General features: G+C 41.7%; 1 long non-coding RNA gene across 1 annotated transcript; it reads left to right on the forward strand.

The window, feature by feature from the left end:
• Positions 1–535: 535 nt before the first annotated feature.
• LOC143273730 (uncharacterized) lies at positions 536–72,582 on the forward strand. The gene is made up of 4 exons (XR_013051918.1): positions 536–819; positions 35,214–35,300; positions 70,490–70,611; positions 71,959–72,582. It is a non-coding gene; the product is annotated as an uncharacterized LOC143273730 (long non-coding RNA).
• Positions 72,583–144,179: the final 71,597 nt, after the last annotated feature.

The raw sequence follows: 144,179 nt of genomic DNA on the forward strand, positions 1-144,179 counted from the left end.
CCCAACAAGACATTATGCTGAATAGTTAGAAGTAAGAACAGCCTGTAATTAAGTAATAGATGTTGCTAGGTGAAAGCTATGAGTGTTCAGAAATGAGTGTGAAGGAGAAGATAATTGAAGTAGGAAGGAAGAATGAGGAAATGAAAGTCTTGAAATAGAAAGATTAATTTGGAGAACTGAGGAAAAACAGGAGAGCTTAAAGGTTGAAGGAGCATGTGAGAGCCACCTCAGAGCTGTGGTTAAATCTGGGTGTTAGCACCAGCCATGTAAGAAGAGGGGATTTTGTGGTATAAAGGAAAGTATTGATAAGTAGGCTGATATGTTCAGAGTCTTGTTAAAAAAAAAAACATTTAAAGAGTTGAAAACTAAACCAGTGGTCAATAGAGATTTTTAAAGTGGTAGGAAGGTTTCAGGAAGACTGCTAGGGCAGCTAGAAGGACAGGGTAAACATAGTGCCTCGGGAGCCATTGTGATGGAATGTGTAGGATCACTGGGTGGATGGGGGGGGGTAACAGAAGCAAGGAGACTAGGGGAGGCTAAGGTGTTTGAAGGTAGAAATGGATCCAAAGCAAGTCAGTTTAATAATTGATTGTTGAATTCTTACCACCTGCAAAGGACTATGTAAGACTAGGCAGCTCAGTGAGCTGAGAGAGACTCAAAAGCAGCTTTCTAGCATCTAGGAAAAACAGTGGAAAACTCATCTCCACCAGAAGTGGAATGCCAGTCTCTAGGATGTGCCAGCCTTGGTCCATAGAACAGAACTCAAGATGATGCAAGCCAGAGACTTCCCCCAAAGTTTCCCAAAGAGCTTGCGTTAATGTAAGTGCATCCACACCCATGTCTAACACGCTGGATCAAAGGAAAGAAAACTGTCATTTGATTAGACACAAGACTGTTAAGTTTTCTTTGATTTATTCTTAATATGAAACCATGAAGTACAAAGATGTCTCTACTGGGGCCACAGAGACTAGTCAAAACGTCTCGAACTTCAGGGGCAACTTTCCTCCAGGTCTTTGTAGTATTGTTTTTGACTTTGGAGTGATGTAACTACTTTGCCTCTTATATTCTAGAAATTAGTAGCCTTTTTTTTCTTTCAATTATGTAGTCCAACAAATATTTTTTGGTCAAATTTGTACATATTCTTCCAAATTCCTCAAGATTCATGCATGTTGGTGTCTGTCTGGCTCCGGTTTTGAGAACAGCTTTCCAGTGTGGGCAGTTGGCATTTGTACAAAGACACAATTAAGGAAGACTAGTCTTAGGAAGAATATATTCAGAGCTTCTCTGTTTTTGACCTGGAAACATACTGCTTTTTTGTTAATATAGGCTATGATAGTAGAGAAAGTATACCTTTTCCCTCCAGCTGTGGTGGACTACTTGACTTTTGTGGCTGAAAGTCTGTTTCTCGGGATATCAACCTTACATGGTGCCATGCCCCCAGATGTGTTACTACAGGCACAACAGAACGATGCCTTGGATACAAGGTGTGCTGTGCTGGCTCTTTAGGAAAGCTATTACAGAAGTAACTATAATATGAGTAATGAATATATGAATACTGAATACATATAATAGCTGGATATCTATCATAGGTAATAGCAACAATCAAACAGCTCATAAAACATTTCTTATTTTAATGTAGTATTATTCTGATTTCATCTCTGAATTCATTTGGGTGAAAATAGTTGGCTTGCCACAGCTATAAATAAACATTAACTTATTTCATAAGCATTCTAGGTGATATCAGATAGGGGAAAATCAGGTTATTAAAAGAACCAATGACAGAGTGTTCTAAATATGGCTTCTTTCTTAGAATCTGCTACATATTTCTTGTACTGGGACACGAATAAAGAACAGCCACTATTAGACTCTATTAGAACTCCTTTGACCCCAGCATAACACAAGCATTTCCTCCTCCAATGGTACTGAAATAATACGCTGGTTTTTTACTAATATCAAAAGGATACTGTTTTCAACCATGTTACCAGGCATGGTGGGATGGTTTCATAAATTCTATTAACTACCAATAAGATTAAACAATCCAGCAGAACTCTATTTTTTTAAAAATACATTTTGTGTAAGTAACACATAGGGTCTACAATACATGTTTAACGTTGATCAGCGAGGTGTGGGGATTCAGAGCTGTGTTCATGGCCTTCCTTGGGCTAGCCTATAGGAGCAGAGCTTAGAACATGAGGACTTGACCTGACTGAACCTACCAGGGAGCAGCTTTCCCTGGGAGGGAACAGGGTTAACGGAGTCCATCACAGATGCATAGAGGAATGACTCTTTTTTTGTTGTTGTTGTTGTTTTGTTTTTTGAGACAGGGTTTCTCTGTGTAGTTTTGGTGCCTGTCCTGGATCTTGCTTTGTAGACCAGGCTGGCCTCGAACTCACAGAGATCTGCCTGGCTCTGCCTCCCGAGTGCTGGGATTAAAGGTATGCACCGCCACCGCCTGGCAGAATGACCATTCCTAAGGAAATGTGTCCTTCCCTTTTTGGGAAGGACAGCCTCTTCTACTATAACTAGGGACGAGTGTCAAGGTTGAGCAAAGCAGTGGGTTCCACAGGTTAACTTAGTCCTGGCTAAAACTTTCCCCAAACTGCTCCTCGATCTGAAGTTCATCCTACCTGACCTTTCTCTGTCCCCTTTCACATCTGTGGGCCTACAGCTAGGTCTGAAACACCCTCATCTTCCCAGTCCCTTGACCCCTCTCATGCTTTGGTGTGCCTCTGGTTGTCTACGCTGTTTGTACATCAGTCCCTCAGAAGACCTAAGCTGTCATGCCCTTTGTGATTGTGGCTAGAGGGATACACAACTGCGTTGTCCACACATCCAACTCTTGGCTGTTTGTCTGCATCCTTCATGGTGCTGATGGGGGCAGGGCTTCTCTTTCTGTCACTTTTGGATCTGTGGAACAAATCCTACTCAAATCCAGAGTTCATCAGATTTAGGGGTGGAGGAAGACTACTGGAGGCTGTCACCAGTCCGTAATGAGGTATTACCAAGACATGATTAAAAGAGTTGGTGGCCTCATCAATTGGGAGGGCCTCACTGAGTGTGGCAAGCAGGGGGGATCGTCAAAGTAAGGTTCTAGAAAAAAAATGGAGGTGGACTTTGGGAGAAGCAGGAATTACAATAATTGTGCTTGACTTTCAAGGGTTAGCCTAGCACCATCACTCTTCACAGTTCTGTGGTTTTGGCTCCGTACTAACCAAAGCTTTTTAAGCTAATGCTTTCATTGTATTTCTAAACAAACAAACAAAAAATACTTATAAAAAATCTAATAAGCCGTATTGTGAAGTGTGGTGGTTTGAGCAGAAAGGGCTCCTGCAGACTCATGTTTGAATGCTTGGTCATGGGGAGTGGCACTATTAGTGTGTGTGTCACTAGTGGGCAGGCTTTGAGGTCTCAGAAGCTCAAGCCAGGCCTATTGGCTCCAATTCTCTTCCTGCTGCCTTCAGATCTGGATGTAGAACTCCCGGTTACTTCCCCAGCACCATGTCTGCCTGCATGCTGCCATGCTTCCCACCATGATGATAATGGAATAAGCCTCTGAACTGTAAGCCAGCCCCAGTTAAATGCTTTCCTTTATAAGAGTTGCTGTGGTCAGGGTGTCTCTTCCCCGAAGTAGAACACTGACTAAGACATGAAGGCCTGGTGATTTATTTTAGGCCATCAACGATGAACTCGATTTTCTGTGTTCTTAGCTCCATTGACAATTTTATTAGGATTTTGGTTCCTCCACAGGAATTTTTTTCAGGGGCTCATGTCTATGAACTTTGCATCGGTCACAAGGAGCCAGGAGCTCAGAGCTGAGAGTCAGAACACTGACTCTTTACACACTATGTGAGCAAAAGCAGATGCCAAAGGCTTAGTTTTCTATACAGAAATTCAAATGGAATAAGGTCTGGAGGCAGAGAGAAGGCAAGAAGAGGTGGGTCTTTCAGAACTGGCTCTTCTGCCAAAGCACAGAACCCACCTTGCTTTGTCTCAGTGTTCTCTGGCCCTCTTCTTTGCCCTCCTGGATTCTGGATTTGAAAGATCTTTAGCCAGGGCTGATCAACCCCATGGCATTGTTCCGAAGTCTTCGGGTATACAAGCATATTCATTCGCCCTGCCACTCAGCTTCACTGCAGAGGGTGGGAAGTAAACAGGAACTAAGGGTACAGCACACATGTGTCAGTGATACGGGCTTTGGTACAGGAACTGCCCCTCATTTGCTCTGCTGTATTAGTTGATGCTTGCATCTTACTTCAGGGCTTGGACACATCACTGCGCCTCACGTCTGTTGCCTTTCTCCCCAGATGTCAGGACCTTCCTTTGTGTCACTTGCTGGAGGACCTTGTGAAGACTATCTCTGGTTCTCAAGGATTTGGCGGCAGGGGCACTTTCTGGTATAACTGCAGGCAAAATACCATTCGTATACTCGTGCCGTAACTCACTCCGGCAGATCTTCTTATGTGAGCACTGATACGACACACTGTCAAGTTTGAACATGCACGGGGCATTATCGTCGATCTGTGCTGCATGCCTCTGTTCATCTTAGTCTTTGGAAAGTGCGTTGACAGTTTGAAAACGCAGATACGTGTTTCTAGGAGTAGACTCAGAACAGAGGTGCCACACACTGTGTAGAGTACAGAAAATTGCTGGGGACCAACGGTGGGTTTGTAGCCAGCTGGCTCCGAGTTCAATCTGGTCCTCGGTGGCGGGCATCAGTTATTCATGGCTTGTGTCACTCATTCACTCTCGTGTGCTCAGCTTTGAGGAGTTTATATTGATTAATCAGAATAAAAGCAAACCACACCGAACCTAGAAAATGATGTCTATCTTTGGAGCCCTTGAAATCCAGGCCAGGACAAATGCTAGTCAAGCAGACAGTGACTTTGAGCAGCGTTACTAAAGACAATCAGGATGCCTTCAGTAGCCTCTGTTCACAATTAAAAAATGTCAATGAACCTCCCGTCCCCTACAGTGAAGAAACGTAATGGCATTGTGGCAATTTAAGGACATGTTCTATAATGTAAACACAAACACAACCTGGGTTTTTTCACTTAGATTTCTTCATGTGGTCCATAAAGACAGCAATGTCTGGGACATGAAAGTTGTGGAGACCCCATAGTCAGAGCAATGTGATTCCTGTATCAGCAGCCAGAACAGCCACAGTTGGAACAGGCTAGACACTTCAATACTTCAGCAGAGAAACTGAATGAGTCAAATAAATTTCTCACTCTGGGCTCTGGGGATAATGCAGTACTTGTGGGAACATAGAGGCTTGAAGAGAGGGTGGTGGAGAGGGAGGTGTCCACAGCTGTTCAGGACTGCTTATTTTTCATACAGTGTTCCCTTTGCTACTACAGATGTATGTCAAAGGCCAATTTGCTCATTTTAAGGCCTCAGTCTACAAAGGAGGTATTAAGGTGTGTGCTATCCCATCACATCTTTACAGTCTGTTTGATTTCCAGTTTCTTCATGGTGTTGATTTTGTCCATGGTTGCAAAATATTAAATGGACTAATGAATGACTGACATGAACTTCAGCCTGTGGAATAACAGCTGTCCTTGTGTGTGGGCCCGTGTCTGGGTCTGGGTCTCTGTATGAGTGTGTGTGTGTGTGTGTGTGTGTGTGTGTGTGTGTGTGTGTGTGTGTGTGTGTGTACACGAGCATGTTCACATGTGTGGGGTACACATATACTCACATGCATATGAGTGTTGAGGCCAGAGATTGCCATCAAGTGTCTTCCTCAACCGCTTTCCACCTTGCTATTTCAAAACAGTGTGTCACTGAATGAGGAGTTTGACGATTCAGCTGGGATGTCAGCACTGATTCCCTTTGGTCCCCTTCTCTGCCTTCCCAGTGTTGGGATTACAGGTGTGTGGAGAGTCACTGCAGGGGTTAGGTGAGGTAGCTGGGCTCCCAGCTCTTAAAAGATTGCCAACCACTAAGCGGTTGTGGCTCACGCTTTTAATCCCAGCACGCAGGAAGTAGAGGCAGCCAGATCTCTGTGAGTTCGAGGCCAGCCTGGTCTACAGAGCGAGCTGTAGGAAAGGCACAAAACTACACAGAGAAACCCTGCCTCGTTGAAAAGAAAAAAAAAAAAAGATTGCCAACTTATTCCAATCCCTTAAGGAGAGTAATTTTCTGAGAAACTATTGCCCTTTGCCCAGGTGTGGTAGGATGGAGGAGGCTTTCCTTGGCTTCTCCATCTCATGCTATTCTCTGCCCTTTGACACTGCGCTTTCTACTTTATGTAAAACAGTATAAATACTATTTGCAGAAAAATCCCATTATAAATTCAGTATAGACACTTTAAAACTAAGACACTTTATACCAAAACATTTTGATGTATAATTGGCTGAAATCTGTGGCTAACGACATCGGACCACCTATATCATGTGCTGGAAATGCAGCCCTCCAATTGCAAGGCTGGGGAGATGGCTAGTGGGCTCTGCGAGCATGAGGACCCGAGTTCAAATCTCTAGCATCCACATAGAAAAGCTAGGCATAGCTACTCTGCTCTGCAATCCCAGAATTGGCAGGGAGAGAGGGAAGGATCCTGGGAACTCCCTGGCCAGCTAGACGAGCTGAGAGGGCAAACACACACACACACACACACACACACACACACACACACACACACACACACACCCCAAAACAAAACAAAACCCAAAAAACAAAAAAACACACTGGCATACATTAGAATTTTAAACCTCATATTTTGCCCACAATAATTTTTTAAAAGGATTTTCTATGCGTTTCCTTTGGAAAAAGCAAATCAACAATTCCTGACCAACTTCAACACAAAGACAAAACTGGTTTAATAACCACCTCTGGAGAGGAAGCGGTTAAACTTGCTTCTGTCTGGACCTTTCCGTGTTAGCTTTCTTTTTATCTCACTGTGGGAGTGGCTGCGTCTAAGTAGCTGAGGTCCCACCTAGGGGTCTCGCAGCTGACTCTGTTAATCTGCCTCCTTTCTTCAGTAAGCGCAGTAGGCAGATAAAATAGAGCATTTGGAAAAAAAGACGTGGAAACTTCTGCCCCCTGATAGCTCCTCCAGGGAGAAAAGGAAAAAAAAAAAATCTCATGCCTGTTTTCAAAAGAGGTCAGAACACTAGAGACTGTTTTATTTTGTTGTTGTTGTTGCTCGTGTGTGTGTGTGTGTGTGTGTGTGTGTGTGTGTGTGTTTGTGTGTGTGTGTGTGTCTGCCATGTGTGTGGCTGAGGGGACCAAAAGAGGGCTGAAGTTACAGGCTACGGTGAGCCGCCTGACCTGGATGCTAAGAACAAAACCCAGGTCCCTGGAAGAGCAGCCAACATTCTTAACCTCGGACTTGTCTCTCCAGCCCCTCCTCCATTTGTTATTTTATAAAGACACATTTGTTTTATTTTATGTGTATGAATGTTTCCTTGCAGGCATATATGTGCACCACGTGTTTGCCTGGTGCCTGTAGAAGCCACAAGAGGGCGCTGGATCCTCTGGAACTAGAGTTGCAGACGCCAGTGAGCATTCATGTGGATGCGGGGGAACTGAACTTGAGATCTCTATGAGAGCAACAAGTGCTCTCAATGATTGAGCTCTCCCCCCTACTTTACTATTGAGCAAAAGAATTACTAACTTCATGTGTATGTTGATGAAAAGCAGAGCTTGGACTAATGCATTGTGTTTGAAGATTAGGAAATTATGAACAAATAAGAAATAAAGAAGGTGGTTAATGTCTGTTTATGCCATTAAGGAGCAGTGTAGCTGGACCACATGGTAAGGTAGTCTAGGATTGAGAAACATGCCCTCCTTCCACATTCTAGTGTCATCTCTAGGCACTGTCATTTGTGAGAGTCTGAACCAACAGTGTGTCACAGAGACTGTACTTCAATAACAAAACAGAGGGAGATGAATCAAACTGTGGGGATTAAACACCTCAGCCCTTTGTACATCATATATGATCCTGGAAAGCCAAATGACGCAAATGTTCTCAGTATATAAAACATCTCTTAGCTCAAGCCAAGGCTCTGCTGGGGATGCTGTCAGTGAGTACATGTGCCCACTAATGGGTGTCCCATGCTGAGCTTGCTCCTGCTAGCTCCTGTAATGCTGCATCTTTCCTCAATCCTCAGTAAAACTGGAGGGCAACTGAGGCCCAGGTTTGCTTTTAAGTGATGGTGGCAGGTTACTTGTACCACTTTGTCCCAGCAGAAATCCTCCCAGGGGCTTATTACAAATTATTAGTCTCTGTTTTTTACTGAGAGCAATTCCAGTGCATTTTTGGAGTAGACTACCCCGGGTAGAAATGAATAAAGACCAGGCTCAGCTGCAGCCACTGCAGAGGTATCTATGACACTTCATACTGGCACACAGTCCACCCACATTTCTCACCACTAAGTATTCTGTCCTATATTGAAATAGCAGCAAATTAAACTGTATGTATTTTTCATTTGGAGAAATGACATGTAGTTAAAAATGGTCCTAATTCTATTAAACTTACAGACGTTAGTATTTAAGAAAGAACTGATGGACTTGAGTTCCTACAGGTTGAGTAGTTCCTTTGGGTAATATCACAGGGAATACAAGTTAGGAAAATCAATGTTTAGTAAGAAGTCCTTGTCACCTGTCTCAAGATAAAGGGAAGAGAAACAAAGCCTAAGCAGAAACAAAATAAAACATTAAGAAAAACTTAGACTCCTTTTTTTCATCGTTTTCTTTTCCAGTCAAGATAAAGAGAATTTTTTCCTGCTTAATGAAATAAAAGTGTTCTTCCTTTCTAATTTGACAGAGGAATTAAAATTCAGTACAATCTTTTAAACTACAATGTAACAAGACTAAGAGAGGTCTAAGACCCCCCAGACTTAATCTTTAAGCAAAGGTAAAATAAGAATTCCAGTCATGTGTTTCAATCATTACTGGCTTTGGTACATATAAATCAATGTCATCTTAGATTTTTAAATCATGAATTTAAACCAAATGACTTCATATCACATACTTAGAAAGCTTAAGTGTGTCCTGCTTGAAGATGAATAGGCAGATTTAACTCATTTTATCCCTTATCCACATATTTTTATTGTTCGCTGAACTATGATTTTTTTTCCCTCACTATATTTTAGTGGCATAAACCATTTTTAAAAGACTATCGACTTTTTTTTTTGTAAATAGTCTTCAAAGGGCCAGACAGGAGTATGCCTTTGTCTTCCATCTTTGGCCCTGTATAAGAATAACAGGATCTTTTAAGTTTAAGAACAACATGTTCTTTGCTTTTGTTCCATTATATAATAGAAGAAAATCTAGTGTGCTAGAAATCTCTCAACAAATACAAAAACTTGACGTTTTTAGGATGCTTTTGAGGGCATTATCTAAAGGCACTAAGGCACAGGGCATTATCTGAAAGGTAGTTTATTTGTAAAACGTCTTGGATTGACTCTTAGCAATAGGTTAGCAAAACAGATGTGACATGGATATAGGACATTTGGGGGCCAGCTGAGCTTTCAAGAATGATTTTATTTCTATCCACAAAAGACAAAAGTTCAGGGGAATTTTAAAGCAAATCCAGCCAGCAGCAAGAGCATTGTTTGTGACCCAAGGACAAGAGGCATTTTCTTGCCCGGATGTTTAGATTATGCTGTCCCGTGAGCACAGGATTCACGTATCAAGGCTTCCCAGTTTAAGTGTAGCCAATAAGCTGTTGGGGGTTGGTGGATACGAGATACGTTGATACACATCTCCAAGATGTCATTGCTAGAGATGTAAAGAAATTCAAGTCTAGTTCAAGAATTAAAACATCTTTGGAAAGTCTCCGTGTCTTTCATCAGTTTCTATTCTGATGAAATCGAGTCTTCTCAGGATGTCGTAGATGGGGCCACCGCACACGGTAGCCTGGGCAGTGATGCTAAAGTGATATTGTCTGGAAAGGGAGTCTGAAAGGACGTCCCACATCTGTGCAAGAGAGCTAGTTACAGGACAGTGGATTAAATGATGCTATCAGAGTCAGGATTAAGAACTTTAAAAAATAAATCCGGAGAAAGTAGCAGCAGTTATCTTTTGACCATTTGTGATAAATAAGTCTCTATACTTTCCTTAATGAAAAACAAGATATTGTAAAAAGCATTCAGAGGTATTTAAACACGGAAGGCTATTCATGGGAGAAGTAATTAAAAGTAAAGTACAGCAGGATGTGACTAAGATTTGAGTTCCAGGAAGTGGCCCGTGATTAGGTGATACTTCATTAAGTCTGTGCTCACAGGGAGAAGACAGAGATGCTGCTAAGCCCGGGTGATTGACAGCAAGAGACTCTGATGGCGATGAAAGAGGAAATTGCAAAGGCAGATTTGGGGTTCATTTATATGAGGTGGATGTGAGGAAATTGAAGGACTTTAGTCTTTTCACTGTGGAGGTTTTCAGAGGGATTCATAAGGGGTGATCATCAAAGTGAGCCATAGAAATGGCTGCACAGTGTGAAGTAATCTATTAGACTAATGTCTCCGAAGGGACTCCCATTAATTGCAGGTATTTGACCAACTTTAACCTGTAGAGAGACTTTTCGTACGCTTCCATCTAGTAACACAAAGAAACAGCAATATTTTATATGTGAACAGTCAGCAATGTTTTTAACTTTCTTTATATTTATTCTTTGTTTTAACTTTCTTTATATTTATTCTTTGTGGCTTTCACATCATGCTTCTCAATCCCATTTATTTCCCGTCCCTTCTTATCCACCCTTTGCCCTTGCAATCCCCTCCCTCACAAAATTAAATACAATTTAAGAAAAAAAAAAGAAGAAAAAGAAAAGGAAAAAAGATCGACGCAGGGCCCTCACGGGGACTCTTCTCAGACAGCCTGTTGTTGCCCTGTGTCGCGGAGTTCCTGCAGCATTGGATCTGCAGGACCAGCTCCCGCAGATCATGCATAGGGTGGACGTTGGAGTGGGCCAACTTATAACCCTGGTTCTGGGCGAGGATAGTCGCAGGATTGGTCAACCAGCAAGGTCTCCCCTAACCTCGCCACTAGGGTGAGCTCTCCAGCATTGCCACCTGGCTAGTTCACCGCTTGCAGCAATGAGCAAGGGGCGGGGTCAGTTCTGCTTTAACCCTTATGCTCAGGGTCCGCTGCTCTCCCACACCTACACCATCAGGGCCAGCTCTACTGTGTTGTCCAGGCGAGGTGCAGGAGCTGCCCTGGTGCAAATGGTAATAGCCAAGGCCAGCTCTCCCACCTACTACAGATGAAGGGTTGGGAGGAGGCATCTCTCCCCACCTACATCACCCTATGGCAGATGAGGTGCGGGGCCAGTTCTTCCACACTCACATTCTTGGGGATGGTTCATCTGCACCCCCGTCAACAGGGTCAGCTCTGCTGTGCTGCCCAGGCAAGGTGCAGGGCACGATTTCCTGGGTACTGCAGTGGGTAAGTGGGAGGGTCAGCACCCTTGCCTATCACAAGTGGCTGGGGCAAGGGGGGGGGGCATCTTTCCCTCTCCCTCACCACCACATGGCAGATGAGGGTTGTGTGGTCAGCTATCCCATTCTCATGCCCTCAGGGTCAGCTCTCTCACACCTACACCATCAGGGTCAGCGCTACTGTGCTGCCCAGGGGAGAGCAGGGTGCGCTTTCCTGAGTGCTGCTGGTGGTAAGGAGGAGAGTTCACTCCCTCGTCTGTCGCAGGCATCAGCAATGTTTTATAGTGGAACTAGATATACGGATAGAGATAGATGATGATAGATAGGCAGGCAGACAGGTAGCTAGATAGCTGACTTGTAAAATGATGCCGTCACATCTAGAAATTAGAAAAAGGAATGCCAAGTGTCATCATTTGAAGTTAGCTTGAAAGTCCATTTCTCAGTACATTGTATTAGAAGCGTGAGTGGAAATGTCCACTGGTGGCTGAAGATGTTTAATGGGAGCCCAAGTGTAGCATTAATCCTGTTTCCTCAGACTGGAAGCTGCTGAGTCCTCAGATGGAATGAATCTCAACTGAACTGTTGCTCAAAAGCCTAAAAGATTAACCAGCCTAGTTCCTGGTCTTCATGCCTTAAATACCTTTCCGCTTTCTGCCATCACTTCCTGGGATTAAAGGCATGTGTCACTATGCCTGGCTGTTTTCACTGTGGCTTTGAACTCACAGAGATCCAGACAGATCTCTGCCTTTGGAATGCTAGGATTAAAGGCATGTGTGCCACCATTTTCTGGCCTCTATATCTAGAGGCTGTTCTGTTCTCTGACTCCAGATAAGTTTATTAGGGTGCACAATATTTTTGGGAAACACAATATCACCACACTCAGGTCAAAGCCAAGGATGACAAAGTAAGGGTGAAAGTTCACCTTACAGGAAGAAGCCTATAGAGGTCAGACTAATAGGATTTTTGAGGAAGGGAGGAGAGCATAAGAAAACAATAAGTTGAATGATGTATCTTTAAAGTGAGCAGCATGTGGACTATGGGTAGTCTGAAACAGAAGATGAAACAGACTAATTCAGTAGACCCACACAGGATGCCGAGTGGATACCACTCAGTGGACTTAATGATAAGATGCTTCATGGTCTTTGAAGAGGCCAGTTCAAGAGCGGAGTAGAGAAACAAGAATGTTTGGAAAACAGGAGTATGTGGATAAGTGGTTGTGGCTGTGTAAACTTTTATACAGTTCAGTATCCCCTGCCTAGGGAATTGGTGTTGCCCGTAGTGGGATGTGTCTTCCTCTTTCAGTTAAGCATTAAGACAATATCCCATAATTAAGACTCTTCTGAGGTAATTATAGGCTGTGTCAAATTGACAGTTAAAACTAGTTCATCCTTGCTCTGGTTTTGTTTAGGTAACTTCCTTTGTGAGAAAGGAACAACAATTCACACTTGACTAATTGTAAATTCCATTGTCTTCCCTGACTTCCTTCTCTGAAGGCGAAAGGCTTGGCTTTGTGCAAGTTCTCACTTCTCCCCATCACTCACTCTTTACCTTAGGGCACGCGGAATATAAGTGGAACTGTTTTAAAGGTGTTCTCATCTGCAATTAAGAATGAGAGCCATGTTTGCCATCTTGGTGTTGATTGTGTTCTTGTGAATTCCTGTCCCTGGTTCAGCTGCCAGCCGGAAGCACTCACCTCCAGGTTGGGGCCTCTGGTGGTGTGTTTGCATGACAGGGCACTGCCAGGGTGTATGAGGTGTGGAGATAAACTGACAGGAGCTGGCAGATGTGTTTGCCCCCTGGGAGGAGATCTGTTCTGGTTTCACTTCTGGGGCTGTGGGAAATACCTTGACAAAAAGCAACCTAGGGAAGAAAGAGCTTATTTGGCTCACAGTTCCTGGTCCCAGTCCATTATTGTGGGGAAGTCAAGGCAGGAAGTTAAAACATCACATCCACGGTCAAGAACACAGCGAGAACGAACACATGGGTCCTGGCCTGCTTGCTTTCTCTACACTTCTACACAGTTCAAGATCTCCTTGCCTAGGGAATTTGTGCTGCCCAAGGTGGAATGAGTGAGTGTTCCTGTACCAGTTAACCTCCAAAATCATCTCCAGTAGACATGCTCTAATGCCACCCTGATTTGACAGTTCCTCTTTGGATGCTCTTCCAGGTTGATTCTAGATTGTGTCAAACTGACAATGGAAACTAACTGGCAGAAATTATTCTTGGTCTGTTTTTGTTCAGATGGCACCTTCGCTCAGTGCCATCTATAGCAATTTTATGACTCAACAAGTGATTCTGTTAACTTCAGTTTATTTTATACATCTTTTCATGAAACATTCTCATGGTTGGTTCCATAGTTAATGTTTTAGTTATATAATATATTATATATATCCACACACAGGTGTTTACATATGCATATATGCATATATTTATATATACAATTGTATGTGTTGAGTTGCTAACAACCACTTTGAGATATTACTATTGGAAAACCCGCATCAGTACCACTATGTCAGAGTTCATCACACTCTGAAGAATGGAGTGGGGCAATCAACTAGACTTCCTTCATATTGTCGTATTCTACTGCACATCTAATTCTGATTTCATTAAAGCCTACTGTGATGAAGGGACAAGTGAACACAGAGTTTAAGTTTGGATAACATTGTCTTGCCTGGCACATGGAAACTTTTAACACCTTAGGGCCTCCTGAGAGCTTGTTAATACACATTAACATACACAGGAGTCACAAGTCCATGTTGTGGGCTGGAGATGTAGTTCAGCTGATAGATTCCTAGCATGGTCAGTCCTCAGACCTCATAAACCAGGCATGGCAGAGCACGTCTGCCATCCCACCAAGTGAGATGTGAAAATAGGAGGATGATGAATTGAAGGTCATCTTTGGCTACATAGGGAATTTGAAACCAGCCTAGGATCCATGAAATCCTCTCTTGGTATTTTGATTGTGAGCCTATCCTTTATTTAACAGCTGGACTATCTCTCTAGTCCACAAGACCCTATCTATAAAATATAATGTACGTGCTGGGCAGTGGTGGTGCACGCCTTTAATCCCAGCACTCAGGAGGCAGAGGCAAGCAGATCTCTATGATTTTGAGGCCAGCTTGGTCTATAAAGCGAGTTCCAGGACAGCCAGGGCTGTTACACAGTGAAACCTTGTATCAAAAACAAACAAACAAAAAACAATGTACATATCTTGACAATGAAATATGTGATTTAAAAAGTTAACAGATAATGGATCTTAGATCTTGCATGTGCATTTGTGGTGGATATATGGATCGCTAATCAAAACTGGGCTGCAGGGAACAGACTCTACTGGTTGCCAGCTGCTGCTCCACACATGCAATGTGTGTCCTGGGATACAGTGGGGCCCCCTATTGCTCTTCTTGCATGGCAGCCCTGTGCAGAACTGGGGTGCAGAGATACATGGTCCCTAGCTTTAACCCTGAAAACCCACATGGAAGGTTGAGTCCTTAAACATCCCAGTCAGTGCCATCATAGCAGCACTAAAATGAGAAACTCCCAGTCACACAGTCATCAGAGGGAGATGTTTCTTTAAGTACATGTTACAGCAGAAGGACAACCCTAAATAAAGCCTGGGAAGTTGCTTCAGATGAAAGTTTGGATTCGCAAAAATTAAACCTGGCCCAGAATAATAAATTTAGCCCTGATCCTTGTCTCCATCTGGGGGTTGGCAAAGCCAAGAACAAATCACAAGTCCTAAGGAAGTTTCTAGAAGATCTTTGAGGGATGTACAATTATACTTTCCATTGGTGACTGTTATCACAAACATTCTGAATGAATCAAGTCATATTTTATTGGACTTGTGTTGATGGGTGCCCCGGAGGAAGGACAGGTAGAAAACTTAGTTTTATACCTCCATGTGATTCCCGCAAGATTATTTGTTTCTCCAGGATGTATGTGGCTAAGTACACAGCATCTTGTAACCATATTGCTTGAACAAAGACTAGTGTTACTTAAAGTTTGGTACCCAGTTAAGGGTTATTGCTGCTGGAGAAGAGCCAATAAACAGTTACAGTCTTATCCTCAATCTCAGGCTGTGCTGTTTAGATCACGAAGTCACTCTTCAGGCTCTGTAGAGGAACATCAGTATCTTTCAGAGTTTTATGTAGTATATATCAAAGAGGAGATCTAGCATCATAAAATTGCTCGCCAGACCATGTTTTCAGTGTACTTCAAACAAATCCCACAGACAGAGCTTGATTTTTTTCTTTCTTTTTTCTTTTTTTATTATGGAGGGATTAACTTCCCCAGACCAAATAAAAATACAGCTATGCTAATTTTTTTTTAATTTATTTATTTATTTTTTTCCCATCACAGGCAATTTATTTTGTTCTATTCATTCACAGTTAATACAGAAAATACTTGGAAACATTTCCATATAATGTTTGACACAGAAATCATCAAATAGAAGTATACAATGTTGACAGGAGGCAGTACATTTATAATTTATAACCCCAAATGTATTTATAAATTAGAAATGGAAAGATCTGCAAATGAAATTATGAAGGTTCACCAAAGTCATTTAATCTGTCAGTTTCTCATTCATTTTTATGTCTTATAATATTCTATTGTATGAATAAGCCACATTTTATTTTTCTCCAGTATTTGATAGCTATTTGAGTTGTTTTAACTTTTTTACTATTAGCAACACACTGCTGTAAACCTTCATGTACATGTTTCATAGGTGCACATTTCCAGTAGTTTGAAGATATGATTCCTAAGGGTAGAATTGTTGAGTAACAGAGTAACAATGTTTTGCATTTTGACCAACCACCAAACTATTTTGCCAAAGTGGCACACCATTTTACAATCTCACCAAATCCTTGTTTTTAAGGCTCTGATTTTTGTACAAAAGCATTCAATCATTCTGTCAGACCAAACCAGGAAAAGTAAGCTATAGTTCAGAGCTGTTCTATTCCATTTACTATGCAAATCCATTCTTGGCGTTTGCAGCTCTCAGCCCTTTTGAGTATTCTTGCTGTGTTCACCTTTCCTCCACCACTTTTTTTTCTTCTTTTTTTCTGGTTTATTTCTATCTATTACAAATGAAAAAAAAATCCTCCATCAACACTGCTGATAGCAGCAGAACCTTGAGAAATATACCTTTGGTTTGCCTCAGAAAAGGAACACATATTGCACTGTAAAGTTTATAAAATTGGTGCAAAACATTGTGATAATGTTACAATACCAGTTTTAAGAGTTCAGTGACTAATGGGGAGCCGATGGGATACATGCAGAACTGTGAAAGCGATCTCACTTAGCCAGCTGTACACGTAGACTGTAAATCTACATTCAGATCATTTCTGAACTAAGACTATCATCTCAGTTTATCTGTTGAGGTCAACCAGGAAACCCTAGAATATACCTTGATTTTTGCAAAAAACAAAATAGGGGGAGGGGTTTCTTCAGCATTTCAGTCCATGAGTAACAGTATCCTAACAGGCAAAGTGTTCTCTCACTGTCAACATAGAATGAACTGCTGCTGGAGGTCAACTTGGGCTTTAATTTGCATTAGCACTTACATGCATAGTAGTCCAAGTTGTTGACCTCATGACTTTAAAAAGTAACTCTAAAAAAGTAAAATGGCCCTTCTTGGAAGACTAAAGAAAGACATCCAGCCACAGTTGTAAAAAGTCTCATCAAAACAATATACTCTTTTATGAATTACGCCTTAATTAAAAAAAAAAGTAGCCCCAAATAAGAAGCAGCTCTGAAAAAGAAAATATAACTTAAGATATTTGAAAAAAAACAAGGTGAATACAAGTTCAAAAATAATTAAGATATATTTTCTTAAGGCTACCTAGAATTAGGCTTTAAAGAATTTTATCATTTCAAGTTTACCACTAGTTACTAGATACCTATTTACAAACAAGATGTTCACTTTTTTTGTTCCTTTATCAAGAGAAAAATCTACCTTCAGACTATGAGGGTGGTAATGGGGAGGGACTAGAAAACAAGATTCAAACAATCCCATGCAAATATCACATTTTTTCAAAGGGAAGAACTCCAAACTGCACTAGAAGTTCCAATCACTAAGACACTTTCCATTGAAATGATTTAAGTACAGCTACATGGCACCAAGGTTTAGACCTAATATAGGCCTGACAACCAAGTCCTTGTTTTCTGGAAGAAAGGCCTCAAAAGTCCCACTCAGTTCCACATAACAATACTTCAAAGCTCAATTAGGTTTTCCTTTCCTTAATATTTTTGTTTTTGACTTCTAATCTTAAAGATTAGATTAAAACTTAGCTCATTTCCCAGAAGGCATTGCTTCCCTTTGCTCTATGAAAGAGTCCACCAAGACCTCTTCCTCAAAACCATCTAGCCCCCAGCCTCCAGCCTGTGCTTGTGATGCATCTTTCTCAACATCCTGAAAAGGTAATGTAGGTAAAATATGCTCATAAACATTAAAACTAGTTGTTAGAAAGACGTAACTAGCTTTATAATTTAAGTTTTAAAACATAAATACTTGCAGCTTGATCTGCACTGACAATGATTGTTGAAGCCTAGAATTCAACATTTACAAATTCTCATTCACACACACAAAACACACTATTATCACACAACTTGTGTCGAGAGAATCTTCTACTTTTTAAATCTTTGGCTTCCCAGTCAATCTCAAGTTCAACCAACTTTAACTAAAACTTCACTCAGAATTTCACCAAGCTTTTCACCCACACTTTAATGCTTGTCGTATCTTTCATCAACTGTTGTCCTGTGGTGTATGTTGGTGTGGGATTATCTATTGCTTGATTTTTCATGGATGTGTTTAACTTCTTTGGGTTGAATTTTCCCTTCTAGTGCTTTCTGTAGGGCTGGGTTTGTAGACAGGTATTGATTAAATCTGGTTTTATCCTGGAATATTTTGTTTACTCCACCTATGGTGATTAAGAGTTTTGCTGGGTATAATAGTCTGGGTTGGCATCCGTGGTCTCTTAGTGTCTGCATGAGATTTGTCCATGATCTTCTAGCTTTCATAGTCTCTATTGAGTAGTCTGGTGTTATTCTGATGGGTTTGCCTTTATATGTTACTTGGTCTTTTTCCTTTGCGGCTCTTAATATTTTTTCTTTGTTCTGTGTGTTTAGTGTTTTGATTATTATGTGTCGAGGGGACTTTTTTTTTGGATCCAGCCTATTCGGTGTTCTGTAAGCTTCTTGTATCTTCATAGGTATTTCTTTCTTTAGGTTAGGAAAGTTTTCTTCTATGATTTTGTTGAATATATTTTCTGTGCCTTTGAGTTGGTATTCTTCTCCTTCTTCTATCCCTATTATTCTTAGGTTTGGTCTTTTCATGGTGTCCTAAATTTCCTGGATGTTTTGTGTTATGACATTTTTGTCTTTAGTGTTTTCTTTGACTGACGAATCTATTTTCTCTATCGTGTCTTCAGTGTCAGAGATTCTCTGTTCCATCTCTTGCAATCGGTTGGTTATGCTTGTTTCTGTAGTTCCTGTTCGTTTTGTCAGGATTTCTGTTTCCAGCATTTCCTCAGCATGTGTTTTCTTTATTGTCTCAAATTCATTTTTCAGATCTTGGAATGTTTCTTTCATCTGTTTAATTGCTTTTTCTTGGCTTGATTTGATTTCTTCCCATTTTTTGTTTGTTTTTTCTTCCCTTTCTTTAAGGGAGTTTTTTATTTCCTCTTTAATGGAGTTTTTCATTTCCTCTTTAAGGGAAGTTTTTATTTCCTCTTTAAGAGAGTTTTTCATTTCCTCTTTAAGGAAAGTTTTTATTTCCTCTTTAAGGTAGTTTTTCATTTCCTCTTTAAGGAAAGTTTTTATTTCCTCATTGAGGGAATGTTTTATTTCTTCTTTAAGGGCCTCTATCATCTTCTTAAAGTCATTTTTAGGGTTGATTTCTTCTGTTTCTTCTGTCATGGTATGTTTATGTCTTGCAGGTGTAGAATCACTAGGTTCTGATGTTGCCATATAGGTCTTTATGTTGTTGCCTGTATTTTTGCACTGGCGTCTACTCATCTCTTCCTCTGTGCGGTGCAGGTGGTGTCTGTGTCTGAGAGTGCCTCTCTTGTTCTAATTTTTAGTCTTGGTTTAGCAGGGGTTCCTGATAAAATTGGTGCTATTGGGCTGTTTCTTCAGGGACAGCTGATTTCAGTCGGTGAATTATATACTTATGATTCTGGTGATCTGGTTTAGTGGCTGGGTAGCGCCTTCTTCTGTGTTCCCAGGTCACGTTTTGTTCATTTTTCAACTCCTCAGCTGATCTTGTTTCTTCAGACTTCAAACTGTAGGCATCTGAATCCTCTCCCAGATGGGTTTCAGCTGAGCGGGGTAGTCTCACCAACACCTCCAAGTTGTTGAGTTTCACAGGATCAGCAGTTGGGCCCTGGGTTGTCCCCAGAGGAAGTGCCCAGACTTGCCCTGGTTCTGACCCACGGAGATAGCCTCCTCCCCAGGTGTTGGGGCCAGGGGCGTCCCCGCTCCAAGCTGCGTCCGCCCTCTCTGTCCCCAGGCCTGTCGACCCCTGTGACCCGCTGCCACAGGCCCACCCGTGTCCACTTGTCGTCTCCGCTGCCGGCCGGCCCGTATGTCCCTGTCAGCTGCCGCTGCTTTGTCTGCCTCTGCGGGCGGCCAACGGGCCTGTATGTCTCTGCCGGCTGCCACCACGGGCCTACCTATCTCTGCTTGTCACTGCTGCCAGGCCCATCCACCTCTGCGAACTACCACGGGGCCTGTATGTCTCTGCCGGTTGCCGCTGGGCCTGTATGTCCCTGTCGGCCGCCACCACTGGGCCGTCCACCTCCGCGGGTCGCCGACCTGCGTCTGACTGTCTCCGCCGCGTGGCCTGTCTACTTCTGTGGGCCGTCACCGGGCCTGAATGTCTCCGTTGGCCGCTGCCGCCGGCCCGTCCACCTCCGTCTGCTTATCTCCACTGCAGGGCCCGTCCACCTCTGTGGACCGCCACTGGGCCTGAATGTCTCTGCCAGCTGCCTCTGGGCCTAAATGTTCCTGTTGGCTGCTGCCGCCAGGCCCATCCACCTCCGCGGGCCGCCACCACAGGCCTACTTGCGTCTGCTCGTCTCCGCCATCTTGAATCTCTCTCTACTCCTGCTATGCTAATTTTTTTAAGCACCCGAGGTCATTACTTAGGCTTCACAATTGTTCTAGAAAGTGAAACATATTTCTTGGCTACAAGAAGCTAGCTGATGCCCAACAAAGGAACCTGACTCCATGGCAGCAGATCAAGGGTGCCATTTTCTTTTCAGTCCAACAACTTATTTTTTTTTTTGATAGATTAAAGCGAAATAATTTTTCTACTGCCTTTTAAATTTATCTACTAGTGGACATTTAACAAAAAAATATTACATTTAGGGATTCTTTGGATTTGTTTGTTTGAAGTGATACTTTTGCTGGGTTTCTTCCAATGCCCTGTATCAGTGTAGGGCAGCCACTTCAGTGAGTTTGGGGAGGCCCATTGATAACTCAGGACGAATTAGAAATATTCTTTCTGCTGGTTCTCAATGTGAATTCTATCAAACATTTTTTACCCCTTCTATGAAATCTGAAAGTCTAGACTCTTAGGATATAATACTAAGATGCTATTTGCCTCTTGTATTGTAACAGGTGGTCATTTATACTGAGCTCACGAAAGTAGTCACGGGCCAAGCTCTTGGTTTCTTAGCATATATTACCCCAGTTCATTAAACTATAATGATGAGTCACTGTAACGTTTATCACTGCCAGACTCCCTGTTAAGAATACCACTGGTGAAGCATGAGAAAATATCCACTTATTAAATTTTCAATCCTTGCATTCTTGGACAATGGGAAGCATGTACAGACACTTCTGCTTCATAGCAAAATGTGTTGATGTCTTGAGGGGAAGTAGATGTGCAATTGTTCCAGCTACAGACTGGATGAGTCACTCTCTCCCCTTATGAGACACTATTTGCAAAACAAATTAGGTTGATGTACTTTATCTGTATGTGTGTTTTGCCTGTATTGTATGTGCACCAAGTGTGTGTCTGATATCTGTGGAGGTCAGAAGAGGGGGTTGGATCCCCTGGAGCTGGAATTACAGTTGGTTGTGAACTACAATGTAGATGCTAGGAACTGAACTCAGGTTCTTGGCAAAAAACAGCCAGTGTTCTTAATCACTGAGCAATCTCTCTAGCTCTTGATGATAAATTAGAATTTGGAAAAACATGCCACTAACATATATCATAGTTTGATAATAGATAATAAAATGTGTCAACTTTTGGATGATTCAGGGAACCCCCATTTTACTAATGATCAACGAATGATATTACAAAATCATTTATGGATTAAAAAAATCATTTCTTAAAGATAGGGAAAGAACTGTAACACAACAGTGCATAAACCCTTCTCCTAATATCATAGTACTTCTCCTTAGAACTAATCTCTGTGAGGCTGAACACCAGTAAGATTTGGTGTCATATTAAGAAGGTTGTCCACAATTATTGGGAAAGGCTATTACAATACTCCAACCCTTTCCAGTTTGTGTCTGTGTGAGGCCAGGTTGTATTTATGTATTTCAACCAAAGGAAGCATTACTACAGACCAGATACAGAAACAAACATGACATTCTCTTGCCTTCTTTTGTGTTAGAAATGAGAAGATTTGCCAAAAATATAAAGATGTAAATTACATGATTTATTTAGAGATTCAAAAGCTATTGTTGATTGGTTATTATACATAGCATGGATTTTAATTCTTTTTATTTAAACTCCACCCCTTACTTTTCCTTCCATAGTTTAATCTGTGTTCCGTCTACTTGATTTTCCTTGTTTTTGTTATCTATGTCTTTTGTTTGCTTGTTTATTTCCCTTCCTGTGCATTGATTTGTAGTTCTGTGACTTCACCATCTGTAGGTCTCTACCTTACCTGATAGCTAAGAGCTTCTTTCTCTTCTAAAATCTATGTATAAAGAATATTTGATAATCACTAGTTTTGGTAAAAAAAAAAAAAGCACTATGAATGTAGCTTAATTATTTTTCGTCTAAGTGAGGAATGGGAAATACATGTTTTAAGATTTATTTATTTTGTTGTATTTGTATGAGTATTTGCCTGAATCTTTGTACCATGTGGGCACAGTGCCTGCAATGATGGGCAGAGGGCATCAGATCTCTGGAATTGGAATCACAGAGAGTTATGAGCAGCCACATACGTGATGGGAACCAAACCTGGTCATCTAGAAGAGCAATCAATACTCTTAACCACCGAGCTGTTTCTCCAGCCCTGAGAAAGACATGTTTTAAGTTTGGGGAAATAGTAGTTACATTTGAAAGTCAATGGAACAAAAGTTCTTTCTCGCCGGGCGGTGGTGGCGCACGCCTTTAATCCCAGCACTCGGGAGGCAGAGCCAGGTGGATCTCTGTGAGTTCGAGGCCAGCCTGGACTACCAAGTGAGTCCCAGGAAAGGCGCAAAGCTACACAGAGAAACCCTGTCTCGAAAAACAAAAAAAAAAAAAAAAAAAAAAAAAGTTCTTTCTCCTAAAATCTTTCTCATAATCTAGCATTTTCAATAGTGTGTGCATTTGAATGCTGATACTCATCTCATATTTGAGAGTTTAGTAAGTAAATAGGACTTAGTCATGATGTATTTATACTCTTTCAATAAATGTGGCTTAAACAAATGTTTGAACTGGACAGAGCTGTTTGTTGATGTAAAAAAGAAGTTCCGAGTGGGAGGTCCTAGAGTACACTCATACATTGGGATTCCATTTCAAGTTCAGAAACACATGCTTCAGTTCGTATGGAATGAAGAATGCTCATGGTGCATAAATAATCTATAAATGTCAAACTATTACTAAGAGGAGATTAAGGACCCTCTCTGTATATGTTACAGCTGTGTAGCTTGGTCTTCTTGTGGGACTTCTAACAATTGGAGCAGAGGCTGTCTCTGACTCTTTTGCCAGCTTTTGGGACCCTTTTCCTCATACTGGGTTGCCTTGTCCAGCCTTCAACTTGAATAAGCTCTATCTCATTGATAGCCTTGGCAGGTCTGGCCTCCTCTAAATAGAAATAGAGGAGTGGACTAGGGGTGAGGGAGATGGACTGGGAGGAGTGGAAGGAGGTAAAACAGTGGTCGCATGTAAAGTAAATAAATGAAGAATATATATGTAATATATATTAAAAAATATTTATCTGGAGTGAAGTGTGAGCTAGCTAGTTGACAGAGTGTAAAATCTGGTAGAAAGCAGACAATATAATTAACAAGCACCTTTGAAAAATGAGCATTCTAAAGTTTGAAGCCATTGACGTTGATTTTCGAAGCTAAGGCAGACCAGTGCCTGCCAGGAATGCAGTCAGTAGGCCCTGTCTGCAGTCTACAAAGCTTTCTGGAAGAGCTGCACTTCTTTGAGACATAAAATTCTACTTTTCCTATAAATACTCTGGATTTTCCTTGATGTGACCACATCTAGTTGGCTCCTGCCTCCATAGCAGAGCATCTGTCAATTTATGATTATAATTATCTCCGTCACCTTTGCCACCCAGTGAGACAGCACATTCCCAAGGTGGATGCATTTCATTAACCTCTTGGTATTGCTATAGGTCAGATTGTCCATTATGCTTAACACAGAATGTATGATTTTAAATATTTGTTGAATAAATGAATAATTGAGCAGAAGATAACACATAAAATGGTTTTAATATATTTTTCTTCGGCCAGCTCTGACTGAAATTGCATCTCTCAAAATGATAGATTTTTGTGATCTAGCTTTATATAAATGGAAGGAGTGGATATTTGCCTCTTGGGTTAGATGAAAAGAGAGATACTGATTGATAACTCTGTTCCAGCACGTTCATTTCTCATAGTATAAATATAACCTCTTAAAAATACATCATCTTGCCTCCCTGCTATTCTGGTTTTAACTAATGCTGAGTTCAGAAGTCTTCCATTTTTCTCTTGTCTACTTAGGAAACAGTTTTCTACTTGTTAAGCTTGGATTTTTCTCTTTTTGTAAATGCTCGCTAGTCTTCTCTGAGGCTGTGGTCTGCATATCCCCTTATTATCTCATGGTGCTTAGATACCTTTTGTGATATCCTGCCTCTGCTTCTCTGTTATGGTATCCACAGGGGCAGGTGTGTTAAAGAGAACTTTGGGAACACAGGTTAGATCAGGATCAGGTAGCACAGGATGGTCCTTATGGGTCCTTGGCAGCCCCTAATTAAAACTTTCACCCAACCTGGGCAAACAACCCCATTTCCTTAATTTGTAAAAGGGGGTGGTGGTGCCTCCCTCATAGGCTCTTGAGACAGGAGAATCTAAGCAAGTAGAGAGCACACGGCAGTGGGAGCAGCAGTACTAACATCCCCTGCCTCCTGACACTTGGCAATGGTGCAGGATCTTTTTCTAATATAAAAATGGTTGAATTGGAACACTTCAACTATCATTTCTCTTTATTCTCTTTATCCATTTGTTCATTAAATCTCACTCAAATCCTTCATTCTTGTTATCTGGGATATTTTCAAATTAAGATGTTACCCTCTTTATCTGTTGTGATTAAGAATGTCAAAGGCCCACAGGTAGCTCATTCCTTGCTTTCAAATGTGTGTATGCATTTTGTTTTCTGGCTTTTAGATACATCCTTTCTTTGCTGCCAAGGCCTCCAGCCCTTAAAACAAACCAATAAAACCAATTGCCGAAAGAAATTAAAATTAAAACAAGCTAGTTGGAAATTAATTTTCATTTTGAGCAAAATGTAAGCAGAGCCTTAAAATTCAATGTGTTGTACAAGGCACATCGCTGGAAGTGGCCTCTCCTCCCCTGTTCCTGATTTTCACTGCCGGAGGCTGCCCCTGTCCTGATGCTTTCTTTCTACTCCCCTTTATGTATCCAAATGTCACGTTGCCTCTGATGGTTTTGAGTTTTTAGTTTCAGATATTTATTTTTAAACCATCCTTATCTACAAAGACCTTTATCATCCTTCCCTACTGATGAGATCATTTTAATGATTAAAAACAATTTATCTTTGCCTCTTAAAGATATCACTCCATTGTCCTCTAGCTCTGAGTTGCTCCAAAGACTGATGGTTCTTTGATCCTTGGTTCCTTTGATTTTGATTTTGTTTTTTAACTCTGAGTAATTTTTGTAATTATCTCTCGAGTGCAGAGTTCTGGAATTTTCCCTGTGCTGTGTTTTCATAAAAGTCTGTTTTTGTGGAGCCAGGTCCAGGGATTCCCTGTCTTCTATGTTGTGTAGGTATTGGCCCTTGACTTTTCCCGTAATTTGTATTTGCTTTTTAATTTTGCTTCTACTTTCTAAGAAATTTCTTCAGCTTTGTTCTTCATTTTTTTTTAAGTTTCCTGCCCTTGCTACAATTCTTTGGATTCTTTTATTTTATCAGAAGGGCCCTCAAGAGGAGACACAAGCAGTGTACAGTCAGTTTCTGAGGAGAAGACACACAATTTTGTGGACAAGCAACCAATAGACGCACATGTCCAGTCCCAGCTTGATCTGACTTCCCAGTCTCACGTCACCTGCTACAGTGAAGGGAGCTTCTGGGGGGTCCCTTATCTACCTCCTTGGAGCCCCTCAGGAAGAATATCCACAGTGCAGCCGGCAGGGTGGCTTCAGGAGCCTCCTAATGCCACAGAATATGGGGTAGACCAAAGAAGGGGTTAATGGCGCCATCCATCTGCCTCAGGGCCCACCAACTGTTCTCTGTTGCAGTTAGTCTCTGGGATGTGCTCACAGGATCAGCGCAAGCCTCCTGTCAGACCAGCCCAGAAGGCCCTGCAGCCACCTCCCTCGGGCTGTCCTCCATCTCCTTTGTCTTTCTCCATGACCAGCTCCCCACTGATGGCCTCCCTTCACCACTCCCTGTCGTTCTGGATTACCAGGCTGCCTGTGGTGGAATCCAACAACTCAAGCTTTTGATGGTCAAAGCCACAGCTTATTAGTCTCTACTAAACATAGTAAATGATATTTTCTTTTGCCAAAATTATTACATGTATATTTATCATTTTTTGAGGAAAGTATAATCAAAGCAGTATCAAGATTCAAGGGCAACGTAATGCTTCCTTTGCTAACACCCAGAGTGTTTCAGGAAATTTGTCCAAACGTCAAAGAAAATGTCATCCCATTTTCAGATGAAGGACATGATGTTTTTGTTTCTTTCTCTCTTTGAAATGCCATTGAGAGTTTGGAATAATGTTCTGTTTCTGGCATATTCTCTGCTCTTTCTTGGATTGCTTTGGCTATTGGAAACAGTCCCCATGAGTGTGTGTGTGTACTAACTGCAGGAATTTCTCAGAGGCAGGTGTTATGGTGGTATGACCTGGTTGTAGAACACCTCAACATTCCGCAACTGTGCATTCTCTCTCGCTTGGTCTGGTTGGTGTCCCCCAAAAGGGATCCTCTGTTCTGCACAAAAAGGAATGGAGAATGAGAGGGCTAGTGTTTCCTCAGAGCTGGTGGGGAAATATGTTGGCTTCCCTTTTCTTCATAAAAACATTGCACAGCTTCTCTGGATTTCAGCAACCCAGCCCAGCGTTCGATTTCAAGCAGAAAATGTGAGTCTTTTGCCAGCTCGGGAGAGGGACAGCTGTCCAGCTGAGTGGGGTAAGAGGCAGGACCTGGGAGAGTTTGATACTTGGGTGGCCTGATTTCACCCGAAGCTCCCTCCTGAGTGTGGCCTCGCCCTCCAAGGTGCAGAGTCCTTCCAGTTCTGTGCCTTTTAGAGACTCTGCCATTTGGAGGAGGACCTTGTCACTGGCTCTGTCTGCTTTCTGCTGTTCTGTGATGACCTTGCTGCTGGCTTTGTCTGCTCCAGCCCTGATGTTGTCTTCTTCCAGCTCACCCAGGCATCCCTCCCCCATCCAGTCTCCAGCTTCCAAAATGTGATAGCTGACACCTCTTCTCTTCTGCTTGGTCTTTGCCATTCGTTCTCTAAAAACTCCCTTTCCCACCGCGTTAGTACAGTTTCAGGAGAAAACTCACTGGTTCACCCTACCGTGTTTCTCTCCCGTATTTTCCATAGTCATTTTCTTACCCTGTCTTCATCTCACCAGGACTCTTATCTGGGCTCTAGCCTCAGTAAACCTGGATTTCTGTCAATAAACTCTCAGCTCTGTCTACAATCACACACCATCTGTTTTTTTTTTTTTTTTTCTTTTACACGGTGCTTTCTTGGGTGTTCTATGGACTATACTGCTCCTTTTAGGGTGTCTCCAGGGGCTCCCGGTAATTTAGATAACAAAATTCTGCCTAATCAGCTCAAGCTGCATCAATCCATCCCCCCACCTTCTTTGGCTAATTGTCGTAAAATAACCAAAATTGAGGACACGTGTCTCAGCATCCTGGGGCAGCACAAAGATGGTGACCATAGCTGTACTTTCCACGTCATTGTCTACTGCACATGGTATCAGTGCTCACGTGCAATAGAAGAGCTTCTGTCATCCTTCCGTTTACATTGCCTGTCACACAGTTGGCCAAATCTAGATCATGTAATTAATCAGCTTACTTAGCTTTGCAGAAATCAGGGCATATAATTTCCACTGATTATTTTTCTGTGTAGGATAGAAATAAAACCCACTTATTAGTGGTTGTTTGCATGAAAAGATATTAATTTGAGGCTTAAGATAGGGCACAATGGTGGAAAGCACTTGCTGCTCTTTCGGGGGACACAGGTTCAATTCCCAGCACCCACACAATAGCTCACAAACATCTGTAACTCCAGTTCCAAGGGATCTGGTGCCCTCTTCTGGCCCCCGCTGCCACTGCACACATAAGTAAATACATGGAGGTGAAATGCCTGTACTACAGAAAGATTTAAAATGAATATTAAAAAAGATATTAACTGAATGAAATACAGTTGAATTTATATATTTTATAATATATATTTTGAGTTTGATAAACTCATAGAAAAGAGAGTTACCTGTAGTTGTGAGGATAATTTAATAACATCATGATTTAAAGATGTTAAAGTTTCTACCTTCAAGCCTGATTTACTCAAGTCATTTTTTATAGTAATTTCAGAATAGCAATGTGCATTTTAAGAAAAGCAGCTTTTTCTTAATTGTGTGAGGACTTTCCTCCATAAGAAACTATGCTCCAAATTTTTCTAAAACATCAACTGTATCACATCCAGTCTTGCTACAATAGACAGGAACATTATTTACCGAATACCTGAAGCAGCTGTTCCGAAAATGCATTTCCTGTGTGGTGCATGCCCTTACCGTGTTCAGCCACAGCCACCTGAGCAGTCTTAGAATGTGGAGTTAAAGTTTAATCAGGCCTTGTTGATAAGCCCAGGCTGGAGAGTGGACCGACCTGCTCAACCTGTTCTTAGTGCTATGCAGTTCAGAAGGGTCTGGCCAGCCAGACTCCACTATGCTCCCAGAGTGCCCGGGTATTCTCCTGTTCCTAGTTTTTAGTCACTCTGCTTTTGAGGACACCCATTCAGAGACCTTCTAAATCCATCTACTAAATTATATGTTGACACCTGTGAAGTTTAAGTTTATCATGATTTTCACACTCATAAAATAATCCACATATTTTCCTTATTTTTAATGTATTTCTTTCTTCCCTTTTCTTTTTCTTTTTTCTTTTTTTAAATTTTTTGGGTAGGGGGGCAGTAGCTAGACTGGCCTGGAACTCACAGTAATCCTCTTGTCTCAGCCTCCCAGGTATAGGATCATGCCTGACTTTTAGATTTTATAGGATTTTTGAGAGTTTTATTTGAGCAATTATAGATGACAAAAAATTGTGTGTGACTACTATTTGTCTCTCTGATATACTGCCATTTAACCAGACTTGTCAAGAGGAAAAATCCTGACAATAAATCTTGAGAAAATAGAGACAGCAAGACAACCAAAATGGAAATATCTATTATATCACACATCGCCCCCCAGCATGCACCCCCCCCCACCAAGAGTTTAAATGTCTTGGTCTTTAATTTGCCATAAGCTAATACTGAGTGAATTCATTGAAAGCGTCTAAAGAAAGAGCTACTGATGACTATTTTTTTTTAATTTTATGTATTTTTTATGTACACAGAAGAGGGCGCCAGATCTCATTACAGACAGTTGTGAGCCACCGTGTGGGTGCTGAGAATTGAACTCAGGACCTCTAGAAGAGCAAGCAGTCAGTGCTCTTAACCTCTGAGCCATCTCTCCAGCCCCTGATAACTATTCTTATTAACAGTTTTTACACATTATCATTTGCAATTCTAAAAGATAAGTCACAGGATACATATAATTTTAATTCCCTAGACACTTAAACCCAAGCTTGCTCCTCGTATGGGTTACTTTTCTATTGTGGTAGTAAAACACCACGACCAAGGCAATTCATGGAAGAAAGCCTTTGATTGGACTCAGCGTTCCCAAGGATTGGGACCGTGAGGACTAGATGCTCCGTCCGCGATATCGCGATGGCTGCAGGGAAGGCATGGTGGCAGGAGCAGCTGAGATCTCACGTCTCAGCAAGCAGGACACAGAGAGAAGTAGGTTCAAAATGACATCTTTTGCTAGCTCAAGTGGTCTCCCCTCACACCTCCAACAAGGCCACACCTCCTAACTGTTCCCAGTTAGTTCCCCTGTCTGGGGAACAAATACTCCGATACGAGCCTGTGGGGCCATTCTCACTCAGACCACCTCACTCCCCACAATGATCCCGTGATAATGCTGAGACTTGCTTCGTGTCTGAACATGGGCACATCAGCAAATGAACAAAACAAATAGACGCGCAGATCCCCACGGTGTGGCAAGTGGTGGTGGTCTCCAAAGGAAACCGAGAAATGGCTGCTTCCTCTTCAAGGTTCTCCACAAGAAGATTTGGGAATCAAGAAGGATTAAGTCTACCCTCAGCTACGGGGTGTATCATGCTTTATATCTTGTTTGTAGATTTGCGGGCAGAGGAAAAGGCAAGACATGCTTGATTTATTCTTATGACATGCCTCACTCTAATAAATCACTGCTTGGAGCTAATTGAGTAATGGGGTATGGAAAGCCCAGGAGTCTTTAGGGTGCTTCCCCTAATACCAAGCCTCATAGATGCCAGTCTCTGCCAACTTGAGCCCTACCTTAGTTACTTATGATGAACCTCTGCTACAGACATTTGGTTTTGGTGTATTTCCAGAGGAACCAATAAAGAACCATCTGCTTAGTATTTCTAAGTTCTCCACCACAAATGTCCAAGCCTTCTCAGGTTGATGTTGAAGTCCAGGGGTGGGAAGGTCCTGTGAGTTATGAAGTGTAGTCTCTGGAATCCACCAGATGTTGTTACAGGAGACATGTAATGACCTTCAGGGGACTCAAGACGTGCATTGTGTGTTCTGAGGAAGGCAGGAACTTCTTGTCAGCTTACCCAGGGTGTATATATACCTCTTCTGTGTCTTCAAAGACATTGCTCCCAAGGTGATATTATGCTTTCTTGTCTGAGTGTCTAGGAATCATCCTATCTCAATTCCACTTACATTATTCATCCCAAATTCCCCATAGATCTCTGATATCTGCAAGGAAGAGTGGTAAGTTTACTGCTTACTAGTTGGCCTTTGCCTGGACCTGATTTCCTGTTTGAGGAATATGTGTAGAGGGCCTTCTCTAAGTCCTTAGTGGACTTCCACAAATGCATTTTTATATTGATGCTGCTATCTCCTTGACCACGAGCAGGGTGCACAGGTTTTGAATTTTCAGTCTGCTGTGTGACTAACAATGGACGTGAGTGTATGGAGAAAGGATGAAAGCCAGATGTGGTACTTCTGTGCAGTTTTTTGTTTTTTGTTTTTGTTTTGTTTTGTTTTTTTGAAACAGGGTTTCTCCATGTAGTTTTGGTGCCTGTCCTGGATCTCACTTTGTAGACCAGGCTGGTCTCAAACTCAGAGATCTGCCTGGCTCTGCCTCCCAAATGCTGGGATTAAAGGTGTGCGCCACCGCCGCCGCCGCCGCCGCCGCCGCCGCCGCCGCCGCCGCCGCCGCCGCCGCCGCCGCCGCCGCCGCCGCCGCCGCCGCCGCCGCCACCACCACCACCGCCACCTGGCTCTGTGAAGTTTTTTATTCAGCAAATATTACTTGTGTGTCTGTTGTGTGCCAGACACTGCCCTAGACTATACCATGAAACCCATATTAAGTGCGGGAACTGGATGGTTTTCAGGCTTCATCTAACTTTCTATATTTGTGTTGAGCTGAAATAAAGTTCACCGTCCATCACCCCAAGTGCAGACCCCACAGGAACAAAGAGGGATTGAAGACTGGAGCTCCCCGAGCATGAAGCAATCACATTTCATAGATCAGGTCTCAAAGAGGATAAAATCCCTAACCCCTTCCCAGGGCTGTTAATTGTCCTTAGAGAAGCTGCCACAATAGAAAGTGTGAGACCTAACTTGAAACACATGTCTTCATGTCCTCACTGATGAAACTGTAGCTTTCTTTGGAGAGCAGTCTGAACAAGATCGATGGCTTCTGAATCACTTAAGTTCTTAAAACAGTAGAACTAAAGAGGCCTTGACACCTCTATTCTGTTATTAATCTTTCGAAATTCAGGCCCATCCTGTGGAGTTCAATACTCTTTACTGTCCAAAATAGAATCACTTTCAACTTCTTCGAGCCATTTCATCACTGTGCGATCGATCGTCTGTCTGGAAACGGTGAAGAATGGTGACCCTTAGGTCTCCATCTTGCTACTGTCACCCCTATCTGTCTACTCAGTCTTTAAAAAACGACAAGATTGAGAGTGTAGAAATGGCACTGGATGGTCTTTGTAAGGGAGAAAAAGGAGAACTTATTCTAAAATCATCTTTGAGAGAGAAATGCTCACCGAAAGCTGTATGGGGTGCTGGGGAGAGTTGATATTTCAGTAACCTGGTGCCTTTGGTGATGAGACTTCATCTAGTGGGCTAGATTTGGCTATGCATGGAATAAATCAGTGGTGATGACAGTAAGCTCTGATCTGGTTCCAGGTCACCAGGAACTTGCCTCTGATGCACCAATGAAGGACAGTATCTTCCTGGAAAACCAAATAGGAAAACAGCGTCTCTGATACAGATCCTCAATGTGACATGAAAGGAAAATTCTTAAATAGATTCGAAGTGGTGACTTCATCTAAAGTAAAAATAAAAGGACGGTTAGTAATCTCTTGAATATTGTTACTAAAATAACTTGCTGCCATCTGCAGCGGCCACTGACCCCCTTCAAGAGTCCAGATAGTATTATGAGCAAGGAAAATATCCATCCCAGTGACAGATGCTTGATTTAAGCTCAGTGGTATTTATGGAGTTCATGGCCTTTGCTGTGCATCTGGCCCTTTCTTATCCCTGTCAGCCACATCCTCTCATTTCATCCCACTGTGGTAGAGTGGTTGGACTTTAGATGGGAGAATGAACCATGAAAGTGCTCTATTGGGACATGCCGATTTTCCCCAGTACAAACTAACAGCTTAAAACACCAGCCAAGATGAGGCAGCTATAAGACTGGAGGCTGAGGGTAACATTTTGGGGGTGGGAGGTGGAAAGCAAATAGAATGTACAATAAAGAAAAATAGGTGTATTGTACTCACCAATCTGTTCTCAGCCCAAGGCTGGCTTTTTGGCCTCCCAGGAAAAGCTGTCCAAAGCCACTGTATTCCCATTCTTCAATTCACTTCATCTTTAACTGACTCTTCCTTTTGGTCTTAAATATTCTTATTTTATTCAAGTTATCTTCATGGCTTTGAAAAACAGTCTCTTCAACATCATTTTGTTTTGTAATATCTGTCCAAAATATTATGCTATTAAAATGATTTGTGTTAATATATCTGTAGCATCATATATAATTATCAGTATCTGGAAAAGAAAAAGGTTGGTTTTGAACTTGCTAGGTAGCTGTGGAATGACCTTGAACTTTTGATCCTCCTGTCTCTACCTCTGGAGGCCTGGAGATCAAAACCAGGGCTTCACGCATGCAGGGTGTTGTGCTTTGTATGTGAAAAGTTGGTCCTCATCTTGTGGCATTGTTTGGGGACTCATGAACCTCCAGAAGGTGGAGCCTCATGGATAGGAGTGTACCACTGGGGGCGGGGCTTGAGGTTTTATAACCCAGCTCCACTTCCTGTCTGCCCTCTGCTTCCTGGGTATGGATAAAAGGTGATCAGCTAGCCTCCTGCTTCAGCCACCATACTCTTCCTGCCAGCTGCCACGCTTCCCACTTCTTCCCAAGTGATGGACTGTATCACTGCAACTGTAAGCTAAAAGAGTCCTTTCTCCCTTATGTTGGTTTTGTGGTGTTTTATCACAGCTGTGAGGAAGTAACTAAAACAGCACTCAAGCACTTTACCAACTGAGTGAGCCATGTCACCTCAATCACCGTGACTTGTTTTCAACTTTCCTCTGAGGAATATCTAATTACATCTTATTAAAACTCCACAAAAATAAAAGGCACTTAAAGAACAGTTTACAGTGCTGGAAAGCTCATATTTGTATATGCTCTGCTCAACAATGTTATATGGAACCTGAGATCAGTTACAGCAGAGATATCAAAATTGGTTAGCTCTACAGGGTACAGGCTTTCACCTGGATCCACAGGGTGCAGGCTTTCACCTGGATCCACAGGGTGCAGGCTTTCACCCACAGGGTGGAGGCTTTCACCTGGATCCACAGGATACAGGCTTTCACCTGGATCCACAGGATACAGGCTTTTGCCTGGATCCACAGAGCAGCCACTTAAATATTGGTGAGCACACCACTGAGACTGTTTCACCTGAGGACTTCAAAACACCACCAGAGCTTTTCAAAAGGAACCGGTGGTCACTTGAATCAGATGGTGCTGAATGGCTAAACACAAAGTGGGAGACAAGTATTTGTCAATATTTTAGTAATAGGGGTCTTGCTTCTCAGACAGAGCACTTCACTGGAGTGGTGGGGTAGGAGGCCAAAGCAGTCCATTTGAGGAACAATGGACAAATGATGAGGTGGAGATCTGAGGTAGAGTTATTTCAATAAGTCTCACTACAAAGGAACAGAAACTCAGATGGTCAAAAGCATTTTCCTGTAGTTCATTTAAGAGGCCCATCACTAATGATATGTATTATTTTTTAATTGAAATAAATTAAGCATTTACAGTATTAAAAAGCAAATGTTTATTAGAATCAATGTCATAAATCTCAAGAATAGCTTCTAATAGTGAGGTCCTCAAGGGAAAGAGACTAGACTACATTCTAAATACTTACAAACATTAAACATGGTAACCCAGCCTGGTGGCACATGCCCATAATCCTAGCAACTCAGAGGTTGGAGGGAGATAAACATGAGTTTGGGCTCAGCTGGGCTATGTAGCAAGGCCCTGTCTCAAAAACAGCAGCAGCAGCAACAACAAAATCAAACTTCTTACAAGTAGAAAGGATAGTTTTGTCGTAGCTGAAACTGAGCTGAGACCCCCTTTAATTATATTTGTATGATGATACATATTGATGTGATGAGTTTGGGGATTGAGCTGAGCCAAACAGAAAACCGGTTAAACAGTAAAAATTGGACCACATCCTAGCAATAATGACAAATATTATTGTTAGGGTAACATCCTAGCAATAATGACAAATATTATTGTTAGGGTAATAACATCCCTAAAGTTAAAATGATGAGGATAATGGCATCTCTCCAGTCTTACTGTTATCTGGAACAGTGTCAGGAACACGGGCCATCTCACTTTGCATAGGATCATGTCCAAGCCAGGAGGTGTTAACTAGCCCCGCCTTATGGATGCCTAAATAAGTAAAATGACTTCCACTGGTACACAGAGATGGGAATTAAATTCCAGAAACTTCCTAATTCTATGTGGGTCAAACTATAGAGTATGGGCTTTTCTTTTCTGGGTCAAGTGATTGGTTCTGATTTTCTTCTGATTGTAGATAATAAGACCTCAAGCATAGAAGCTGACTCTTTTCTACCATGGTCCATCACTGATCAGCATAACATCTGTCCATAATCCGTGATTAGTAAGTACATGTTACTAATGAAGAGTTATTTTAGTGATGTGGCCTGTCCCAATTTTAAAAATTACTTTCAAAGAAAATATAAGATGTGCACAGTCTTTAATCCTGGGCTGTTAAGTCAACATTCACAGAAAAAAAAAAAAAAAAGAATGAAGTTCTAAGTCTTCAAGAATGTTGCTATCGCAGCCTGCTTGGGAACTTTGCCTAAAATCTGAGTTCCACCCATCATTCCTATCTTCCTTCCCCCAACACAGCATTGCTAGAGGTTTAGCTTCTCAGATGAAATCCATTGGCAAGGAAGAGTTCAAACATTGCCTGAAATCAAAGACAAAAAGATGATTATAATGAATTAAAAAAAAAATAACCTGCGGCTGAGAACACGTCTGATACAGTTTCAAGCTTGAGTCATTCCTGTAGTCACGGCATCTGTGTGTATTAAGTTCCAATAAGATTTATGCTATTAAGTGAAATAAGTTAAGTACTATATCTGATCCAAAATACATTCTGCAGGAAAGGAGACTCCAAAGTAAGAAGAAAAGAAAGGAAAAAAAAGCCATGGTGAGCGACAGGGAAACATGAGAGGGATGCTGGGACAGACACTTTTCCCATTTGCTCAGCTAAGCTCAGCACAGCGTTTACCACAGTGTCTACTCCTGAAGACAGGAGGAATTTTGGTAATGGCTTATAATGTAGATATCCATGCCATTGTGAGGATAAGTAAGAATTAGGTTTGTAGGAAGAAATAAAAGATAATTCAGATGACCTCAAAGAGCCGAGGCAGATTCACTTAATGTCAGAAGTGACATCTCTAGTCCCAGTCAGGGACAGGACCCAGCCACTTGATGAACAGACTTGGGCAGAGCACAGGCTGTGGGCGTTAGTTAGGCTAGGGCTTCTGTAGCTCAGGATAGAGCAGGGGGAAGCTCATTAGGGACCGGAAGAGGAAGTTAGCTGCTGTCCCAAGACAAGCTGCATTTTGAGACTTCAGGGTCTCTTGTCTCTTGAGGCCGCTGCGTGCCTGGGGCTGGCAGCAGCTGCTTCTTCAGCAATCCTCAGAGAGCTGGCTTTCAGGGCCTTGGCTTTGGCAGGGTGGGGTGAAGTGGGGTTCTGTTAGCCATGGTGGAGGATTGGGGGCATCTGATGACTAAGGGATGAAGACAGAGTCTGTGGCGGCTAGTGTTGATTATGTACTTGACAGGACCTCAAGTCATCTAGACGACAGACCTCCAAGTGTGGCTAAGAAGGAGCTCCTGGAGTGGGCGGGGCAGGGGCTCCTGGAGTGGGCGGGGCAGGAGCTCCTGGAGTGGGCGGGGCAGGGGCTCCTGGAGTGGGCGGGGCAGGAGCTCCTGGAGTGGGCGGGGCAGGAGCTCCTGGAGTGGGCGGGGCAGGGGCTCCTGGAGTGGGCGGGGCAGGAGCTCCTGGAGTGGGCGGGGCAGGAGCTCCTGGAGTGGGCGGGGCAGGGGCTCCTGGAGTGGGCGGGGCAGGAGCTCCTGGAGTGGGCGGGGCAGGAGCTCCTGGAGTGGGCGGGGCAGGGGCTCCTGGAGTGGGCGGGGCAGGAGCTCCTGGAGTGGGCGGGGCAGGAGCTCCTGGAGTGGGCGGGGCAGGGGCTCCTGGAGTGGGCGGGGCAGGAGCTCCTGGAGTGGGCGGGGCAGGAGCTCCTGGAGTGGGCGGGGAAGGAGTTAGAGGGGTTACTTGGGGTGGGAGGATCCACTCTGTGAGCAGCGCCATCCTATGTGCTGGGGTCACAGTCTGAATTAGAAAGAAAATGAGCTAAGCAACATTTTTTTTTTTAATCGAAAAGAAATCTCTTTTTAAATAAAATATATTCTGATTATAGATTCCCTTCCTCCAACTCCACTGAGATCCTTCGCACATCCCCACCCACCCTAACTTGCTCTCTTACCCTATCTTGCTCTCTTACCATTAGAAAAAATAAAAATAATAAAGTAAACCAGGAAGTGGTGGTGCATGCCTTTAATCCTAACACCGGTAGATGCAGATGGATCTCTGAGTTTAAGAACAGCCTGGTCTATAGAAAGAGTTCCAAGACAGCCAGGGGTACACAGAGAAACCCTACCTTGAAAAACAAAAACAAAACAAAAGATAAAATAAAAATAAAATCAGACAAACCAGAATAGGACAAAACAAACAGAGAAAGATGCAAAAAGAAAGTGCAGAAAACACATAGAGACACACAGATGCACACAATCACACACAGAGCAATTCCATAAAAACAACACTGGTAATCATAATATATAAGCAGAAGATCTGTAAGGGAAAAACCTTAAAAAAAAAAAAAGCTCAGACAAAGCATTATGAGATCAAAAACAAAAACAAAAGTCTCCAAAAATGCCACTGGGTTTGTTTTGTGTTTTGTGTTTGGACCTGTCCTTAAGTGTGGTTGATACCCAGTGAGACTCGGTTGGAGAAAACTAATTTTTCCTTTGGAGTTAGCTTACGGGCTAAGTATGGGTGTTTGTGTCCATTTTCCCTCTCAGGGCTGGGACCCCCATCTGGCTTAGGCCTGTGCATGCTGCCACCGCCTCTGTCATATGTGGTCAGTCTTATGTCTAGAAGGCAGTATTTTCTTGTTGTCTTCATCCCCTCTGGCTCTTACAATCTTCTCTACGCCTTCTTCCACAGAATTCCCTGAGCCCTGAGCTGGGGTTGGGCGTGGTGCTGATGCAGGTACCCCTTTTAGACTGAATGTTCCAAGGTCTCTCACTCTTCTACACATTTTCCAGTTGTGGGTCTCTATTTGTCCCTATCTACTTCAGGAGCAAAATTTATAATAGATAGGAACATTACAATGTCCACCCAAACATGCCCCCTGCTTTGTGGGTGTCCTTGAAATTCCCTTCTTACACATAATAGTTATCTTAGGATTTCTATTGCTTTGATAAACACCATGACCAAAAACCATTTGGGGAGGAAAGGGTTTATTTGGCTTACACTTGTATATTGCTGTTATCATCAAAGGAAGTCAGGACAGGAACTCACACAGGGCAGGAACCTGGAGGGAGGAGCTGATAGAGAGTGCATGGAGGGGTACTGCTTACTGGCTTGCTCCCTCTAGATTACTCAGCCTGCTTTCTCTTAGAACCCAGGACCACTAGGTCAAGGATGGCCCCACCCATAGTGAACTGAACTCTCCCAGACCAATCACTAATTAAGAAAATGCCCTATAGGCTTGCCTATAGCCTGATCCTTTGTATTTACATTTCTTTTTTTTTCTTTATTAAGAAACTTTTTATTCATTTTATATACCAACCACAGATCCCCTTCATCTCTCCTTCCACACCCCCTGGCCTACCCCCCATGCCCTCCTCCAAAGGCAAGGAAGGCCTCCCATGGGGAAGTCAGCAAAGCTTGGTACATTCAAGCCCCTGCCCAAGGCTGGGCAAAGTGTCCCACCACAGGTAATGGGCTCCAAAAAACCAGCTCATGTACCAGGGATAGATCCTGATCTCACTGCCAGGGGCCCTTTAAACAGACCAAGCTACACAACTGTGTCATTTATACGGAGGACCTAGTTCAGTCCCATGCAGGCTCCACAACTGTTGGTCTAAAGTTCATGAGCTCCCACTAGCTTGGTTTGGTTGTCTCTGTAGATTTTCCCCTTCACGATCTTGAACCCCCTTGTTCATAGAATCCCTCTTCCCTCTCTTCGACTGGACTCCTGGAAGTTGGCCCGGTGCTTGGCTGTGGATCTCTGCATCTGTTTCCATCAGTTATTGGATGAAGGCTCTATAATGACAGTTAGGGTATTCATCAATCTGATTACTGGGGTAGACTAATTCAGGCACCCTCTCCACTATTGCTAGCAGTCTAAGCTTGGGTCATCCTTGTGGATTCCTGGGAACTTCCCTAGCACCAGGTTTCTCCCTATCCCCATGATGTCTCCCTCTATGGAGACATTGCTTTCATTGCTCTCCCACTCCATCCCTGTTCTAGCTCGACCATCCCGCTCCCTTATGTTCTCATCCTCCATCCCTTAACGTCTATTGCCCTCCACCCACCCACCCACCCAGTTTGCTCAGGAGATCTCATCTATTTCCCCTTTCCAGGGTGATCCATGTGTCCCCCTTAGGGTCCTCCTTGTTACCTAGCTTCTTTGGAGCCGTGGTTTGTAGTCTGGTTATCCTTTGCTTTACATCTAGTATCCACTTATGAGTGAGTACATACCATGTTTGTCTTCCTGAGTCTGAGTTACCTCACTCAGGATATTTTCCAGTTTTACTCAATTGCCTGCAAATTTCATGATGCCATTGTTTTTTACTGCTGAGTAGTATTCTATTGTATATATGTGCCACATTTTCTTTACCCATTCTTTGGTTGAGGGGCATCTAGGTTGTTTCCAGGTTCAGGCTATTATGAATAATGCTGCTGTGAACATAGTTGAGCATGTGTCCTTGTGGTATGATTAAGCATCCCTTGGATATATGCCCATGAGTGGTATCATTGGATTTTGAGGTAGATTGATTCCCAATTTTCTGAGAAACCACCATACTCATTTCCAAAGTGCTATAGCCCAATCTTAGGAAGGCATTTTCTTAATAGAGGCTCCCTGCTCTCCAATGACTCTAGCTTGTGTCAAATTGACGAAAACTAGCCAACACAGTTGTCTATTGTCTTCAGCTTTTAGGTTTAGGCACTTTAAAAGAACAAAATCAAATACTGTGGAGGTTGAGTGTATGTCAAGGAGTGATATGTGACAGTTTCCTCCAAGATAGAGGAATATTGAGAGGAAAGCTGGCTTAAGACACAGGATGTTCTAAGAGGAGGTTAAAGACTGCATCCCACAGGGAAACTTTTTAAGCTCTGGGAGAAAACAATTCAAAGGATTCAGGAAGTATCTGAAACTGACCAGACTCACTAGGTTCCTCCCCTTCCAAGCTCATATAAGTTATAAGAACTGCTGAGAGACACTCAGACAAGCTACCCTGCCTGGAAAGGATGGATACCTTCTAACCTGTGAGCTGCCTGAAGTTGTGTAGCTCATTTTTGCTGTCCAGCTTCAGTGAGCCATCACCCGTGCTGGAGTGGGCTCTGGTGATGCAGCCATCTTTGAGTCATTTCTGCTCCTTTAAGTAACCCCTCAACCATGTTCCTGTAAGTAACCTCAACAGAACTCATCCTTTCACCAAATTGGACTTTTGTTGCATTCTTACTTTGGCCTACCATTGGTTTCCTATCTGGGACAAGTAGACATTTGGTCACATATCTCCATGAATAGTGTCACACAACATAGTATGTGTGTTTACCGGTCTTAATGTGCCATCGTGAGATAATATGGACAGATCTTGGGGACGAAATGAGGGGGAAAGCTACTGAGAGAAAAAAAAAAGACCCAATAGGAGTTGGTAATCATGGGTGGGGATGGAAAACTATGTGCCACCCTGAAGGTACTCCCCTGTGAGCTTCGAAGAGAGCCACACACATTGACAACACTTCACAAATAGTAAATATCCCACAGAGCAAATTATATTTGTGAATTTGTATTGTTGGAACATTTTTCAGTTAGGGTGCCACCTACCGGAAGCAAACTTCCTCATGTGTTGGTTTTCTATCGGAAACATATATCTTCAGCTTCTGTTTAATAACTAAAGGTTGGAGGTGTATCTTGTGCCATGTCCAGGCTTTCTTTGATTTAATTTTGTGCCTGCTGAGTGTATATAGTCAAAGCTGATCTTCAAAGTGTCACACAGTTGACCCGTTCCGGTTTGGCCACGTGATTGCTGCTGTGTTATGCTAAGTGAGTGATCTGGTGGCTGCTGTGTAACAATAGATCATATTCTAAGTACAATTTAGGCTTGCACTTAATAAATAAGAATGAGTTGTTTCTCGATTAACCAGTGTCTAAATAGCCAAGTTAATCAGCGTTAACCACACTAAGGATCATTCAGAAATATTGTTTTGATATTGCTATGACCCAAGAGTCATTTTGACTTAAACACATGGCTGTCAGGTAGTGGTCAGTCTTAATTTTGGAACAGGGTCACAGAGGAACAATGGCCACATATTTGTTTTGCAGTCGTGACTTTATCCCGGAATATGTGGAAATCTCTGACACTCAGAGGAATCCTGTAAAAAGGTAGTAGTCTTAGAAATGAGAAAGTTAACTGAAAAAAACCCCACTATTAGTCAAATGAATAGAAGAAAATGTTTTGTAGACAACTAAATTGCATTTTTTGTGTTAATTCTTAGAAATTGAGACAAAAAGCATTCTTAAACATTGCCCTGAAGGTCTACCAACAGGGAGTCATTGCAATAAAACGCAAGAATTTGGAGGCAAGGCCTCCCCACACCACCCCTTTCTGTCTTTATGTTTTAGTAGATGATTTCAAGTCCAATTAAAAAATATACTTGAGCAACTGTCTTTCTTTTCCATGGGAGTGTCTAAATAAAAAATCCCCCCGAGACACTAAGTCTCTGTAATTAGGACTCATATGTCAGCAGTGAGGATCATGTAGTCTCTACTCACATCACGTGGGAACAAAGGCCTTTCAAGAACATTCCAAAATGCCTATGTTATCCTTGTATCCTAAGCGTGAAAATGCACACAGACACACACCCTCTTTCTGACACACCCATGGGGTCAGTGCTTCTGTTTCAAGTCACATTTCTTCAAGCCACCTTTCAAAGAAATAGCCCCCTGTTTTTGCATCTCTAGATATTTTGGGGTCGTTCTGGGAAACCACTATCAGGAAACCTTATTTGACCCCCTTTCAAAGCATCTTAAAAACTTCTGATGTCTTGTTTAATTCAAGTCATTTAAGTTTTCTGACTATATTTGCATAGACTGAACATAAAATTGTGAAAAGTGAATGCAGGATTAACATATTTAAAATTTTTTAAATAGGTTATTTTTTTCTTTCCAAGTATAGGAAATCCTGAGTCTTACACTTGCTAGGCAACTGCTCATCTACTAAGTTATATCTCCGTCTCTTAAAATTAAAATTTGAGCTGAGAATATTATGGTCCTTGGAGTCTTTTAGCTTTTTAAGTTTTGTAAGACACAGACATAATTAGCTCAAGAGAGAAAATTTTCTTTCTTTTTTCTTTATATTTATGTATGTGAGTGTTTTGTTTTCTTACATCTGTCTCTATACCACGTGGGTGAAGTGCCCATTGAAGTCAGAAAAGAGCATCAAAGCCCCTGGAATTGGAATTATGGATGGATGTGAGCAACCATGTGGGTGCTGGGACTAGAACTTTGGTCCTCTGGAAGAGCAGCCAATGCTCTTAACCACTAAGCTATCACAATAGCCTCTTTTATTTCTTTTTAAGAGAAGATGTTGCTGTGTGTTTCAGTCTGGCCTCAAATTTGTCATCCTCCTGCCTTATCTCCTGAATGCTGGGATTATAGGAGTCTGTTATTACCATTGGCTTGCCCCTTTTTGTTTAGAGGGAATCAATGAAGAAAAGTCAAATTAGCCCAATTTAAAAACTTAAGGCTGTCTTCATAGATAGAGCTGCTGCTTTCAGAATCCATTGGCATCATGAGTGTGACACAGAAACAATGGCTCATAAATTATCTGGTTCCATCCTAGCAGTAGAAATTTATTCCACTGGAATAATTTAAAAGTTTACATTGGCGTTTCCTGTTGCTCAGGCTAGCCTTGAACTCCTGATCCTCCTGTCTCAGCTCCAAAGGCTAGGTTTATGGGAGTGGCACCATCATACCCAGCTCTAGCGACCTTTTAAAGATTTTTATCTCTTGGACCCATGAGAGGGCTCAGTGGGTAAAGATGCTTGCTTCTAAGCCTGCAGACCTGAGTTTGATCCCTGGCATCCACATGGTGGAGGAGAGCACAGACTCCAGCAGGATGTGCACATGGTGGAGGTGAGCACAGACTCCAGCTGGATATGCACATGGTGGAGGTGAGCACAGACTCCAGCAGGATGTGCACATGGTGGAGGTGAGCACAGACTCCAGCAGGGTGTCCACATGGTGGAGGTGAGCACAGACTCCAGTAGGATGTCCACATGGTGGAGGTGAGCACAGACTCCAGCAGGGTGTCCACATGGTGGAGGTGAGCACAGACTCCAGCATGATGTGCACATGGTGGAGGTGAGCACAGACTCCAGTAAGATGTCCACATGGTGGAGGTGAGCACAGACTCCAGCAGGGTGTCCACATGGTGGAGGTGAGCACAGACTCCAGCAGGAAGTGCACATGGTGGAGGTGAGCACAGACTCCAGCAGGATGTGCACATGGTGGAGGTGAGCACAGACTCCAGTAAGATGTCCACATGGTGGAGGTGAGCACAGACTCCAGCAGGGTGTCCACATGGTGGAGGTGAGCACAGACTCCAGCAGGATGTGCACATGGTGGAGGAGAGCACAGACTCCAGCTGGATGTGCACATGGTGGAGGTGAGCACAGACTCCAGCAGGATGTGCACATGGTGGAGGTGAGCACAGACTCCAGCAGGATGTGCACATGGTGGAGGTGAGCACAGACTCCAGCAGGATGTGAACATGGTGGAGGAGAGCACAGACTCCAGCTGGATGTGCACATGGTGGAGGTGAGCACAGCCTCCAGCAGGATGTGCACATGGTGGAGGTGAGCACAGACTCCAGCAGGATGTGCACATGGTGGAGGTGAGCACAGACTCCAGCAGGATGTGAACATGGTGGAGGAGAGCACAGACTCCAGCTGGATGTGCACATGGTGGAGGTGAGCACAGCCTCCAGCAGGATGTGCACATGGTGGAGGTGAGCACAGCCTCCAGCAGGATGTGCACATGGTGGAGGAGAGCACAGACTCCAGTTGGATGTCCTTTCATTTCACCAAGGCTCTATTTTCTGGTTATTATGAAAAGTATTTTAATGACATTTGTGTATTATTTTGTGAACACTAGTTTTGTTTTTTTTTTTTTTTTTTTAATCTAGAAGAATATTTTCTTTTTTTAAACAGGGACTATTGTGATGACATTTGGGGGAGGCAGAACCCACCTAACAGCCACTTCTTAGCATCTCTGCTGGGAAGAAGGCCTGGTCTGGGTCCTCATCTCCTAGGCAGGGCCTGCAGATCTTGATGTGTCTGTCAGCCTCTCATCCCAGGACTGGGACTCAGGACTTTCCCCCACTCCTTGTCATTCCCAGCCTGTTCACTTTCACTCTCTAGGCTGGGATCTGCCCTTCTGTAGGCTGCATATTGACTGGGGCTCAGGCCTGGACTGCAGAACTGTTTTGTTTTCATGCTGTTTGGCCTGACATTCAGTAGACATTACGCTACAGTTTACAAAACATCCTCTGGATGCTGAAGCGCAATATGAGAAGTCTCACTTGTATAGATTCTTGTAAGGAGAATCACAATTATTCGGGAGGAGTTACCAAGCCGTTTGATAGTTACTGGAGCAGAGTGTGTGTGTCTGAAACGTTTTTAACCTTATGTTTATTTAATGTGTATATTTGAACACAGAGTGAGCTCTGTTTGGATAGATAGATCCCAAGGCTAGTTATTCTGTTGTCTACATTTCTATCAGTGGCACTTAGGGTAATGCGTTGTGTGCATTAAGGGTATCCAATGAATGTCTGCTGAATTCGTTAATGAGTGAATGGGGCAGAGGTTTTCCCCACTAGGCACACGTTAGGACACAGCAAACATTTTTCTCTGTCCTTGTCAGTCAGTGTCAGCTGCAGCTGGTCAGAGCACTGACAGATGCATGGAACACACACCAGTATCAAATGTCTGAATGCGTTTGGGAGAGCAGTGCTTCAAATGTCCCAAGTCAGGTGCGAATGGATTGCAAAGGCGGTCCAGGGTATTTTAGAAAATGTGTTTTCTTCTAGTCTCTGTATCAGGGTGAAAAAAACATAAAAATTCATAACTGGAAATTTATAACAGTGAAGCAATTTACATGAGTTTGAAACCAAAATGCATACTGTAAAAGCACTGTATTATGGGTAATTTGTTCAACTATCTCATTAACAAATATAATACATATGCAAGAAAAAAATCTTTCATGGTACCATAGTACTGTGAATTGAAAACAGAAAAATCTGTCTGTTATTTATTTTTAATTGCTACCTCCCAAATTTATTTCACGCCAAACTGAAGACTTAGATGCCGTAGAAGAGGCAGCTAGTGCACCAAGCAAAGAGGGAAAAGGAGAAGAAAAGAGGAGAGGGCAAGGTCCAAGCATTTGCTCAGCAAAGAGAAACGAGGTTGGATTGATGTGTGACCAGAGCTTCAAGTTGCAGAATGGGCAGTAAGCCAGAATCAGCGCATGGCTGGCCCTGGCCAGATTACAGGCAATCCTCTCTGTGTCCAGACTCAGTGTCTGTCACAGTGCCTCTGTGACTCCAGCTCAAAGGTGGCACTCTTACAGACTGGCCTGTGGAAACAGCAGTGATCATGTCGACCTTACGTGAAAACATCAGAGTTGGAACACAGCTTGTGTGGCCATGGATGAGGGTGGGGGAGTCCAGATGTTGGGAGGAAGGTGAAGATTTCCACTTGTTCTCTGTTACATTAGGTTTGACGTTACTGTGTAACAAGGTGGCTAAGACTCCAAGGCAATGTGCATTAAGTTGCAAGGACAGAGCTGAATTTTAAGGGAAGGAAGGAGTTTTGAAGCCGAAGTGTTGCTCTTAGACTGATTCCGAATACTGCTGGGAAAACACACAGACATGAGGGGCCAGCTTTCTGTGCTGGCTGAGCTGGAAGAAGTGGTGGAACCCTGGGATGCTACAGAAGTACACAGCCACTGAGATATCCAACATAAGCTTGTTTGTCTTGTATTTGAAACACCAACAAAGCTCTCTAAGACTGATTAATGGCTAATGCACAGAGTCGTCTCTTGATCTCTTAGCTCCAAAAGAAATCCTAGCTCATCTGTCTACTTCTCATGTCATGTATCTCCAACAGGAAGGGAAACATTTTTCTTTCTTGCCCTACTTACAGTTTTGTGCATAGCACACTAGTAGACCTATTGAAAGCTTCAGATAAAGGGCTGATGTCTTTATGAATTTCTTTGTATTAAACCGAAATTTTTTAGTCAACAAAAATCATAACTATAAGTTGTTTGCAAAGTATAATTTAATCCTTGCACTGGGTTGATCTATCTATCTATCTATCTATCTATCTATCTATCTATCTATCTATCTATCTATCATCTATAACCTGTCTCTCTCTCCCCATCTCTTCACCCATATTTCCATCCATCTATGCATCATTTTAGGGTTAACATTTTTATGAATTTTATTCATTTGATAACTTAATGTCTATATACATTACTGATTCATTTCTAGGTAAAGGATGTTTATTTAATCCAGAGTTTTATTTTGAAACCATTATTCTTATTATTCTTATTATTATATTTTCTTTTTGGAAGTACTCAATATATATAATAATAATAAACACTTTAAGGGGGTAGTGGCTTCCTCCTGGCTTGCTTACAGTCCAGAATGGGGGGTGAGAACCTGTTCTTCCTTACCTTTCTTCAGGTACCAGCTCCCACCCTTCTGTGACTCCTAACTCTCTGGGATCTCCATTTTCTCGTTAGTTATAGACCACACACTCTCCATTGCTATAGCCTCATATCTAAACACATGGTTATGATGACCTTAAGATTCAGTGCCTGCCTACCCACCTACTGTCACCCAGCCACCAGCACAATAACCACCCACCCTAAATGTCTCTCATATGTCAGGTTGTTAGAATGGATGGAAATCCCCGACCTGGCTTTTATCTTCCATGGAGTAAGTGTTCTGCTTGACTCACGTCTGCAGGCCCCAGGCATAGCTTAGAAGCTAATGCCTGAAACAGGGTCTCTAACAGCATTTCCTCTCCCAAGTTATAATCTAGGTCTTCTCTGTGAGAGTCAGTAACAGCCGGTCCCTGGAAACTCTAATGTGTCACTGACAGTTTATCTGCCTTCCTCACTCTGCTGTGACTTTTGTATGGACAGTTCTGGCCTCAGAATAAAGGCTGGGTGAATGTTTTTTGACTACATGCAGGAATGACCCAGTTTACCGCCACGTCTGTAGTTTTCAGTCCAATGGTCTAAAATGAATTACAGAATGGAAATAGAGAAGGCTATGCAGCACTGTAGGAATGAGTCCAGTCAAGCGTCTAGCCCGTCCGCTGCCAGGTGGTCCTTAGCTGGGTTCCAGAAGCGGAAGAAGAGATGTCCTGCCACCTGTTTGTGTCCCACCACCTGCTTTTCTTGGAGCCTCACGGTTCATGTTTATGTTGAAAGTTGCTACATCAGTTTCTTTGAAGAGGCTAGATTCCATTTGTGCATCTCATTAGGCAGCTACATGAATGGGGAAAAGTAGGACTGTGTGGTCTGCATCTTTAAAGAAGGTGGTGGGTGGCATCTTCTGTTAACAACACATCCGTTGCCACCACCAGCTCAGCCCAGGTCTACCACAGCTCAACAAGGATGACAGTTTCTAGACCACCTGGGCTTAGTAGTTATGCTCAGCTCCTATAGTGGGCAGGACTAAAAAGGAAAAAGAACAATCAGGGAGCCAAGTGCATGGATTCAGTCCAAAGGAACAAATATTAGAAACAGGTGTGAGGTGTTTCCTGGGGAAAAGAAAGCATTAATTCTCCAACTGGCAGTGAGCTGTGCTGTTTTTCCCCAGAGTTAGCTGCCTTTAAATGTTTTGAAAAAGGAGGTAATTGTAAACTTCTTTTTTTTTTTTCCATTTCAAGCCATTGTTTCCAAAGCCCATATATCTTCATAAAAACATTTGGGCAATTATGAGCTTTAGAAAAGAAAATGTTTTATTTCCCCTTACTTTCCAGTGTTATCATGTCCTCCCATTGTTAGCATAGATGTGAGGCACAATTTAGTGTGTGAGGCATGTGACATATGTATTATACTACCTTACAAGTAAAATATGCTTTATACTGACCTATATGCAAAGCTTATCATCCACACTCGTTTACAGCAAAATGTCAGAAAACAGCATTCTGATGCTTAGCTTCGTGTAGTTTAATATCTACCTCATTCAGGAATGCATTTGGCCTTGTGGCAATGGGTAAATTCCTTACTAACAGTTTGAATTACAACCTATGTCTCTGAGTATTTAGTTTATCATGTACAGTAGATGGGAAAGGATAAGCCAATTACAAATCCTCTTTTAAATAGTTGTTATTTTTGATGGTCACATGATAATACAATTTGTTTCTCTCTTCTTTATTATTGAATTATAAAAATTTAAAGTTGCTTGCTTAAAAATATTCTTCAAAACATAAGTATAATTAAAATAAAATACACATATATTTTATTTGGGGTGTGGTTCATTGGTAGAGCACTTGCCTGTAATAGACAAAAGTATTGAATTTGGCCCCCAGCTCTGCAGAGTGAAAAACCTTTGGGGGAAACACTTCTAAGGACAGCCAGGGTAAACTGAAATAATTCAGAGAAATAAATACTAACCCAGGGAGCATTCCTAGACAGTCCTGACATCATAGACATTGCTTCTTCGTGTTTTGAAAGAACACTTCCATACATGGAATTTCACAGGGCTAGTTAATAAGTTTAATTACAGCAAGCTAGGCAGCCATATTGTGTCCTTAGTTTTTCTCCTTGGTTTAACTTTTAAAGCCTAGTGACACGTTTCATGGATCCCTCGTAGTAGAGGCCGCTCTCACTGGTTGATTGATACAAAGTGACCTCACCCCCCAAGTCAGTCCCTGCAGTGTTGATTAGCTGGTTTCTTGTCTACATTCCGAACAGCATCCACACTTGTAGACCCCATCACAAGTTAAAGGGAGCAGAGGGCTCGGAACGTCCCATTTTTTTTTTTAATTTAATGTACATTGGGATTTTGCTGCATGTATGACTGTGTGTGGATGCCAGATCCCCTAGAACTGGAGCTGCAAACAGTTGTGAACTGCCTGTGGGTCCTTTGGAAGAGCACCCAGTGCCCTTAACCGCTGAGCCATCTCTCCAGTCCCAGAGATTCCCCTTCTCACTTGGAGCTCTCACCCAATTTCTCTTGGCCACTGCCTTTGATCCCTGAGAGTACCATTTGGGGATCTTTTCCTGCATCCTGCCTTCCAGCTCTCAGTGCTGCTAAGATGCACTCACGACAGTAGAGAGAGGCAGCCATGCGTGGGGCCCTCAGGATCCTTTGCCTCCTCATTTCTGCATGTTGTCTTCTGCCTCTTCCTGGCCAGTTCTCATGTCTGTGCTGCTAAAGCAAGGGTATGTGCAAATTATTACTGTCCTACTGATGAAAATACTTGAAGCAATATGCCAAAGCATCCTTGGGAGACCAGGCTGTCCCTTGCATATCTAACTGTGCTGTGTGCTGGAAGAGGGTGGGGCCTTCTTGTTTTGTAAAGTGGAGGTGGGGAGCTGATTAGGAAAATGACTGAGGGGTCTTGCTGATTCTGCTTGTAAAGGAGAAATAGATGGTCTTGCAACCCTTAGTTTAGCTATACTGCATGTGACAAATATACACTAGAAGGTACACCCAGGATACCTCAACAATATGGCTGCCTAAATAAGACCAGAGTAAGGACAACACCAACAGGCATGTTAATGTGGAAGAGGGAAATCTCACAGGACAACCAAGGGCTAGACAAAGAGCTACCAGCAATATATATATTATGTGGGGGACCCACCCATTTGTCTGTGGGAGGCCCACTCCCACTTTTCCCCCAGGATACTCTTAAGGAGGGAGGGGTGAGAAATATCTAGACAGGATGATACAGGGGAGAGAAACAGAAACACAGGATAGCCTCGGGAGGGCCTGTATCAATATCCACTGGCCCCTTCTGTCTCTTCAAAAGGGCTTTTTATAGGAATGCCAAGGAGCAGAGCAAAAGATCTCCCCTAGCTCAGCCAAGTGCAGACTCTTCCAATCACCTGGTAACCATGCACATGGTCAAGCCATCCTCTAATGCAGCCCGCTGGGTACAGTAAGTTCAGATCTCACTAGGAAACCTCTGTGGGCCTCCACAAAATTAGAGAAAAAGAAACCGTGAATTTGAGAAGGAACAAGGGATTGAAGGGAGAAGGAAATGATGTAATTATATTTTAGTATTTAAAAATTGCAAAAATAAAAATAGTTTGGATGAAGAAAAAAATAAAATACTGTTAAAAGTGAGAAATTGGGAAACAAACTATGGACAAAGTGGGAGCTGTAAACCATAAACATCTCAAAACAAATGTTTTATGTTCATTCTACAGACTAGTGTTTAAATAGTATCTCTCATACAAGAAACAGAAAACAAGACTCAGTTTTGGGTTATTTGCGGCCCTCTTACCCTACGAGGAAACACGACAGAATCCACTAAAAAGAGTTTTATTAAGATAAGGGAGAGGGACAGATGTGCACAGGCCTGAGGAAAGACAGTGAGTGAAGAGGGCCAGAGAATCATGGCGCTGGCTTATAAAGGCTGGGCTGCGCCTGCGCACACAGGCCCATGTGCCTATTCCATGCATATGCATAGATCACATGGTTGCGCTATCTGCTTTATGCAACTATGCAAAGCCACGGGGTCCTGGTCACGTGAGACATTTTGACCCGGAAATGACTAGGCAGAAGTGACTAGGTCCAGCCAGGCATGCCCAACCATGGGGGTGTATTGTGAATCCATATCACCAAGAACTGACCAGATGCACACAGTGGTGCCTTTAATCACAGCACTCGGAAGGCAGAGCCAGGCAGATCTCTGTGAGTTCAAGGCCAGCCTGGACTACAGAGGGAGATCTAGAACAGGCACCAAAACTACACCAAGAAACCCTGTCTCGAAAAACCAAAAACCAAGAGAGAGAGAGAGAGAGAGAGAGAGAGAGAGAGAGAGAGAGAGAGAGAGAGAGAGAGAGAGAGAACTGGTCAGACAACCTGCCTCTGTTTGCAGGTAAAATGTCTTCCTCCATGTGGTCTGATGTCCTATCAAGGCTCTTAAATATCGCCACAACTATGTGAAATAAAAACCACCTTCCTGATACTGCCCATCAATGTTTTCCTTCTGAATGATGTTCACCTCTGTGGCAGGCTATAAAACAAGGTAGTAACTTCTCAACTTTAGTTCATTAATATTGATGTGGAAAACCTTGACACTGTTTTTCATTCACAGACTTTATCTATAACTGTCTCTGCGTGATTTAAAATATATTCACTTTAACTATTCTAATTTCAGTGATTTAGGGAGTAAAATTGCTATCTCAGTTTTGAGTCATCTCTATAATTACAATGCAAGATCATTTTAATAGGAAATTAAACACAAAGCTGTATTAGGCAGAAAACTATAGTGTCTCTTTCACTGTGGGTGGCTTGTGTTGACACTAATTCCTTGTTTTAGTATTGATGTTAAAAAAAGAAAATTATACTTACTTTTTATTTCAAGTGACCATGCAGGAACACCCAAAGCATGGCGTGATCAAACTGCTGCTTGCTTGCCAGCTTTACCCTGAGGACACTGCTATCTCATTGCAGAAGCCTTTTGCTTCTTCCTGCAAGGTCCTCTTTTCCCTGTGCAATGTCCCTGTGGCTTAAAGAGATCTCTTCCCCTTTAATGCACACATTCAATTCAATTTTTAACACACACACACAACATTGCATAGACTTGGGCAGTGCCATGTGATAGTCTGGTACATGTACCTGTTCAAATGGGGCTAAGTGTATTTCTCATCGACTATAACTTCTTTAAAAACTGAAAACCCTCCTGTATTGCACATTGCGGCTGTTTGCAGTCACACCATCGACAGCACAGCAGCCCCCGTTCCTCCTGCTCTGCCTCAGAGCCCTTCATCCTCTGTTCCTTCTCCCTGCAGCCCTCCTGGCCCCTTAGCCTCCAACACTCACCGTCTCCAAAATCCACTGCCTCAGATTCCATCTGGTTCTATAAAGAAGGTCATTGGTCGACACCATGTTTGCCTACAAACCTGCCTTCAGAATTCCAAAATATATACTGACTGTTTTTTGTTTTTTCCCCAAGACAGGGTTTCTCTGTGTAGCTTTGGTGCCTGTCCTGGATCTCGCTCTGTAGCTCAGGCTCACCTTGAACTCATAGAGATCCACCTGGCTCTGCCTCCCCAGTGCTGGGATTAAATGTGTGCCTGGCCTTTTTTGTTTCTTTGTTTTTGTTTTTTTTCCGAGATGACTGTTTTCAGGCAGTAAGAGCTGGAAGGGAATCTCTTTTCTTTTCTTTCTTTCTTTCTTTCTTTCTTTCTTTCTTTCTTTCTTTCTTTCTTTCTTTCTTTCTTTCTTTTTTTTTCTTCCTTCCTTCCTTCCTTCCTTCCTTCCTTCTTTCTTTCTTCCTGCCTTTCTTCCTCCTTCTCTCTTTTCTTTTCTTCCCCCCTTCCCCCAGAGCTGAGGACCAAACCCAGGGCCTTGCACTTGCTAGGCAAGTGCTCTACCACTGAGCTAAATCACCAACCCCCCTTCTCTTTTCTGGTATGATTTCCCTTACCATCTTTGTCCTTTCTTTCTGCCTGGAACATTACTATCTCAAGTTGCAGTCTTTCTCTGTCATCTCCACTACTTATCACCCAGGTCTTCTGGAGCATTCTATTGAAAATGATCACATTTATATGATCGTGGGAAGGCAACCCATGGCCTCAGGAAGCAATAGGGTATTCACATCAAAAGAGAATCTGAAAGTCCAGCAATGGTGGCGTATGCCTTTCAGTTCCAGGACAGCCAGGGCTACACAGAGAAACCCTGCCTTGAAATCCCCTTCCCTCAAAAAAAAAAAAAAAAAAAAAAAAAAAGGATCTGACAGGTACTAGCAGATGCATGATACACACATTACAGTTAGAAGTACTGTGATTACTGTGATAATGTCAGCAATAAATGCAAAATCATAAATATCCTATGGGGAAAATTATGTGCCTTCTACAGGGGTAAAAGATAAAAAGCATATCAATTATTGCTGTATGACAATAATAAAGAAAAAAAGTCCATGGATTTGAGAGAAGTGGGCAGGCAGAGGATTGTGGGAAGGGGTATGGGAGGGACAAAAGGGAAGGGGGAAATGATGTAATTATATTTTAATTAAAAATAAATATTAAAAACCAGACAAAAGCTCATTTGCATTAGAATAGGAGGTAACTATTTTCTCTTCTGTGCTTCTATAAGCTAATTTCTACCCACAACCGAGCTACAGTGTACCTGGACAGCAGAAGCATATGCCACCTTAACCATGTCTAGAGAACAGAGGGAGATGGCAGCCCTTCCCACCCCATCAGATTCTCTCCAGTAACATGCAGACACATACCCCAGCCGTCAGGACTCCTACAGACGCCCACCTTCCCCAGGACCTATTCCCAGAGAGGAGTTGTGGACCCAGAGAATGGACAATGCTTCTAGACCTTGGAGGCCACACCCGGTTGCTCAGGTCTAAAGATGCAATGGCCAAAAGCCTCACTTTTTGGTTAATCTGCCACTGTTTGTTTAAATCTTTATTATGACTCTTTGCTACTTTAGAATTTCCATTTAGTCAAGAATTTTTACCTGTTCTAGTCACACTCAAGCTTACATGGAGGATGTCCATAAACAGTTGAGTTAAATAGTGCCTGTTATGTGGCAAATATTCACAAAGTGGTATCAGGAAAGAGAGTTGGTGTACAGTATTGCAGAGCTTATAATTGAAATCTTGGAAAGAAGACTTCTTTTAGACTTAAAAAAATTAATTTATAACCTAATATTCGGTACAGTGACAGACACACATCTTTTAAAAACAGCTTTCTCAAGGTATGTGATTCAAATGCCATATAATCCATCCATTAAAGTCTGTTCTTAAATAGACTTCAGTATATTCATGACTACTCAGTTTTAGAGCTATGTAAATGCTTTAAAACAGATTTTTAAAACAACTGAAATATGGACTCTAATAGTTCTACAATTTAATATATAGCTAAAACATGCCATAATAAATTATGTGTTTGTGTAATTGTTGCTAGAGGCTTAAAATTTTCAATTTAGGGTTTTATAGATGTTTCTAAATAATAAAGATTGTGAGGAAGGAAGGAGACACCCGGAGCTACAGATGGCCTAGTTTGAAGTGTTTTCCAGCTGATGGTGGTTGCAGGGTCCTGAAACCTGTCGTTTCTGCACATCTCTTCTAGATGCGGTCTCAGGGGCCACGAGATGGAATCATGGATGCTATTTTAGTAACTTTGTGCTTTCTCTGACTCTTTAAACCAAACCAAATAAAAAATGACAATGATCTTTTGTCAATTTGAATTTTACTTTATAAATTTTAAATTGTACATTTGAGAGTGAGTAAAAATAAATTAAGATATCTGGGTAAAATTTTTGGGAAAATTCAACTAATACCTTTAATTCTAGCTATTTTCTCATAGAAAATATGACCATTGTTATTTCAGAAAACCCTAGATAGAGGAGAAATTGCTTCAAGTTTTAAAGTAAGTACTGCATACTGAGTTCTTAGGGAAAGTGTATTCTTGACTTGTTTTTTTTATTTGATTTGATTTTTAAAAATTTTAAAAATTTATTCTATGTGTTTTTCACATCATGCATCTTGATCCCATTCATTTCCTGTTCCTTTGCAATTGCCCTCTGACCCTGTACCCCCTCTCCCCAAATAAAACAAAATTCAAGATAAAAAAGGAAGAAAATAAAATGAAAAAAATAAAGAAAGGGGGAGGAATTAAAAAATCTTGTCATGGAAGCTGCAGTGTGACCCAGCAAGTCATGCCAAATACCCCTTTGTCCATACATCTTCACTTGCAAGTGTTCACTGATCTGGTTCGAGGCCCTTGGTCTCCACCACATGTTTGATGCTGGGCCCCCACCAGGACTCTTCCTGGACATCCTGCTGGCATCCTGTGTTGTGGAGATCCTGCAGCTTTGGGTCTGTGGGTCAGGTTCCTTCACATACTTGAGCAGATCGTAGATGGGGTGGATGTCAGGCCAAGTCATAACCCTGGTTCGGGGCGTGGGCAGCTGTAAGGGATGGGAAATGGGGACAACTCTCCCATGGTCACAATTTTGGGACTGGCTCACCTATACCTGCGCTAAAAGTGTTGGCTCTTTTGTGCTGTCCTGGTGAGGTACAGGGTCTGCTCTCAAGAGTGTTGCAGCTGGTGGGGGTCAGGGATGGCTCTCCCACTCTTATGACCACAGGGCCAGCTCTCCCACCTGCCTCAGGAAGTGATGGGTGGGCAACTCTTCTGTGCCCATGCTACCACAAGACAGATGGATCATGGGGACAGTTTTCCCATGCTCATGATTTTGGGACTGGCCCACCCACACCTCTGCTAACAGGGTTGGCTCTGTTGTACCTCTCTGGTGAGGTGCAGGGTCTGCTCTCCCGAGCATTGCATCTAGAGAGGGGGTCAGGGACAGCTCTCCCACTCTTACTACCACAGGTCCAGCTCTCCCACCTGCCTTAGGCATTGATGAGTGGGGGGATTTGACTTGTAGTTTTAAATTTTGAAAACCAAGCCTAGAACACCAGAGTACAGAAGTTTATGAAGAAGAGGGTCTATGGGTAGAAGAGGAAGTCTCCGTGGGTGAATGAGGAGAGCATCAGTAGATATGGGTAGATATGCACAGTCCTCACTGCAGTTACTTTTAAAGCAACATACAGGCCATTAAATAGATTTTTAGACAATTACGTGATCATGAAGTCTATATGGACATAATTTCGAGAATGCTTCCGTCTTAGGCTTCACATATGGGAACAACAAAAATCTTAAACTAGTTAAGGATATCTGCAAGAAAATTAAGCCCAATGTCATCTTTAATTAAAAAGCAGAAAAAAGACAATGAAAACAATAAGTTGGTATTAATGTGCCAGCCAGTCAGGTGACCAACAAGTTATTTCAACAGACAAGAGTGGGGATGACATAGTAGGGTAAGGCAATACAGGCTGTCCTTTGTGGCTCCTTGTTTCAAATGCAAGTCTGAGCAAAGCTATTTTGATAGAATGTTCTAAACACAGTGTTCCAAAGGAGAACCCTAAATCCACCCATTATCTGGGTGTGTAAGTCTAAATAACAGGGAGCTCCCTCAGACTTAATGGTTATGTAGCAAATGGAAGCCAAATGACCTAGAAACAAAGACGGAAAGAGTATTTTCCTTTTTAAATACCCATGGAAGAATTTAAAAATTGGAAGACTGATAAAAGGAGCCATGCAATTATACAGTTATGAGAAATTTCACTTGGTTCATGGATTGGCATCTTCTGTCAGACTTGCATCATATCCCTACCTCACCTAGAAACTATTTCCACAACCCTACCTAGCTTTAACCCTGCCTTCATTTAGGATTCTTGGGTACTCAGGTGGCTGGCATGAGCTCTTTGTCCAGTGAGCTCACATCTGCGTGGAGACTATTCCCCTCCCTCATTTCAAAACCACCCACTCTTTGTCTTTATTATAAACTCCGTGGAGATGGACACAGCACTGGCCAAAGCACTTTCCTAGTTTCTTTGTGAATATTTAAATTTAGTAGACATTTTATGCAGAGTGCAATCCAAATTAACTCATAAGTTAGGCAGAGCTCTCCTCACAGATAAGGATATATTCTGAGCACTTCTATATGAGTGAGACTCATTCATATTTATTGAATACTGGAGAAGTGTTAGCCCTCTGTTAACTTGTTTTTTTAGGAATTACTTTTAATGTAACTTTTCAAAGTAGTATAGAGTTATTGGATCGAATTTCAAGTATTAGGAATGAGTGAAAAAGTTAAAATTGCTAACTTCTTCAAGGCCACTCATTATCTAGGGGTCTAGCATGGGCTTGGCCTCTCTTTTATTTTCTATTTTAATCAAATATATACAATAAATGTACAAATTATTTATTTATAATATAAATATTAAATACATAATTTAATATTTAATTATTTTTATTTTATGAATATCACTGTTTTGATATCCGTTACTCAGGGCTGGTTCCCTCTTTCCACCATATGGTTCTAGGGATAGAACCAAGGTCATCAGGGTGGTGTCAAGTGTTTTTACCTGCTGAACCGTCTCTTTAGCCTGTTGGAAGACTTTTTTTGTTTTGTTTTGTTTTGTTTTGTTTTTTTTGGGACAAGGTTTCTCTGTGTAGCTTTGCGCCTTCCCTGGATCTCACTTTGTAGATCTCACTTTATATATATATGCTGTGTCCATGAAAGTCAGAAGAGAGAGAGTCATATCCTTGGCATTATGACCAGTTGTGAGCCACCATATGGGTGCTAGGAACTTAATTCAGGGCTTCTGTAAGAATAGCCAGTGCTTTTAACTACTGGGTCATCTTTCTAGGTACTTCAGCAAATATTTTCATATTCTCTGTCAATATACTTTTTCATTTGCTCTATAAAATCCCATTGCATGAGATTTTTCATTCCAAAAATAATAAGTTTAATTTTAGAATAAATTGACAAAACTGGGAGTAAACTAAAAAAATAAGAGTAACGAAAAAAATCTCTAGAATATTAATTTATTCCAACCAATTTGTCTACTTAACATGTTCCTTAAATTTTATAAGAAGATAGAAATCAGTTGAAACTGCTTTCAAGAGGGTGGGAAGACAAAAGCCACTTGAAAAAACTCATTTAGGTTTTGGGGTTTTTCTATGTGTATGGGTGCTTTGCAGCAGGGTATGAACATCACATGTGTGCAGTACCTGAAGAAGCCAGAAGAGGGCACTGGACCCATGGTATTGGAGTTACAGATGGCTGGGAGCCATGCACATAGATGCAGGAAATTAAACCTGTGTCCTCTGCAAGAGTAGCCAGTACTCTTAACCCCTGAGCCATCTCCCAGGGCCAGCAAATGCCACTTTATAGTGGGAGTACTAACAACTTTTAAAATATCTGTCCTTGAAGTGTATAATTTAGATGTGTTTTGCCCAATTCTCTAAGAGCCCCTCTTTATAGGCAGAACAAGAGAATGCAAACTTCCTCAGAATGACCACCAGGTGGTCTCTGCTTGTCCTCCCAGGACTTCATTAGTGAAAAGAATTAATTCTGCATTACCTTCCGAGGCAACTCTGACTTTTTAGAAATATCTAAAAATTGTTTTTGGCTATTAAAATAAATTTTATTATTGGGTGCTTTATGCCTAGAATGCCCATGCAGAGTTTAATTCAATCTTGGTGCTTTATGATACAAATGTAATTCTCTGTTTCAAATGATATTTGAATATAATCATCCCCATTGTGACTATTTTTTTTTTCCTAAGCAAACTCTCTTGAGCTGTTTTGAGCATTTTATGGTTTCATACTCTTTCAGCAGTCTGGTTATCTTCCTCTGTTTATATTCCTATTTGATCAGTGTCTTCCCAAAGTACCATGTTTAGAATTGAAGATAATAGCTCAGATGAATTCTGTACATTTTCAAGTCGAGGGAACATGTCCTTCCTGTGCTCAAATGGAAACTTGTAATTCATTACAGAACAGCTTAAGGTGGTGAGTTGGCATCTGGATTAACCACACTACTGTGTGAGCACCCCCCTTCCATCATTATTTCAGGCATGGCTTTGTGATACTAGAGTCTTTATAATTCAGGAAAGAACCAATAAACAGATACGACAGTCGCCTTGAGCTGAATTTGGAGGTGAGAATCTACAGCTTATAACCCCATTGCTTACAGGAACCAATCACTCATGTTAGAAGAAATACTGCAATTGTGAGGGGTGACCTTAAGTGAATAGCGTTAGAAAGAACTACATTTCTTTAACCTCACTGAAGGGAGATTGCCTTAATGAGGGTTTCTATTGCTGTGAAGAGACACCATAACCACGTGACTCTTTTTTTTGAGGGGGGGGTTATTTTTTAAATTATACTCATGATATTCATTAATTACATTCATGATACTAATCACATTTGTGGTATTCATAGATTACATTCACAGTATTTATATATATATATATAATAATAATAATATAAATTTATATATAAATTTTAAATGCCAAATGTCATTTATTGAAGGAGGGAGGAGGTCTTAAATACAAGCTTACAGCACAATGGGAGAACCCCGGAGGGCAGAAGTTTGCTACTGATGTTTTACAATCTTGCATCTAAGCTGTTAACATCCATTATTCAGGATACACAGACAAGGAACTTCCCTTTAGCATTCAGGAGGGTGGACCCTGGCAGGGAATTAGCATAGGGAGGATATCAAGGTCAAGGTCCGCAAGCAAGGCAACAGTTACCCAAAATGGGGGCCAGGGACCTACAGGTCCCCCTTTTATTAAAAAATGAGTTTCTGACTTGGATTGTGTGGGATGTCAGCAGGTCACCTTACCCATCATGGAGACGCCTGCCCAGGCCACACAGGTGTTCTGTCTTAGGTTGGTGAGTGCCTCCCAGGTATTACCCGTCTCTGAATACTCATTGTCATTCAGGCTCAGTCATACGTGAGCTGCAGAGTTAACTGCTGCCAAAGATCACAAAGTAGCACTGGGATTGCAATCTGTGTGTTCAACACAGAAAAGACCCACAGAGGTCCTATCTCACCCTTAGCCAGTAAGCTAAAGGCAACTGAGCCATTCCCTTCCTTAACTAGCCATACTGTACTTTGGAGTCCTTGTATCCCAAAAGCAACTGGAGCTTGAGTTTATAAATTTATAATTTTCAAAGAACCATGGCAACTCTTATGAGGAAAAACATTTAATTGGGTTGTCTCACTTACAGTTCAGAGGTTCAGTCCATTATCATGGTGGGACATGATGACATGCAGGCAGACATGGTGCTGGAGAAGTAGCTGAGTCCTACATCTTGCAAGCAACAGGAAGTGGTCTGAGTATCACACTGAGTGATGTTTGAGCATGCATGAGACCTCAAAGCTCATGCCCAGAGTGCCACACTTCCTCCAACAAAGCCATACCTACTCTAACAAAGCCACACCTCCTAATAGTGCCAACTCCCTTTGGGGGCCATTTTCTTTCAAACCACCACAAAGATCATGAGAGTGGGAGACTTCAGACATCAGGGCTGGACTCTGCAATAGGCTGCAGGATGGGAGTGGGGAAACTGGTTCCCATGAGGGAATTGAGAACTCTAGTGGAATGGCCTTCTCTAGCACAGGCTGAGACATCACCTCTTCTCAAGTGAAGAGTCAAGCAACACTGGTAATGACTGAGCCAATGCCACTGGAACAAAGAGCTTAAAAGCTTCAGGCCTGATGTCTGACCCTGCAGGCCACCATGCCTGCAGAAAGTCACATTAAGGTTGGCCAGGGCCCTTTCTGCTCTTCTTACACATCTCAGTAAGTTAGAGATATGTGTTCAGAACTCAGAGTACAAAACAGTGATTTGTATTGCGGGATTTTATAGGAAATGTATTACAATCGAAGTTTCACATGGTATTTGGAAATAGCAGTTAATATTTCGAATTCATCACCATAATTTCCAAATACAAAAAGTGATCATAGATGATAGTACAGGGGTTAACAGACTTTTATTGTAGTAGAAGGAAAACATTCTTGGTAGTTCTACATGCTCTATCCCCCAACTGGGAGATACGTTTTTAAACATTCACTTATTTATTCTGTGTGTGAGTTGGGGTGGGACATACAGGTGCCACTGCCCTGTGTGCAGCTCAGAGGACAGCTTGCAAGAGCTGGTTCCCTCTTTACACCATATGGTTCTAGGGATAGAACCAAGGTCATCAGGGTGGTGTCAAGTGCTTTTACCTGCTGAACCGTCTCTTTAGCCTGTTGGAAGACTTTTTTTTTTTTTTTTTTTTTTTGGTTTTTTGAGACAGGGTTTCTCTGTGTAGCTTTGCACCTTCCCTGGATTTCGCTTTATAGACCAGGCTGGCCTCGAATTCACAGAGATCCTCCTGCCTCTGCCTCCCAAGCGCTGGGATTAAAGGTGGGAAGACTTTTTTTAAAAAAGGATTTTAGTCCAGGGAATTAAAGGAAATACTGGTTATCAGACCAGTCAATCCTTTGACAGACGGCCTCATAAACAGAGTAAAAGCGTGGGTCCTGCTCTTGCAGCACAGGGTATGAGGAGCAAGCCTAGTTTAGTGTTAGTTGTTGACTCTCGTCCCCTTAGATCATCTAAAGGGGTGAAGTAGACACAGCTAAAGAGAAGGTGGGCATGGGACGGAAGTCAAGGCAAGCCCTCGTGCATCCACTAAGGGCATACGGACAGAAGGAACCAGTATGGAGCTCCCGTCTTTGCAGAAAACACAACTGTCGGAGCAGTACGGATTGGGGCAGAAGTTCCGAGGCCAGGCTCTCAGCTGGCTTGATGGTCTTTCTGAGTCTGTTTCCTCACCAGGCTTCCCACGCTCACAACACGGTTAGACCTTTCTGAAGGCACTCTGAAAACTGTATAATGTCAGTATGAAAAAAAAAAAAAACTGTGGTGTTCATTAGAAATCCTAATGAAAGGGCATCATCAGAAGGCTTTGACTATTCAAAAGAAGAAGTGAAGAATGATAACTGTAGGAGACATTGGGGAAAGCATGAGAAGTTGGCCTGAAAGGATTGATTGGAACTTTGAAGGAGGGTGAGGTAGAAGAAAAGAAATCCATGTGCAAAGAGATGGGCATTAAATTGTAAGTCATACGCCAGAAAATAAAATAGTCAGATATGATGGAGTCATAGTTTATGAGAGACAGGGGAAGCAGAGGTGAGACTAGACATATTATCTGATATGAGTTTTGAGGTGCACAGTACTGAGTGTGACACTCTCTTGTAACAAATGAATGGCTATTTCTAAGCGGAGGCATTGAGATGGGGGGGGTGCCATGTCTTGTCAGCAGTGTGGATGCTGGCAGTAGCGAGGGCTTTTTATTCTGTCTGGAGATGGTACTAGTGTAACAAAACACTAACGAGTAGATAAGCCTGGAATGTGACTAAAAATAAGACAGGTAGAACTGACTGGGCACGGGGTCCCACCGATTGCAAAGGGAAAAGAATCAAAGACAGTTTTGGTGTTCTGTCTCTGCTTAGGCAGAGGTGTCCTAATTTGCAGGGGTCACGGTTTGGGGGACCAATGGAAAAGTTCCGGAGATGCAAGGGTTGCATTTTTTATTCTTTCTTTCTTTATTTTTTTTGCGTGTTTAACTTTTTTTCCTTTTATTTTATTTTATTTTATTTTATTTTATTTTATTTTATTTTATTTTATTTTATTTTACAATACCATTCAGTTCTACATATCAGCCACGGGTTCCCCTGTTCTCCCCCCTCCCACCCCCTCCCCTCCCCCCCAGCCCACTGCAAGGGTTGCATTTTATTAACTGTTCTGTCATCGATGCAACCCAGCCCTGGCATGTATTCACTGCTCTATTTCTTTGACAAAAGCAGTAAGGAAATGCGTGGGGAAGGGAGGAAAGATAGGTTCTGTTTGGGACAGGCCGAGCTGGGTTTGCAGCCTTGAATCGTCCACAATGCACTTGAACATTTTTCTCAGGCATCTGCCTTCATTGTGTCAGCCAAGTAGCTAGTTGGTAATTAGCCTTATCTCTCTTACCCAACCACAAACACTTGGGGGTCAAGGTCTGCATCTGATTTATGATGATAGGCATATAAATATTATAAATACATGTCCAGAATGCAGTTGAAAGATAGAGTTTGATTTTTAGCGAGGGCTGCTTTGTGTCTTCGGCTTCTCTACATGTGTCTCAAACTTAGCTGTGCTGTAATAATGGTTGATTTATTTGGTGTACTTCACGCTTGACCTTACTAACTCAGCAAGTGGCTATATACTTCACTGTTAACGTGTGCTGAAATATGTACAATCAGTGATGGGCTCTGCTGAGTACTGTTCTTCATAATCAGAATTAACAGCCTACATGACCTGTTGAGATCTCTAAGCAAACCTGCATTGTGACATTTCTTAAAAACGTAGTTTTTTCCCCCATGGGGAAAACAGTTTGTTATTTAGAAGATCTCAAAAGGAAACTAATTGAAACACAGCACAGATTTGTTCGAGCTTTATGTTCTGTGGTAATTTTTGCTGTTGACTTTGTCTTGACACCTCAGGATCCTGTTTAACAAGATGAGTTTGAGAAAGGCCTCACATCTCATCTGCCAGTCTGAGGCATTAGTCCAAGCAAAGAAGTTGTCTGGAAATGGATGAGGAATGCTTAGTTTCTAAATCTGGTGGGCTGATGAAGTCTGTCCTGGTAACTACCGTGTTCAAATCCTGAAGGCAAAGGGGCTCATTCTTTTGGAGATCACATCTATTATGTGATTTTCACAGAGTGAGATGATGTCACTTTGAAGCTGTTTTGTTTCTTCCTGAGTTGACTTTATAGTACTCTTCTAATTTATAGACTAGTGCCTTTTTGCAGTTCAAACCCATGTTCATTTGATGTACATTTGATACACATTAGTTGTATCAACACAACCATAGTGAGGATGGTCTCGCTTTGGTAAGACTTTTGCGTGAGGACTTTCAATGAGCCTGGCTAAGCCCTCCTCAGAAATGTGCAGGGTCTGAGTCTCTATCTTTCCATCTCTCTCTCCTTCCACAGATGTGAAGCTGGTGCTCTAGCCTGAGGCACTTTCCCAGATTATTCCCTGAGGTGTCGGCCCCTTCTAACAAATCTCTGCAATCCGGTCCAGTTTTGGGGTGTGCTTCCTAGCACACTTGAACTCATGCAAATAGCCCCCAGAAACAGCTCAGGGGAGAGCAACTCAAGGCTACTAGTGTGTCCTGAGATGCTTCCTATGGTAGGAAAATCTGCTTCTAAAAGGAAGAGTTTGGGGCTCAAGATGGCTCAGTGCTTGAAAGCAGGAGTTGTTCCTGTAGGGGTCCTGGGCTCAGTTCTACCCAGTGCCCACATGGCTGCTCGCAATCACTTGTACTTCCTGTTCTAGAAAATTTGACGCCCTCTTCTGGCCTTGCATGCTCCTGCAGCCACGTGGTGCATATAAACTCACACAGGCACACATGTACATAAACATCAATCACTAGAACTTAAAGTTTATTTTACTATTTTTGGTTCTAACACAACAGTCCCAAATACCACGCTCTCTCTCTCACTTCTTTATATTGGTTATCTTATATGAAAACCCAGAACTCCTGATAAGATTATTGACTTGCTTCATCTTGTAATACAACTAAAATTACCACACACCATAGCACTACTGCCACTCCACACACAGTGGTACAGGCGGGTTTTTGTTTTGTTGTTGTTTGTTTGTTTGTTTGTTTGTTTTTTGGCTTTTGGGGCAGTTATTAGCATCCTTAAAATATATTCCCCTGGGGATCTATAGAATATTGCTCTAATTTTTTTTAAAGCAGATTAATTTTTTTCTGTGTTGAGCTCAGCAATATATTCATCTAGGTTCATTTCTTACCATTTTTGTATTTGATTTTAGGGCTGTTTTATTTCAAATTAATATTGTTTGACCATGCAGATAATTTATATAGTTAAGAATTAAAAAATATATTGTAAGTTAACACAAATAGGTTTTTTTTTTTTTAATTTCTTTGGCTCTGACTGTGTAGCCCTGGCTGGCCTGGAACTCAATATATAGACCAGGTTGGCTTCAAATTCACTGAGTTCCACCTGCCTCTGCCTCCATAGTGCTGGGATTAAAGATGTGCACCACCCTGGCCAGTTATAGAGCTTTTCCCCCACTTTTTTCTTATCTATGAATTTCTTATATACCCATTTCCTTTCACATTTATACAAAGAAATCCTGAAAAAAAAAACAAACAAACGTCTTTCAACATGCTCCCTTTTCTTTCTGGATGCTGTCTTTTTTCTTTTCTAAAGTGGCATAAAACTTTAAAGCTGGTGTCTTAGAGTTTCTATTGCTATGACAAAACACCATGCCCAAAGAGCAAGTCAGGGAGGAAAGGGTTTATTTGGCTTACACTTCAGCATTGCTGGTCATCACTGAAGGAAGTCAAGACAGGAACTCAAAACAGGGCAGAATCTCAGAAGCAGGAGCTGATGCAGAGGCCATGGAGGGGAGCTGCTTACTGACTTGCTTCCCCTGACCTGCTCAGCCTACCTTCTTAGAGAACCTAGGACCACCTGTCCAGGGGTGCTACCACCCACTATGGGCTGGGCTCTCCCTCAAGGATCACTAACCGAGAAAATGCCTTACAGCTGGATCTCATGGAGGCATTTCCTCAGCTGAGGCTCCTCCCTCTCTGATGACTCTAGCTTGTGTCATGTTGACACAACACCAGCCAGCACAACTGACCCCTTGTCAACTTGACACACAAACACGTCACTGTTAAGTCACAACCCTACCTCTCTTATTCATCCCCAAGATCTCACATTAAGAACATAAATAACTTTAAAAGTCCCACAGTTTTTTTTTTGTTTTTTTTTTTTTTACAAATTCAAACACATTAAAATTTTAGTAGCCACTCTTTTAAAAATCCGAAGTCTTTCAAAATTCAAAGTCTCTCAATTGTAGCTCCAGTAAAATGTGTTCTTACTCCAAGAGGGAAGAATTAGGGCACAGTCACAATAAAACCAAAGCAAAGCAAAATTCTAACCAACCAGTATCTGGGATCCACTCACAATCTTCTGGACTCCTCCAAAGGACTTGGGTCACTTTTCCAGCTCTACATCTACAGCACACTCAGCTTATCTTCTAGGATCTGGCTGGCTCCACTCCACTGCTGCTGCTGTTCTTGGTGGTCATCCCATGGTGCTGGCATCTCCAAAATGCAGGGGTCCCTTGCTGCAACTGGGCTGCACTTTCACCGTTAGCCTCTCATAGGCTCTCTTCATGGTGTCAAGCCCCAACTTCTTTGCATGACCCCTTCAGTCCTGGGCCTTCAGCTGCCACTGAGGCTGCACCTTTACCATCAGCCTCCCCTGGCCTCTCACAGTGCCAAGCCTCAGCTGATCCCCATGACCCCTTAATGTCTTCAAAAACAGTACCACCCAGGTGAGGTTTACACATTACCAAGTCTGGCTGCCAGCATGAGGTACAACCTGGCTGCCTCTGGAACACAGCTTCTCTGTGCTCTCAGGAAACACTTCCCAGAAGATTTCACTTCAGTGATGCTGGTCTCTTCTTAACCACCACTAATTTCTTAGCTCCAGCTGACCAGCATCAATTGTCAGTAGCGTAGAGGTTTCACTTCTTCAGCAGTTCTGGTATCTTGATAATCACAGCTCATTCTTCAGCCTCAGTTAACCAAAACCACAGGATCTTAATTCAAAATAACGAATGGCCCTGAAAGAGTCTTTAAACTTCCCTCTGAAACTTAGCATGTAGGGCAGGTGGAACTCAGTGAGTTTGAAGACTTTCTGGTCTATATATTGAGTTTCAGGCTAGCCAGGGCTACGCAGTCAGATCCAGAAAAAACAAACCAAATCCAAAACTATTTGTGTTAATTTTCAATACAATTTAAAATTCTTAACTATATAAACTATTTATATAATTATTTACATGGTCGAACAATAATAATTTGAAATATTTCCTTCAAGGGCACATCCTCCGTGATCTAACTTCCTCTTTCTAGAGCCCACCTTTTAAAGGTTCTAACACTTTCCAACAGAGTGTTGAGACTGATGGTCAGACTTTAGTACCTGGGCCCACGGGCCTGGTCTTAGACCTGAATGATAGTGATAGCTCTGAGAGAGGCCGAGAACTGTTTTCTATATGTCCAGAGCCTTTTGCTCTTAGCCATCTGTGGACTGTCTATTAATATTTTTGCCTGTTTTTAGGTTAAGATTTTTCTTTTCTATTTTTAATAGTCTTTTTACCTCATGAAATTTAGCCATTTTTCCCCATGCTAGGGGAAACTACAAATGTATTTTCTTAATTTGCCACTTGAACTTTAGCATTATATATCAAGGTCAAATTTATGGATTTGAACTTTTTCTTATTTTTTTTTTTAAATATTCTGTCACAGTGAGGCCATTGCTGGACTTCTGATATAGACTTGTAAAATAATCAGTTTGTGTTGATTTAGGTCATTGGGCTTATGGAAATTTGTTTTAGGAGCAACTGAAAACCCAAATTGTCCGTGTGTCTATTTCTGTTTTTCTCCATTGTCCTGTCTTACACTTTGATGATTTTAATGGAAGCTTATTTGGTATGGTATAATATGTCCTAATTCTTTAATCTTAGGAGAATGTTTAGATTAAACTAAAATTTATTATGACAACGATGAACTCCAGTGCAGGCTGTTACTGTAGACTCCTATATCATGTGTACGGAACAATTAAATTAATGCCTTGACAATAAACATGGAACTCATGTATTTGAAAAATCTTATGCATGACAACCGTAGAAAGCTAAAATGAGGTGAATGAGAAAAGACACAAACGCCCAGGATTGATAAACTGAGTAAATTTAAGAATAAAAATAAATCCCTGGGCATTTATTGTCCAGCTCCTGTGCTGAAGATCGCCACCCGGTGGTGACACGGGAAATTTCAGCACAGTGTGTTTCTAGCTAGTCTGACAGGGTGAGGAAGCAGTGTCTGTGGGTAACCTCAGGCAAAGGGAAGAGGAAATGGGGAGCAAGAGGCCAGAAGTGCCCAGGGCAGGCAAAGGCGAGTCCACCAAGGACTGTATTGTAGTGGGTTTGGTTATTAACCTGAAGGCAAGGGGCAGACCCACAAAGAGACCGAGGAGGTTTTAAGATCTCTTTTAGTCAAAAGTGAGAGAGGGGAGAGGAAAGAGACACATGGGGGGAGAGAGAGATACACAGGGAAAGGCACACAGAGAGGAAGCGTTACATTTTTCATAAAAGTGAAAGAAGATATAAAAAAAAAACATTCACTATCTATTAGTTGAGCAACAACAATAAAAGCCAAAACCCTTGGTGAGAGACATTTTGGTAAGTGATGGAAAGTGTGTGAAAAGTGAGGCAAGGGTCAGATGAGGGGCCCAGCACTGAGCCTGACACCTGCAGGGCCTCAGGGATGTTTCTTTAGTCTGGGGATGTTCACTTAAGGCTGTTGAAGCTACTCAACATTCACTGGCGACTAGGTGGATGCTGCTCTTAAGCCATCATCCGGATTTATGCTAAACGCGACCACTATTCTGCTACGAGCGACCACTGATAATGGTCACATTGGGCTTAGCAACTCCAGAGCACTTACTCTGCCTTTTCAGATAAAGCAGCATTGGCAGGAGCAGCCCCAACGGTGTGTTGCTGATGGGCGGCAAATGCCAGGCCCAAGAGTTTTGCTCTCTGCATCTGCGACGACCTTGATCAGCCAGTGCGCATTCCTGCCCAATCTCGTTGGAGTTTGAATTACACATTGTTTGCTAAGCCTGATGCTTGGCCAAAGAGGGACTTAATGGCACTTAGGGAAGAAGAAATGATCAAATGACACCAGGTCTCCAAAGCATCATTATCTCTCTGATGAGTGACACTCCAGTCTCCCTGCGCTTCGGGGTCCTTTGATGATGGCGCTCTCCACACGGGGCTCAGATGAGGATGTCTGGGGACTGAGCACAAGAGCAGGAGAGCTGAGGTCGCCTCGTGGCGCTGTTTTCTGACAGGAGAGAAGAGGCTTTCTTCGAAGGTGACAATGAGTGCCAGTTAATGACAGCAAGCTTCAATACACCGAGTGAAATTCAAAAAAGCCTGACTTCCCATTTTGAAGTGTCAGCAAAACATTTATGCTTTTATATTGTTATATTTCTTTTACATTTTGAAAAGAATCCAGCTGTATATTATTAAACTCTCATAGGACGGGAAAAGAATTAAGCACTGATGTACTTCTCCAGTTGGTCTTTAGAAAATAAGTATTAAAACGCATATGGGAGGAAATGTAACTGTGATAATATGAGGAGATGAATAATTAATTTACAAATGAATCTGCATAGATTATGTAAACAGATACATTGATTGACTATTGATAGATTTAGCTTCTCTCCATTCTGAATTTAACACTTGACCTTTTTAAAGGATTATTCTTTAGTCAGAAATGGGAAATGGGCATCCTAGCTAACATCTACAAATATATTTTTTTTTGAATTTGTATTTTCCTGTTTTTTTTTTTTTTTTTTTTTTTTTTTTTTTTTTTTTTTTGGTTTTTCAAGACAGGGTTTCTCTGTGTAGTTTTGGTGCCTATCCTGGATCTCGCTCTATAGACCAGGCTGGCCTCAAACTCACCGAGATCCACCTAGCTCTGCCTCCCGAGTGCAGGGGAATTTGTATTTTATAAATATTTAATACACATCTGTTATACTTAAACAATGAGGGAAATATATAATATGCAAAATGAATAATCTAGTGGGGGAAATGGAGACATGAAAGACAGACTTCTAAATCTCAAAAGAAATATTCTGAAGTGATAAAGTCTTTTTTTTTTTTTTTTTGGTTTTTCGAGACAGGGTTTCTCTGTGTAGCTTTGTGCCTTTCCTGGAACTCACTTGGTAGCCCAGGTTGGCCTCGAACTCACAGAGATCCGCCTGGCTCTGCCTCCCGAGTGCTGGGATTAAAGGCGTGCGCCACCACCGCCCGGCCTTGAAGTGATAAAGTCTTAAAGAAGGCAGCTTGGTTGAGATGAAATTTGAAGCAAAACATTGAGGATGTGTAAGTGATTGGCTGCGTGGATTAGGTGTGTGATGGTGAGCAGTGAAGGAAGGGCAGTGATCTGCAGAGGAACATTCTAGAATACTTGCAGTTTAGGGAACATCAAGTCTACAGTGAAGACAGGTTGGGGGAAGAAACCTACAACAGGACACACTTGCTCACTCTGCCTGCTAGACTGACATCTTGGTGTGATTTAATTACCAGTGGAAGTCTGTGGAGGAGACAGCATCCTGCAATTACACAGGATTATTTTGATTAATTAGGATTTTTTTTTCCTCACTTGTTTCTTTTTACTCTTGAGCTGTGTTTTTTTGTTTAGAAGATTTGTAAGATGAGATCTTTAGAGCACATCATTAGTGCAGACATCAGCCACAAAAATGACACATTTAAAAGTTGGGCAATCTATTAGCACATTCTTTATAGTGGGGATTGTCTTGTAAATGTCAGAAGAAAGAAGCAGGCAAGACCTCTCCACCACTTCAGATGCAGGAAAGGCAGCAATATAAAGAATAAAAGGGAATCATAAATCACAGTTTGTGGGTCATGAATTAGTTATCTATCTCTCGATGGCATTCTTGTTCTAGGAAGCCGATTTAAACAGGTAGTGTTGATCATTGGCGATGATGCCAGTTGCTGCAGCTCCCGTCTTGAATGTTCCCAGCAAGCCTGTGAGTTAAAAGCTTGGCTCCAGGGTGGTATATTGAGAAGTGGTTTAGAGTTGAGGCTTTGTGGGGAATCTTTAGGTCATTGTGGAGGAGGGTGAATGCCTTTAGAGGTTAGCGGCTCCCTGATGTCTTCCTCTCTGTCTTCCTTCTGCTTCAGGTCACGAAGAAAGCAGGTTTCTTCTGCCACAGGCTCCTGTAAGAATGTGCCCCTTTGCCACACACCTAAAGCCAATGGGCCAATCTATCAAGAGCTACAACCTCTGGAACTCTGAGTGAAAAGTAAGTGTTTTTTCTTTATAACTTGATTATCTCTGGTGTTTTGTTATAGTGACAGAAAGTTGAGTAACACACTTGTCACTCAAGACCTTCATCTATTTCTGTAATAAAATGCTTCTAGAGTCAGACATCATGTTAATTGTTTTAATGAGAATTTTGGCTTCTATATTGTTTGCTATACACCAAGTACTGTCTCAGGTACTTAAGTCTCTTAAGAGCCATGAGAAACAGGGATTGGTATTGCTCCTGTTTTACAGATGAGGACATTGAAACACACAGAGGTCAACACACCCACTTTAACATGACTAAATCCACACAGAGAATGCGGGAGCCAGGATCTGGACACAGTCCTGTTCTGCATTCCAGGGTTTTGACCATTGTACATTTTTTCCAGTTAATGTCAATGTGGCTTAAGAAGTTAGATTCAGCTTTGACAACATGAAGAAATCAAACTTTCTTGTTTCTGAATAAAATTTCTTTCAACTCAAGACAACAGAATCTGAGGCTCAGAGCCCTGCCCTTTCTCAGGATGCCCTAGAGCAATCACTTAATGCTTCTCACAACAGAAGGCCATAGGCAGGAAACCAACCTTCTTGGCCTTTGCTATTTGCATCTGCAGAGGCTGTCTTTGGAGTCACACTTGGCACCGATATTTGTGCTTGCACTTTTGACTCCCAGTCTAGTGGTGGATGACATCTGTGTCCTTGTCTGAACTGCACTTGCTCAGTCAGTTGTCACTACCATCACATTCGTGGACCACTGGGTCATCGGGTAATTCTGGATTCCTCCCTGCCATTTGTGGGTAGGAGAAACCAAGCGCACTCTTGCAAGCTTTCTGAAATGGAATGCCATCTGAAGAAAGACTTTGTGTCCATCACGGGAACTTTCGGGAATCACTGGATACTTGTGAAAAGAATACCATGCCAGAGCAGAGGGAATAGAGACAGCAACAATAGAAGACTTAAAATGACAAGCTTGGAATAAATATTTACATCACACATCCAATGATTCCAGAAGGTTCCTGTGATGACATTGGATCCCCTGGAGCTAGAGTTACAGATGACTGTGAGCCATCCAACCTGGGTTCTGGGAACTGGACTTGGATCTTCCAGAAGAGTAGCAAATCCTCTAAACTGCTGAGCTATCTCTCCAGCCTCTTCATCTGTGATATTTAAACTGGTGATCTCAGCTCTCTGAATGGCATCCAGAAGGTAGTTGTTAAATGAATGAAGGAAGGAAGGAGGGAAGGAGGGGAGGAAGGGAGGAAGGAAAGAGGGAGGGAATTAAAAGCGAGTGGAAGGGATAAAACGAGGTATAGAGATAAAGAAGACGGAGTGATTTGCTTTCTAGGGTGACTTCATGACAGCAGGGCTCAGAGAAGTTCAACAGCAGCTCTTCCCACACGGTTCTTGGGCACAAACTGGAATTTGAGGTTAGAAAATGGTTTCATCTTTGCTTGACATCCCACCTCAGTTTTTTTTCTCCCAGTGCATTTTCCCCTGAATTTTCTTCTCCCACCAGATGGCACTATGCCTTCAATATTAAGAGCTACAGGTATATTTAAATTAGCCTTCTTGGTTCTCCCTGCTACACCAACCCATGCACTTAACAAATGGGTTTGAAGACCTATGCCAGGCTAACATAATGGGTATCGCTTTTTGAAAATGGCAGCAGCTCAGCTATATAAAAGTTCATGAAATATGCATAAAACTCAAAGCAAAAGGCAATAAAGTCATTGATTTCCACAGCCAAAGCTGAAAATTGATGTCAGTAAAAATTAACGTTAAAATGTCATCACTTTCCCACACTGAAAACTGCGAGTGATAAAGGAATGATAAATGAATCAAATTGGAAATGGCATGCATATTTACATACTCATGTATATTTACACACCACATCATTTACATGATCTCATATACCAGGCAAACTTGGCAAAGTCTGTTTGATGAAATGGTTTGTGGACCACATTCTGGAGCACTCTGGCCCCCCGGGACATTTCCGGAAGCTCGGAGTCCACTGAAGTCTGATGATTTCCCTTCCAGGAGGCCATGGGCTTTCGTGCTCCAGCTCCAGGTTTATGCAGGCACAGAAATTAGCATGATCTTACCTGACACAGAATTGTAAGCAGCCTGGGCCACACACTTCCCAAGTCTGCTTATTATGCTTACAGAGTAGTCGCAAAGGCCCTGAGTTCCACAACATACTCCACAGCCAACAGTCTGAAAACCTTTGAGAAGATTTATAAATACCTCACTTAGCGTTAGCTCGTTCGCTCACAAACCAGTGCCTCTCGGGACTTCTAAGTTCTATGTCATTTTACTGTGATTCTCAGATGTCCAGCCTCTTAGGTGGCAAGTCCAACTTCCGCTCAGACCTGTCTGTCTGTCAGCTTCTTCCCAGGCCTGCTTGCTCATGACTACATTAAACAGTGTTAATATAATTTTAGTAAATAGCTTTCTTGGAGAAATACCTCGCAGTTTGCTTTTTTTTTTAAATACTAATAAAACTTTTAGATCAACCCTTTACAAATCTTCTACGAATCAAATATTTGATAGTAAATGTTTCCTCTTAACTATTTGTTCAAATTCATTTCATGTTATTTTTTACAGCACTGCTAAATTCCTATATTATCTTAAAGAGAAGAAATATCAATAAATCAGTAATACATTTTTTCATGTGTGAATTAAAATGAGCTATTATCCACCTGAAATTTAGTGCATAGCTATTGTTTAAAACTGAAATTTTCCAGGGCTGGGGAGATGGCGCAGCAGTTAAGAGCACTGACTGCTCTTCTAGAGGTCCTGAGTTCAATACCCAACAACCACATGGTGGCTCACAAACATCTGCAATGAGATCTGGGGCCATCTTCTAGCTTACAAGCATATATGCATGCAGAACACTATATACATAATAAGTAAAAAAATCCTTAAAATAAATGAAAATTCCCATTTCTCCCTCTGAGTTATGCTAATGGCATCTTGCCAGTGGGCATGGCTCTTTTTTTTCAGCACTAATTGTCTAACACATACATAGCCCTTGCTCTTTCTCTATGATCAGTTTATTTTATAGCAAAGAGTGCTACTAGGAACAATTAGCAGACACAAAACTAGACGTTAAGGGAAGTAAAAACAGATAAAAATGGCGGACGCTAAGTCAGGGTTCAGCAACAAGGCCTGGCACACACTGTACAGAACATAAGCCACAGACAGCACCTTTGTGTCTAGCCTTTGACCTCGGGCACTTCATTGATGACCCCAGTGAAATCCTCAAGATCTTATTTAGCTCCCAATCACAGTATCTTTTCCTGACTACCTGCCTGCTACTATGAGAAAAGTGTGCTTCTGTAGATCCCAGAGCACATACTGCTGTGATGTATCTTCTAAGGAAAATTTTAGAAGAATTATAACGAATGTGTTAACCAAACACATTCATCTCATTGTGTTTCTGGTGTTCCTGTAAACCAAAGATGTAAGATGAGGCCCTATGAGCTGTGAGGTCTTTGAAAAGACAGACCCCATCAGTGGTCCAGCTATGATTTAAGCATCTCTAAGCGTGTGCGGCACTCAGTTTCTCTCAGGACACATTTCTGTAGCTCAGAGCTCAGAGTATCTGCATCTGCATTCACCTAATATAAACACTTGAGTTGCTTTATGAATTGAGCCTGTGTTACACATAGCCACATCGTGATACATGTTCACATGTATTATACACATTTAATACACATTTATCTATGTTTAACATCAATTTTATACTTGCCACAGTCCTCTACATAAACATATAACTGTATATATATGAAAACACAAAATATTAATCATTGGGATATTCTCTAAGAATGTCCTAATGATCTTGATTTAATATTTCATATTTGCTCAGTGGCACATTCTATTTGGAATCAGAAAAATGATACCAGCATAAAACTTTACATGGCAAATAATTTGAAATTTTGTGTGTACCTTAAGAAAGACTAAAACCAGTACTTTTCTGAAGAGTTGACCAGTTTGACACCACCATTTTGTGTGTGTGTGTGTATATATCTTTCTTTTCTCTATATAAAATTTGTCATATGTCAACTTACCTGATACTCACCGGAAGTTGGCAAGATTATCAAGGAGACCATCACAGAAGACTGGAAAAAGGGACATTACATGCCCAAGAGTGGCCATGTGTTTGTCTTTGTCTTTCATTTTTTTCTGAGCTACAGAAGGAAACCACAGAGGCAGGTCTAGCAATCATACCGGACCCAATCTCAGAGCATTGGGTGGAAAGACACAAGTCTTGTCTAAAAATACTGAATTTCACTGAGACGGTTTCAGGCGGGCACCTGTACACAAGCTCCTGTGATCTCTCCCAGCCCCTTGCTCCCATGCCGTCCGTTGTTCCCCACATTCCATGAATGGAGGAGACACCTGATATTTGTCTTAAAACCCTCGCTTTGGTGGCACCCCTGTTGGCCCCCTGCCTTATTTATTTTACAGGATATGTAAGAAGTGTGGGGATTCTACCAACAGCCCTGCCTGTGGGGCTGTCTTCTTGTTGTGAGTTTTGGATCTCTTCCTGTCTGGGATACTTTAGCTAATCATTGAAATGCTCTAATGGATTTTAATAATTAGTGGAGTCTAGTCCCCCCCGGCTTATTTGGACTGTGTTAGCCTAGTTTTTCACTCCCATTAGCTTCATTTCTTTGTACCTAAAAAAAAAGCCATTTCCGTGTTTTTATTACCACTGAACGGTAATAGGAGAGACAGGATGCTTTTGTGTTCGGGTTTAACATTGCGGAGCATTGTCTCATCCACTTATTTGTGCCTGCGACAGTCAATAGGTTTTCTCTAGTTTACTTAGATTCTGCACATTTCTTCATAAATGTATTACAAAGTATGATATCTACTATTTTATGAGCAATCTATGCTCACTTAGATTTTTCAGAGTGATTAATATGGGCATTTAGAAGACTATTGAATTTGTATGAATTTGCTAATTGGACATTTTCCCCAAGTTCACTTAAGAGTTTGCGTCACATTTTAGCTGATTTTTCTTCAATTTCTTTGGTATACAGCAATAATGTACAAATGATAATAAATTTTTTAATGCTTTTTTATTTTTTGAGATTATAATTGCATCATATCCCTTTTTTCCCATTCTTCCCTTCAAGGCCTCCCATGTACACCTGCCATTGTTCTCTTTGAATTTATGGCCTCTTTTTTTAAATTTTCAGTGTGCATGTGTGTGTGTGTGTGTGTGTGTCTGTGTATGTGTGTGTGTGTATGTGTGTGTATGTATATGTGTGTGTATGTATGTGTATATGTGTGTATATGTGTGTGTATGTTTATGTATGTGTATATGTGTGTATATATGTGTATATGTGTGCATGTGAATGTGTGTATGTCTCTAATAAAGCTTGAGCACCCAGTCTAAGCCAGCCATCATGGCTCTCCACACTGGAATACAGCAGTGAGTGACAGCATGACAGTTTTCACTTGCAGAGAGAAGTTAGCCTCTTGGGATCCTACTTGGCAATTATCCCTTCGATTAATTAAAAATATACAGCTTACCTTGGATTAGATGAATTTATAAGATATTAAATATAGTGTGAATTAAGAGTTGTGATTCTGAAACAAAGTAACTGATAGATGTATAAAAACATTAGCTATGTTGATGGAAAAGAGTTTTCTCATGGGCCCCTCATTCAAGCACAACGAATCCTCACTCGGTCCCTGAAGACTTGGGCTTCTTGGGCTGATGCAGACACACATTCAAAAGTCTCTAGGCCTTTTCAGAACATTTTCACTGCTTAGTGAAAATTCTAATGGCAAGAAAACAATATTTCTAAATGATACATTTTTATTGAAACTGAGTGGACGTATTTGGTAATTTCAGATCATCTTGACTTTTGTGGAGTTGACCACACAGTTTGTTTCTATTGCAAAATGCGAAACTGTGGGTCTGTTTTAAAAGCTCATGTTCATTTTCTTTGTTCATCTGAATAACTGTGTGAAATCCTCTCAAAATAGGAGCTAGACAGCATTCCATCATCCTTTATAAGGGGTAAATTCACAGTATGAAACACAATCCCTACAGACGAGCCCATTTTTAAGCATTGCTATAAACCATCGTTTAGTCACTTGTGATTTCTGGAGAACAGACCTAGTCTTTTGTCCTCTTTTCTATTTGGCGGGCTTTAACGTGGGCAAGTCCACATTCTCCCACTGTCACCACTGCTAAGCCATGTCATGCCAGCCCGTGGGAGAGCTAATCCATCACTCATTTTCTTCCTGAAACGTTTCTTCTTCCGTATTTCAAGTAGCAGGCTCAGTTGTGCATGACTAAATTGTGCTGTGGGCATCCGCTTCAGGTCCTCTGATTACAGAGTAACTCTGTCCTCTTTAACCCCGTCGAGGTGCCTGAGGCTCTTCTGGGGCCTGTATTGCTGCATCCACAGAAATGTTGGCAATTACTAATTCTTTAGATGCTGTTCACGTTTGGTTTCTGTTGCTGTAAAAAAAATATTCTGATCAAAAGCAGCTTGTGGGAAGCAAAGGGGTACAGGGTCCGTCACTGAGGGAAGCAGAGACCATGGAGGAAAAGGCTCCTTTGTTTGCTCTCCACAGCCTGCTCAGCCTGCTTTCTAATACAGCCCAGGACTACCTGCCTGGGTGGCACCTCTCACAATGGGTTGACCCTCCCACATCAATTGTTAATGAAGAAAATACCCCGCAGACATGCCCACAGGCCAATGGAGGCAATTCCTCAATTAAGAGTCCTTCTTCTCAGACTCCATTTTGTGTCAAGTTGACAAAAACTAATTAGCACAGATATTTGTTTTTTTTTTTTAATATAAAAATAATGTTTGAATTTCTATGCAGGGACCTATATGTATATGACTCATGCACAAGACAATGTAGGATATTACGGGTTATTTGTATCAACCCAGCCAGCCAGGATAAGAACAAGCAGGGACCAAGCAGGGCACAAGTGGGAAGATCTCAGCAGTGGCACAGATGATCCTAAAGTCTGAAGTCTTGCAGGGCAGCTACTGGCAGGATACAAATTACGAAAACTGCAATGGAATTTTCAAGCAACTGTAATTTATGAGACTTCTGAAGTCTATTGTGCCTTGATTGGACTCTGTTCTGTAGCTTTTAAATTTTATTTATTTTTAGTGTTTTGAGATGGGCTCTTACTGTGTAGTTCTGGATGTCCTGGAACTCACTGTCTAGACCAGGCTGAAGTCACAACGGCGCTCCTGCCTCTGCCTCCCATGTGCTGAGACTACCACCACGCATCACCACACTCTGATTCTATAGGTTTAATATAGAGATGAAAATCCGTCTCTCTCCTATGGAGGCTCCTGGGCTTGTTGGGGAAGAAGACCATCGAGAAACAATTGTAATCCATTCTCAATATACTATAGGGCAAACAGTTTTCTAGAAGGCAGAGGAGTGTGTAAAGTCAGACACAGCCCATTAGTCAGTGCTCTGGTGGGTAGGAGTCATCAAGTAATTGTGTTAATAGCAAGGTTGTAATTGGGGGATTATATTTAAGCCCAAGAAACACAGGTGTAAGAAATGTGACCAGAATTTGCAAACGAGAGCTTAAAAGAATATATTCGATTAGGGGTACCAGGGATTGTAAGAGGTCACAGAAGAAAACAGAGACCAGAGTATAAGCCATGGGAGAAATGGGTGATAATTAAGCAATGAGGAGTGGGATGGGTCAGGGTTCTTCTCAGAACTCAGGGTCCTGTCAGTCATCCACGTTGCTCGAGTCTGAGAGGAAGAAGTCATTGTTCCTCCATGCATCTCTGACCTGGGGGGTAGTTAGTTCCCTATTATTCCTGTCAGTGTTAAGGATGTGCCTACTGTTCACTTACGATTTGTGTGAGACTGGCTGAGGGATTGGAGGATGATGGAACCTGCATGGTAAGGTGTCAACTCCCTCCCTCCCTCCCTCCCTCCCTCCCTCCCTCCCTCCCTCCCTCCCTCCCTCTTTCTTTCTTTTTTATTTTTTGAGGGAATCCAGCCCCCACCTTTTGAAGGGTTCTTAGGAGGAGGAGAGAGAAATTAAGAAATGATAGATAGGAAGAGATCTAGCCTACGAGAAGAAAGACAGAAATACAGAATAGCTTTGGGAGGGCCTGGGTCAATACCCAACAGCCTTGTCCCTTATTGAAAAGGGCTTTTTATACAACAATGCCAAGGGCGGGGCAAAAGACCTCCCCCTTGCAAGATCAAAGCACACCGAACAGCCAAGTGTAGACCCTTCCAAACACCTGGTAACCACGCCTATGTTCAAATCATCCCATTATGCAGCTCTGCTGGCTAAAGTACACTCAGATTCTCTGACCCTGAGTAATTTGTCACTAGGAAGCTTCTGTGGGCTCCCACAATCTTTTAAGTAGTTTATCTTTATTTTTATGTGCATTTGTGTTTTGCCTGCATATATGTCTATGTGAAGGTATCAGATCCCCTGGAACTGGAGTTAAAGATAGTTGTGAGCTGCCATGCAGATGCTGGGAGTTAAACTCAGATCCTCTGGAAGAGGAGCCAGTGTGTTTAACCCAGAGAATCCTCCTGTCTCTACTTCCTTCAAGCTAGGGTTACAAGCATGTACCACCATGCCTAGCATTTTCACATGGGTTCTGGGGCTACAACTGATTCTTGTGAGGGGAAAGCATTTTATTGACCGGAGGTGAAAACCCTCTGAGAGGTCAGAGGTCTTGGAGGTCAAGGAAGGGTACACTTTAAGAGAACTGACCATGAGAGCACTTTGGCTGTGCCAGATGCCCTCACCAGCTGTGCGGTATGCCGCCTCATCATAGGCTCCAGGAATGGGACCGACTGATCATGACCTGAGTCCAAACAAGCCTTTCTTCTTATACCTTACTCACTAAATGTGGTGTTATAGGGATCAAACACTCACTAACATGTCCACATTCCCCGATACTCATCCAATCCACAGTGCTTGACTTCTAAGGTCAAATGCCAGAGAGCATTGCAAATTGGGATTCCTATATATGCATTTGAAATTCCACGTTTATCTTTGATTTCAGGCAAACAGGCAAACTCTATTACACGTTGGATTTGTGTAAGTTAACACTACGAGAAGGTAGAGCAGCATGCATGGCCTTTCATGGAGAATCAGTTCACCGTAACAGAACTCTCAGAGCATCTGCACGACAGAATTAGAATCCAGAAACAATTGTCTGAGATCTTCGCCTTGTAAGAAATCATCTGTCGATTTCTGGGGGAGTTGCTCGCAATGCTTTGATTTCCTGCAGCCTCACTGAAATTCTGGATGGGGCTGTGAATAAGGCTGCCGGGCATGCCAACTTCTCCCCACACCCTTCTCCCCACAGCCTGCCCTGAAGAAATAGAATTCCATTTAAGTAAATGCACTTGCACTGCAAAGTCTCTTGCAAGCTGGCTTAGCACAGGCTTCAGGTATAAACTGCAGTTTACATTTGCTCCTGTTCCCGGTGGCAGAGCGTCATGGCTCCTTGGAACCAAATGTTTTGAATCTGGATGCTTGAGAGGGTTTCTGCCACCAAGCAGAAGGAATGCAGCTGCTTACGCTCACCATGAGATATAATCGCTCTAATCACATTGTATTTTCTGTTCTCTGGTGAAGGAAGAATGTTGCAGCCGAATTTCCAACAAACAGGGCAAGTGAATTATAACACTTTGTCCAAAAAAAACCACTTTATCAAAGACGTAGAAAGGACCCAATGATTGGATGAACAGAAGACAATATTACGTGTCCTGTGGTATAGAAAGAACAGCAAGGTTGCAAGAAGAATGTTTGGATATGTAATACAATAAAACAATAAAAATCTGGGTCAAACTATTCACAGAAAACATCAGAAAGCTGGGCACTGTTTATAATAGAGAGCAATTTAATGCAAGGCTGCTCAGATGTTTATGCAGGGATTTTTTTAATCCCACTTCTGAGTATGATGGGCAGGTTTTTTTTTCTGTCTTTCTTTTATTTGATGTAGAATATGAGACTGGACATGAGGACCTGTTTCAGATTTCCTCAGTAACCCTTTGATATGCACAAGATTACTCATTCATGTTGTGATTTCCTTCTGCCTTTACAGCTGAGTTTGGTTCAGTTAACATGACAGATTCTCTAAGAAGTACATCAGCACTTGTTTTTGTACACACTTAGTGGTCCTTAAACATTATTATTTAGTGGTAATTCATTCACAGAGTTGTCAAGCTTTCAAGAGCATCTACTATGAAACAGGACACAAGAGCAGAAACTACACCCGGAAAACCACATGGACACAAACACACAAGTGAATTTGGATTTGATGAGGTGGCTCAGTGGGTAAAGGCACTTGCCAGCAAGCCTGGTGACCCAGGTTTCGTCCTCGGCACCCACATAGTTGAAGGAGAGATGCAACTCTCAGAAGCCATCCTCTGAGTTCCTAAGACACCCAAAGACTCCTTTGTTGGAACAGCCCCTGCTGAAAGCACAGGGATAATTGAGAAGAATTCATGATAAAAAGGGATACGGAAGAAGAGCACGGAGACCCTACGTCTACACTCCATGTCAAGTCAGCCTTCCTCCTTTTCTTCCTGATCTGGCCATAGTATCGTTCTGTCTCATCCTTTTCAGAAAGGCAGGGCAGGCCTCTCAGACTGTGACGGGCATGGGGAATGTCATGTAGTTTGGTTTCCTTGTAGAACAACCTCAGTTTGGATTTAGCTTCCTTATAGAACAACCTCAGTTTGTATTTCCTTCTGTCTGATCACAATTTCATTTGGGGTGTACAGCTTGACAGCTTTACAGCTATTTTGCTCAGTGCATGATATAATCAAACATAAGATGTCAATCTTTCTGCTAATGGCAGACAGTCACTGTGCCAGGGGAGAGGGTATTCACAGGAGTGCTCGGCAGCAGCCGACTGATCAGGGTTTGTGTTCCCTAAAAGGGGGTGACGCATAAAGAGCTCCAAGGCTGTCTGTCACTCTGGCTCTCATGGCAGGAAGAAAGGGGAACAAACAGGAAACAGAACTTTTTTCTTAGATCCCTGCCCTCAGGGGGTTTGCACTGTTCACAACTGGATCATAGACCAAAATACAAAGTGCAAGACTAGAAAAGTTCTGACAGATAACCTTTGTACTTTGATGGATTAAAAAATAAGATTTATTTCATGTGTGTGAGTGTTTTTCCTGTGTGTATGTCTGTGCCTATGGAGGCCAGAAGAGGGAGTTCTATCCCCTGGAGCTGGAGCTACAGGCAGTTGTGAGGAGCTGTGGTAGGGGGTGGGAATTGAATCCAGGTCCTCTGTAAAGTAGCCAGTGCTCTTAACGGGTGAACCACCTCCCCAGTTTCATGAATTAAAAAAAAAAAAGTAAAAATAAGGTGTTTGAAAAGAATGAGACCACAGTTTGTAAAAATTAAAACTTCCTGCTTGTGAAAGAAAATGTTAACAGAACAACAACAAAACCCATGAAACTCCCATGAAATACGTCTGATAAAGGATTGTTACCCCAGATTTACAAAGAATGCCTGGAACTCTGCAATAAGAAAACAAACTGTCCAGTTTAAAAACAGGCAAAAGATTGCATTTCATGAAGAAGACATGCAGAATGCACACAAGCTTTTGAAAAGATGCCCACCAACTTATGCTAGAGTTACAAATGACAGCAACAGCTGGGTAACAGGATACACTTATTATTAGACAGAGCAAACAAACAGAAACAGCGAACTGACCAAGCTGAGCAGGGACACGCTGCTACAACTCTTGCTCATGTATGGTCTGAGTATGAGGATTGTTTGGCAGTCCCGTACAAAATTAAACACATGCTTATCAGACCAGCCAGTGGTCATGGTCCTAAATGTTACCCAGTGGACTTGAAATCTTATGCCCACTCAAAGACATGCATCTCTGTGTTTAAAGCACCTTCATTACTAACCATCAAATCCCACCAGCAACCGAGACATCGTTTAACAAAAGAATGAATGGGTATTATATGATACGGAGCATTATTCAGTGATCTAAACCATGAGCTGTTAAACAGTGAAAAGGAATGGAGGAGCTTCCATTGCCAGGTAAAAGAGGGTGGTCAGAAAAGACTAATTAACTATGGTTGTGATTACGATGTTCTGGGAATAAACGAAACTCTTAGTACAAATGTCATTGGTTGTCAGAATGACCGTATGAACGATTGCTATCTTAGGTTTCTTTCTCTTGCTGTGATAAACACCATGACTAAAAGCAGCTTGGAGAGCAAAGGGTTAATTTCAGCTTATTCTTTGCACATCCTGAAGGGAATCCAGGGTGGGAATACAAGATAGAAACCTAACGGAGCTGAAGCAGAGGGCACAGAGGAATGCTGCTTACTGCCTTTCCATGGCTTGCTCAGCTACTTTTCTTCCATAATTTCAGGCCCTCCTGAGCAGGGATGGTATTGCCCACACTGGGTTGGGGCTGTCTAAATCAGTTAGCAATCAAAAAACTGCCCCACAGTCATGCTCCCAGACCAATCTGATGGAGGTAGGTCCTCAACTGAGTTTCCGTTTTCCCAGGTACGTCAAGTTGATAACCAAGACCAGCCATCACACCCCCATAGCCATCATCATCGTCCCTTAGTGTATCAAGCCTGTGTACAAACACTGTTCTATCCGCATGGATGATATACTCTGCTTCCACCCGTTCATGGAGTTTCCTTTAGAGCAGCAGACGCCACGTTCCGAGCTGTATTCTGGTCTCCATTTCCCCTCTATCGCCATCCTGACCCACAGTTGACTGGATGAGCTTCTAGGAAATGGCAGCCTCACAACTAGAAACCTTGGGCCCCTGGATCTGTACTGGAGCAGAGACTTGTCCTCATTAAATGCGCCGTGGTACTGCCCACCTAGGGAAGGAGTTCATCGCCATGCCCCTCCTCTACACCCCACAGGAAACCCAGTACCCTTCCCCAGGCCTGTCCAGGTGCCCAGATGGTAGAGGGCATCAAGAGAATGCAGGCTTCTACCTGTCTGGGATGTGTCTACTTCCCTGGAGCAGAGGGACAGAGATCAGAGTGTGGGGACAAGGAGGTAAGGCAAGGCAGGGCAGCGTGCAGGGACACAGAAATAACTGATAAGAATTCCATGATGGTGACTACAGTACATTAAACTTGGAGTTGAGGGCCCTTTGGGGAGAGGATGCTGTGGGCTGTGGGGCTATACTGGTCCATGAAGTTTGCTCTGCCTGAGTCAGTAAGGAAAAGGAGACTCTCCTGGCCTATCATGGCTCAAGACAGAAAAGCAGTGGCAATGTAATCTGTGGAGATGTCATGAAGGAGTTTGAGGAAACCGTGGGATGTGGAGCCATTTGTCAAATACGAGGTGGAGCAACTAACTGAACAGGCCATGGGATTAATGGACAAGAAGAGATATGGGCACCACAACCCTCTCTGATCAGGAATACCATGTGGGGGCATCGGAGCAGCAGGATGTGTGATATTTTCATAAATATGGCTGTGATCATGTTTAAAGGACATCCGAGCTGGAGTCCTGGTGTCACAGGTAGCTCAGCCTTTGATCTAGTCTACAGCTCATCCCCAACTGACAGCTGCAGAGGCTTCCCTTTGTCTCTGCTATCTCTGGCATGTGCCTGGCACCTGGGAAGTGTTCAACAAATGTCAGCAGAGTGAATCAATAAGCGCCCACACATGTTCAAACATCGCATTCACGTCTCAGTCTCGTTAATATTCCACTCGGTTTAACTCTTAGTATTATGAAAACATTTCCACTTTTCTGCTTTGTTAAATTTTGGAGCTTAGTATCATTTTGCAAGTTGGCTTAAGGAAAGAATGATTCTTTGGTTTCTTTTTCCAAAAGAAGTAATTCCTTCCAAGAACAACAATGACAAAAAAAATTTATGTCAGAATTTGGGACATCCATTATCAACAGGGGATAATGATCCTGGGAACCAACAAGAGCAGGAAGCTCTCACCAATGCAGACAACTGGGCAGAGAAACAAAGGAAATGTCACTGTTATTTTCAAATGGCCATAGGAGAGGGAGCCTGTGTGGCAGTGGGTGGAGAACAGACTCTCAGGAGCTGTAGCCCGGTGAGCGTTAGCCTTGGTGTGTGCTGGAACCCCTCTCGATCGCCATATGGAATTCCTGATAATCATTTTGAGGGGTCAAATCCAACTGTAAGCCAGAGGGAGCCTGGACAATGGAAGCTCATCCTGCCAGGGCCCGGATCAGGGTGAAGAGCAGAGTGTGGAAATGGAGGGAAAATAGAAAATCTTATACACACCCAGTATTCATTCTGTTTGAAATAGTCCAGCTTACAACAAATTTAAGTCAGCCTTGAGAACAAATTTAAGTCAACCTTGAGGTTTATTTTACTTTAAGAAACATACTGGGAGAGGCAGGCGGATCTCTGTGAGTTCGAGGCCAGCCTAGTCTACAAAGCGAGTTTCAGGAAAGGCACACAAAGCTACACAGAGAAACCTTGTCTTGAAAAACCAATAAATAAATAAATAAATAAATAAATAAATAAAAATAAAAAAAATAAAAAAGAGAAGAAGAGAAAAGAAACATACTGGGGATGTGGAGCTTCTTGGCCAGCTAGTTTTGCTCTAACATTAAACTCCAGGTACAGTGAGAGAGCTGTGTAAGGTAGTGATTGAAAGACACCTGATGCTGGCCTTGGGACTCCATACACAAACATGTATACACACACACACACACACACACACACACACACACACACACACAGAGACAGAGACAGAGACAGAGACAGAGAGACAAAGAGAGACACACAGAGAGACAGAGACAGAGAGACAGAGAGAGAGAGTGAAAAATAAAGCAAGTTATGGTCTAACAGAGCTTAGGAGTTAGAAGGTCTCCTGGAAATACCACGCAGAGGGTGATTACAGAGAAGCAACCCACAGGGCCTGGAGCCAGAGGAGGGACTGTGCCCCATTAGCTGAGAGACCCAATTCCCAGTTCTAACCAGCTAAAATGTACATATGAGCATGTCCTGGACTTTGTATCATCTTTTCTAGAAACTTTAACACTATTGTGAGCAAGGAAAAGAGAGATTAGGAATTTCTCTTTCCCCAGTTTTGTCCAAAACCATACATAAATCCCTTTTATTTTTACCACTCAACTACTGAGCCACCAATTAAGAAAAATGCCACAAAGCTTGACATTTCACAGTATAAAATGATACTATAGCTAACCATGATATCAATAAGTTTTTCTGTTTTTTTTTTTTTTTTTTTTCCCCGAGACAGGGTTTCTCTGTGTAGTTCTGGCTGTCCTGGATCTTGCTCTGTAGACTAGGCTGGCCTCGAACTCACAGAGATCCGCTTGACTCTGCCTCCCCAGTGCTAGGATTAAAGGCGTGTGTCACTGCCACCCAGCTTGTTTTTGTTTTTGTTGAGAGACTGTGTTCACTAGCTTGCACATATATGGAATGGAAGCACAGGCTGTCTTGTAAGTACTGAGAAGTGCTCTAGTTTTTAGCATGCTGGGTAAAATGTAAAGGTGTACCTTGAATGATACATTTGTTTAGATGAGTTTAAAAGGCTAGTCATTTTTGGGAGTTTGTTATTTTGTTTTGCTGAAAACAACTCACAGGTATATTCTCTTCATCTTAAGGGTATACTCAAGTCAAATGAATACAAATAATTAGCTGCCCATTGACGAATTTTCAGGCTGAGAATATGTGGGTTGGATGCTGTAAAAGCAATATCATGGATGTGACGATTCACTCGAGAGGCCACAGAGTAGGACATTGCTGCACATTCTGTCGGATGCTGCTCTAATCCCTGAGATTGCTTTGTAACCAGAGCACGGCAGAGAGGGAAGAACCTCATCTAACCCTCAGAGCCGCATCTCAAATCATTTCTATTTTATCTCCCGTCCTCCAGGAGTGAGGAAGAGAGGTGACTGTCTCTCTCCTTGGTATCTGAGAACGTGTCTGTCCTCTTTAAACTCTGCTGTGGAGATAGCCACCCTGCACAGTTGGGAATGCTAGCTATAAATAAAAGTTGACAAAATGCTGAACTGAAAATTATCTAGAAAACAACATATGAAGTCATTTCTATCAAGTCTAAATTTGGTGATTCTGGAAAAATGCAGTGATGGAGCCTGCGTGTCTCAAATACGTCACTCTTCAGTGCATAGCGGGGCCAATTCTTAGCTTGATATGTGATGAATTAAAATTAGATGTAGGTTTGAACTATATTTCATTTCTCTATAACTATTTTATTAAGTGTCAAATCTGTTAATGGACACAAAGGGGGGCTGGAGAGATGGCTCAGTGGTTAAGAGCACTGGCTGCTCTTCCAGAGGTCCTGAGTTCAATTCCCAGGAACCACATGGTGGCTCACAACCATCCATAATGAGATATGCTGCCATTCTCTGGCCTGCAGGTATACATGCAGACAGAACACTGTATACATAATAAATACTACTGTATACATAGTAAATAAATAAATCTTTAAAAAAGGACACAAAGGACTCTTGTTTCAATATCAAGACACAATAAAATTATTATATACAGAATGCTATAAATATTTTTATGATATAAAAAATGTTAATGTGGGAGCCTGGGGAAATAGCTAGTGAGTAAAGTGCTTGTTGTACAAGCTGGAGGACATGAGTTTGAATCCCAAGAACCCCTGTAAAATCTTAGCATCGATGCCCATGTCAATAACCTCAGTGTGGCAGGGTGAAGAAAAACAGAACATGGCAGCTTGGTGGATAGCCAGTCTAGCCCAAACAGCAAGTGTATATGTTAGTGAAAGACCCTGTCCCAAGGGAATAAGTGGAGAGTGACAGAGGAACACACTCAACAGCCTTCTTTGGCCTCTGAAGTTGTGCACATTGGTGCACACACCTTCAAACTCATGCACACACACTATCACACATACATCCCACGCACAACACCCAACTGCTACTGTAGTCTGGAAAAAGTATGTCATATGGCCATCATAGAACATTACTGTGTTTCAGTATACAGCAGGTTATGAATGCTCCAGTGGGTTAGGATGAGGTCTACACCAAATCCATCTTTAATCAGTTAACCCACCAAAATCCATTTAGCTTGTCACTTGAAGATAACATAGCAATCATCCTGGAGCAGTGGGTAACTACTCAAACCAGAACACGTTATGAGAATAAAGCAAGAATGAAATGTTGATCATGTCAATAATGATAGTAACTGACAATAGTTATCATTTACTTTGAATTTATCTGAGAAATACCATGTAATAATAGTGTAAAAATTATTAGTGTCAGAACGAAGGATATGTAAATTTCAATTCTGGCTTTAACCTTACTGTCTATGGGATGGTTCATTCTGATTTTCTGGGTCTCTTTTCTCAGCTTTCAGTTACTAATATCTATTTTTTAAAACAATATAGTTTGTGTGTGTATGGGGTGTGAATGTGTGTGCTTGTGTGTAGGTCAGAGGTCAACATCAGTGTCTTCCTCTATCACACTCCATCTTGTTTTTAGAGATAGGGTTTCTCCTGGGGGCCTCCTGCTCTCCAATTTGGTCTAAACTGGCTGACAAGCAAGCCCTCAGGGTCTCCTTGTCTCCAGGCACTCACACATACATTTTAAGCTTTTAAAACTTTCTCTTCTGATTTCTTTGAACACAAAAATGTATAAAAGTAAACTAGTGTTTGAAAAGCAGGGGCTGGAGTGATGGCTCAGTGGTCAAGAGTGTGCACTGTTATAGAGGATTTGAGTTTGGCTACCAATACCCACACTGGGGACTCACAACTGAGCATAATCCCAGTTCCAGGGAATCTGACACCCTCTTCTGGCCTCCAAGGTCACTTGCATACTTGTGGCACACACATATACACTCAGTCACATACTCACAAAATATATACATAAATAAAGGTAAATCTTTTTGAAAAAGGATTTGAAAAACTACCAAGAAAAAGGAGCTATTTTAAGGCTATAAATCTAGGAGGAACCTAATAAAGACATTTTTACTAATTTAACACTACTTACTTGTATGTCTGTACTTGACAAATACTAGTTCATTTAATCCACATGCCAGCCCTGTGAGGTAGTTAAGGTCATTTATGACTCCATGTTTTACACACAAGGAAGTGGAAACACAGAAAGATTAAATATCTTGCCTGAGCGCAGGCCACCAAAAGTGTCTTTTAAAAAGTTATAGCACTAAAAGTTCAGGCATTCTGATTAGAGTCCATGATCTTAACTTGTGCGTTATTCTGCTCCCTGGCTGCTGCTGCTGCTGAGAATGGCTGGCATCCCCAAAGCTGGCTGTGCTCTGTACTTTCTGAGCATCACAGATTTACAGTACAGGTAGGATATTGGTATTGTACCATTTACAGCGGAGAACTGTGAGCCATGGGGAGCTAGGCAGCTGTGCTTTCCGTGATGGCTGATCTGACTTGTCAGCTTGACTGGATCTTGAATCGACCAGATCGCAAGCCACTAGGCACTCCTGTGAGGGATGTTCTGTATCAGATAATGTGAAGTGGGAAGACCCATCCTTAATTCGGGCAGCATCTGGTGCAAGTCCAGGTAAATATGGACACAAAAGAAGGAAGCTTTGCCTTGTGCCTGACTGCCTTTGCTCCGTCTGGTAAGTTCATCTATACTGTTACTTCAGCATTCTTTTGCCACTATGAGAACCAGCTTCTTTGGGCTACCAACATAGACTGAAGACCAATAGCTCTCCAGGAGTCCTCCAGGCCTTCAGCACCATCTTGAGACTGCTGACACCCGCCTTGTGGACTGAACATCTCCAGTGTGAGACAGCATTATTGGACTACCTGGACCACACCCTGTAAGCCAGTCTAATAATCCCCTTCTTATATGTTCATTCTCTCTACCCTGATCCTCTAGAGAACCTGACTAATACATTTTCCTACTGTTAGAAATCTCTAGGCATATATCATTATATTTGTGTTGACTCTGTTTATGATACATATTTGATGATCATTTTCCCATAACAAAAGACCAGTTGGCCCAGAATGCTAATGTTTCTGGCCTTTTGAAAAATCTCTATTCGTCTCTGGCAGAGACAATAGACTGTATTTGCAGTTGGTAGGATACTGTTGCTATGGAAACCTGCTACCTTGCAAAGGTGCCATCCTCTTCTAAAGTAGGCAGAGGCCCATTTCCAGTCTCACTAAGCTTGGTTGAGCCGGGGCCATTTTCTGGTCACTGTTTGTGAGCCTGTTCATTCTCCTTGCTCAACAGCAAGTTCCTATCAACACCAAAGATGTCTTCTTGTTCTGTTTCCTCTCTCTGGATGGACTCAGCACCCCTGGCTCTCTATCTCAAAATTTATCCCTTTGCCTCCAAATCTCCTTCCTTGTCCTCCACTTCGCTTCCTACTGGTAGCAGTATTATTATCCTTCGCAAACAGAGTGAGAGTGTTCCAGCTTCTTCTTCAGTTTTAAACATCTACAACGGGGTAATGCCTCAGATTTCTGGATATCATAAGAGCTGGTGAAATAAATTAGAAATAAAAAGAGATAACCTGGTGCTAGTACAGGAGGTACTATAGATTAATGGAAACAATGGATTTGACCATATAGATCGGACTAAACCATGGAGGCTAAACCAATGATCTTGAAAGAAATTATGCAGAGAAGTAAACACGAAGTAACCACAAGTTTACTTGTAAATCACATTTATTATTTATTATGTCTACCTTTTTGTGTAACATGGTTAATGCTGCAAACGTGACGGCAGCAACAGTGTCCATCTTCAGGCTTAATTTCTCAGGGAAATCACACAATAACAGACTATGGAGGCCAATAAGCTGATAATTGACTTTTAATAGACAAATAAAGTGTTAATATGTTTCACCATTAAAATGCTGTAGATAAAAAATTGTAACTAGGTAGACAGGAAGAGTTTCCACATCTTTGATTAGTGCTTCTACTCCCGTATACATACAGCCCACACGCCAGCCCTTGCTGGGAAATTGTTGCTCAGTTTGAGCTCCCCACCCAAAGAACAAGCCATTATGATGGAATGAAAGAGAAAGAACATGCACCCCACCATGTTCCCAGCAAAACCACACAGCACAGACTCATGCTGCAGGGCTCCAAATGGTCCAGGCTATTTTAGAACAACAGTATCTATTTTTCATTCTGAATCACTGCAATTTCAGGCACAGCTGTCACACTGAAAATTATAATGGTCAACATTTAATCAACAGAATCTGTACTTCCCCCCACTTCATCAATCAATCATTTGCTTCACTTACCATAAGAAAAAACCCCTCAAACTTATTTGGCAGTTAGTAACTTTAAAAGCTTCATTCTAATCCACTTCGACCTTCCGATCTCCCATTATTTCCACTGCCCCCCAATGTGCGAGCTGCTTGCCTCCAGCAGTTCACTAGCACAGCAGCCTCCCTCCCTCTGCCCCTACTTCTCACTCCCAGAGAACCATCTGTTTCCCCCTTACTCGGCGTAAACACTGTGTCCTTCACTCTCAAAACCCAGCCTCATCTCCTGAAGAAAGTCATCTCTGCAGCAGCTACCTCAGTTTTGTGAGATTTCTCTACCTCGTGAGCTTCTGTAAGCCTCTTCACTTTACCTCACAATCAAGTATTTCTCCTCTCATGTTCACTGGCGTGAGTGCAAACGAAACACAATTTACAAAGTGCATTTTGTGTCCTTCCGAGTTCTGTGTAGTATATGAAAGCTGTTGAACACATCAAACTCATCATGCCATGGTAGGCACATGGGATAGAATTTTCTTCTTCTTCTTCTTCTTCTTCTTCTTCTTCTTCTTCTTCTTCTGCATTTCTATAAGGCTTTATCTTACTATTCTATTCTCAGGGAACAGTCCATGTCCTAAAGTTATCAATACATGTTCTGGGTTTGCCAATGGGCTTGAGTTTACTCACCCATTGCAACAATTCCTTAGGTACTGTATCAGTCACTTCTCTTGCTGCTGTTACCAACAGTCTTAAGTGGGGAAGGGTTTTATTTTAGCTCCCAGTGTGAGGGTACATCCATCGTGGTGGGGAAGGAAGGCATGGAGGTGAGCATGTGAGGCAGTTTGTCACATCATGAGATGGAAGCTTGTGCCCACTCAGCCTCCTCCTCTATACTCAATCTGGGAGCCCAGCCTAGGCAATGATGCCATCCACATTTCTGGGTGCATTTCCCTTATCATTTAAACTTTCCTGGAAGTGCCTTCATAGATACAGCCACAGTGGTGCTTCCATGGTGATTTACAATTTTGTCAAGTTGACCATGAAGGTAACCATCATAGGCACCCACTATGTGTTAGGCGGTGTGTTTGGAACCAGAGAGACTGAAAGAGGCAAAGCTGCTGCCATCGAAGAGCTGGTCTAGTCTAGTGACCACATGGACAGAAGGTCTGAGGAACTTAGGGATCTGAGCCATTGGCCATGGTCAGCATGACAAGGACATAGTGATCAAGTTTGATATTGAAACAGGTGCAAGAATACAAGAGAACGTACAACAGCCTGAAGAAAAGCCAACTCATGTGAGCTTGTAGACAGGGAACAGAAGGGGCGTGCTCAGGGAGGAGAACGCAGCTGGACGAGAAGGGAGAGTTCCCATGAGGGAGAAGGTCAGAAAGTGACTTGTGAAAAGATACTGAGCACCAGTGAAGATGCTGTGATTAGGTCAAACAGACTAGTTCAACTGCATGTTATCACTTGGGAAAGTAAAACGTTATATATGGACTCAAAGTCACCATTCCGACCTGATAATTAAAATGATCACAGACAAAGAAAAAATTAGTGCAATGGATCCTGACAGGCAGATACAATAATTTCTGATAGTCAAAATTTCTATTTTACTGATATAATTTCTCCCCAAACAGGGTCTTATCAAGTAGCCCAGGCTGGGCTTAACTTTAGTATGCAATCCAGACTAGTTCCAAGTTCACAGTCTCCTGCCTTAGCCAGTTATGCATAGGGCTTACAGGTGTGCACAATCACATTGTATATGCATACACACATATATGTATATAACATTTTATGAGGTTTTTAGCTTTTATACTATCATGCATTGATTACACAAAATAACAGTTTTCATTCACCATATCCCCACCCTACCCCTTGTCTCTCTGTTTACTTTAGAGACAGGGTCTGTCTCATCACCGATTCTTGTCACAACCCACCTTTCTGACCTTCTCCCTCATCAGTGCTCTCATTTCTCATCCAGCTGCGTCCAGGCTGGCTTTGAACTCATGGCAGTCCCCTTGCGTTGGTCTCATTAGTGCTGGGATTACAGAAGTGTGCCACTACTCCAGGCTTAGTATGTTTCTTCCAATTTGGCAGTAATAAGATGCTTTGCTGCCATGTGGCTGTCTGAAAATCTTTCCTTCCCAACCTCCCCTGCAGGAACATGTGTCTATGGAAGCTGGAGAATATGATGTACACATAAATACAGTGTAGGCCTCTCCTTTCTTCTTGTTCTGTTTGATTCAGCCACGTGGAACCTGGAAGAGAGCTGGAGCATTCTCTCCTGTGGTATGAGCAGAACTTTGCCTAGGGTTTTTGGTATAGAATGCTCCAAAAAGCCTGAGTACAAGTTTTCAGCAATGCTAACACATCTTCCCCCGGATTTCCTGTTCATACGACATTTGTAAAAAAAAAAAAAAAAAAAAAAATTATTAGCTTGTATTCATTACACAAAAGAACAGGTTTCATCATGACCTTTGCACACATGTGTGCCACACACTCTGCTTATATCCACTCCCCATTGCTCTGTTGGCCCCTCCCCCTCATGTGAGTCTGCCTCCTCTCTCCAACAGCCCTTCTTTATGGTTGCATAAAATTCCATTACATGTACCCATCCCATTTTCTTTATCCATTCAGCTGTCTGTGGATAGTTACGCTTGTTCTGCAACTTAGCATTTTAAATTCACTTCAATAATTCGTGTTCAATAATCTCTATTACCATACATTTTTGATGTAATATAATAAAGTAAGTGTGCACATTTTTCCTTTTTTTTTTTTTTTTTTTTTAACTTAAAGCAGTGTCCAGTCTTAGTTAAAACAAATTAAGGAGGGGCTGGAGAGATGGACAATAGTAAAGAGTACTGGCTGCTTTCTCAGAGGACCAGGGTTGGATTCCCAGTACCCATATGGTAGATCCAATGCCCTCTTCTGACCCTTTCTGGAACTGCATGCACATGGTATACATACATTTAGGCAAAACACTCATAAGCATAAGATTAAAAAAAAAATCTTAAAAAATATTTTAAAAGGACTAAAAGGCAAATACACTTATGATATTTTTCTTTACAAAGAAAAATATGAAATGATCTGTCATTGTAGTAATTAAACATAAGATGAACAGAAAGATATGTGGAATGATTTTTTTAGAAGTTAAATGATATTTAATTTAAAAATGATTTTTAATTTCATTTACTTAAATTAAAAATTAAATTAAAATTTAAATTAAATGTAATGATATTTAATTTAAAAATATTTCATTTAAAAATGACATTTAAGCCGGGCGGTGGTGGCGCACGCCTTTAATCCCAGCACTCGGGAGGCAGAGCCAGGCGGATCTCTGTGAGTTCGAGGCCAGCCTGGTCTCCAAAGCGAGTTCCAGGACAGGCGCAAAGCTACACAGAGAAACCCTGTCTTGAAAAACCAAAAAAAAAAAAAAAAAAAAAAGACATTTAATTTAAAAATTATTATTTTTAAATTTAAAAATATCATTTTAATCTTTATTTTTAAAATTGTGAACTTTGCCATATGTAGAATAAAAGACACATAACACACATGCACAAGTCATATAATTATGATAAAATGGGCACCTATGTTCCTACAATTACCAATTACCGTTCTGAAATGCTGATGGTGCCTCCTTCAGTGGCTCTTTATGACCATCTCTAATGCACAGCTCTCCCTCTTCATGTATCCTTGGGATAGCTGCTTCCTTGACTTCATGTTATCCAGTCAGCTGTATATATATATATGTATATATATATATATACATATATATATATACATATACACACACACAACACACACATATATTGCGCTATATTCTTCTTCTCAAGGATTGTCACAAAGATTGCTTATAATTTGCAGCATGCCATAGATGAAATCATGCTAGGCCTTTATTCTGCATATATTGAAATTATAATTGTTTGGTATAAAAGTTTGGTATACCCATGAAATGTTCTGGCACCATAGAGCTACCAAGAGCTGTCCCCAAGGAGGATGGCTCATTAAACCCTCCTGGATTCAAGATTCTTCAAATAATAGTTAACCACTAGTCTGAACAGTTGCCACTCTGTACTGTGGATAGTAAGTAGATTTTGTTTATTCGTTAAATCCATGATTGATTGCATTTTGTCTTATCTTTCTGTGATATTTTTAACAAACCATTTTTAATGAGCCTGTAGGTGTGATGGTAAATAACAGGGCTGGTTCTTAAGGCTTTTCATCATCAAAGCTTGCACACCAGTTTTCTTTTTTAAGAACTGAAGGCCTAAGTGAATGTTGTCACATTTTATATTTAAAGAGAGAAATATCATTTTCTGCATGATTACACAAGTGTAAGTTTAACAATTCAGTTGAAAGTTACCGTAAGACAAAAATAGTGCCATTTTTTGTTGCCATTTAGTTAGTCTTAATCTTCTGGAATAATGACACTTCTGTTATGGGATTGTCATTTTCCATCTTTCTCTTATTAGTACTTCCTTAGTTGCCAAATTAAAGGAGTGTAACATTTTTTAAAAGACTTACCTGTTTTATGTGTATGAGTGTTTGCCTGTATGCATTTATACTCACACTTGTGTACAATGCTTGCAGAGGCCAGAAGAGGGAGTCCGACCTCCTGGAACTGAAGCTACAGGTGGTTGTGAGCCGCCATGTGGGTACTGGGAACTGAACCTGGGTCTCTGTAAGGGTCAGCAAGAGCTGTGATTAACTACTAAGCCGTCTCCAACCTTGTAAAACTGTTTTTTTTTAAACAAACATTTATTGAGATTTCTTCTATGCACTATGATACAAATAGGCATAACTTTGTATTTCTGCCTGTGTCAGGTCATAAGCATTTTGATTTTAATGATATAAGAATAAAGCAACTTGTTCTCATTGAAATGGACACATTTGTTATTAAGCTAAGAATCTGTTTAGCCATTGATTTCCTCAGGTCAATAATGACCTTCACCATACGAGATACATCTATTGTTTTATGTCAGTTATTAACTTGTAAAATAAAGGCCAAACCCTTAACATGTTTACAGTCTCATGGAGGATGTGGAGCCGAAGCATGTAAATGAATATGAGAGCTAGATAAATAGGTATGTGAACTAGACTGAATTTATTAATATTGTTCCTGAATTTGTTTGACTTGTTACAGCAATTACTAAAATCTCTTTTTTTTAAAAAAAAATTTTTATTTTATAATTAATTTAATTTTACATATCAGCCATGGGTTCCTCTGTCCTCTCTCCTCCTACCCCCAGCTTTCCCCCCCAATCCACCCCTGATTCCCACCTCCTCCAAGGCAAGGTCTCCCCTGGGGAGTCAGCTCAGCCTGGTAGATTCAGTTGAGGTAAGTCCAGTCCCTGCCTCCCTATACCAAGGCTGAGCAAAGTGTCTCAGCATAGGCACTAGGTTCCAAAAAGTCAGCTCATGCCCCAAGGACAAGTCCTGGTCCCACGGCCTGGGGGCCTCCCAAACAGTTCAAGCTAATCAACTGTCTCACTTATCCAGAGGGCCTGGTCCAGTTCCATGGGGGCTCCTCAGCTATTGGTTCATAGTTCATGGGTTTCCACTAGTTTTGACTTTCTGTGTCTCTTTCTCTCTGTCTGTCTCTGTCTCTCTTTCCTTCCCTTCCCTCTCTTTCACTGTGCTGGCTTCTCTCTCAAAGATGTTTTGGTTTCTCTTGAATCAGTACTGAAGATGTCTGCAGCGAGAATCCACTTATAATGATGCTGTATGCATGATTAGCTGCGGTAGTAGAAGCATAATGATTATCACAGGGAACACATCTCCATGGCTAATCACAGGACCACTCATCTGACACTTACTAATGTATCATCTTAATGGCTCCCGAGTCACACACAGATGACAAATGAGTCAGGGTGAAGGTCACCAGGCTTCATCCACAGGTAATCTAACATCCTCTATCTCGCTTGCTAATGTTTTAAAAGTCCAGACGCTGCTGTGAAATATTTTCTGCCTTCCCGGCTTTCTGACAAAGTGTATTTGTCACAGAGATATCCTGGGGTACATGATGGGAGAAAGAGCCCTGGAGCCCTACATCTTGAGTCTGAAACCCAATGATGCTCCTTATAACAGCTTTTCTGGTTGTATTTTGTCATATTTGTTGGGTCACACTCCCTCGTCGGTGAAACAGAAGACATACTTTCCCAACCTCGCAGCCCCCGGAGTCTAGAGAGCTGTGTTTGGCCCATGCCTTAGTTATTGTTGTGTTTGTGTTGTTGGCCCACTGTACAGACAGAGGCTCTGGAAAACGTGTTGATAGAAGGAGCTTCTGAGGTGTGCTCTGTCTGTGATAAGAAACCTCAGTTCCACACTCCACTGTCCCATAGGTAGCAAGCATGCATCAAACGGCTATAGTTGTTACATGTTTTTCTTTTCATCTGTATCAGATTTCTGAGTTTTTCAATGAACATCATGCAATTTCACTTATTCTACAAAGTAAATTTTAAAATAACACCTGGTTGTTAAGATAAAGAAGAGAATCTCAATGAGCTTATACAGTTACTCTGGAGACCACATCTATTATCTCACGTGTGCAATGGAATAAGCTGGTGAGCTATTATTGAACAGCAGCCTAGAGCAGCAGTGGGGGGCCAGATCCATTTCTCCTTGGTCTGCTTGAAATAACACAAAAACTGCCTCTGATGTTCCAAAAACACGATGAGCAGACACCATACTAAAGCTATTCCTCCTAGTTAATGTCTACTCACCATGATTATTTTCATGGGACAGCTCAGCACAAATAGAAAAGTCAGCTCTTTAGTTACAGTTTAGGAAAGTGTCTTTGTCCTCTCTCTCTCTCTCTCTCTCTCTCTCTCTCTCTCTCTCTCTCTCTCTCTCTCTCTCTCTCTCTCTCTCTCTCTCTGCCTTCTATGGGCAACAGGCTTTCAACATGAATAAATAAGAATGTATGTTTAGGCTTGCCAGGCTTGTGGTCTGGCAGTATCTCTGCTCGTAGGATTCTGCTCAGTGTGATAGCCATTTTGACCTTAGATGCTACAGTGGACATTTTTCCGTCTTTGAATTTATAGTATATTAATTCCCAGCCTCTATCTGGGACAGTATCATGGGGCCTATGTTTCTTGTACAGAGCAGAGTCTACCTCATACTATAGAAATGGAAAATGCCAGACATTGGCATGCCCATCTGGGCACTGACATTCTGCAGACCACCCACAGTGGCTCAGAGATGGAGCTGGGAACCCACTGGTTCCAATGAGCAAGAAGTCCGGAGTTTGCCCTGAACTGTTGTCAGTCCAGAGAGGCTCACAGCACAAGCGGCAGTTGGTTCTTAGGCCCAGTGGGGAAGTAAGTTCCTCATCAGATCACACCTGTACATGATTTAGGTCATTGTTCCCCAACACAGACAAAAGCTTGGTTCCTCAGCCCTCCTGTTGATTCTGTAAAACACTTAATTTCTTTCAACTCGAATAAATCACAGTCAAGATCCGTTACTATTCAATTACACACAATAGTAGTATGCTTGTCACTTTGAGGCTATCCTTTTCAGCAAGAGGAATTCATAGTTCCTTTTTCTACATTATTGCAGGACATGGAACTTTGATGGATTGTAGAATTCAAAAGAGAAGAGCCTGAAGAATTCTCTTTGGTCAGAAGGGATAAGGCCTCAGGCAACTAAAATCATGTCATGGCTAGAACTAGTGGCCAAGGCTAGCTGTAACAAGAAGACACACACCTAGACAGGGACTCTCAGTGTGAGCTGTAAGCAAGTTCGTGAACAAAGGCTAGAGGCTGACCCTGCATAGTCAAGACAATGTGGAGCAAGATTAGCATCCCAGAATATTCAGCAGAACTAACTCAGCTAGGAAAAGACACAAACACAGCATTTTCTTGGTGAGGAAATCTAAAAGCATATGTCAAAACCCCACAGTGGTTGCATATGATGCTTTGGGATTTAAGGGTAAATGATGGATAGTTCTTGTTAGTTCATGTAGGTTTTTTTTTTTATTGTCTATTCTCTCAGAGAGAAAATACCGTTTGTCCTCTTTGGATTCAGCAAGCATGTATAGAAGCTCCTGAGATATTCCTTCTGCTCAGCCACGGTGTACATGTCCTTGCATAGTGAACTGTGTGTATGTGAGGTGCAGGAGTGTGCTCAATGCTGTGGCTGGCTTACTCACATGAACTCACTCTCTCTCTCTCTCTCTATCTCTCTCTCTCTCTCTCTCTCTCTCTCTCTCGCTCGCTCTCGCTCTCGCTCTCTGTATACATGTGTGGGCAGTGTTTGTGAACATATGTGTGTGAACTCTGTATCTGTATCTATGTGTGTGGTAGATATGTGTATGTACAGTGTATGTGTGCACATGTATATAGGTTTGTGTATGTGTGTGTGCAGAGGCCAGATGTTGAGGTTGATATCAGATGTCTTCCTCTGTCACCTCCACTGTATTTTTGGATCAACATCTCTCACTGAAGCTGGAGGTGACTGATTGGCTAGACTGGCTGGCCAGACCCTCCGGATCCTCCTGTCTCTATCTCCCCAGTGCTGGGATCGCAGGTGATCTCTTCCACGCCTGGCTTTGGATGTGGGTTCTGAGGACTGACTTAGGGTCCCCACATGTATATAGTAAGCTCTTTATCCACAGGGTTACCTCCTTAATAAAGCATTTCCTTTTATTCCTCATCTTATTAATACATTTGATTTCTACTAGTTAAATCTGTTTTCCAAGTAAGTATTCATTTAGCTGTTTGTAATCTTATTTCCCTTTCCCGAGAACTTATGCTCATTTCCAGAGAAGTGTTTGTGTTCCATGCCAGTGGCCCGTGCCTTGGTATTACTCAAGTAACTGCAATTCCTAGCCATGGTGCCCATCATCATATGAAACACCTATGTAGGCAAATCTCTCTCTTCATTCTGTTCTCCATATGAACACAAGGGGCCTTGCCAGGGAGGCATTCTGCAAATAGGAGAGACACAATCTGTGAAACAGATAGCACCATTAGGAAATACCGAATAATTTTAGCATAAGCACCATCTTTCGTACCAGACTATTAGATCAGTTTTTATCTTTCTGTCTTTGCCCACAGACATATCCTGTATATTACAACAAGAAGAGAGAAAAGTCACACTTACAAAAGCCTTGACTATTCATATTCCTATGAAGAAACAGAGGAGGTATCTCAGAGGAGTTAACAAGCTATGATCAATGTTATGTTGGGTTTTTTTTTTTTTCTGTATCAAAACACATAAAGCTCATATTTGGGAGGCTCTGATTCAGTTGCTGGCTTGCTCGGTTCTGAGGCAGACTGGCCTGCTGTCTAAGCTCGCCCTTTCTTGTTTGTGCAGTCAGCTGGTAGATTTCCTGGATCTGGCGGGTCTGAGATGGGTTCAGCAGCAGTAGCTCCTCTTCACACATTCCTCCTCGCTGCAGAAGGCTAGCCTGGACTGGGTTCACAGCAGTGCCGAGCGAGCCCCTGGTGAGAGGGAGCAGATGCCAGCAGAACCGTGAGTACAAGCACTGGAACAAGTCCACGCTGCCTCCCTGGCATTCTATTAGATGAAGCCAGTGGGAACCTTGATTCCAGTTCTCTGAGAGACTTGCATTCTGTATTTTGACAGCTGTACCTACCTACCAAGTCACTGTGCAAAGGGACACCGACCCAGAAGGGAATGCTGTCCACCCCCCGGTGTCATTAAGCTTGCTTAAGTGAGTTGCCTAAGGAGATATTGATTATACCCACTAGGTTGTCCCCAGATGAGCACATTAGTGGGGACAGAAATCCTTCATCTTCTGAAGCCTCTGACAATACACAGGGGACAAGGCTTGGATCTCACAGGCCGTAAGAACCAGATTTGGGTTGGCAATTTTGACCAGGCAACATATGTGCCATGACTTGAATGCAAGGATGCCAGGGTTAGCCAAGGCCAAGTGCAGAAAGGATAAGAAATGAATGACACCTCACACTGCCAGTGCCTGGGAATAAAGGAACTAAAAACCGAAGAAACCACACATTAAAAAACAGTTGAGAGCTATCAAGTGTTTGGCATCTTGAAACTCTCTCATTTTGTTTTGAAATTCCAAAGTAAGAGAGAGTCTTGAGTAAGTTGATTTTTTTTTCTAAATTTGGTAAGTTTTAATAATGACCTTGCCTTTAAAATGTGTTTGGGGAAGAGAGAGAGCGCTCAGTTGTTAGGCATACCCATTATTGTTCACAACCATCTGTAACTCTAGTTCCAGGGGATCTGATGCCCTCTTCTGGCACCTTTGATCACTGCATGCATGTGGTGCACTTAGATATATAGAGACAAACATTCATACTCTAAAAACAGTAAATAAATATTAAAAAAAAAGTAAAACATTGCATTCACTCAGATTTATTTCTCAACTCCCATTTTTCCTTCAATGTAGACCCAGATGGAAACTTTTTGAAGGCAGAAGTCTCACTGATGTAATCTTTTTCTATTTACCAGTGTCCCAAATAGTGCTTACGAAAGACTTCATCATAGACAGGACACCTGACATAAACAGGTTCAGCTGGGGAAGCATTTATCTTGCCTATGGTTTCATTCTATCACGATGGGGACACATGGGGACACATGGAGCACAGAGCAGTTCACATCTCAGCCATCAGGAAGCAGAGGGGGGAGAATGCCTGTCAGTGGGTCTTCTCTAAAACTTCCGTCACAGACATACCCAGAGGCATCCCTTGCCAGCTGTGCTTAGAAAGCCAGTCAAATTGACAGTGAAAGTTAGTCATCAGAGGTCCACCTTTTGTCAACTTGGCACACAGGTAGCATCCTCTTAAGCTGTGAGAGTGCTTGGTGTGGCCGATTGTAAAAACAAAAATTGTTAAGTGAACCATTACATGGCAGAAGCTTTTCTTGGTGGCTTCTCAGTTTAAATTGTATATAGCTTGACTTCGAGGCAAAAAATCCAAATTCAGTTTTAAAAGGTGGGGAAAATATCCGGAAGTGTTTGAAAAAAATATCCTTCCTAAGGGTGTGTTATTTGCTGTGATACCACAGCTTTGTGTGTTTCTAATGAAAAGTATAAAATATTCAAAATATGTAAAGATGTCAAACTGTTCGTGTACAAACACTATTACACACACACACACACACACACACACACACACACACACACACACACACAATCTGGGAGTATGAGAGCAAGCGAAATCTTGATGGTTTTCTTATTAAAAAGATTGAGTTCAATAAACACTTTTGGCCGTGTCATCGCGGAATAGATCTGCACAACAGACAGCCCAGTTAAGTCTCTGAAGACGAACTCTGAGCACAAACCGTTTGTGGTTTTATCTCCAGCATGGCAGTGCCTGCCCTTCAGCTTTCCGCTAAAGCTGCAGAGGGGTGCCAGTTACCAGGGAGTGTTTGACCAAGAAATTGTCCTCGCCAGCAGCTAGATGACAGAGGGAATCATATTTTCTTGTAACAGTAGATGTTTTCAAGTAGCATATTGAATTCATTCAGTGTTTAGGTGTTTGGAGAGAAAGAAGGGACCCTACATTTTTGGCTTGGATTACAGACATTTTTATGAGGTCGGCTTTTCTGCACTGAGCCTTTAAGATTGCAGTTGACTTTCTATGTCCGCATAAATTCTGTTTGCTGTCCATCCTTGCCCCATTCTATGCCACCAGAGACACTAGAGATGCAGCATGCCTGTGGAACACTTAACCTCGACTCTTTGAAATAATACTGTGAATTTCTCTCAAATCGAATGTCTTTAATTGCTATTTCTTTTTGAAGTTGTCGGAGTGGCTTTTCATAGCTCTAATTGTAAGCCCTATTAACACTTATTAAGTAAAATGGCCTTTCAAGTTTATAAAATCGCTTTGATTTTTTTCAAATCATATGCAGAAAAGGATAAATGGAAAGGGGAATTTGGTGAAATTTACCAGGAGTTTCAAAAGCCTTCATCACAGGTATTTTTAATACTCAATTAAAAGGACTTAGCTTAAAAATAGCTTGGTAATTAAACATTGAAATGAAAAAGAATCAAGCAGCTTTTGACTAAAGACTTATTTCTCCGGCAGTAAGGTTTGTAAGAGTAAAGTTTTAGATGAAAATAAATATGGTTCGTGGGCTGGCAGGTAGTGCTCACACGGTCTGTCCAGCTGCATTGGAGACCGGCTTCCTTTTGTTTGTCCACTTCTCATTCACTGCCTTTAGAGGCCCAGGCAGAGCGCCCAGCTCTACACTGCCGGCCTCTGTTAAACAACCCCACTTCTGTCCACTGATCATTTTGGTGTTCCTTTGGCAATTTGATTTTTCCATTTACTTCTTCACAATTTTTGTTGATTTTCAGGTTTTTAGCAGGCACATGATATCCATTAAGACCCTGTCTCACTGTCCTTTGTTGGGGGAGGTATTATTCACCCTCTCCAAGAAATGGTTGGTGGGAGAATTTCTGTGCTTAGATTGGTAGGTTTCCCATGTTTAATGATGGACTGCATTGCATTGTTCATCTGGGACTACGTGTTTGTACTGCTTGCCCTGGAAGGCTCGGTATGTGGATAGAGAAATTCTTTGTGGAACAAGAGATACAAATGAGGCAAGGGGTGGCAGGATGGAGCAGGTGAAAGCACTTGCCATAAAGCATAGTGACCCGGTTCAATTACCCAGAAAACAAATATGAGTGGAAGGAGAGAACAGGCTCCACACAGTTGTTCTCTGACTGCTACAGGCCTGCCGGGTGTGCATGGACCCCCAGCATCCAGGTGCACTAGCATTAATAATCAATACATACAAATCTAAGAAACATACTGTAAGGACCTATAGAAAGAAGAGTTTAAGAATATATATTCGTATCAGAAATCTAACCTAGGAAGCTAGAAAGGGACCAGCAAGTCAGGGAGGGAGATTCTCTAAGGAAGGGCGTATAATAGAACCAAGATGATGTAAAAGTAGAGGGAGTGGACAAGTTTAAATAGGGATGGTGATGGGTAGAAGATAGGGAAGGAGAGTTAACCAAAATGAAGGGTGTGTGAAAAAGCCATGTGTATACCCATTCTCTAAGCCAGTTAAAACCATACTAAAAAAATAAATAAATAAATTGAAGGGTGATATCCTAAATTGTGGGTTAATAATGCTACTGGAAGCTGTGGATCAAGAAAACAAACAAACAAACAAACAAACCATCTCAGTGCTAAGTGTAAGAAACCTCTTTGAACAGAGTGGCCCCAGAGGCCCCTAAACCAACACAGACTCTTGCCATTCCTCTTGGTAGCCCATCACAAACAGATGGTAAGGCACTGTTACTAAAGGCAATACATGCTTTGGTTGCAGGACATAGGGAGAAATCACTTAGCATTGAGCCAGGAGCTCCTTTTCTGTTGGCTGGCTTTCATGATGTCAGAAGGGTCTATGTGGGCTGTTGAGGGAGACAAGTCATCAGCATTCCTACCTGGCTTGAACCCTGCGGATCACAGCACCATGTTGCCAGGCAAGATGTGCCCACTGGTGAAGTAGTGACAGGGATGTTCTGGGGCTAGTCAATTGCTTTCTGAATGGGTTTTAGGTCTATTCCACGGGAAGAGCTCATGCCTGGTACTGTAAATCTTCCAAAAGCCCCAGGGAGGAACCTAATACTGTTGCTTTGCCAAATGGACACAATATTGAACTTCCCTCGAAATATTTATGCTTGTACCCATAGACTAGCGTGCTCTCAGCCTTCCTTACTCAGAGAGCTTCCCTTTTTAGTGGGTAACAGTTACTATGGAGACTCAGAACTGGTCAGTGTGCTGAAAAGGTGACAGTTGAATGCTCAGTCCTGAATCAGCTGACTACATCACTGCCTGAAGGCTCAGGAAACACTGCAAAGAGGAGGCAGAGAGAACGGGGCCTGGCATATGGGAAAGAGTGCTGTAAAATGCTGTCCTCTGGACACAGCATGCTGTTGTACCAATGAGTTCTCAGCAGGAGTACCTTCTTGTATAAGACCCGAGAGAGAAGGACCCATCAACATTTCACCATGGACCACCATCCTTCCTTACGGAGCCATAGGCAGTTCAGTTTCAGGGGTGTCCAAGTCATGCTCTAACCCACACCTATGCAGACAACCTCAACTAAATTCTCTCTCTTTCTCCTCTCTCCTCTCTCCCCCCCCCTCTTTCTGGTCTCACACATACTCACACACATATAAAACACCATGCAAAAAAGTGGAAGAACTTGGGAGGGGGACGTTGACCAAAGAAATATAGATATAACAATGTGAAAGAAGACATAATTTTTAAAAAAGGAAATCTAAACCTTGTAAGCATAACATTCCCTGTGCCATCATAGAGGAGGCTTATCCTCCAGGCATTTTGTGACTGTCTGATCATCACCATGGAGCAGAGACAACCCTGAAAATGAAATAAACAAAATAACACAGTGATAGTTGGGTCTTCAGCAATTGTATTGGTGCTATTAATAAACCCTGTAAGATTCTGGGGAGGGAGAGTCACAGGACCCTCAATCTGAATCCCATCCATTATTCTCAGTCTCCCCCATCCCCACTGAATATAAATTGGCAGTTGCTGGAGTACACTGGATGTGGAAAGGTAACTGAAGACAGAACCCCACAATGCAGTTTCCATGAGGTCATGGGATGTTTTGGTGATCTAGCTGTTGGGAGTCACCCATGCTCCTGTAAGTAACCTCTCAGCCACATTCCTGCAAATAATTACCCAGTGTTCATTAGTTCACTAAGTAGAATCATTGCTTTGGTCAGTCATCACTGTGTTGTCTGGTATGACAACGCATTGATGACTGACCAAAGCAATGGTCAGTCTTTGTTCATACCATCCTAGGAAAAGCCACACAGGACACTTGTTTCTACATTCTTTGTATTATTTTATTTTTTGTTACCCACCAAAATTTGATGAAAGCCTTTAAAATGCCAATATATTCTAGTAACTCGAGAAGAAAAAGACAAAGAAATTCCAGTTTGGCCCCAACTTGTATTGAAGAGAGAGGCCATGTTGGTTATCATTGCTGGGTTAAAACCAACTTAAAACGTAGTGGCACAAAACACTCATTTCATTATGCTTTCATTTTTGTGATATAAGAATCTAAAAGACACAGCAGGGCTGAATTGACCCTATTTCATGGTGTCTGGAACTTCACTTGGAGGACTTGAAGACTGGGTGTGATAGCTTACGGCTAGAGGGCTGAGGCAGGCTTTGCTGTGGCCATTGCCACACTTCCAGGTACAGTACCTGCGCTAAAATGACTAAAAGACAGAGTACAGGCTAGAAAAAGTACACTCGAATTCTCCATAAGCCTGGGGGGTCTTGTAGTGTTGTGTTAGCTTTTAAGAGACATTGTCTAAGAGACACTAGAGATTGAGAACCAGGCACAAACCACAGAAACTATATGCATTAAGCTGCATGAACTATATTAGAAAGATATTATAATATTCCTGAGTGTGTCACTCAGGTTTCTATCACTATAGCAAAATACTTGAGATAATTAACTTCTAAACAGAAAAAGTTTATTTGGGGTCATGCTTTGAAATTTTCAGCTCATAATTAGTTGAGTCCATTGTTAAAACCCAAGGCGAAGCAGCATACATATCATGGTGGTAGAGTCTGGTCAAGCAAAGCCATTCTCTTTATGTCCTGAAAAGGAATAGAAAAAGGACTGTGATCACCCAGTCTCTTCAAGGAATAATCCAACGACCTAACTTTCTCTCACTAGAATCTGCCTCCTAATGTTCCACCACATCCCAATAGCATCAGGCTGGGTACCAAGCCTTTATTTAGCTTGTGGACTTTTGAGGGTCCACTAGACATCTACACTGTAGCAATGGAACATAAAAGACAAGTGGGAAAAAGATGGAGGCTGAAAATAGAACTCAAGTGGGGACAAACACAGGCAAAATTAGAGTGGACTAGGAAGCTTCTTTCACAGGTGTTGTATCTTCCAACTGAGTCTTCACTGAAGCTGTCTGCTGGTCATGCAATAGACTGTTCCACACTTAACTCCCGATGAAGGTGATGAAGAAAATGAACTCACTGTCCTCTGACTCTTGCTGTCTCTGGCCTTTCAAACTAAGTATTCAAGAGTATACGATGGTTGGCCTTCATTACCAACTTGATTTTATTTGAAGTGATCTAGGAGATACACCCTGCATGTGTAGCTCAAAAGAGAGCGTTTCTGGACACAGCTGAGAGAAGAAGGGAAGAATCACCCTGAGTGTGAATGGTACCATGTCTCATGCTGGAGTCACAGCCTGAGGATAAACAGTGGAAAGTCAGAAGACCACGTGAGCACTGGCATTCCCTTCCTCTGCAAGGGTTTGTGCAAATGGCCTCCTGCCCCCGGTATACTGCCCCTGTGCCCACACCTATCAGTGTGGCCCCATAACTAAGTCTCCTCCACCATATTGGATTGTATGTCTTGAACTGTGAATCCAAACAGACCTTTCTTCCCTTAAGTTGCTTCTCCTCAGGTGTTTCGTCAGAGCAACAAGAAAGGTAAGTAACAATGCTCACAGTCACAGCACTCCCTGCAGTCTTAGCCTTCATAGTCACTTCAGATTGATTTCTCTTTATCTCATGCTTGGAGATGGCGCCACGGTCCTCTGACCTGTGCTTCTCCCTCAGGCTTCTGTGTTTGGTCTAATGCTCCATGATCAGCATCTTCCTTTTATCTTTCAACTTGTGCTTTGTGAGATAAAGACAGATCAGACAAAGACCACATGGACAGGGAGACTTGAAGTTCATCAGAGCTGTAGCCACTAGTAGGTGTGGGCACAGGGGCAGTATACAGTAGGTCCTCAAGGTGGTAGGCATATTCATATCACAGGGCAGTCTATGGAGGAAATGAAAGCCTTTTAGGATAGGCAAGGTATTTCTGGGAAGGATTCTAACAGCACAGAAAATAGCTTTGAGCATGGACAGATGGCATTTTCATGAAATTAAAAGTCTTGTGTATGATAAGAAAAACTATTAACAGAATGGACAGATAGCCTAAAGTATCAGAGAAAATCTTTTTTGAATATACTCCAGACAGGAGGTTAACATCTAGAATATATAAAGAACTGAAACATGAAACACCAAGATATAAATCAAAACTGCCAATCAAGAAATGGGCCAATGCAATGAAAAGACAGTTCTCAAAAAGAAAAGCAAATGCCCAGTAAATACTTTCATAAAGTGTTCATCATCCCTAAAGTTTAGAGAAATGCAAATTAAAACTACTTTGAGATTTTATCTCACCCTGGCCAGAGGGCCATCATCAAGACAACAAATGATAGCAGAGTTTGGGGAGGAAAGAGAAACCCTATTTACTGTTGGTGGAACTCTCAACTGGTGCAGCCACTGTGGAAATCAGTGTAGAGGCTTCTCAAAAACAAATTTAAAAATAAGACTCAGCTATGCAGATCCCGGGCATGCACCCAAAGGACTCTACATCTCCTCATGCTTGCACTTCCGTGTTCATTGTTTCTCTTTTTATAGTGGCAAGGCAGCAGCATCCAGCCTAGATGCCTGCCATCAAATGGATGGATAATGAAAGCATGAAATCTGCAGGAAAGTCTGTAGAAATGGAAAATATGATATTAAGCGAGCCAACCCATGCTTAGAAATGCAGACACCACATGTTTTCTCTCATACATGGATCCTTGCTTCTGATTGTTAAATATGTACACTTAGGTGGGAGTACACGTGGGTACTGGCTAGGAAACTAGAAAGGTGGCCATGAGAAGGGAGAAAACAAGGCTTTAATCGATGGGCTAGGAGGGCAATAAAGGACAGGAGATACAAATCAGAAGTGGAAGAGGTAAGGGTACAGTTGGGGTAGGGTGGTGAGGAGCGAGTGTGTGTGTGTGTGTGTGTGTGTGTATGTGTGTGTGTGTGTGTGTGTGAAAATCAACCAAAATGAGGTATGTGTGAAAATGCCATAAGGAAACCTGTTACATTGTAAGCTAATTTTAAAAACTATATTTAATTTTTTGTGGTAAAAGATCTAAAAAAAAAGACTCTGATTCCTTAGTCTTGAAACCTGGTGTGTGATTACAAAAGAACAGATATTACAGGACTGGAGAAAGAAGTGAAATGTAAATATCCTAAATGTTCCAAAGAAGAAATTCTTAACAAGGGAAATACGTTTAAACTAACTTTTCATTTTGGTGGAGAATGTAAGCGAAAATAATGTAAACAACAATTACATAAGTGGGTATTTTTAATTTTGAAGCTGTTTTTATGATTGTTCAAATGTTCCTAGATTAGAGAGATATCAGAGATATTAGAACACCATTGTAAAAATGTGCCTTTCAGTGTAGAACTGAACAAGGAAGAACAAATTATACAATTTGGGGGACTTATTGAAAGAAGCCTTTTGAAATTTTTTTCAGGAACAACCTATGAGACTTCTCAACTCCAGCTGTCTTGTATCAAGTGTGTGTGTGTGTGTGTGTGTGTGTGTGTGTGTGTGTGTGTGTTTAATTTTTTTATTAGAATGTTTCACTGGCCTATAAACTTTTCTTTATATAAGAAATATATATAACAATAACAATTAAATGAGCATAAGCAATTCTCAAGATTATAAAATAGTAAATTGGCATTCTATATTTGTTAAGAACAGTCATAACTTTCAAAATCTGGTCATATTGGAAGCATTTTGTATCCAGAGAATAAATTGTAGTGACATAATAAATCACTACAATGTAAGTAGGAAACTCTAGTATTCAGTTGGTGCACTGTATCACTACAGTGATTCTGTTCCAATAGTATAGCAAATTATAGCAGTGGTATTTTTAACTATGTGAAGTGTATGTTCTTTCTCCTTTATCTCTGTTATCCTTAAATTCCCTAAGTGAAAAGATTTTAAAGAAGTTTCACTCTTTAGTTCCATTCCTAATACCTTTTTTTGCTTGCTTTCAGAAAAATGAACTCAACAGTTGTCTTAGGTAGAGTTTCTACTGCTGTGATGAAACACCAGGACCAAAAAGCAAGTGGAGGAGGAAAGGGTTTATTTGGCTTACACTTCAGCACTGCTGTTCATCACTGAAGGAAGTCAGGACAGGAACCCAAACAGGGCAGGAACCTGGAGTCAGGAGCTGATGTAGAGGTCATGGAGGGGAGTTGTTTGCTGTCTTCTTTCCATGGCTTGCTCAGCCTGCTGCTTTCTTATAGAACCCAGGACCAGCAGCCCAGGGATGGCCCCACCCACTATGGGCTGGGCTCTCTCCCATTGATCACTAATTGAGAAAATGCCTTTCAGCTGGACATCGTGGAGACATTTCCTCACTGAGGCTCCCTCCTCTGATGACTCTAGCTTGTGTCAAGTTGACACACAAAACTAGCCAGTACAACAGTTTATTTTATTTTTTATCATTAAGCATTTGACCTGGAACCTGTGAATTTTGTATCAAGCCTCATTTGATGCCATACATTTAACTATTTTTCAAATGAAAATTTAAAAAATTTTACTTTCTCTGCTAGTCACTTTTCTGATGTTGCGACAAAACCTCATGGCCAAAGGCAACGTATGGAACAAAGAGTTTATTTTGGCTTCTAGTCCATAGGGAAAAATTCATAATGGTGGGGGAGGCATGGCAACAGACAGTCAGAGCAGGGAGCTGGGAGGTCACATCTTCAGTTGCAAACAGGAAACTGGAAGTGAGCAGACTATGAACTCTCAAAAGCCACCCCCAACGATGTACTTCCTCCAGCAAGGCTGTACCTCCTAAAAGTCCTGTAATGATGCCACAAAGAGCACCAGCCACTGGGACCAAGTGTTAAGCACCTGAGCCTATGATAGGCTGGGCGGGGGGTGGGGGTGGTGGTGGTGGTGGTGGGGCATTTCTCATCCAAAGGAACACACTTCCCAAGCCATCTCTACCCTTTCCCTTCTCATCTATTCTACTGACTATTACTGTATCAAATGGGTTATTGCAATAGCGCATTTTCCTGGCTTCCAGTCTTCCACTTGTATCCCTCACTGTTTCCTGAACCTTACCATTTTATTTCCATGACCCAAAGCTGTGGTCATTCCCTGTGCGCTTTCTTAACTGCAGAAGGCCCTCTTGCTCCCTTTGTCCTTACAAAGCCTTGGGCCCACTATTTCTTCAGGACGTCCACGTTCAGAGTCAACCATCTCCATCATTTTGTCCACCAGTAATCCCCTTCCCCGAGCTTCACAGATTTCCACAAGCTCCAAAGAAAAGAGAGTTAACAGGCGGATGAACGAATCAACAGAACACACTTAGGAAGAAATGCTGCAGAGAGCCGGAAAGGCTTTCTTTGTGTGTGCTTAAAATATCCTCAGAAACATTAAACGACGTGAACCCAACACTTAGGAGTCCAGCAAGCCCCAAACAAGCAGGTTCTTAAGAGGATCGTGAAAGATGGCACCATAAGCTACCAGCACTGCGTGCTGCACTTGTTTTTTATTGTAGATTTCAAACACAGCCTCTTCCACTTTGGCAGTTCCTCAAAATAGGCCAGTGTCACAGGCATTAGGAGAGGTTCATCAAAATCCTTATTTACCAAACTCTTATCACACACATCTGATAGCACACTCATTTATTACGTCAATGTGCTAAATTCAAAGTCTACACCGTCACTCTTGGTCATCTGCCTGTATTCCAGCCTGTGATTTCAACTGCCCTTTCTCATTCTTCCAAATCGCCGCAAACCTATGAAAGCCATAAAGAAAACATCCTTTGAGAGCTTAGCAAGGAGAGCTGGTTTGACAAAGGGCCTTTTGTGGAGAAGTGATGCTTGAGTGAGCAGGATTTTAAACAAGGAAAGATGAAAGGGAGAAACAACAGCTGGTAAGATGTGTCACACACGTCTATTTGTGACCAGTGTGGTGCTGTCATTGCAGGTGGCCAGGTGTGTGTTAAGAGGAATTAAATGCCTGGGCAAACAAAGGAAGGCGCACGTCATGCTGGTATTTGTACATCATGCTAGAGGTCTGTGGCCTCTTTGTGTTCATGAGAGGACTGGGAAAGACTCAAACAGTGATGACTCCACCAGAATTAAAGGACGAGGAATAAAATTGCTTTAGAAAAAGGTCTTCTGACAGGAGTTCAGAAGGAAAAAGGAAAGTGGACGGGGGCTCTGGTACTTTTTTGTATACTTATTAATGCTTTCTTTGATTTTCAAAGCTCTATCATTACTTTTAAGTTCACCACTATTTTCTTACTAACACACCACAGGGGGCATCATTTTGAGGATGGCTTCATCAGAAAGCTTGTAATTTTGCTCAGCAAATTCGGTGTCTTATAAACAGAATAAATGACTTGTTTTGAATACTAAATTATGATAGGAAACATCCAGAAACTCCCTAAATATAGGTTTTGGAAAAGACTTCTGGAGAGGACTTGACCATGTTCTCAAAGCTTCCCAGCAAGAGAATGACCATACAAAACTCTCCTGCGATCTGAGTCGTCATAACTAGTTTGGAAACATCCCATTCCAGTTCTAAGTATTACATTTGTGAATATGTACACTAGAGATCATGAATAAGAATGCTTCTAACAGCACTGTTTGCAATAGTTCCTAAACTAGAAATAAACAGTGTTAATTGACTGCAGAATGCATGAATAAACTAAGGTGTATTTATACAATGGAATACTATACAACAATGAAGGGAAATGAGCTATGATTGAATCATGACAAATGACTAGTTATTTTGTTTGTTTGTTTGTTTTTCAAGACATGGTTTCTCTGTGTAGCTGTCATGGAACTCACTCTGTGGACCAGATTGGCCTCAAACTCAGAGATCCACCTGCTTCTGCCTCCCAAGTGCTGGGATTAAAGATGTGCACCACCAATGCCTGACTGAAGTGACTACGTTTTAAATGCAGTTCTGGGAGAAAAACATGATAAAATAGGTTTAGGCTATAAATACACCTGCATAAAATTCAAAAACAGTGACTGTATTATTAGGCTAACTTGTTATTGCTAGTTAGCACACTGCCCTCACATCTGTGACACAAAGTGATTTCTTTACTGTGTTCATGGGGTCTTTGGAATTAGAGAAATGATTTTTATCCTCTCACCAGGTCTGTGAGCTCAGACAAGAAAAATCTGCATCTCTAAGGAGTAGTTTCATGCCTCCAAACACAGACAACCCTGACTAAGGTTGGGATCACCTAACAAAAGACACAAATGTAGGCAAAGTGCTTGTAGGGAGGAGGTAGGCATGGCAGGGCTGGGAAGTACAAGGGGGATGGCTGGGAGTGAGAGCAGCCAGAATGCATTAGGTATTTGTAGGAAATTGTCAACGAACAATTTAACCAATAAAATAAACAAGTTACCTGCGCCTATGGTGTTCCTCAAATGTCTAGATTCTAGAATCATCTAGAAGGTCCATTTCCTCACATCTCCATCTAGCACAGTGGTTCTCAACCTTCCTATTGCTGTGACCCTTTAATACAGTTCCTCATGGTGCAGTGACTCCCAATCATACAGTTATTTCATTGCTACTTCATAACTGTAGTTTTGCTACCTCTCATAATGAAAATACCTGATATGCAAGATATCTGATCTATGACCCCTCTATAAGGGTCATGACTCACAGGTGGAGAACTACTGATCTAGAGTGAGATGACCAGAAGGGTGGGTGCATGGAAACCTCTTCCTTGGGTCATTTGCCAATGACTTTTTGATGACTGCATCTCTTAGTCTGATAACTGATCTACTGAGAGGATGAATATGAGAAATGGAGGGGACATACATGACTGTCTATCAAAAAGTTGCTGGTACCCTTTTGGCCAACTGAAGGAGAAAGAATACAACACTGTTCTTAATATAGACAGTGTCTTAAGAGTTTGGAACAGTATTCAAAACCACAGCAATTGTTTAAACACATTCCTGAGACTAGGTTCTACCTGGCACATTTTGTATGCCAGGTCCTTTGTTGTTCACCCCCCATGCTCTGGAAGAGGAGTTAATATTTTTAACCATTAACACATCTCTCCAGACCCTCAGAACATAAATTTGTAATTCAAAAATGGTCTGGAGTCAGGGATGGGATGATGAGTTTTTAGACAGAAATTTCAATTAATGATCAAAGTATTTGCATGCCTCCCTCAGAATTACATGAAACTGGAAACGGGAAAAAGACCAGCAGAAAACTAAGATGTTGACAATGGTGATAAGTAAGAAGGGGCCTGACACGGGCTGAAGGTGTGTCGTCCCACTTACTGTCTCCACACCTCATTAAATCCCGCCGGAGCCAGCATGTGTCAGCCTCATATGTTAGAAGATGCTCTGTTACTCAGACAATTGGTGCTTCCCTAGATCTGGCTGCCTGGAAACAGTCCCCATTGCAGACATAGCCATTCTGAAGATAGATACATATTCAAAATATTTAGAAATCTTTGGCAAGGCAGAAAAAGCACCACAAATCCTACTAAACATTTTGGCCATAACTTTGCCTACTTTCTTGCAAAAACTGTAAAGTGTGATGTAAATATTCCAACATTTTCTTAAGGACTTTTTGGTTTTATTCATGTTTAAAGGTAACTGAAATGGCTACCTCCTAAGAACTGATGAAATATCTGAACCTTCTCTAAAAATCAAACATCCCTTTTTATGATGTGAATTGGCATTCAGTGGAAAATTGTAGGATGCATTGTCGAAGTTTTCCTATTGTCTTCGGTTGTTCAGATCTACTCCAGCAACACTTACTTAAAATATTTAATCTACTTTCTCTTCTTTTGGAGAAATTTTGCTGCAGGTGAAAAGATCACCTGGGAGGATGTGCTGATGCTTGGCTTTAATTAGATAAACACTGGAGAAATCTATGTGACAAAAAGGATCACTGTAGGGAGAATCATGAATCCAGAAACACAGCACAGAGCTGGCACTGACGGACAGCATGGAGGTCAGCATCTTGATTTTGTCTCTGTGTATGCATTTGCTAATAGACAGACAACCACAGATTCAAGGGACATGATAGCCATAGAATCAATTGATCTCTCCTTGCTGAAGATCCACAACTACAAAGTCACTGAATCAAAATTGCAGCAAGTGGGGGAGGGATGAGAACATTTTCATTATTTCCCTTATCTATAAACTCTAGGGAATCCAGTTGTGCCCTGCCTGTCAAACTACAGATGTCCTTTTAGAATGCCTTGGAATTCAGGGTTCTCTGAGTTTTTTCACACCCTTCATACATCAAGGCACACAGTGGAAGTGATGACATTTGTAGTCACGCCCTGAAGTACAGGTTGAGACAGTTTTCAGAGGCAAGGAGAAGGAGTCACTGTCTATACACCCGGAACTGATTTCGGAGAACATGCTGGTGGGAAAGTCTGTTCTAACAGTGTGCTAATAACATTTTCACCTTTGTCCATCCATCATTTGTTTTGAGGGTGGAATCCCTGGAGCAGAGAGAGGGACCATTTAGCCAGTGATACCAATAAGTATCTTCATCCCTTCCTCCTCTCTTCCATGCAAGTCATCAAACAAAAAAAGAAAAAGAGATTCTTGTGCCTTCTCTTTTCTCAAAAAAGAATTTTGGGAAGTTAAGAAGAGCAAAATGAACCCTCAAAGACTGTAGCAAGATTGAAGTGTGAGTGCTGCCAATGTTGACCAGAGGTAGATCAGGGCTCTGGAATGCATTCCCAGCACTGTCAGACAAGCCAGACCAAACCTCACCAAACCGAACAACCTACAAGCAAAGACATTTGGAGTGACATGAAACAAAAGAAGTGTACATCCTATAGAGCTGACACTTGAGTCTATTCTTGTAACGAACTATAGAAATGATCCCTGAAAGTATAGTCTTACTTGAGTCTATTCTTGACAGGCATTCCTTAAACATGTCTGTCAGAACTTAGACCTGACACAATCGTTAGATTTTCTTAAGCTTGTTTAGATTTTTTCCATATATTTTGTCAGACTCCTTTTTACATTATGAAAGAATTACATTAGAATTTCCAACCATATGTTCAGCTCCAACATTCATTCACATGTCAAGACAACGTGATAATGGCATCTGAGGTAGGATGGCATTGTGGGTGATGCATTCATTGACTCAGAAGAGTAGGGAAAAGGAAGGATGCATTTTGTTTTTCAACAGAGAAATACCAGAACAGCCCTGGAATCACATCACCCAGGGATGACAGTACAGCCAGAAGATGCTTAGAAACAAGAGAAGTGCTCCTGGGTCTTCAGCCACATGGCTGGCTGGTGTGGGGCAAGGGAGGTGACCCAGTCAGCCCCTCCCCTGGGGCAAGGCCAGCAGTTCAGGCTCTCTCAAAATCCAACTGGGGTTTTCGTGAGACAGGGACTCTTCCAGTTGGAATGGGCCAGGAGTGGGGATGAGTTTCACAGCTCGGGGGCTGAACCCTCAAAATGCCATATCAAGGGGAACCTGCTACATTAAAACTGAAAGCTACATTGGGAACATGGAACAATGACAAGTCAAGGGTCAACGTGTAACAACAACTGCAGGCAAATGACAGCCATGAGGATATTTATGGAGGGTGAGGAGACTGATAAGCTGAGGGGTATACAGAGCAGCAGGCTCAAAGTCTTTATAATTGGTGGTGAGGCACAGATATATGACCTGGGAATGACTGGAATAGGATTGCCTTGACTCTGAGGTTAGGAGCTATATAAACCTCTGGAGTCACCTATGTGCCTCAAGGCTGACAGTCACAGGTCTGTGAACACTGAAGCTCCAGTAAATTACTTGATAGCTGGAGTCTCAATGGGGCATTTAGTGCTTCAGAAGTACAAGGGCAAGTTCATCAACAGAGCCCTCAGTGCTGTCCGCTCTCCCACTCCTGACACATTCAAAGAGATCCCCTGTCTACAACATCAGCTACCCCATGGTGTGTGAAGGTGGGAGACCATGCCTCAGCCTGTAGACTACAGACTCATGTGTAGACTGCAGAGGTTCTTGGTGTTCAAAAAACAGAAGTTTACAAAGTAAAAACAGAAGTTTGGGGCATCAGAGAACTATCCAGTGTAGACTAAGTGAGCTCTGGCTGAATGGGGTGTGTGTGTGTGCATGCGTGCGTGCGTGCGTGCGTGCGTGCGTGCGTGTGTGCGTGCGTGCATGTGTGTGTGTGTGTGTGTTTGTAGGGGGGGGGAGCAAGATACTGTCCAATTACCACGGCCCCACCACCTTATCCACCTGATAGACTGCAGTTTTAGAGGACACAGGAAGTCCCAACATGTTGACTTTTAGTTACTGATGTTTTTGTCTCATATTCCCTTTTAATTTTCAATACACTTCCATTAGTAATTGAGTATATAAAGCTTTTTAAAGTTCTACTCCAGACATTTATCTAACTTTAATTTCATTTACCTATTGGGTAGTCATTTGTAAATGCCCCCATTCCTCTGCACTCTTGATTGTCTTCCTCCTTCCTTTTACCCGACATTTCTGGCTCTCCATTCTCTCTTCTTCGCAATCTTTGACTTTATCTCATTTGTCACTATTTCTATTTTATTATAAATAATTTGGAAAATTTCACAGCACATTCCAGAATCATTTTCTTGTCTTATGGACATTAGTGGTGTCAAACTGGGCTCTAATTAGTTTTAACTGTTTATCTTTCTCAGCTTAGTGTTGCTGCTGTTAAAGGCAGTCTGTTTTCTCCTCTTGGTGGTCCTGGAAATTTGTGTCCTCATGAGTATGCTTGTCACTAATTAGATTCTCAAATAAAACTGGGAGAAATACCTAAGCCAACAGATGCACAAATCACAATACAGAAATAAGCCCCCCCCCCCCACACACACATGAAAAAGCAAGGAAACTTGACTCCTCTAAAAGACAATAACTTTCCAATTATTGAATCCAAAGGTACTAACCTTGGATGAGGAATTCACAGGGTTAACTGCCTTCGATATGGTCCAATGAGAGTGACTCTTCACTTTAACTTTCCCCCTCTCTCCATCTCCCCATAACCCCTTCCTCAAATATCAGACAAATCCAAACTGAGGGAAACTATACAAAGTACTTCTGTATGCTTTGCAAGACTGCTAAAGTTGTCAGAAACAAGCACTCTGGACAGTGTTGAGCTTGGATGGAGTGATGGTTGTACTTTGTACTCCCCCTTGGAACAGGAGAACATACACAAAAATCAAAATATTTGCATGAAATTAGACTATTTAGTAAAAAACCTTCAGTCTTTTATATAATGATTAGTGTATGATACATGTTCACAATGGGGGAGATGAGATCTCGAGTATAAGGAACTTTCTTTAGTAAGTTTTCTATGATTCTAAATCTGTTCTAAAACTTTTAATTTATCCTATTATTTTCTATGTAATTATATAATTATTTATATTGGTGCTATAAACAAACTAAGACCTTAAACAATGTAAATATTTTCTGACATGAGCCATATTGGGCTAAGATCTAGACTTCAGCAGAACTGTATTTCTTTAGGTAGATTCTAGTATAATATTTCTTACTTGCTTTTTTAAGTTGATGGCAGAATTAATTTCTTTTCTTTCCATTTTTTTAATTAAATTTAAGTGGTGCATAAAATAAGAAAATGTAGATATGAATGAGGTGATGTGTGACTTTCAACAACATCTATATTATGTAACATTGAAATCAGCCCACATGTGTCATTACCATTTCTTCATGGCAGACACTTTCAAAGGCCGTTCCTTTAGCTGCTTGAAATCTACAGGGGATTACTGCACCTTGCTGTGCTGTGGACCTAGTGCCTCTTGTTCCCATGAGTCAGCCTCTTGTTCCCATGAGTCAGCACTGCTGCAATTCTTGAAGCCCCAGAGAACATGCCCTCCCCCCAAAGATAGCTCCACAGGAAGACACCTTATATGAACCTCTGGCTTCCACATATGTGCACATGAGTACATATATTCCTGCTCACACGTGCACACACCTACAACAAGCACATGTACACACACATACGCATACATAGAAAAAAGTCAAATGAGTAACTACAAATTCATTTATTCCCAGAATACAGCCCTGGATTAATTAATCAACACCCCTTGGGAACAAGTCCTAGATCTTGGGGGTGTTTTAAAATTCCAATATCCACATATGGCTGAGAACTCTAATTCCAGTCAATAGTATTTCTTCCTGTTCCTCTCCTACTTACATTCTGAGACAGGGTCTCTCTACACAGCTTCAGCTGGCCTTGAAATCACAGTCCTCCTGCCTCGGCTTCTGGAGTACTGGGATAACAAGCATGTACCACACACCATTGAGAACCCCTGGTCTAGTAGCCTTCTAATGGACATTAACAGTGAGCCAACCTCCTCATGCAAGGATTTCAAAATCTCTCTCCAACCGTGTAGTTGAGACTACACTTAGCCAAAGTCCTAAACGGATACTTCTGCTTACCATACACAGAAAACTTTGACCAAAGCCATCAGGATAGATTATCTTTATAGTTATCATACTAAAATAAATAGCTCTCATACTAAAAATACAACCGGTGTTTAAAAGGATAAAGCCAGGTCCTGCTGAATCAGAGCCTCGATGTAGTCGTGTCTTTACAAGCATGCACGTTGGAGCTCAAGGCTCCAGCAACCAACAAGCTCGTGAAAGCTCAGTCATTGCAGGAGAGACACTTCTGGTTCTTGCATTCAGACAGACTAGAGAGAGACTCTGAGATTTTGTTCTGGGCTAGTGCACTGGTGGATACAGCTGTTTTGATGGACTCTTTTACTTGAATGGTGCTTTGGAGACTGAGACCCGGAGCCATAATTTCCTTCTCATACAGGATCTCTTACAGGTGAGAGGAGCCATTTTTCTTTGATATAACTTATTGTTTCCAGACATAAGCCACACATAATTAAAGGGTTCAATTAAAAGCTATCATGGCGTGTATCTCAAAATTACACTGTCTGTCTTGCTTTTGTATAAAGCAAAGGGGATAATAATGTACACTGGATTTTCAGAGTAGGAAGGGAAGAAAGAAAGAAAGAAAGAAAGAAAGAAAGAAAGAAAGAAAGAAAGAAAGAAAGAAAGAAAGAGAGGAAGGAAGGGAGGAAGGAAAAAAGAAAGAAAGGAAGGAAGGAAGGAAAAAAGAAAGAAAGAAAGGAAGGAAGGAAGGAAGGAAGGAAGAAAGAAAGAAAGAAAGAAAGAAAGAAAGAAGAAAAGAAAGAAAAAGAGCCTCATTTTTGACTGCTGCCTCCCCTAGCCTTCCTTCAAGATGACAGAATCATCTTCTCTCAACTAGGTGCCTTTACCTTGTGTGCTGGGAGACAACTTCAAACAAATTCCCACTCTAGCTCTTCTTTTCAGAAAGAAAAGCATTTTTTTTCACATTAAACAGTATAACTTTAAATCACATTATTTATTTGCGATATCGGATAAATTAACAGGCTTCCCTCCGGATGAGACAATCATGCCCACTGTAAACAGACGTTGTTGCAAAATTCCTTTAATTCCCCAAACACCTAAGTTGTCTTTTAGTCCCTTTGTGTTGCCATAGCAACATGCCAGAGGCTGGGTATTTTATAAAGAAAAGAGGCATTCCAGAGATTGAAGATGACTGCATTAGCTACTGCTTAGCTCTACTGATGCCTATATGGAGAATGTCTTCATAGTGGTGGCAGAACAAGGGAAAGAGAGGGGGATGGATATTCTAAGACAGTATGTAAGAGAGGTAGGTGCCCATATGAAGCCAGGTTTGCTATAATTACTCTCAAGACTGCCATCCTAAGAGAACATTACTCCCTTGTCAGCGTTTGGTCCCATTGCTTAACCCTCTCCAATAGGACCATTTTTTAAGGCTCCATAATCTATCACTGCCACACTGGTGAGTGAGCTTCCAACACATGAGTCTATGGGGGGCACCCCCATGCCATATCTAAACTGTAGCAGGCCCTACCTGGCATTGCAGATGCCTGGAAAGAGATTCTGCTGGACAGAAATTCAGGACTCACTTCAACAATATTGACAACTTTGGTTTGGAGCCAAATCAAAGCCTCAAGGATATATTACATCATGTCTGTCAGAATCATTGTTATCAACAAAGTGAAAGATAAATGCTATTAAAATAACCCTCTGATGTGCTGTTACTAGGAATGTGAGATGGACACTTGTTATGTTACACACTATAGTGGTTCCTCAGAAAATTAAAAGCTGAATTATCTTACACTCAAGTGATCCCCACTTCAGGTGATATCCAAAAATAGAAAATGCATGTGCCTCCCCTGTGCTGACTGCAGCATTAAGCAAGCTAAAAGCCCATCATAGAGCCTACAAGATACAATCAGGTCTCTAAATTTGGGGGCTAATTTGTACAGATACCCTACCTGAAATAATAATAATAATAATAATAATAATAATAATAATAATAACAACAACAATGGTTTCCTATTAGTTCTTATAGAATACATAGGAAGTACATTGTTTAGGCCAAAAAGCATTGAAGTAGAAAACATTAAGGACATTTCTGAGAGATACTTCTATTTCATGTGAAGAGAAAAACAATAACTCTGACATCTAGAGAAAAGGACTTTATATCTTTTACCACTTAGACATTTCTGAGAAGGAAGATAAAAAACATTTCATCTGGAGGAAGAGTTTTATATTTTCATTGACTAATAAAATATTTGTCCAATTCCAAAAATACATATTTTCTAGGTGAGAGATTTATTTCTTTTATATAGGCAAACATTGTATTTATGCCTTAAAGACTTTATTCTTAAGAAAAATCCTCTTTTTATTAAAAGAAATGCTTGATGCTTGTTCTTCAACAATGTATTCATTCATCCTTCCCATGGGGAGAGAAGTCAGTACTGTCTGAATCAAGGCCACTTCTGCTAAAATGAAGTAGGGTGGTACCTCGGTAGACCAGAAGTACAGATGAGGTACCCAAAGACAGATGCAGATCTCCCTGGGTGGTTGTGTCTGGGGGTGGTAGAGAGATGTTATTAATTCTTAACGCTGCAGTTGGGTTGCTCCCCTTATATCATGAATTAAGGTGCCAGGATGCTTATTCATTTCCCCACATTTACATCAACGAAGGGCCTACACTCTTGTTATAATATAATCTGCATTGTGACTTTCACCCGATAACCATCATGAGCTTTTCAAGGGGATCATGGGAAGAAATACTTTAAAATGGAGATCTAGTCCACTCTGATTGGGAGGGAGTAGGGTTTACCCTACCCCAAATATGCCCTGCACACCATACATACCCATTAAAAATCTACAGCATAGACCCCAACATGCTGCTGCCCACCACTTGCAGGACAGTTTACTCTAGTCTCACGAAGTTTCTGCTTAAACTGTTTGTGTCTTATCACTGAATTCTTTAGGAAGACAAAGACTGAGGAGCAACTTCTACCAGTTACTGGGGTATTCAAGGATTAATTGTAGACTGTTAATGCATTGCCTATGTTAGAAAAATCTCAGAAATTATACCCTGTGAGTACAGTACTTTCCATGGTATTTATATTCAGATTTTACTTCCATAGATATCATTTATAATTAAGAAGAAAACATATTTGAGGTGAACTAAATACAATTCTCCATTTTGTTTTTCTAGATTTCTAAAATAAATTATCATATGAAGGAAAATCAGAACCTTAATATTTATGAAAATTGTGTTTTATTCCTTTCATAGCATCTAAGAAATGTTAAAATTCTGGTCTATTTTTCTTAGTTATACTAAACTACCCTTTGCATTAATATAAACTTAGGAAACTTTAAAAACTCTTGGGTAGCACTGGGCTGAGAGATCATGCTGTGTCTCACATCACTAGCCTGGTGTCTGCTCTCTCTGATGATGCACACAGGGTCAGCCAGCATGCACTACTTCTAAGTAATTTTCATTTTCTCTCCCAGAATTTGCCCTGGCTTTTGGCATAACCGATTGTCAGTGGCTGTTTTTCCTCTTAGGGGAAAATGGGCTGCTTTTTCTGCATGTGTATTACTAACGGTGGTTTTTTGTTCTTGTTTTTGTTTTCAATTTTGTTGTATCTATAAAAGTGCGTACCAAATACTGGTTGAAATGTAATCAGTTGGAGCCAATTTACCCAAGTTTTGTGAACAATATATAATACCTCTTAATTTTGATTTTTGTTAGAAATTAGCCTATTTATGTTAGATACAATTACATAATATTTAGAGGCTTCTCATTAAGAATTTTAAAGTTAAAGAGACCTCTAAACTTCAATAAAGTTGTTCTGTTAGAAAATTGCATCTTTCCCGTGATTTCTAAATTAAGCTGACTTAGGAAGTTTGGGTGTATACTCTAGTAATATTAAAAGTCACTGCAAGTCAGAAAAAATTGAAAGTGTACATAAGCCACTCATAAACATTGTTCTTATGCAAATAACAGATTAAGAACAATTCCCTCATTGTCTACTTAGCAATCTCAGTTCTAAGAAGTAGGTAAAAGGCCATTTGGCAAGCTTTCTTGCACAGGACTTGAGCCAGCAGCAACTTCTTCTTCTTCTTCTTCTTCTTCTTCTTCTTCTTCTTCTTCTTCTTCTTCTTCTTCTTCTTCTTCTTCTTTCTTTCTTTCTTTCTTTCTTTTTTTCTATTTTCAAAACTTCAAAGTGAATAGCACAAAGAATGTATACATACTGAGTAAATTAAAAGGGAAAGGTTTGCTGATGCCAACAGCATGTAGGCTCAGTGTGAACTCCCCCAGAACAGCATCTTGTCGGTAATTGAAGGCAGCTCACAGTGTTGATTGGGTTATTTATAGATTCTAAAGCCCATTTATATTCAATGAAAAGTCCAGGTGTAGAGAGAAATAGTTCCTAAGGAGCCTTTAAGGACCAAGCAGAAGAAAATTATAAGCCTGCAACTCATCCATCTGGGTGTAATTGGTGAAGAAAAGATGGGCTAGCTGAGAAAATGAACAGAAGCATTGGGCTGTAATGAGTCTTTTTCTGTCCCACCAGTCAGCTCCCAAGTAATGACATAGAGACTTACCATTAATTATGAAAGCTTGGCCTTTAGTTTAGGCTTGTCTCAATTAGCTTTTATAGCTTAAATTAACACACTTATATTAATCTACATTTCATCATGTGGTGGTCTCTCTCTTCTCTCTTGTACCTTCTGTTTCCTCTCCCTTCCTGGAAATCCTGCTTATCCTCTTCCTGCCTAGCTAATGACCGTTCAGCTCTTTATTAAACCAATCAAAAGGCGCCTTGGCAAAGACACATCTTCACAGTATACAAATATTCTGCAACATTGGGTCAAGTTGGGCGATGACCTTACAGATGCCATCCTGCAGAGTGCGGAGGTGGGAGATGGGCTGAGTTTATACCATGACCAAGTCCAGAGCACTGGCCATGTTCAAAGGGAGGACACAGCAAGACAAATCACAGAAGTCTTCCCTATAGCATTCTATCATTGAGGCTGCTCTTTTAAATAAAAATAAATTCCTCCACGGAGAACATTCTCTGTTTCCTTGACTTGGGAGTATCAAAAGCATGGAAAGTGGAGCAGAGGAAATTCACCTTCACTGAAAACAGTTGCGCTTGGTTTAGCACAAAGCACTGCCAATCACTCACTTCAGAATCAATTCTCATGAAAATGTTAAGCGTTAACTAATGGGAATAAGAAGGAGACCCAACTGGACAGAGTGGAAATGCATGCATCTTAATGAATCACACAAATAATTCAAATTGGATTAGAAATAATAGGAGCTAAAAGCTCTCAAACAACTGATGTTAGAAAATCTATTTCTCCTGCGTGCTGGTATAGGCCTGGCAAGAGCCTCTGGGGCTTAAAGGCAAAATTAAAAACCTGACTTTTTCCTAGTTTTCCAAAATGAGAGATTCTTCAGAGAATCTGTAAGTAGTTATCGAAATCAATGACACCATTCTTGAAAGATATCCACCTAAATTCAGGCTAGAGGGATTAGTGTTTCCACTTTGTGAACAGCATAAGAACTAGACTAATAATATTTTCTTCTGTTTTTTCCTAAAGAACAACAAGCAATGTTTGTGACATTTTTTTTCAATGATGGAATCATCATTTAAAATGTTTTTAGGAGAATACTTGACACCTGATGGAATTTCCTCACATTTTGAAGCTGTTTTTGGAGTTGATGTATGGAGTGAAGAAACTTGGTGTTCCTGTGACCTGTTGGCTCCCAAGATGAGGGAAAAGGTTTTCCTTGATCATTACTGGAAGATGTATAAAGGTAAGTTAAGTGGCTACCTAAAAATGACTATGATAAAATCAGCTCAGATGATAACCAGGAGACAGGGAAAAACCAAACAAAATGAAGAGGGATCAAAGGGATAAGATCCCAAAGAATCATATGTTGAAAAGTAAAGAATGTCTATTTTTCAAGAGCCTGTGTGGTGGTTTGAATAAGAATGGCCACCGTGTGCATATATTTAAATGCTTAGAGAGTGGCACTATTTGAAAAGATCAGGAAGTGGGGCCTTGTTGGAGGAAGTGTGTCACTGGGGTTGGGCTTTGAGGTTTCAAAAGCCCAAGCCAGGCCCAGTGTCTTTCTCTTTCTGCTGCCTGTAAATCTGGATGTAGAACTTTCAGCTACTTCTCCATCACTATGTCTGGCTGCATGCCACCATGCTCCCCACCATGATGGCAATGGACTAAACCTCCCAAACTGTAAGCAAGCACCATTCAATTCTTTCCTTTATAAGAGTTGCCACGGTCATGGTGTCTCTTCACAGCAACAGAACACTGACTAAGACAGCCTGAAATCAGGAAAAATTACAGATTGTATCAGGATATGCAGCTGTTTCATTTTGCTACTACTGTACTTGGAGGAGGATCTAAAGACTAAGCAGAAAGTAAATAGGTCTGCAAAATGTCATCTTGTAGCTATCATATTTTAGAAACGTATTTATCATAAAATAGAACCCAAATTTTAAACATCAGTATTGTTTGATTTGGAAAACTACTGAAGAGTAAAGTACCCAGTGGAGGATTGACAGTGAATCTATTTCATTCATGAATTTACAAAAATCTAGGGAGGGTGAGGTGTCTCAATAGGTAAAGACGCCTGCCACTGAGCCTGATGATCTAAATTGATCCCGAGAACCCATGATGGAAGAGAGAACCAGACTCCTAAAGTGTCTGATTTCCTTTATGTGTTTAACCATTTGAAATTGAAAAGATGAGATGTGGAAGTTTAAGCAGAAACATATTGAAAATAAGATGGTTTTAATTACTATCATATTTTAATAATGTATTAATGCCTTATTAAAGTCATGCCTTAATTACCAGTGTTTCCATGTAGGCAAGCAGCAAGGGGCGTTAGAAATAGCTCTGCTATTTCCACTTCTACATATTCATTTCCTCCCTGACTCTGCCTGACTTCCTGCTGATTTCCACAGCTGACAACCAAAGGCTTTTCAATGCCATATGAGCATTAGAATATGTTAAGCTCGTCAATCTGTTCCCTAATTTAATTAGATACAAATTCTAACTACAATGGAATGATGAATATAATTTTTCCCTTCTGGAATCTAAAAGGAGCCTTGTCTCAGGACCATGGAAATAGAAATCTCTGGCATTCTGATTTATACGGGTTATGTACTTTGGGGACGACTTGGCCTATGTATGACAGTGTGTTTTGTTAGCTGCGTACATATGATTTACAATTTCATGGGATGCTGAGATCTGTCAGAGAACTCCTACTATTAGCAACTGCCTAGAATTTAGGTTCTGGATAGATATTCTAATTCAGATCCCATGCTTTCATACATTTTTTTGCCATCTCACTTCAACACTTTCATAATTATATCCCACTCAGAATTTCAGTTTCAAATATTCTAATCTTAGACCATTAATTTCTGACTTTCCATCTAATGAACTCCATCTCAAGTTCATGTTTATTATATATGATCATTTATAACAGTCTTCAATTTATTTACTAATTTATTCATTCCTTTATACACCCCCAATTGCCTTCTCTCTCATTGTTTCAATCACTTCGAACTCCTATGTTACTTGCATACAGTTCCTTGTAATTCTGTTTGTCTGATTCTGTGTCTGAGTGAGGCTGGGGGATTATGGCTACACAGAACACACTGTAAAGACAGTCTGCATCTTAGCACTCAGCTTTGTCCAGCAAAGTGATGCTTTCTGCCAGCTGACTTCCCAACTCAACAGAACACAATTTTACAACACAGGCCCACCCCTAACCCCCCCCCCCCCATTGCCAATGTCCTTGCACCCTCCTCCAACCTCCTTCAAGTCATGATCTTCTAGGTCAACACGATTCAGAAACTCTTTTGGGTGCTGAGTAGGAGCTTCTGATGGCCTTCATGGTCAGCTTGACTGGATTCAAAATCACTGTGAAGGTGGATGAAGCTCATCTGTGACTCTGTGTGCGTGTGTGTGTGTGTGTGTGTGTGTGTGTGTGTGTGTGTGTGTGTGTGTGTGTGTCTGTTTTGGGGTTGGAAGATGTTTCCAAGGAGGATTCAGAGGGGCAAGACTCATTCTGAGTGTGAAGCATGATCTCATGGTGAGGGCCTAGGTGGAATACAAGGGAGAGGGGAGAGGCCAGCAGAGTCCTGACCTTTGACCCCCCACAGGCTGAATATTCTCTGCTCTGGCACATTTTCCCCACCATGATGGATCAAACCCTCTGCACTCAGGAGCCAGAATTAATGAACTCTCCCCCAGTTTTATGACTTTCAACAGTACCAATGAACTGATGGCCTGAGCGCCATGTCTGCAGTTCAACATTCTCTGCTTTAAATTCATGTGTATAACTTAATTCTTCCCATTATCACTTTGATAGCTTTGTAAAGACATTTCAAGCTTCCATTGTATGAAATAGCTTCTAGCTAATAAGATATTTTAGCATAATCAAGATACTGCATAACATTTGCATATATTTAGAAAGAAAAGCAATGGGAAATTCGTCCTTGACTTTGCTTATGTTTATTTATATATGCATTTTTGCTTGCCCTGTGTGTGTCCAGGTGCATGTATGTGTATCACTTGCATGCAGTTGACTGCAGAGGCCAGAGAAGGCATTGGATCCCTTTGTGACAGAGATAGAGACTTGTGAAACAGTTAACTTCCACTACCATGGGTGCTGGGAACCAACCCACGGTCCTCTGCAGGGGCAGCTAGTGCTCTTAAACAATGAGCCAGCTTTTTGACTGCTCCTCTATCTGTCCATCCTCTTTTGCTTACATTCTCTTAATGGCCAATCCTCAGTGAGTTTGAACTAGAGCCACTGGTGTTGGCCTGTCTTCCAGTCACTTTGGCCTCTTGGCATCACATGTGTGTGAGAACTCCAGCTCTCCACTGCATCTCAGCCACCACAGTGGCAGACTGTCTCTCAGCTGCCCTGAACACTCAGATCTCTCCTGATTTAGATATCACATCATGTGTTCCTGTGTCTGGTTTCTTCCACAGCTTGTGAAGAGTTCAGCAATGCTGTTGAGAAGGACTGGTGGAATTTAGGGGAAATTCTTTAGGGATAACAAAGGGAGTCACAGAGAATCCGGTGAGTGCTTCGTCCTTCTTCCTGTCTGTGATTGGCTCAGAAGCAGGTCCCACACTGCAGTTCTCAGCTAAGTGTTGACAGCTGAGGCTCTTTGCAGTGGGTGGCTGAGTCTTCCTACAGCTCACCAGGACTCAGAGGGCAGCACTGGATGGCTCTCAATCACACTTCACCTCTTCTCTCCTCCTTTGAGAATCACCTCCCTAAGAAGACAGTTTCTGATACATTAGAAGTTGTGTTTACTGCTGAATTAGCAAACATATATTGTCTAGTCAGAATTTCAATCTGTGTAGGGGGATGGAGACTAAAGATCTCCTTTTGTGAATGGAGAGAGTAAGTCTCAGAGACAGGGTGATGTAGCCAAAGATAAAAAGCCCAGTGTGTGCAGATGTGGCTGTTGATTCTTGTTTTTAGAGGGAAACAAAACCACACAAACAATTCCACTATAGACTGAAGATACATAGAATACATGTAAATCCTTTCATTAGCATTGGTCTTCTAGAAATAGCTGGGGGAGGAGGGTGCTGGAGAGATGGCTCAGCAGTCAAGGGCACTTGATGTCCTTCCAGAGGATCCCAGTTCCGTTCTCAGCATCCAGGTCAGGTGGGTTGGCTCACAACTGTCTCTAAAGCCAGTTCCAGGGGGATCTGATGCCATTGGCCTCCATGGATGCCTGCACTCATGTTCACATGTCCACATGCAGACACACTCGTACACTCATGATATCCCAACCATGTGTACTTTTCACAAGGCAGGCAAATTCTTGGGGCTGACTGTGCTGTGTCCCGTCGCCTGGGAGGCCAATCACGTCATCCCTGGCTTGTTAAAAAGGCACTGGTGAGTGCTGCCACAGGCTATTGCGTAAGAGCCCGCACTTAGTAAGATGATTTGGCTTCTGATAGGAGGCCCTGCTCTAAACCAGCCATAAACAACCAATCCTCTGATGATCTACAAACACCCAAACAAGACAGCCTTCAGCATCGTGTTTAAAAAAGAGGAAGTTCGGGTTAAATCTTTCTTTAGGCATTTCCAACAATGACTTCACTTTGCTGCCCGGGGACAGCTCCTCCATCTTTTGTATTGACGTATTGAATAGGAACAGGTTATTTAAAATAATTGCTTTATTATTAGAGGAGCTGTTTAAAAGAGATAATATTGTGTCCTATTGGTTGGAACAACATAAAACAAAACCCACATGTCCTATTTCTTATTTTCTTAGATATCCATAATCATGAATCTCAGTGTTTGCACAGCACAAGGAAAATGATGACTTTAGCCACATCAGCAATTTTTTTTAACTATGTAGAGGTGGTGAATGAACCTTTACCATGCTGATCAAAGAAGAAAAAGGATCTTGACCTGCAGTCTCTCAAGCTCAACTGCATTTCCATTACCTCAAGGAGCAATTTTAAAACTAACAGATATACCTTTGAAATTTGATAGTTTTTGCAGTTATCCAATATGAGAAGCAGAGAAAAAGAATTGTGTGGTGTCAGATATGTTTAGGATATAAGATAGATTGAGAAAAGTCACTGACTAGTTGTACACAAACTATAGAAAAATCAGAAACTATTTTACAGGTACTGGTTTGGAATATCTTGAAAGAGAATTTAGTCACTAATACACATGAGAGGTCAGGGCTGGAGAAATGACCCAGTGCTCAAGAGCATGTCCTGTCCTTGTAGAGAACCTGGGTTGAGGTCCCAGTGTCCATCCACATCAGGTGGCACAAAAGCACTCCCGCAGCATCAGGGCCAGAGAACCCAGTGCCTTCTTCTGGCTTCTGCAGACACCTGCATGACCATGGTGTACATACTCTCAAATGTGCACTCACACACGTGTGCACACACACAAACACGTCTGGAAAGCACAATACAGTTTTATAAAGAAAGTTTAACAGGGACTAGGAGACTCAAGTGAAGCTAATATAAGTAAAATTAGCCAGATCAATTGTTTGAAAAATCGATCCTGATTCCTTACACGCTGAGATGTGAATCCCAGCGGGACAGAAATGACACTCATTGCTCTCCGTTGGAGGTAACAGCAGTCCAAGCACTCTTCAGAAAAAACTTGAGGATATCCATAGCCCTTTCTCGGAATAACAGATATCCAAGTGTTGCATCTGTTTTGTCTGAAACAAATTTAAATTACTTTAAATCACAGGGAAACAGAAGACACTTGAGATAGCTGAAATAATTCTGAGGAGTTCTGTAGAGCTCACCTTTTTGGATCTGTGAATTATTGTTCAGCTACAGAACTGACAGTGACTGACGACAGGAGAGACTGCAGGTCCATGGAGGACAAAGTGCCACAGAATCCCACTGTGCAGCCCCCTACCTGGGAAGCCAGCAGACTAATCCAATAGGTGAAAGAATAGCCTTTTCACTAAGCAGTTGAGAGACAGACCAAAGAAGGTAGCTGGTCTTCCCTGCCACAAACAGAAATGAACTCAAAATGGTTAGACACATAAATGTAAAAGCTAAAATTATGAAGTGCAAAAATAAATTATTGTGGTAAATGGGTATCTTGGATTAGATAAAAATACTCCTAGTTATTAAGCCAAAAGAACAAACAAGAAAAAAAGTAATAGATAAATTGGGCTTCAAAATATTGAAGAATTTTAATGCATCAAAAAATACTATCAATAAAGTAAAATATCAGTGGACAGGTTGATAGCTGTTAAAGTTGGTAAATTGGGTAGCAGACTTGTACCTAAATTGAATCTAGGAAATGGGAAGAACCCTTACATCTGTGTAGTGAAACAAGCCAATTATAAGTTGGGTAAAGCTCTGGGAGTTATTTCTTCAAAAAAACAGATAACCAACAAGTTCATGAAAGAAGACCAACATTATCAGTCACCAGAGAACATACTCAAAATAGTGGTAGGTTGTAGCTGCTTACCTGCAGAATTGGCTATATAAAAAGAATACTGACAATAACAAGTGTTGACAGTGAGTGAGAAAACTGAGCTCTGATGAAATGCTCATGTGGATCCAGAATGCATTAGCCACATTGGAAAAGAGTTCAGTAGAGCTAGCTCATGACCCAACCATTCTTCTGGTACTTAATACACATGAGATAAAGTATCACATATGTGAAAAGAAGTTCTCCAGAAAAGACTCCATGCCGTATGTCCAGGATGCTCTATATGAAATGCTCACAACAAGAAGATCTGTAGAGAAAGACCATAATGGCTGTGGATGCTTGAAGGTGTGGGGCAAGTGGGAATGGTGGCTGTGAGTAGGGTTTTTGTGCTTGTTGCTTGTTTATTTGAAGGAGGTGAGGAAGGTCTTCTAAAACTGACCGTGGTGATAGCAGCAGAATTGTGTAAATACACTAGAAACCACCAAACTATAGCTCAAACATGTAAATTGGATGGTATATGAATGACATCTCAATAGAGCCATTAAGGACACTTTGGGGGGAGTTGACTGTAAATCTTTCATGATTGTATATTTGAAATTCAAAGGGGGAAAGGATGGTTTCAAGATTGAGTTTATTTTCAAGCTTGAAACTTCCAAGGCTTTTAAAATGTTTGATACAAAATCAAATAAACACATTAATGGTTAATATATCCACCCTGACGGCACTTTTATCTCACAGAATTTATTTTTCAAATATTTATATGCTTTTAGAAAGCACTGGAGGGTTGATCCACAGGGTGTGGGAATACTTTAAAGTAGTTAAAATTTTTCTATCATATAAACTTAAAGTACATAATTTTAATAACTGCTTCAGAAAATAATCTTTGAAAAGTGTTTCTACTATAATTTATAGTAAAAACGCCATTCTATCCTCTTAATTTATGAAGTTTAAATGATTAAATCTAATTAATTTCTCTAAGCAACTATGTTATTTTTAAAGCTTGAAGAACAAGATAATAAGAAATGACATCATTTTAATTGGTTATCAAGTAAGATATATTAATAATGTTATGTTACCAGAATGTGTTAATTAGTCACGGATGTTGTAGTGTCAAAAGGGAGAATTTTACTCTTAACTGAAAGGAATTCATATTTAAAAGAAAGTTAAAATCAGAATGTTAAGTTTAAAAAAAAGTAAGAATAAGAATATCACGGTTGTAAACAGTAGTTACCAGGTTCACAAATGGATTTCGGTTCCTGTACATGGTTCTGAGGTAGTCATTGATCTTGCCAAGTGACAGCTCAGAATATCTGCTGTTAGATAGAGTGGAATGATGCCACAAGTCCTCTGGGGGTGTCACCTCCTCACTGGGAATCTCGGGTGGCATGCTCAAGTTGGTGTTTAAAGAAGCATGGTCAATCACCATGAGCCAATGGTACAGAGCAGAGGGTCAAAAGAGCAGACTCATGAACCCAGGGAGCTGATGGTACGTGTAAGAGCCAGGGCAGCATTGGCAGAGCACACTTCATTATCTCAGCAAATGCTGAGAAAAACTGGATAACCACTTGTCAAAAGAAAGCCTGGCAATAAAGGTGTTTGCAGTGCCAACCTGGTGACCTGAGTCTCACCCTCAGAAAGCACATAATGGTGGAAGCAGAGAACCAACTATCCCATGTTGTCTTCTGAACTCCACATGTGCACATGTGGCACTGTGGCACAGCCCCCAACAACAAATCATAAATAATAACACTTATTATTTTCATTTTAGGCATGGGCCTACAAAGGTAGCTCACAATTGATTGTAGAGTTGAGTGTGAAGTACCACAAAACCAGAGGATAATGTAAGATAAAATTTAGGTGTTCTGGATTTTGGTAACAACTTTTTGAATACAGCAGCAAAGCCATAGTCAATGAAAGAAAGATGTGATAAACTGAACATCATTAAAATTAAAAAAAAGTCTGCTCTCCAAAGGACTCCTATAGAAAGCTGAAAAGATGTTTCACAGAGTAGGAGAAAATACCAGCAAAGACATGCCAAGAAACCAGCTGTTTTTCAAAATACTCAAACAACCCTCAAAATCCAACAAGAGGAACATAAACAATGCAATTAATTCCTGAGACAAAGACTTCAATAGAGTCCTCATCATAATAGCCATAAAGATGAGAAACCAAAGAGAATATGCTACCCGTGGCAAGGTGCCCTGGAAAGGCAGCAGAATGCAAAAGAGACAGTACTGACTGCCTGGTAGAAGTCTGAATATCTAGAATGTGAACAGCAGGTGCTAACGAAAGTGTGAAGAGCATTCTTGTTCAAGACCGGTGGTGGGAAGGTAGAGAGAACACCCTGCTAGAAGACAACTGGAAAACTATGTATCCTGTTACTTTATGGTCCAACAACTGTATACCTTGGCATTTACCCAAGAGAGCTGAAAATGTTTAACCAACAAATGAATGAGAAACTTTGGTGGTCGCTGTAAGCATCACAGCTGGTAGGGAAACGATCCGGGTGACATAAGAACAAAACTCAAGTTCAGCTCAACTTTTGTTAGTCAGTACTGGGGCAAAACTTCTGGAGTCTGGCACCAAGTGGTTTATTTTTTGCATATCTGAACACAGTTAAACTTTGGAAAGACGTTTTCACGTGGCAATTATCACAACAAAGCTTTAGGCATGGATACACTGAAACTCCTTTGCAAAACAGAGAGATGGCAGAGCACCTGTGACCTTTCCCACAAAGAACCAGTGCTCATGATAAGGGCCTAGAGAGGAAAGTAAGTGATGAGTTCCATTGACTGAAAAACAATGCTCAGGAGTCTGGGCCTAGGGAGGAAGGGTTTGTAACCAGCAGAACAGCAAACTCTTTTGCAAAGTACATGGGACCTCTTTCATGAGGATGAGTTCTAGTGACTGAGAAACAATGCTCAGGATTCTGGAGGATTCGATGAGAGCCATTCCAAGTCTTCTCGATGTCAGTTTCTTCTGTTGAAGAAAAAAGCCTGCACGTTTAACAATTCTGGTATTTCTAATGCAGTCTGTGAACTCATGCCCTCTACAGCCGCTCTATCTGTGGCACAGTGGCTGAACCTGAACCTGATCCTATTGCTGCTCCAGCTGCTAACTGTGTTTCTGCTCCTGAGGCTGTGGTGGTGGGCGGAGGGGGGGGGGCTTCCTCCCTCCACCGCAGCATCTGTGGCTGCCTCAGCCACCTCCATGTAGGGAGGAAAATGTTCTCTCTCTGTCTCTCTCTCTCTCTGTCTCTCTCTGTCTCTCTCTCTGTCTCTGTCTCTGTCTCTCTCTCTCTCTCTCTCTCTCTCTGTCTCTCTCTGTCTCTCTCTCTCTCTCTCTCTCTCTCTCTCTCTCTCTCTCTCTCTCTCTCTCTCTCTCTCTCAATTTTACCAGTAAAGACATGAGCCAGATGCTGGGGTAAAAACCTGCTAGCTCAGAGAGGCTGAGAAAGCACCCAGCTGACCTTCTTCTTCTGCTGTCATCTCAGAAAAAGGGCCCTTTCCTATGTGATCTGAAACAAAAACTCCTCCAACTGGATCTACTTCCTGTGCCTTTCTCTCTGCCCTCCCAACTTGCCCTCACTCTCTATGGTTACTTCAAGTCAAGTGGTTGCTTGCTCCTCCTCTTGAACTGTGGTTGATTTTATTTAAATAACACAACCTCAGGTTCACAGTGTGATCAAATATCCCACAACAACCTACATGAAACTTCTAGATTTACCTGAAATTGTTCATTTTAGCCTTATTTTTGACTATATATTGTTTTTCATGGGCCCATAGTTTGTAGTTTTGAGGGCTCCCACTGACAGACAAAATAGAGCCAGACATTTGGCAAGTTCACCCTACTAATCAGAAACCGAAGTAGAAACTGATGAATATCCACTTGAGGTTCACGGCTCCACTCCTCTCTCTCCCACTGCCTTGCTTTTCTTAGTCCCACATTTGAGAGCAAACTCGGGCTCTTATAAATCACGCCAGTTGCCATGTTTAATGGCTCTAATAAAGAATGGGTTTGGAACATAACCCTTGCCAACACAATTTGAAACAGAAGCCTGCAGAAACCTGAAGAAAGCCTGAGGGACTTCAATTAGGAGTTATAAATCTCAGGATTTTCTTCTCCCTATTCCATCAAAAGGTGCCGTGCCAACTGAACAGTCCACGGCCATTAGTGCTGAAGTCATTCATCTGCACGGCCTCTCCCTTTGTCAGCCACAGTGACTAGGGAGATTGGAAAGAGATCCTCATTTATTTCAGCCGCCTTACATCTGATGCTCTAAAAAAATGAAAACTCTCACTTGCTAATCACTGTCACAAAATTATTCAAAATAAAAACCAAATGCGCCGGGCGGTGGTGGCGCACGCCTTTAATCCCAGCACTCGGGAGGCAGAGCCAGGCGGATCTCCGTGAGTTCGAGGCCAGCCTGGGCTACCAAGTGAGCTCCAGGAAAGGCGCAAAGCTACGCAGAGAAACCCTGTCTCGAAAAACCAAAAAAAAAAAAAAAAAAAAAAACCAAATGCTGAGTACTTTGAATAAATAATATCTTGTTAACATTTTATATACTTTAAGACTATTTTTATTTAGAAAATAGAACAATAACAAGGAGACAGATAACGTCTTATAGTTCTACTCTGCTGCCTTGTTTCCTGTGGGGACCACTTCACATTCTGGTGTTTGTTCTTTCAAAGGGGTTTCTCATTTCAAAATTTTAATCAATTATCTTTAAAACGTGCTTTGAATTGGCATGAAAATCAAAATGACTGCATTAGCTCACCAGTGAAAATTAAACTTTAAGGACATAAAGAAAAACAGAAATACTACATGGTAGATGCATTTTGAGAAAGGCAGAAGGCTAAAGACCACCAGACATCAGAACACCAAAGACACCAAGGGGTAATAGGGTGCATCCTGGAACAGCTAACGAAGAGATCCAAACATAGGATTAGGGTTCTCTGGGGTGACTCTGGGGGATTCTGAGAGACATGCTTTGCTTTGAGTTAGACATTGTCTATCACTGAGCATTTAGAACGAGGGTAGATTTCTGGTGGTTTCTAGAGAGAAAGGAGATTGTCCACTCCTGTCCCCTATGCCCTGGCATTGCATGAAGCTGGCTGGGTTGGCTCTATCATGTTCTCCCACATAAATAATTTCCAAAACCCTAGCCTTAGAAATGGTGTCTCTGTGGCTACAGTGGATCAGGACAGAAATAAGACCATTTCACACATCTGAATGCAGAACAAAGTTTTTATAAAAAACAAAAATGAGCAGACACCTTCCAGTGTTGACTTGTATAGGTGATTCCTGATTCTTTCCTAAACGTAGCTTCAGTCCTCTTCACATTTGCCCTCTGTGTGGGATCTGCACACCGTTGGGTGAACAATAGAATCAAATGGGACATAAAACTTGTTGTATAAATTTTACATGCTGTTTATATGCACAGTGAATTATCTTGGATACTAATGTATGCTGGGGCTAATTCTAGGTAGTAGGAATTTAACAGAAAATTTGACAACCCTTTAGTCCTTTAGGGCCACTGTGGGTAAATGTTTGCGTCCTGCTAAAATCCCTACATTGAACCCTAAGCTCAAGGTGGTGGTTTTAGGCAGTGGGGTTTTTGGAAGATGATTAGGTCATGAAGCTCCATCCTCATTGTGGTGGATTGAATAGTAATGGCTCCCACAGACTTATGTGTTTGAATGTTTGGTCCATAGAAGCTGGCACTATTAGGAGGTGTGGCCTTGTTGGCGTAGGCGTGGTTTTGTTGAAGGAAGTGTGCCACTGTGGAGATGGCTCAAGTCTGGCTACTGTGTCTCAGTACTCCTTCTGCTACCTGTGAATCCAGATGTAGAACTCTCAGCTCCTTCTCCAGCACTATGTCTGCCTGCATGCTGCCATGTCCCACCATGAAAATAATGGACTAAAACTCTGAAATTGTAAGCCAGCCCCAATTAAATGTTTTCCTTTATAAGAGCTGCCATGACCATAGTGTTTCTTCACAGCAATAGAACCCCAACTAAGACACTCCTGAATAGACTGAATGCCTCATGAAAGAGCCCAAGGGAGTTGGGTTGACCCTTCTGCCAGGTCAAGACAGGGAAAAACAAGATCCTAAGTAAGAAGGCCTGTACCACATGATGCTGCTTTGAACTTGGACTTGCCAGCCTCCAGAAACTGGAGCAGAAATTTTGTATTGATTGTAAATTATCCATCCTAAGATCTTCTGTTATAGCAGACTATCCTAAGACATGCATACTATGTTAGAATCTGGCAGTAATGCTTTAGAGAAATTCATTATTTTCTGATGTGTATTTCATGGATGCTTTCCACATGCATTTGATTGTGTGTGTGTGTGTGTGTGTATGTGTGTACTTACTGATGCAGGTGAGCATAGAGGCCAGAAGTTGAGGTTAGAATGTCTTTCCTCAGCTGCTTCTCTACTTTTCTATTATTATTTCTTTTGAGACAGGGTCTCACTCTATTACCTGGCTGTCCTGGAACTCACAAAGGTATGGTATGCCTCATAGTCACAGAATTGCCTGCTTCTGCTTTGTGAATGCTGGGATGCAAGAGGCATGCCAACATGCCTGAGATTGTACTTTATTTTTTTGATACATGGTCCCTCACTGAACCTGGAGCTCATTATGTAGGCTAGCCTGGCTGGTGTGGGAGCCCTACCAATCCTCCTGTTATCGATCCTCACTCAGTGTTAGGATTACATTACAGTCACACACTGCCACACAAGGCTTTTCCATGATGTGGTGGTTTGAAAGAAAATGGCCCCCAAAGGGAGTGGCACTATTAGGAGGTGTGACTTTGTTGGAGCACTTATGGCCTTGCTAGAGGAAGTGTGCCACTGTTGGGGTGGGCTTTGAGTTCTCCTATGTTCAAGCTACCTCCAGTGTGACAGTTGGCTTTCTGTAGCCTTCTGATCAAGATGTAGCCAGTACCACGTCTCTCTGCACACCACCATCCTCCCCTCCATGATAATAATGGACTGACCCTCTGAACTGTAAGCAGCCACCTCAATGATATATTTTCCTTTATAAGAGTTGCTATGGTCATGGTGTCTCTTTACAGCAATAGAAACCCTAATTAAGATGTATTGGTATTCGGGTCTGAATTTGGGTCTTATGCTTTCATAGCAACACTTTACCCATGGAGCCAGCTCCTTGCTTTGTCTCTGGAGACAGATAGGGTCTATTCAAGTATCCCTGCACAGTTTTAAAGTTACAAGACCCTACTGTCTCCTAAGTGCTGGGAATACAGATGTGTTCCACCACATCTGGCTTTGCAGTTTTCTGTGGAGCAATATGTCCTTGGTCTTTCTTGAAAAGAAATTTACAGCCAAGTGAAATGATCTTACAGCATACATCATTACAGAGAAAAGTCAGAAGTGAGGGGCACATTAAAGAGATTGTCTTGTGTTCTATGGACAGTGTGTGCTTTTATCTAAAGCCCCATTAAGTCCAAGAAGTTTGCTTGCCTTTTCTCCAAGATTCTCCTAGCATAAATATCAAAATATCCTCAACTCTGCTGTCTTAACCATCTGTGAGACTTTTTAAAACTGTATGAGAGACATCTTAGACTGATGGCTTGTAGAGGGCATGGAAGAGTTAGCTGAGGTGTACACACACACACACACACACACACACACACACACACACACACACACACAGGCAATCTCTGTGCTTCTGCTACTTTTCATGGAGACACCTTGTCTATACCTTTGTGGAATGTCATTTGAGCCTGAATTCCTGTGCTAGAATTTAGAACAATTTTAACACCTACAGTTTTATAAGAGATTAGTTGTGGGCAGGGGAAGACCCCTTCTTCTGCTTGTGAATTAGTGAATATATCCAACTGGAACACTTTGTTATTTCTTTATGTGTATGTTCAACTGACTTTGAGTCATAAAAGTCTACCTGGTGCTGAATTTCCAGGCTGGGTCCAAGAAGAGTGTACCACTGAACACTCACCACAGAACCTACTAAATTTGTCAGTCCACCAACATCTAGCACTATGGTTAGACTGGATGTGAAAAAAAAATCTCTTCAGCTTGTGGCACCTACCAAATAGAAAAATGCAGGTGTACAACACTTGATGTTTTATAAAAACAGCCCCAATCTGACTCAAAACAAAATAGAATTTTCAAAGCATTTTTGTTTTGAAAACTCTATTTAAAATTTGGGGGTATTTCTAGACAATCTGCAATTAGTTCCTCATTTATCAGTTGATAAAAACAGAGACGACCAAATTCATTACAAACATGAACAAGCTACAATGTCTCATAATCACACTGATTTTCAAAGTCCGTGTGGGTGGACCGTTATTAGGTATTGGCACAATCTGTTCCTGAGTAGGTGGTAGCAATGTGCCTGACCTGTCAGGAAAAAAAACTTAATCCAAACAAACGCAAGAAGCATTTTCTTTATTAGAATGTACTGAAACATTCTGGGGAACTAACAGCATTGTTAGGCTTGCTTTTAGGCCAAAAATATACCTCTTCAGCTCATGTAGGAATACAGCCTCCTCTGACCTCACATTCACAGGCTTGATCTTGGCTCTCACCGCATCTGATTTTCCACACAGTACCTTCAGCTTGTGAGTTTCTTGCCATCTGTTGAGTTTGCCCCCCACCCTTCCTGTCTGGTCAGCATCTTTCTGATGGTCAGCAACTCCTTCCCCAGTCCTCTCCCCTCTCAAGAGAATATGATACCGATGTGTCCACATTCAGTGCCAGGAGCAGCTTGTCTAGGTACCCCTGGAAGTATCTGGAGTTAGGTTCTCTTCTCTCTGCTTCCACGGCACCCTGTAGACCAGCACATTATGGATTTCTGCATTGCTTTGGGTCTTCCTTTGTCTGTCTCTCTCCCAGCTAGACTGTTAGACCCTAGGTGTGAGAATGTTATTATTCACACTTGTATGCACATTGATCTTTACAAATAAGTCATTTAATGGACTAATACATGAAACCTCAAGGTATATATTTTTTTTAAATAAAATGGCTGTACAAATTTGCCTACTTGTACAGGATACACTTGTTTCCATGTTTTTGTTTAAAGAATTTATTTTATATTTATGTGTTGCCTGAATATTTGTGAACCACATGCATGTGCAATCCCTCACAGGCCAGAAGAGGGCACTGGCCCTTTTGAACTCAAGTAAAGGAAGTTGCGGGCAGTCATGTAGGTACTGGGAACTGAACTAGGGTCTGATGTAATGTGGGATTCAAAACAGGACTGTATACATTCTATTAAAAGATTTCTCCTATAAGTTTTAGCAATTCTGTACCTTTTTTTTAATAAAGAAAAGAAATTACTAATCAAGTTGAGACTAGGTAGAAGATTTCCTTTAAAAAATGACATAAAACTTTAGAGCTGTAAAAAAATATTTTCATTTTAAGTGTATGAATGTTCACCTGCACATATGTGCCTGTGAATGCAGGTGCCCTCAGACACTAGAAGAGGCCATTTGATCTCCTGGAGCTGGAGTTAGGGGTGGTTGTGAGCGACTGCCGTGGGTGCTGGGAATCAAACACAGGTCCTCTACAAGAGCAGCAAGTGCACTTAACTGCTGAGCCACCTCTCTGAGAAAGAAAAAGCCACCAAATGTGTTCCCAGTTGAAATTATTCCTATGGAATTGTGCCAAATGCATTTAGACAGTGGTGACATATACTGGTTCTCATTATTATATGTACAGTTCATAAAGCAAAGATCGTCCCCTGGGCAACATCGTCACACACAGCAGCTCTGTGCATTGCTCTTTACAGCACACTTACCTCTGCGCTAAGTGTTTTCTCCACATTGCCTCTTTCAGTTCTCACCATAAGCCAACAACAGTCACCGAACAGCCTTCCCAGTAAACAACGAATGGGGTAAACAAACAAACAAAATGATGCTGTCAGCATTATTTGGAGGCGAGGACACTCATGCGACTAAAATCAAAGCTCTGATGAAATATTAAAGTTTGAAGAGCACAAACTTCAGGGGTCATATTCAATCTGGAAGGTGAGGATCATAGAGTTAGCTGTAAACAGAAGGAAAATGGCAGTGGCTGCCGGCATGGGTCCCAGCGGACGCATTATTACCAGGTGTTGGGTGTGAAACACAAGAATTACCAGATGCTGTGCCCTTGGCAAAGGGGAAACTTTGTCGTGGAGGTGTTCTGATGCTGATCTGGAATTTCAGCTGATGTATTGCTGGGCTGCCTTCACTCTGGAGTGCAAAATGAAGTCAGTGAACACAGCTCACTGGGACTTCTCTGGTAAGATATAAACTCCTGTTTCTGTGGGGACAAACTGAAAACATTCTTTTTGAAAAAGAATAGATGGCTCGGGTTATATTCAATTTAAATAGATTTACTAGGATCAGGGGTATTATCCTAGACCCTTGAGGATCACTAAATCCTCTCTTCATTTTCCTTAGTAAAATACACCAGGCGCTGTGTTTTCCGTCCCAGTGCTGGTCTTGGGAAGAACTACTGAATCTCAAGGAAACAACAAAACAATAACTCAACTGAAAATCCCTTACATGTGGGTGATGGCTCCTGAAAGCTCTGTCTTTGGGTAAATTATCATGTCTTTTGAAACATGAATGTCAGAGGATCTGATTGTTAACACTGGAAAGCAGCAAATGGCTGTTTTCCATACCTCTTCATAACCTTCATAATACAGATAAATGAAAGACTGCATAACTATTTTTGCTACTAGGACCACACAGTGACTACTAAAAGATAGAGCTAAACCCTTTAGCAGCACAGTCTTAGCTGAGCAAATTGCACAGCGCATGCTCCAAATCCTGCCTTTCAAGTCTCCAGTGAGAGCAAATGAGAACCATAGTTCTGAATCTCTCTGAGTTGTTGTCCTGTGCTCTGATTCCTGCATAAAACTCAAGAATAGAATAAGAGACAGAAAAGCACATAGCTTCCAACTTTCCTTAGGGGAAAGATGACAGATTCCATAAATGGTAAAGAAGGGGGATCATAAAAAGCCTTCCATCTCCCAGGTGGTGTCATGGTCACATAGCCATCATGTACCCATGCTGGCAGAGGCACACACCCCTGCATGATGCCCAACACTGCTCATTCAGTCCTGGGGCTGTTGTCCAATTGTGTGGCATGACAGCTGCCGTTGGCTGAGTTAGACCCTCTGTAAGTGTGATTTCTGTGTGCTGTCTCTGCAAGGTAGGTAGAAGGAAATACCTTCCAGCATCACTGAACGTATTTCCAGGAGTTGGTGTGCTACGTAAATGAGACTGAACCCCATCACACAGAGTCCATATTAGTGATGAATGCCTGGCTGCTAATAATAACTAAAGTGTTCTTAGCATATCATATTTAGTTGAAGTATAATTTAAATATAGTTAGAGTATCTGTTTTAAATGTAAAGGTCTATGTCCAATAGGTGCTGTTACTATATATAATCAAAACCATTATGTATTTTTTATTTATGTATTTTAACTTTAATTTTATTTAGCATTAATGCAGGCCTGTGTGTAGAAGGACTGCTGTGTGCCTGTGTGGGGGTCAAAGGACAACTTTCAGGAGTTGGTTCTCTCTTTCCACTGTGGGTTTTGGAAACAGAACTAAGGTCATAAGACTTGTGAGAATTTTCCCCACTGAACCATCTCCTCCTCCTCCTCCTCCTCCTCCTCCTCCTCCTCCTCCTCCTCCTCCTCCTCCTCCTCTTCCTTCTTCACTTTGCCTGCCTGGAACTTCATATCAACACAGTCAGGCCCTATGTGCTTTTTCAGGCTGACTTCTCCTATTCCCATCACTGCTCTTGAGAATCAGTGATGTTGCATCTGCCTTTACTGTTATCGAAATCATGTGTATGGATATACCAAACGTTTTCATTGGCCAATAGTTTGATTGTTGGAGATTTTGATTGTTTCTGTAATGGTGCCTCAAACCTAAGTAGGCCCCTAGACCTTAACACAACTGACTCCATGATGGAAGTGCCATTCAGGCTGTAAAACACAGCACTTAGCATCACCTGCTAAAACTAAAACTAAGACCTAATCCATCGAAGTCCATAGTTATGGAAAAGTCTCTAAATGCACAAACCTTACTTTTTGGCTTCTTTAGTTCCTGTTCTGTCTAATTGTTCTTGTTAACCGAAGTATGTGAACCCAGAGTATGGTTTTTGGGTTTACAGTCCACCCTGAGAAAGGCTTGGTGCTGCACAGGGGTCCAAACACCCAGTGTGGTTGGCTGATGGCTAATACAGACTTTCTATGGGCTTAAGCCTTTGTTTGAGCTGTCTGCTCTGATGAACTCCCCACAACAGCTTCCAGTTTGGGTTGGTTGTGAAAACACTTACAATGGACCTGCCTGTGTGATTGTTTTTGACATGTCTTTTGACATCAGCGGGGAGCCTTAGAGTCAAAGTATGTAAAATGATAATTTGTTGTCAGGATTATCTGCTTTAAGCTGCTTTTGTCCAAGGTGAACAGCTTGTGTGCTGGATCTATCTATCTATCTATCTATCTATCTATCTATCTATCTATCTATCTATCTATCTATCTATGTACCTATCTATCTATCTATGTACCTATCTATCTATGTATCTATTAATTTAAAGAATTCCTTTTTCTTATATTCTCCCCCTTTCGCCTTCCTTTTCTTTTCTTTTTTCCCCTTCCCCCCTCCACCATTTCCCCTTGGAGGCGCTCCCCCCCACCCCCGCACCACAGGGGCAGACCCTCACCCCGAGCCTCTCCCTGGCCCCCGCTGCCCTATGGCGGACAGAGGACGCCTCCTTCTCACTTGGGGACTAGCAGTGACGGTTGAAAAAAAAAAAAAAGAATTCTGGTGTGCTTACAAACAGTGTGATTTGGAAAATCTTGAATCCAAACTTTCTGTCTCCCACAATGGCTATCAGGTCAAAGCTGAAATTCCTGCCAGCAAAAAATGTCTTAGCTGGGAGGTGGTGGCACACGTCTTTAATCCCAGCACTCGGGAGGCAGAGACAGGCGGATCTCTGTGAATTCCAGGCCAGCCTGGGCTACCAAGTGAGTTCCAGGAAAGGCACAAAGCTACACAGAGAAACCCTGTCTTGAAAAACAAAACAAAACAAAAAAAAAGGTCTTTGTTTTCTCTTTCCCACAAGCAGGGTTCTTTAAATATCAGTAATATAAGCACAGTTCTGGGATGCATTAAGTTTTAGAAGTGGTTTATGT

This window comes from Peromyscus maniculatus, chromosome 6, assembly GCF_049852395.1.
Source record: "Peromyscus maniculatus bairdii isolate BWxNUB_F1_BW_parent chromosome 6, HU_Pman_BW_mat_3.1, whole genome shotgun sequence".
In the NCBI taxonomy this organism is placed as follows: domain Eukaryota; kingdom Metazoa; phylum Chordata; class Mammalia; order Rodentia; family Cricetidae; genus Peromyscus; species Peromyscus maniculatus.